The 144,179-nt window shown below is 32.1% G+C and overlaps 1 protein-coding gene across 1 annotated transcript; it reads left to right on the top strand.

Annotated features, from left to right (window-relative positions):
• The first annotated feature begins 39,043 nt into the window (after positions 1-39,043).
• On the top strand, positions 39,044-116,178 carry LOC140437067 (sodium-coupled monocarboxylate transporter 1-like). Its single transcript, XM_072526318.1, has 10 exons — positions 39,044-39,178; positions 56,393-56,658; positions 61,063-61,340; positions 77,273-77,495; positions 90,502-90,642; positions 91,052-91,273; positions 99,718-99,985; positions 101,086-101,264; positions 108,886-109,061; positions 115,875-116,178. The coding sequence occupies exons 2-10, from the start codon at positions 56,393-56,395 to the stop codon at positions 116,030-116,032; spliced, it is 1,911 nt and encodes a 636-aa protein (XP_072382419.1). The 5' UTR covers positions 39,044-39,178; the 3' UTR covers positions 116,033-116,178.
• Positions 116,179-144,179: the final 28,001 nt, after the last annotated feature.

Genomic DNA, 144,179 nt, shown 5'->3' with positions numbered 1-144,179 from the left:
AGAGTCTTCTAAACAGTCAGATCAGTATATTTTAGGTCGTCAATGCTTATTTTCCTTATTGCTGATTTGCTTCGAGATAAAATGTGTATTGTAGTATATTTTTCTTTTTGTAATTGAGTGTAAACCAGACCTATTTTTTACTGACTTCTAATGTTTTCACTTGTATCTTTGTCATATATCACTTATATTTCTCTTTATTCATCTTTTCATTTCTCTAGGCTCCGTAAGGCAGCATTTGACTTACGGACACCTAGTTTTTTCCGCACACCTTTCTCTATTTGCTTTAATAAATATGCACCAGCTTTAGCGAGGCATAATTAACTCTTTGGCTACTGCGTGTACCATTTCTGGTACACAGTTAATGTTTACCAGAAACTGCGTGTACCAGATTTGGTAACACCAAGTGGTACTGTTTCAAGCTGTGTGTACTATTGGTAAACACAGTTCTGATGCTTTTATATGCGTATCTAGGCTCCTACAGTTTACGGCTAAATTCTGGCGAAGCAGTTTGAAACTTATTCAATCCATCATCCAGCCTCAAGAGTCCACTGCTGAACATAGGCCTCTTCCTCATGTTTCCAACCCCGTCTATCTTGCGCCGCTCTCATCCAATTTTTATTGAGTCTTCTTAAATCGTCAGTCCATCTTGTAGGTGGTCGACCGACGCTTCTCTTGTCTTCCCTTGGCCTCCATTCCAATAACCTCTTTGTCCATCGCCCATCTGTCATTCTGGCTATGTGCCCATCTCCATTTTATTCTTATTCAATAGATGGCCGTATTATGACCGATTTTTTAAAATTCTGGCGGTGTAGTTTGAGGCTCCTTCAGCAGATGGCATATTACTGACTTGCAGACGTGATTCACTATATTAATTTCTACATTATTCTTGTGAGCTTACGTTTCTAAAATTAGTAAAACGACAAAAAAAAATTAAGTGATGCTGAACTACTTGAAATAGCGGAGAATTTGAGTGAAATGGAGTATGACTTTATTAGTGGAGATGATGATGATTCGATAGATGATCCAAATTATCAAGATTCGTGTTCTTCTTCCTCTAATTTAGAAATTAACAGTGAAGGGCAAGAGTTAGAATTCAAATCTGATCTAGAATCTCTCAACAATGATTCTGAACCTGATAATTTTTTTGAATAATACTAATAATAATTCTAATGTCATTTGGAATAATTGTGCAGATAATATATAAATTAGTATTCAGTATATTTATTATAGTTCGGGTTTTGTTTACAATTTTGTAGGTTATTTGAACACATTCACTTTCACGGAAAATTTAGGATTCTCCCAAAATTTTTTTGCACAGAGATAACGATCATCCGATTCATTTTTATAAATTAAGCATTTATTGACAACGAGGTCTTATCATGTATGAAACCAACAGATATGCTGAACAGAAAATAATATTAGGAATTACAAATGAAACATTAACAAAAACAACATTATTGGGACAATGGAGAAACACAAATTAATCCGAAATTTTTGTTTTCTTAGGTCTTCTAATTTGAATGGGGTTGAATCGTAAACCCGCTTTGAAAGATTGTTTTAGCACCAATATTCTGTATAAAAATAAAATTAAAAAATTTGTTTATATGTCCAGGATAAGGTTTGAGATCATTTTGTGCAATTTACACTTCTCAAACAACGAAATTGCCCCAGATGATAGGCTCAAAAAATTCCTTTCCTTGCAAAATTTGCTAATCAAGAAGTTCCAATCAGCATATGTTCCTGACAAGAATGTGTGTATAGATGAGACGATGATTCCTTTTCGAGGACGACTGAGCTTTTGTCAATATATACCGGAAAAGCGCCACAAATACGGTGTAAAATTATTTAAGTTGTGTGGAGTAAAAGGTTCTTCTTCTTCTTGATGTGCCTATCCGTTACGAATGTTGGCGATCATCATGGCAATCTTTATCTTATCTGCAGCAGCGCGGAGAAGCTGCACAGATGTTGTATTGAACCAGATTCTGAGCTTCTTTAACCAAGATGTTCTTCTTCTTCTTGGACCTCTTTTTCCAAATATTTTTCCTTGCAGGATGGCTTAAAGAAGAGCATGTCTGGATTCATTTCGCATAATATGTCCGAAGAACTGTAAATTTCAAGATTTGATGGTGGTCAGTACCTCTCGGTTCTTATTCATTCTTCTGAGGACCTCCTTATTTGTGACTCGGTCAGTCCACGGGGTCTTAAGCATTCTACGATATAGCCACATCTCAAATGCTTCCAATTTTCTGCACATATCTTCGTTCAAGGTCCACGATTCAACACCATAAAAAAGGACAGAGAAGACGTAGCATCGCAGCATTCTTACTTTTGTATCAAGAGAGAGGTTGTGACTCTTGAAGAAGGTGGATCTAGCTTTTCCGATGCGTGCTCTAATCTCCTGGTTGTTGGTCCATTCTTCATTTATTATGGTGCCGAGATAGTTGTAGTGCGTCACTCTTTCTACAGGGAATTGGTTGACGTAGAGTTAACCTTCTGTTATTCTTTTCTTGCTAATTATCATAAGCTTTGTCTTCTTAACGTTTATATTGAGTCCATATTGTTGACTGTAATATGTGATTTTGTTCTAAGAACTTGTAGGTCTTCTAAGTTGTCCGGAAATACTATGGTGTCATCTGCATATCTGATGTTGTTTAACCGGTAACCATTTAGTAGAATACCTTTTTCAGTTTCGTGCAAAGCTTCGATAAACAGATTGAAGATTAGAGGAGACAAAATACAGCCTTGCCTCACTCCACGCGTTATTTTCACATAGTCAGTGTGTTCACCTTTAACTCTGAGATTTGCTGTCTGATTCCAGTAGAGACTTCTAATTATTTTCAGATCTTGGTTGTTAATTCCTGTTTCTTTTAGTATTTGCATCATCTTGGCGTGCTGTACTCGATCAAACGCTTTCTCGTAATCAACCAGACATGCGTATACGTCGCAGTTGACGTCTCTGCATCTCTGGAATAAGACTTGTACTGAGAACAAAGCCTCTCTATAGTGGGAATTCAATAGGATAGTCAGGTTATCGCTTAGAAATGATAGACCCTCGAGGGGTCTCGAATCAAAAACACAAATATAATACCTGGGAATTTACAATTAAATATTACAGATATACAGCTTACAATTAAAATGGAAATAATAGAATTCCCAAAACAACCTTGTTTTTCCTTTTGAACTTTTATTTGCATTTAATTTCTACATGAGAGTTTTAAGTAAATGTGAATGAATTTGTAAATAGATATAGTTTCGAAATAACTTAGTCGCTTTGTTATCGACTTCTAGCAGGTAGAATGTACATTATTTTTTTTTAATAAAATGCATATTTAAATATAAATACCAACTGGTTTACAGAAAATGATAACCACCTTTTTTTATTTTGTTTATTAACAGATGTACTGCACTTTGGTTTTGATGTCATGATGTTACCCGACGGTACGCTCATGAAATACTACCAGGCACCTGATTTTAATGGTTATTTGTGGGTGAGTTTTCACAATGTTGCTGTATTACATTAAGAATATTACTTTCGAAAAGAAATAACGGTGTCCGCCTGTCTCTCTATTGGCACTCAGGTTATACCTCAATGGCACGGATAAGCTGCAAGCGGTATTAAATAATAAATTTCGCAACAAGGCGAGTGTACCTTCTCTAGTTCGGACTTCCAACAGATGTAACCGGCAAAAATAATAATTGAAAAGTGGATTTGTGTGCTAATAAAGAAATAAATATATAGTCCGAGCTATAAAGCCGATATATAGTTATAAGACCGAGTGTTAACGAACTACAAAATGTCTGCTCTGACAATCCTATTGAATTCAGGATATAGTACCAACAGCATTTGTGAACCAGAACTGGTTGGGGGAAATTTGACTTGATTCAAATTTCTTCTCTTATGATAATTCATAAGAGAATCTACAAGCTGTGTGAATTTTCACACAGCTTGTAGATTGTCTTATGAATTATCATTAGGAACAATTTTGGGAGATGACTTATGAGGCTTATAGTATGATAATTTTCGCATTTTTTTGGCTCCTGTTTTTTTTTGAGGTGCAATAAACTCAGATTTTAGCCATTCTGTTGATATTTCTCCAGCGTTGTATATGTTGTTGAATATCCTTGCGATTATTGCTATTGATTCGTTGTCGATTAGTTTGAGTAGTTCTGCTTGTATATTATCAGGGCCTGCCGCTTTGCCATCCTTTAACTGTGTTATTGCGATATAAACTTCCTGCTGTTTAGGTTACACATACAAGAGCAAATACCTAATAAAAAGATAATTGGTACAAAAGTCGTGCTACAGCTTATGGAACCACTTTTACATTCAGGTCGCGTTCTGTATACAGATAATTTTTACACTAGCGTTAATTTAGCACGATAGCACACAACAAAGATACACGTTTAATAGGCACACTGAGAAAAATAGGAAGCATAATCTGAAAGTAGTAAGTGAGGCTAAATTAACAAGGGGTGAATCAGTTCAGAGACAGAGCAAGAGTAAAGTCATAATTGGAAAATGGAAAGACAAAAGAGATGTCATTTTTCTCACTACGGAGTCTGTGCCTGAAATAGTGGATGTCCAACAAAAAGGGGTGTGGTGAGAAAGCATTTCACAATCGTGCAGTATAATAATGTGAAATCATTTATAGACGTCTCTAATCAAAAAGCATAATATTCATCAGCAGTGCGTAGGGGTATTAAATAGTATAGGAAAGTCTCAATGGAACTTCTGGTTAATACATCTATTATCAATGCACATACTGCATAAGAGGCTATAACAAACACAAAATAAGTGTCGCCAAATTTAGAAAAGAAATCGCCTCAGAAATTTTTTGGAGTCAAAATCTTCACATTGAAAATTTGGATGAACGTCGTGTTAACTAAGAATAAATCACAGACTTTTCAAAGTGGAACAGAGAGGTCGGTGTACAAGATGTTATAAAATTAATAGTAAAAGAAATGGACGTAACTTTGCTATAAAAGAAACAAAACGTGTTAAAACATCTTATCTAGCATGGTGTGAGAAGTTCTTGTGTACCAACTGCTTTTTTGACACTCATTACTGTCAAGCAAAAAAATGTTACACACAGTTTTTAAGAAGATAATAACGCGTTTATTTCTGACAAAAAATTTCAAATTTATAACCACTAGCCAAAGTGTTAACTCAAAAGAAGAGAACGAGAAATAATAATTCTTTTTGTTCTTTTCTTCTTATCACAGGATCAGTTTTGAATTTATGACAATGTTTTATTGTTCAAGTTTGTGTTATAATTCAGCTTTCAAATATGCGTTTTTGTCTGAATTATGGTAATCTTATATTAGAGGCAAGGACAAGAACCAAGGTGTCTGACGTCACCGAAAGGATCATCATCATCAACCTGTATGTGTCCACTGCTGGACATACGTCTCCCTCAGCTCTTTTCATCTGTCTCTATCTTGTGCGGCATGCATCCAGTTATTGCTAATACGCTTTAGGTCGGCAGTCCATCTAGTTGGTGGGAGGCCTCTGCTCCGTATTACTTCTTGCCTTGGTCTTCACCCTAAAATATGTTTTGTCCATCGGTTGTCTAATATTTTGGCGACGTGTCCTGCCCAATTTCATTTTAACGACGATTTTTTCGATAGCGTCTGCTGTTTCTGTTCTGCGACATATTTCTTCATTTGGGATTCGGTCTCACAGAGAGACACCCAACATCTAGCGCTCCATAGCCATCTGAGTACAGGTTACACACATTGGTCAAAGATTTTCCTTTTAAGGCAAAGGGACCGAAAGGATACCCTGACTTAAATGGAGATGAGCAAAAGCTGTATGGGAGTGGCTCAACATAGATGGTGTTGGAAACACGAGGAAGAGGCCTATGTTCAGCTGTGGACTTTTGAGGCTGGATAGTGATGATGAATATTGTATCAAAAATAAAAAAAAATTGATAGATCTCAAATACGCAAACACGCTTGGGAAAATGAGCATAGGTTCAGTGAAACAATTCAAGTATAGTCCTAAAAAACAGATGGTGAAAAGAGAAAAATAAAAGAAGCGGCCCTAATTACGATAAATGATATCAATTACGTCGCAAATTCCTCGACAGAATGCAGTAGGACCTGGTTACCCATACTAAAGGAGGAAATCAATAAAAAGAAAATACTACTATTAGTAAGTCAACAACATATCAAGGATACATCATTTATGTTTTTAAATAACATATAAAACCAGAGTTTGATGTTTATTGGGAGTAAACTAAATGTTAGACCAAATACTTACCAAGTCCGGATAGTATTATAAGGTTTTTTCTTGCTTTTTCCCTCATGATTTATGGAGCCACTAACAGAAACCACAAAAGTAGATGCATTCCGAAATTATAGCATTAATAAAAGAGTTGTTGAAGAAAAGCCAAAGTGAGAAATGAGCCAAAATATTAAGAACTACAAAGTAGAATTACAGTAGGGATTAAAAAAGTCAAGGAAAAGTGGTGAACAGATCAATGCATAGAAAAAGAAGAATATGACAGAAAATATGCCAGCTTTAATATGCATAAAAAAATAAAAGAAATAACAAATACCAAAACGCGAGCACACTATGGGATACGCAAAGATGATAATGGTAAACTCATTGCATACATCAAAGATAAACTAAGATTCTGTCAGGAATACATAAAGAATCTATTCGACGATGATAGAATGATACAAGAAGAACCACAGGAAAAAACAGGACCGAAAATAATAATGTGCGAATTAGAACAGGCAATTAGAAATGCAAAGACCGCAAAATCAGTATGCTCAGATCAGATACCCACTGAGCTAATTAAATGCATTGAAGAAGAAACACTGCATATAGTTTTAGACCTGTTCAACAAAGTATATACAACAGGAGTTATACCCGAAGATTGGTTGCTGTCCACGTTTGTAACACTACCAATGTCAGTACATGGAACAGAATGCTCCCAGTACAAAACAATTTCCTTAATAAGCCACACACTTAGGATATTTCTCAAAATAACCTGGGAACCTGGGTAAATGAAAACAATGACCAAGGTCGAGAAATAAGGACACGCATTGAAATTGCAAGACAAGTATTTATAAAAATGAAAACAATGTTTGTTAATCGAGACCTTCCTCTGAAGCTGAGGATAAGAGCCTTAAGATGCTACGTGTTCTCGACTTTGTTGTATGGAATGGGAAGCTGGACACTAAACGTGGATAATATTAAGAAGTTGGAATCATTTGAGATGTGGTGCTATAGAAGGATTTTGAAAATACCATTGAACCAACGAGTTACAAATGCAGAAGTATTAAGATGGCTACAAAAGGATTGCGAGGTCATAAAGCACATCAAAATAAGAAAGCTAGAATATTTAGGCCATATTACCAGAGGTGCTAAATATGAGATATTAAGGCTCATAAGCAAGGTAAAATCAAGAGTAAAAGATCCATAGGAAGACGAAGAATTTCTTGGCTACGAAACCTAAGATTTTTAAGTATTTGCAGTTGCAGAGAGTTGCAGCTCAGTAGATCTTTTCAGAACAGCCGCCAACGAGGTGCGGATAGTTGTGATGATAGCCAACCTCTGATAGGAGAAGGAACTACAAGAAGAAGAACTAACAGGAAAATTTCACTGTCATCATTGCATGTGGTTGTCTTTTTAAAGAAAAATCAAATGCTATGATTTTTATAATGGGTATTTTCAATTAAAGTTGATTTCATGTAATCGAATAAACTATATTACAATAAAGTCGTCCCAGGAACGTAACAGTAATGACAATATCATTTTAAAGTCGTCTACTTTAAAATGTACAATATACAGGGTGGTCCTTAAGTAATTGTACAAAAAAAAACAGTACACTTAAAAATATTACGATTTAAGCCAAATTGCTTTAATAAAATGTTGATATTAAGAAAGATACAGGGTGTTGAAGTGCAAATTTAAGATTTTATTTTTCGCTAAACTTTCATGTTTGTAAACATTGATGTATAAAAATTTACAACTGGGTACTTTTAAATATGAGAAATTATAATTTGATGCACACTTTGATGTAGCTGATAGAGGGCGCCACATATGCCACATATGTGGCATAAATTTGCACTTAATTTTTTTGCTCGTTAAGTTGCCTGTATTTGATAAAAACTATTAAAGATACATTATTTTAACAAATAAAGGTATACCTGTTAGTAATTTCAAAACTTAACAGTTTTCGAGATAATTGCATTTTACAAATCAGCTGCATAATTCTAATTTAAGGCAATTACTTCAGGCAACGAAGGAAAAATAGACAAAAACATTAATACTTCTGTATTTTAGTATAAAACACCTTTAACTAAAGTTAATAGTTAACGAAATATTAAATAAAATAAATATGTTAGCAGGATAATTAATAATAGGATTTGACAAAATAGCAGAATAATGGGATTTTATATAAACATTTTACGTTTCATGTTAAATTAAAGCCATAATCAAAACATTTTGATTACAAACCAAATTAAGAAATGGGTAAACTAAATAACATAACTTTTTGTCAAAGTAAGTGTTCGGTATGTCCATCATTTTCTTTAATTCATTTGTCAATATATTCCAAAAAAGATCGTCTCATATTAAATAGCATCATTGGTTCTAAAGAAACTGCTGCAGTATTTATTTCTTCTCATAGTTGGCTACGAATGTTTATGGGATTCTTATAGGGACGTTGTTTTAATGCGCTTCATACACCAAAATCAAGCAGATTAAATTCTGGGCTACGTGGTGGCTATAATGTATATTGGATGAATATATTCTTTTGGCTACATATCCAAATCTTATGGTATATTGTGGAACTACACCTTATTTGTCGCAGAGGTTAAATATTGTATTAAACTGTATTGATTCTCGTTCACTGGTTACTTATATACACACGGAATAATTTATTGATGACATTACTTATTTATATGATTACGTTATAGCTCACAAGTAACTATAATTACATCTCGAACAAATGGACTATTATGATTTACTAAAGAACTAATATCATGCTGAACTAAATTGCCTGTGTGTTTACTATATTTATAACAATATCGGTTATTAGGCCAACGATAATGTTTTTGTAAAAATGCTAAGTCTTTAAGGTTAAATTTGTAGCAAAAGTATTATGAAACAAGACACATATGTGTTATTTGATATCTGTGCTCTAGTTTCTTATTGTCCTAATAAAAATGGATAAACAATTTACGTAATAAATAATAAGTATTCCTTTGAAATTTTTTATGAATTAAATAATTATATTAATATCTCACCACATTGCCAGGGAATATGACCACGACATATGTTCTCACGGACTTCTCTCTAGAATGTGGTGGCATACCATCTTGCATAAAGCACATATTTTGGGTTTCCAGCATTTTACAATAGAGAAAAAGTAATGCAACGCAAGTATCGAATCTTAAGTAGCGATAGAGAAGGGAAATTGTAAATATATTGACGGCCAACGTTTGAATACGGACACGGCACGTAAAGAAGAAGATGAAGAATCTTTTCTCCAATAAGACATTTAGCAGCCATAACAAAGCATTTTGTGATGTTACATTATCATCTTTGAGTTGTTTTAATAAGAATAAATTATTAATTATGCTTATCTACAGATATTCACAGTATCACAAATAAGAATTATTATGCAACTAACTTATAAAATGCGATTATCTCGAAAACTGTTAAATTTTGTGATTACTAACAAGTATACCTTTTCTTTGTAAAAAATATTGTATCTTTAATATTTTTTAACACAAATAGAGCTAACTTAAAGAGCAAAAAATTTAACCCAAATTTATGCCATGTGTCATTTATGTTATGTGGCATATGTGGCGCCCTATATCGGTTACATTAAAGTATGTATAAAACTATAATTTGTCCTACTCAAAAGCATTTAATTGTAAATTTTTGTTTAAACATTTTTATAAACGTAAAAGTTATAGCGAAAAATAAAATTTTAAATTTACACTTTAACACCTTGTATCTTTCTTAATATTACCATTTTATTAAAGCACGGTTTCTGTTTGTACAATTACTTAAGGACCACCCTGTATATCTGAATTGCCACTATGAATAAGTCAGATAAAATTAAATTAGAAGAATTTTTTATCAAGTAACAAAAAAAGAAAATTTGTTTAATTTATTAATATTTTGTATTTTAATAACGATTTCCGAAGTGGAAACCGAAACATCAAAAATAAACTTAATTTAAACTTATATTGTGGGTCGTTCCCAATAAAAATAGTATTGTTAAAAAGCTATTTTCCTGTGGCATCTTAAAGTAATTACTATTTTTATGTAATTGCTACTTTAATGGGAATAATAATAATAAGTGGAAATTGAAACGTCAATAAACTTATTTCATTGTGGCTTATTCTGATTACAATAGTAATTACATAAAAGTAATTTTGCATTAAGTTTCCACAAGAAAATGACATATCAAAACAATATTAAGAAATTGATAAATTCAGGTTTTTAACTATGTTTTAATTAATTTTTCTTCAAATTATCTAAATCCCGTTTTTAAGATCCTCCCTTTTCTATCCTTGTTTCTTCGTTTGTTATTGTTAAGTGGAGAAGAAATGAACAAATTTAGTTTTTTGGTTATTTTTTATTAATCTTCCTTCAAATCATCTACATTTTGTTTTTTATTACCCCCGCTTTCCTCTCCTTGTCTCTCCTTTTGGATCATTTGACCTAACTATTACATAATTTTAGAAATACTATGAAATAATTAAGTTAATTTAATTTGTGATTTCATTTAAGTTATTATAACAAATTGAGATTGAGAAGTGAGGAGATTTAAGATATAATACTTAAATCCTTTTATAAATAATCAAATATCTAACGCAAACATTGATATTTAGAAATGACTTTAGAATTTTTAATTTAAGATTTATTAAATATGAAGTACCTACGTAATGGAAATTTTTCAATGTATAAACTGGTTCATCAAGAATAGAGATAAATGCAATATATTATTTTTGCTTTAAGTTGACAAATTAACATTGATGTTTCTTTAATAGTATCCGATCAGATTCTGCTATGATGGAGGACATGACAATCCTTCTAACTTTCAAACTTTAATATTCTGATCCTGCTTGCTAAGCTTTGATAACATTTTTCAAAACTGAATCAAACCTTCCACGAAAGTCAGAGATGTAAAAAAGTTACTAGATTTTTTGTTTCTATACTATGGAAACAGGTAAAATATAGAGAATGCGATTAGGAGTATTGACTGATTAAGCTAATTTACTTTATCGTGTCCGGACGGACGTGTCATTCATATAATTTGGGCCCAGAATAGGGTTACGTCGGTTCCAACTTTGTTGGCGAGCCACACATCTTTGAGGGTACACCGATGAGAACAGTTTCTGCATGTAAGAAGATGTTCCATATCTTGTATATTTCCACAGTCACAGACACATGTTTTCCCCCATATTGCCATGTTTGATTTTACCGGAGCGACCCCCGTTCTTATTGTATTCATAGTTTTCCACGTTGTAAAGTCTAGAGATTGGCCAGTTCATTGAATCTAAGGAAGAGGAAAATACTCGAACGGTTCATCCTGCAATGTTCCAAGTAAGCTTTTTTTGGATTTAAGTCGCTTTCCTGCGGTTCGTGCTTCGAGGTGCTTCGTATAGGGCATGTAGCTCATCCGCGATTTGTTTAATTTTTTCTATTTACTCGGCTAAATTTCTGTGTATTGAGGGATCTGCAAATCCTTCTGCTTTGTATATATTTGAGGGTGGCGTCGGTTACTATACTGCATGTCTTATTTAGCGCAGTATCCACTTATTTGGTGTTAGCAAATCTGTTCCACACGGATCACGCATATTCAGCAGTTGAATTGTAAACACAGTGCCTGCGCCGTTGTTCTTAAGATGCCAGAACATGCACCCCATTTACTTTTCGTTAGCTTCCTGAGTATACTGTTCCTAGTTGTTACATTCCCTCTCATTTTTATGCAGCGGTGGCTGTAGGTGAGGGACCAGTCTAGAGTCCAATATATTAAGGTTTTTCTGTGTATTCTAATGGATTATTATTCCACGCAATTTGGAGTTTTCGTTTAGCTTCTTTTGCGTATGCATGTATGAATGTAAAAGGTAGAAATATGGGTTTTAGAAGGATTGGAATCATGGATTCCTTATGAAATCCTGCAGGTAGTATGCAGTCATTGTTTTTAAGATAGTTTCGAGTTTTTCTTTTACTTCTTCCAAACTTTTTGCTTGAGCAAGTATTACGTGATCGTCAGCATAGAGGAAGTGCTTGGTTTCATTCCACATGGGTTGGTCGTTTGTATACATATTGAAAAGCCCTCTTCGATGATTTCTTGTTAGTGTAAGCACTTAACCAGTGCAAGATTTGCCAGATCTAATTCCCCGTGTTGTGAGATGAGGTGTTTGTCGGCACTTATTTCTATTCTGACCCGGATGACTCTCTCGTACAGTTTGAAAAAGTAACAGAACAGGGAAAAAGGTGTGTAGCTACTGGAATTTTCTGGTTTTAACAAAGCGATTACTTTAGATTTTCTTTATTTTCTTCATTATTTTGTAATTTCGCAGGCTTTACAGCACGTGTTATAGAGTTGCAAGATCCATTTTTTTGCTCCTTGGCCTTGCTGCTTTATTTGTTTACTGCATTTATTATCCACACCTGTAGCTTTTCTGTTTTTTAACCGTTTTATACTATCATGAGTTAATTCAGTATAAATTAAGGTTCTAATTGGTTTGTCTCCTTATAGTCTTCTTCTAGTGTTTGGGTCTTTATATCGTGTCTTAGTTCTTCCATTTACAAGAAATTGAGTAGCAACTCTGTTTGCTGCAACTTTGCAAGATAATTTCTATTCCTTATGATCACCGCTAAGTTTTTTACCAAGGTTGCATTTTTTACAGGGTTCCGATCCACTTTTCCTTTCTGGCTTGAATCAGCTGTCTGAGTTAACCATTTCTTGGCTAAAAAGATCACCTGCATAGAGGGTTTCATATGTTTTCATTAGTTCTTTGGACTCGCTGGACATCTAGGGAATATACTGTTGTCTATATCCCCAGAGGTCAGCTCAAATTTTTCGTAGTTTTTTAATTTTGGTAAAAAACCTAGCAACTAAAAATCTAGCATATCTGTATACCTTTTCTTATTTACCTGTTTGAAGTTTAATCTTTTTCTGAACGGTATAGCTTGTGGTCTGACAATTGGAAAGATGTTTATTGCTTATATGCTGAGTTTTATATATAGCCATGCCATTGGGTTTGATAGATCGATCTTCGAGGTAAGTACTAGAAGGCTGTAGGTTGCTCTAGAAGGATGGTAAAAGTTTAGGATTATGGATTAATGTGAAACCACTTGTTTCAGCCCATACTTCTACTGTTGTCTTCATTTAGTCTGAATCGGCGTAGCCCCAAAATTCCGGTTTAACTTATTAACACTTTTGTTTATTACTTGTACAACTAAATAATTTTCTATATAATTCAATAGGGCAGTCCTCTAATATATTTAGGATCCCACGTATCACCAGTGTTCGAAGTCATATAATTTTCATTGAAATTGCCAGTCATTCATATGGCCAGTTGTATAAACACAACTGGCATCTGAAAAATATTCATTTATCGTACGTTTGATTTAGAATTAGCTTAAAGCTGTTTTTATAAATATGATAAATTTTCAAGATCATTGAATTATTAATTGTTTTTCAGAACGTTCAGTGACCTAAATAGTATTTGTAAATTTGTAAAGACTAATTGTAAATAAATCATTAAAACTTATTAATACTAAATAATTAATTATTTTCGCTTAAACAAAAACACACAATTTAAAAAATAAATATAATATATGGGAGGAAAGACAGTTAAGATTTGATTTCACGTATAGCGCCTTTGTATATTCGCTTATATGTATTTAATTCTAAAATGAATCTTCGGAGCGACTATTTACAGATACTCTGAACGTGAAGACAATGTTTCCTGTCGTAATAGAAGCAACGCTAAAATGGCTTCAGTATGGACGCAATAGCGACATCCGATAATAAATCACGAAACTCTAAATCTGAAGATTTTTAATTATCGAAACCAAATTTAGATTTTTGCTTTAATCTGTGCCTTCTAAGAATTGCAAGGCAAAACAGACGTTGATAATAATGTAATTAGAGAAATGGGGAATCTAAAATTGCATTCCATAAAGATATCTCCTCAACTAAGCAAAAATCCTTGGCGAATTGGTTTCTAGTACTCATAAAGAGTATGTCGAAATAAAATATGGGATAATAAATAATAGATGGATTCGACCGTTACTTGATGGAAATTCATTTTATGTAACAATAAAACACTGAAAACTTTGTTTTCAAAACTTCCACACAATTCATTATAAAATCTTATCACTACAGCTGTTTCGGCAGAGTGCCTTTGTCAAGTGATCTATTTTTGGCATGGTTTACACTTAGTAGTCGTTAATGAAATAGGTTGAGGAGGGGAGAACTGTTTGTCTCAAGTTGGTCATTCAGAATTATATCTGTGTTAAAGTGTAAACGCATTGCAAAAATAGATTACTTGAGAAAGGCACTCTGCCGAAACAGCTGTAGTGATAAGATTTTATAATAAATTTTGTGGAAGTTTTGAAAACAAAGTTTTCAGTGTTTTATTGTTACATAATAAATAATATATGGGATTTGGTTGTGCGTCAAAATTATTATATATTTTTTTCATAAATTGTTGAAATAATAATTTCACTTTATGAAATTTTTATGACATACATAGTAAATAAAAAAATGATACAAATTAAGTCCTTCTTACAACTAACACTAATTTTTACTCTTTCACATATTTCTAATAATCTTCGCAACAATCACTGGTTGGATTTCTTAATGTAATTTTCTATCACTTACTTTCTCCCATTTGTGTAGTTTTGAAATATTGTAATTTTTTTTACAAAAGTATTAAGGTTTTACTCCATTTACGTGACGTTGTACATGGGTACTAAGATATTGTTTTTGCTTTTACGTGCCATAATTTCATTAAACAACTTGTCTTGTTATCAAACCTACTACAGATTCTCCTAACGCTGCGCACATTCTACCAGAAATTTCATCTGGTTCAACTGCAATAACTTTATATATTTTTTTATATTCGTGGGTAACTTTATTCCAGATTTCTGGAACCCTTTACCAGCTTGTGGAGGTCTAATGGTTTGTGCTGGGTCTCAGTGCTGTTAAAAGTTGCAAATGTTCTTATCACAATAAAACGCTGGGAAAAACGCACAGCGCAGGAAAATCCACCGTTACAGACAATATGAATATCTAACTATTTAAATTAATTGCAGACGATGAGGGTAAAAGCCTAGACTTGATAACAGCACTATTAAATAAGATATACGACCCAGGTAAAATACCATCAGATTGGCTAAAATCACCATTCGTAACATAACCAAAAAAGCCCAATTCCTCACAGTGCGATGAATACCAAATATTAAGCTTGACATCTCATATTCTTAAAGCTTTTTTCAGAATCATTCATACACAAATTTACAAAAAGTTTAAGGTTCAGATGAGTGACACTTAATTCGGATTTCGAACAGAAGTGGGAAAATGAGAGGCTATTTTTACCCTCAATGTGTTAACACAACGATGTAGAGACATAAATGTGGATTTATACGCATGTTTCATAGATTATCTAAAGCATTTGAGTGCGTTAATCATTAAAATATGATCCATATTCTGATAACAACTGGAATTGACGAACAGCACTTGCGAATTATCTCAGAACTATATTGGCACCAAAGAGTAACAGTAGAAATAGAGCACAAAACATCCGAAAATATAACATAGCATAAACAATATCAGATATGCTGATAATACCGTCCTTATAGCAAACAACACGTAAGAACTGCAAAATATAATAAATTCTGTAGTTAGACAAAATATCAACAGCCAATGTAAACCAAAACAAAAATCTACCAAAAATCAAACAAGCGAGGAAAACACTCATGAACATGAAAACATTTTTTATAAGATCAAACGTCAGTCTGGAGCTCAAAACCGAAATGATCAGATGTTACATTTTCACTATTTTGCTCTATGACTGACTAGAAGGAAGACTAGAAGTTCAAGGTCAAAGATCAGTAGAAATACGCTAGAACTCATAGCTACACGACCTAAGGAGATAGTTTAACCACTCATTCACAGAAATCTTTCATGTAGCAGTTTCCAAAGCTACAATTGATTCACCAACCTTCCAAAGGAGATGATACGATAAGAAGCATACCAGCTTGTATCGGCCTAGTTTCGTCAGCTAATATACCTCGTTTCGGCAGTTTCACACTGGCCCATCGCATCACTTATAATTAGCTGGGTGATTTTCTACATATAAACCACATGTGGGTGGTGTGTTCTTGCTATTTTTACAGCTTTCTGTACTGTGATGCACTCCATATTTCACGTATACATATGGTCTATTGCAATATGTTTTTGAATGGCCCTATAATTGACATTTCATACATTGGATGATATTTTTGTTTTTTATGGGTGGTTCAATTTGTATATTGCAGTGTTGTAATTTCTGAATTCTATAAATATCTTGGTTATCGCCTGATGGTACAAGGTCAACAAAGCACATATTACCTGTTTTGTAACCCTATGTTAAGCATTAATGATGTTTATTACCTTGCTATGAAGTTTTGTCAATTCTTCTTTGATATCTTCTGTTGCACATGCATGGTGAAGATACCTAATTCCTAAGATTCGGTAGGCTCTTTCTTCCTTTGGTTGATATGTGTGATGAATAATGTTGTTCTCTCCCATATACCTTGATAATTTTCTGTATATTTCTGGGTCGCTACAATTTATTTTGACTGTATTATTTGCCATGGTCCTTGTTTGAATTGTTCAGCTTCAGCTATTTCTGTAATTTTTTTTTCTCATTTGTGGGAAGTCGCTTACACCGCAACAAATATTGGTGATAGTTTAGGTTTTCTTGACGCTCTTTTATTTTGATTAGTTTTAATTTCTTGGATATTCGTTAGGATATTATATTCGTTCAATAATGTAGTGGTATGATAATCTTTGTCTGTTTCCTGTGAAAGATGTGGGTTGGTTTATTTGCATATTGTACATATATCTGGTGTTTGTGAAGAGGTTTGTGGATAACTCTTGTATATTTTAACTCTTATTTAGTTTGGTGGATACTGAATTGACATTGGCTAGCTGTTTACATTTTGCATTTGTTGGCTAACTATATAGTTGTCAAATCCTGTCCCGTTTCCAGTTGGTAACATTATAAATAACTTGGTGAATTGATTTTAAATTTACAAAAATTGAGTGAGTTTATTGTTTTCAAGTCTATTATAAATTGATTGCTTTTCAATCACTTTACATTAACATGTATCTGTTCAATTCGAAAAACCGATCGCATGGTCATAAGGAAAGATTTTAATCATGCGCTCGGTTTGCTAATAGCTAGATAGATCTAGTCATTTATGCATTTTTGTTTTATTTGCCTAGTTTGTAAAATTAAATACCCATATCTGCTGACGTTTTTATTGTTTGATCGTTAATAGAGATTTTATTTGCTTCTTCACTAATTTTTTTTTGTGTTTATGCAGTTTATTATTGTAACTCTATACTTACAACCCTTAGATTTAAGGGTCTTGATACACGAACCCTAATATTGTCGCGTCAGCAGCGCCGCTTGTTAGCGTCGGCCCAACCGGACAATGGCACTACCATTGAGTAAATTATACAAACGACATTGCCGTCACCGAGTCGGCGTTATACCGACGGCAAGTGTTGCTAGCGCGACACCAAGTTATATGTAGCACAGAAAACGCGGACAAAGCGACGCAACTACAATCACGTATAACTTGGAAATTATGCGACCTGTTTTACACGTCATCAACGCGACGGTGTTACCGCTCGTACAACAGCTCCCTTACTGCTCACGAATTTAATCTGATGTATTAGTATCACTGGATAATAAAATAATAACGTAAGCGAATCTGAGATGGTTTAAGTCAAAGCCATGAATTATAAATCCTGTATCATCTCATTTCAGCTGTTTAAAGACGTCTTATGAGACTCAAGTCAACAGTTTTGGAGATATATTATCACCTAGTAGAACTACCAATCGACTAACCACTCATCAAATATATCAGTATATTTGTATTTAATTTGTTTATTTTTTTATTAATCGGGTGAATATGTACATGTTCTGAGTAAATTCCCGCTCTCAAGTCCAGATGAAAAAGAAGGAAAGTGAAAGATTAGTGAATTAATCTCGGTAACAGTATCTATTCCAAATGGCTACTGTTACCAAGATTAATTTGGTTAAATAATGATGCGCACCGTCGTATTTACTATATGATGATAATTCTGTGACAAAGGTCAAGATCTTTTCCACATCCCCTGTAAGTCCGGATTGTTCAGATTGTTGGCTTGTAAATTTGTGTTCTGTATACTGTATATTTTTTCCTCGTGAAATGTAGTATTTGGTTCTTTTAATATTATCAAATATATTTAAAATATATGTTTATTATTACAAAGACAAATATTTGTCTTGTACTTAAAGATTTAACTGTTCATTTTTAATTTTTCCGTTGCATTGTCTCCGGTAAAGTTTTTTGACTTTGTTTGGTTTGTTTAAGCTTTTTTCTTAATTTTGATAGGCACATGTGATGCGATTTTATCTATACTATTTCATAATCTTTGCAGCATATAACAAAACTTTTTTACTTAAGAGTAAGTTAGAAAAAATAATGTTTTCTTTATCAGAGTTGTAAGAAATTATTTTCAATTGTAATATTTTAATTTTTATTAACTTTACTACATAATATAATACAGACATGAATATGTAAATTATGTTTACATATTATACTTTTATATCTTTACCGTCCATATCTATATACACATATGTCCAAAATCTTTTTATTAATTTTTATATATAAAATCTTCTGAATAGTTAAACATCATTTTGTTTCAATTCTCAACAATACTAAACAAATCTCAAAACCAGATAAACGATATGCGAAAAAAATATTTATTTTCTTAGAGTGAAAAACTTACAATGTACAACTTACATTTAAAAATAAATTAGTATAGAAAAAAATAATTTTTAATAAAACTAATAATAAGTATTTCCTCCATTGGTCTGTATGCAAGCCTGTAGGCGGTTTGGCATGCTGCCGATTAACTGGTCGAGCTGGGCTTGCGGAATTCTCTCCCATTCTTCACGAGCAGCATCTTTAAGTTCTCAAAGTGTAATAGGGGGATTGGTTCGCTTCTTGATGCGTGTTTTGAGAATGTCCCAAGCATGTTAAATAATGTTCATGTCGGGGGAATTCAAGGGCCACTGTAATGTAGATATTCCTTCTTCTTTAAGAAAATTTTGTACTGCTGATGTTCGATGAGAAGGTGCGTTGTCATGCATAAACACAAATTCATCACCTACTGCCCCTCGGAATAGACGTACAACAGGATTTAAAACTTCCTTGATGTACACAGCACCAGTGACTCTTCTCACCAGAACCAGCAGTGACGTCCGTGTACCACTTATAATACCACCCCAAACCATAATACTACCACCTTCAAATAGGACACGCGGTTTAGCTGTTTCTAGTGGGGCTTGTCGTCCTGGGGCCCTCCAAATCAGTGTTCTTCGCGAATCAGATACCAAGTCAATTTCTGGAATCACGTTATTCCAGTTAGGACCATGATGCACCATTTCTCTAGTCGATTGCAACCTTACTATTTTGTGTTGGTAGGTTAGTTTAGGAACACATAGTGGTCTTCTACGATACAAATTTACCGCATTTAGTCTGCGTATTATTGTTTGCCGTGAAATATTTAGTCCTTGAAGCCGAGAAATTTCTCTGGATATACCACTTTTAGATTCCAGACGATTTCTACGAGCTATAAATGTTATTTGCAGGTCTTGTGCTGCTGTTGTACATCGATTTCTACCACTTCTGGGACGATCCTTGACGTTATTTGTATCTTGGATTTTGGAGTAACATCAGCAATATTCGCGATATAACTTTGACTAAAGTCCTGTTGTAACAAAGCAATTACTCTGGATCTGTCAAAATGAGATCACGTTTTTAGGCATTTTTAAACGGCTCAATTCAAATTTAAACAAAGACTGAAATAATGTGTAAATACGCTAATCAGTTGAATGTGACCAAAATCATACAAAAACGATTCAAATTTTTTATAATTTTCATTTAAAAACCCTCGAGAATGAATATCAACAACAGTTTTAAAACCACCATAGGCGTATATATATATTATTTGTACGTATTCCAAACTTTTGGACATGTATAAATGTATATATATATATATATATATATATATATATATATATATATATATATATATATATAAATTGTTATGATGTATTTTTTGTTTGAATGATGAGCAATGAGTATTTTTAATAATATAGGGTTTTTATCGCGGTTCTCAAAGAATTAGCTTGTAAGTACTTTTTTAAATTATCTTTATTATAAATATTATGAAACACACATATATATCTAACCTAGTCAATGTAAATTTAAAATAAACTATCTTTAAACTGATATTCTTATAAAACTAATTAAATTCTATAGACAATCTAAAATTTAAACAAACTATCTTCAAAATTGAAATTGTTATGACACTAACTAAATTATATTAACAAAATTTTGTACCTTTCTTTCACTGAATGCCTAAATGAACTGTTTTCCACTAAGTATATAGATTCTAATCACCACTGAATGTCTTCGTACTTCAGTTATCCTTGTTTTTTTGTGAAATTACTTTTTCCAATTATCAGCTTCTACCAATTTAAGATATAGTTTTCTTCACCAGCATTTATACACCACCAACCAAACCAGCAAACAGCATTTATATTTATTCTTCTTTTCAATATACCAATATCCAATTATTATAAGTTGATTTATACTAATCTCCAACCACAATATAATTTAATTTCTTCCAATATACTTTTATAATCTTCAATAATTATTTGTGTATAATTATAAATGTGCATTAATTATATGCATAATTTTTAATCTTCATTTAACTCACTATATTTAACAATTTGACTATTTGTACCTGATTCTCTGACTCCAAATAATCTTTCATATTTCTTACTAAACTTTTCTGACTGACTTCTTGAAAATTCTGAACAATTTACTTCACTAAATGTGTCTAATAATAAACTGGCCTGACTTCTGACTAAAAACTTCCAAAAAACTCTTAAAACTCTTCTGACTGCACTATCTAAAACTTTTCTGACTAAAAACTTTCAAAAACTCTTAAAACTCTTCTGACTGCACTATCTAAAACTTTTCTGACTAAAAACTTTCAAAAACTCTTAAAACTCTTCTGACTGCACTATCTAAAACTTTTCTGACTAAAAACTTTCAAAAACTGCCATCTTGAATCCAAATCACGGGTATTTATATGTTTTTGGATTTCTAGAACCATCTCGTAAGATATCATGTTCTAATTTGTTCTATCAAATACTTGTCTGAATTTTCTGGAACAAACCATTTCGCAAACATGGCCATCTCCGGAGATCCAGAGAATTCCATTCTTTTCTATTAATAATTTTGTTTACATTTAGGCTTTTCAGATCAGAATATATAATTAAATTAGTAACTAACACTCTAATTTAATAAAATACACATTTCAAACAATATATTATATAACCCCACTTTATATTCCCTTATGATTAATTTCTATCTGTCAAATTACTCCGAGAGTATTTTTGGTTGCCTATGCACATGGCTCACTTATATATATTTACAATATTAAAATACAACTTTTTACAATTATTATATGCTAATTTATTAAAAATGCCCTCACATAAATATATTTTTATAAAATTCTCTAGTATATAACTTATTTAAAATAATCAAATACTTTTTAATATCTAATATTATGTAGTATATAACTTATAAATTATTTTCTATAAACCCCAATCGTCACAATACCCCAAAAATAATATTTAAAATAAATAATTTACTTATTATTTTTTTAAATATTAATTTTCTCATACCTTATTAAATTTAATAAATTAATAATTCAATTTTTTTTATTATTTAAAATGTGTTAAATACATCCCTGTTCGCTGTCTACGTCAAAACAGAGAACAACGGAGCACAGTTCGGCTATTCTATGGTCAAACTGTCATGTCAAATGGAGCAATGGATGCGATATCAGAGAATAAAATATAACCTTAATTAAAAATATAATCTATATGGTGTTCTGTTTATTTATAGACAAAATCCAGGAATTATTTCCATTCAAAATAACTTTCATCGATATAAATTGGTAAGTTTTTTCACTTTATTATATTAGAAAGACATTTTTATAGCAATTATAGTATCAATTTTGTGTCTAACCCCAAATTATGATTTTTAGGGTACAAATTAATTTCCATATATACAAAATTCAACAAGTATGATGTCAAATTGATTCAAAATAATGAAATCTACCATCTACCTATGAAATGGATCTATCAGTAAGTTATTAGTGTTATTATATTTGTGTTAAAGGTATAGAAAATATTATTCAATCTCTTCATGATATTGAAAAATGTCGTTGATATGAAATATGCCTCTTAGTCTGTTCTCTGCATCTATTAACACATAACTATTTAGTCCATTCTGATTTTCAATTGTATATGGACCTTCAAACATTGGTTGTAATTTCTTACAACGGTTTTCTTTAACATTACTTTTTCTAAGTGAACGAATTAACACTAGGTCTCCTTTTTGAAATGTGATTGGTTTTTTTATATTTTGATTTTGTCTTCTGATATATTTTTCAGCTTTCCTCCTAATTCGGTTATTCACTTTCTGCATTACTTGTTCTAACATATCCTGATTATATTCACTAATCCACTTTCTGTTTCCTATATGGCCAAACATTAAATATTCTGGTATTTCCTCTGTATTCAAATTATGTGTATTATTTAAAAAATATTCTACTTGTGGTATATGTTGCTGCCAAGTTTCGTGTTGATTTTGACACAGTATCCTTAAATATTTTATAACTTCTTTAATATATCTTTCTGCAGGATTTGCCTGAGGATGTCTGATACTTGTAAAATGAATGTTAATTCCCTTTTTCTCACAAAATGTCCGAAATTTTTGGTTGTTAAAATATGTAGCATTATCTATTATGCAATTTCTAAATGGTCCTATTTCTTCGAAAAATTGATTAATATATAATTTTAATGTTTTAACATTTGTTCTAGAGCAGGGATATAGTTTAATAAATTTTGTATATAAATCAACTATCACTAGTATATGCTTTTTTCCAGTTGGACTGAGAACTAAATTTGAAATAAAATCCATGGAAACTGTATTTAGTTTTTCATATACAACATTAGATTTATATGTGTTCTGGTTTTTGAAATTCTTTTCTTTGTTTAGTTGACATATTGGGCATTGGGTAGTAATTTCTTTTGCTATACTTATGTCATTCTTTGCAAAATAATTGTCCCTAAATAGCATCCATAGCTTTCTTGAACCAATATGCATATAATTGTTATGTAAATTTTTCAATATTTTCTTTGCTAAAGTTCTAGTTATTACATATACTTCTATGCCATTTATTATTTTATAATATACCCCATCTTTCCTAAGGACTTTTTGTTTTTCACTCAAATTGATCTGATCTCTTATAATTTCTTCTTTAGAATATAATCCTGTACTTTCTACTAATTGATTTAATCCAATTTTTATTGTGCGCTGCCCTTTTTGTGGTGTATTTTCTAACCTTGATAAAGCATCTGCCACTATATTGGATTTTCCAGAAATGTATTAGACTCCACCGATGTATTCTACTGTTTCCATATTTGTTATTTAATATAGACGTTAAAGCTTGGTGATCTGTTTCTATTGTAAATTCATTACCCAACAAATAAAATCTTAATTTTGTGACACAGTGTATTATACTTGCTAGTTCTAATTCTGAAACTGAGTAACCCTTTTCATGTGGCTTTGTGATTCTTGAAATGAATTGTATTGGGTATTCGACCCCATCATGTATTTGTAATAATACCCCTGATAATCTCTCTATTGATGCATCTGTTCTTAATATGAATGGCTGTGTGTAGTCAGGATAGTATATTTTCAAATTTGACAGAAAAATGTTTTTAATTTCTTGGAATGCTAGTTCTCTTCTCTGATCCCATCTCCATTTTACACCTTTTCTTAGTAGTTCAAGTAATGGAATTTCTTTTATACTTAGATCTGGTATCATCCTTTTATAATAATTAATTATTCCAATAAATGCTCTTAAAGTTCTTAAATTGTGTGGTGTTTTATATTCCTGAATGACTTGTGTCCGTTCTGGATCCATTTCGATTCCCTTAGTGTTAAGTTTATAACCTAGATATATGACTTCTTTTTGAAAAAATGTACATTTTTCTTGATTTATTTTTAGTCCCACTTTGTCTAATCTATTTATTATAATTTTTAGGTGTTTCTCATGATCTTCAGCCGTTTTAGAAAAAATTAAGATATCATCAATGTAGTGAATTACAAAATGTTCATATTGATCCAAAATATCATGAAGACATCTACATAGAGCACTGCAAGATGATTGAAGTCCAAATGGTACTACTTTGAATTGATATACTACTCCATCTATCTGAAATCCTGTATACTGTCTACTTTTTCTTTCTAGAGGTATTAACCAGAAACTATGCTGTAAATCGATTTTAGTGAAAAATGACATTCCTGTAATTCTTCCTAATATTCCATCTATACTCATTGGTGCTTCAAATTGCTTTTCAGTAATCTTGTTAATATTCCTTGCATCCAAACATAACCTGATTTCACCTGATCTTTTTCGTACTACTACTATGGGGTTAATAAAACGTGTGTCTGCCTTCTCAATGATCCCATCTTCTAACATATTATTAATTGTTTTGTTTACTTCTTCTCTGTATTTATATGGTATTGGGTATGATTTTGTTTTAAAATCTTTTTCTTCTTTAACTTTTATACTATGGACATAATTTTGTGCAATTCTATTTTCTTTATTGACAAGTCCCCTGTGTTGCTGCAATATGGAAATGACTATTGATTTATATTCTTCAGGGCAATTTAAAACTTTCATTATATCTTCTTCTTTACAAACAAAATTATTCTTCATTATGTACTCATTATTCCTTGCTTCCAATTTTACGCACTCCGCCTCGTAGGCATCCATCTGCTTAAAATTTCCATTCCTTAAATATTCACTACAATAATTATTCTTTACATTCTTCTGGGACATTTCCCTATCATCAAAATACATTTCTTCTTCATAAACATCATTATTTTCTTTTAATAATATCCTATCAACTCTTATTCCTTCTTCTACCTCATCTTTCTGCATAAATTTAATTATTTGCCCTTCCAAAGTTACCATTTTTTTTTCAAAATCTATCTTTACTTTCTTCTTTTCCAATTCATCATTTCCCATTAATATATCAACACATAAATCCTTGACAATAAATCCTTGCATATTAATTTCTTTATTAAGAATATTAATTTTAAAATTGGCTAGTTTATCAATTTCACCCAACTTCTTATTATTTGCACCAACAATTTTAATTTTTGGAATCTTTATTATATCTGATAATTTTAATGTATTAAAAATAAAATTCTCCGAGACTAATGTACTTTCTGAACCAGTATCTATCATAATCTTAATCATTTTATTTTTTGGCCAAAGCATTTATATAAATTAAATTAATAGATTCAATAATTTTCTCTTCATCTAAAGAAATAAATTCAGAAGGTTTTTCATAATAGCAATGGCCTAACTTGTAATTCAGAAAGTTTACTGCACAAAATTTTGATTATTAGAATTGTCAGATTGTATCTGACCACTTGGATCTGATGTCCTATGTCTTTCCCTACTATGACTTCTACTCACATTTTCCTGCCTTGTAGTACTTCGTTCCCTGTCTTCGCAGCTTCTATTCCTTCGAACACAATTTACCTGTCTGTTATAGTTAGGTCGCTCTGTATTTCTTCTATTATTAAAATCTTGTCTATTATTATTAGTACTGTTATTAAAATGTTGTCTATTATAATTAGTATTATTATTAAAATTTTGTCTATTATAACTAGTATTATTATTAAAGTTCTGTCTATTTGGATTACTGTTATTATTATTAAAATTTTGTAAATTATCACCATACCTATAATTATTATTTTTATTATATTGAAAGTTATTATTGTTTTTTCTGTTGTTATTATTACTTGTCATATTGCCTCTTTGTATTCTTTGAATAAAATTAATAAAACTATCTATTGTTTGAATATTTTGTACAGTTACGGTTTGCACAACATCAGCATCAAAATGTCTAGATACATTTAAGACTGTTTCATCCTCTCTAAGTGGTGGTTCTAAATATTTTGCAACTGTTATCAATTTCAATGCATAATCTACCATATTTGATTTTAAATTTTGATTATACTTTCCAAAATATAGAATTTCTCTAAACTTTGCTTGCTCTAATTCACCCCAATAATAATTTAAAAATTTATTTTCAAATGTTTGAAAGTTATCTAAATCATTTTCAATACTAGCAAACCAAGTTGCTGCATTGTCATTTAATGTCATTCTAATATAATCTTTAATATCATTAATATTATTCACAAATCTTAATTTATGTTTTAAACTATTTATGTATACTCTAGGATGCAAATTTTTTATATTACCAGAGAATTTAATCCCAGTCTCATTTGTTAAATTTAAGTAAGGTCTCCCTATGTCTCTCATTTGTGAAATATCATCTATTCTCTGTTCCACATTTCTTATTTGATTACAATTTATTTGGATATTTTGTTGTATATCATCTAATTTTTCTTCTGTGTTTCTCCTGTCTTCATTAATTTTTATTTCTAAGTTACATTTCTCCAACTCTATTTTCTGTTCTATATCTATTTTATTATCTTGAATAATCCTCTTTACTTCTGTCCTCTCATTTTCTATCCTTTTCTTGTAGTCATTCCGTATACTTTTTATTTCATTTGCTACTTTTTTCTCTGCAGTTTGAAGTTTTTTATCCATTTGTTTTTCTATTTGCTTTACAATTTTATTATTATTATCTTCTATTTTCTTTTCTAATTTTCTATAATTCTCTTCCAATTTCTGTTCCATTTTTTTTATGTCTTCTTTGACTTCTTTTGAATTCTCTTCCATTTTTTTCGTATTCTCTTCCATTGTCTTGTTCATCTGCATCATTAATGACATCAAAGCTGCCATATTGACATTTTTCTCTCTTTCTGGATTCATTTCTGCAGTATCTTGTGGAACTTGAACTGAACTCTCCTCTTGTATAGGTTGTGTTTCTACTTCCACATCTTCTTCATTCTTTTTGCTTCTTGTACCTTTCTTTCCTTGAGACATTTTGAGACTTTACTTGTTCAAATATAATTAAAATAAAATCTATAATTTTTTTTTTTACTGATAATTAATTTAATTATATGAGAGCACTTATCTTCCCAAACTAATTCTTTTAAATAGAGAGCCACCGCGTTGGGTGCCAAAATTGTTATGATGTATTTTTTGTTTGAATGATGAGCAATGAGTATTTTTAATAATATAGGGTTTTTATCGCGGTTCTCAAAGAATTAGCTTGTAAGTACTTTTTTAAATTATCTTTATTATAACTATTATGAAACACACATATATATCTAACCTAGTCAATGTAAATTTAAAATAAACTATCTTTAAACTGATATTCTTATAAAACTAATTAAATTCTATAGACAATCTAAAATTTAAACAAACTATCTTCAAAATTGAAATTGTTATGACACTAACTAAATTATATTAACAAAATTTTGTACCTTTCTTTCACTGAATGCCTAAATGAACTGTTTTCCACTAAGTATATAGATTCTAATCACCACTGAATGTCTTCGTACTTCAGTTATCCTTGTTTTTTTGTGAAATTACTTTTTCCAATTATCAGCTTCTACCAATTTAAGATATAGTTTTCTTCACCAGCATTTATACACCACCAACCAAACCAGCAAACAGCATTTATATTTATTCTTCTTTTCAATATACCAATATCCAATTATTATAAGTTGATTTATACTAATCTCCAACCACAATATAATTTAATTTCTTCCAATATACTTTTATAATCTTCAATAATTATTTGTGTATAATTATAAATGTGCATTAATTATATGCATAATTTTTAATCTTCATTTAACTCACTATATTTAACAATTTGACTATTTGTACCTGATTCTCTGACTCCAAATAATCTTTCATATTTCTTACTAAACTTTTCTGACTGACTTCTTGAAAATTCTGAACAATTTACTTCACTAAATGTGTCTAATAATAAACTGGCCTGACTTCTGACTAAAAACTTCCAAAAAACTCTTAAAACTCTTCTGACTGCACTATCTAAAACTTTTCTGACTAAAAACTTTCAAAAACTCTTAAAACTCTTCTGACTGCACTATCTAAAACTTTTCTGACTAAAAACTTTCAAAAACTCTTAAAACTCTTCTGACTGCACTATCTAAAACTTTTCTGACTAAAAACTTTCAAAAACTGCCATCTTGAATCCAAATCACGGGTATTTATATGTTTTTGGATTTCTAGAACCATCTCGTAAGATATCATGTTCTAATTTGTTCTATCAAATACTTGTCTGAATTTTCTGGAACAAACCATTTCGCAAACATGGCCATCTCCGGAGATCCAGAGAATTCCATTCTTTTCTATTAATAATTTTGTTTACATTTAGGCTTTTCAGATCAGAATATATAATTAAATTAGTAACTAACACTCTAATTTAATAAAATACACATTTCAAACAATATATTATATAACCCCACTTTATATTCCCTTATGATTAATTTCTATCTGTCAAATTACTCCGAGAGTATTTTTGGTTGCCTATGCACATGGCTCACTTATATATATTTACAATATTAAAATACAACTTTTTACAATTATTATATGCTAATTTATTAAAAATGCCCTCACATAAATATATTTTTATAAAATTCTCTAGTATATAACTTATTTAAAATAATCAAAAACTTTTTAATATCTAATATTATGTAGTATATAACTTATAAATTATTTTCTATAAACCCCAATCGTCACAATATATATATATATATATATATATATATATATATATATATATATATATATATATATATATATATATATATATATATATATATATATTTCAAATTATTTTTTCGACCGTACTGTTTTAAATATTGATTTATAGTATCAGCAATCGGTCAGGAAATAAAACTCTATTTGTTCAGTCTCAATATTTCGTCACGATTTTGTGACTTCTTCAGGAGAAAACTATAAATTTATTAGAATAATTAATGATTATATGTAAACAAAATGAATATTTTAATACTTACAACTATAAGAATGAAAATTTAAATTTTTTTGGCATATCTACATAAATGACATATTTGTTTGATTTTATTTAGGAGTTATGGTAACCGCAATATTTTATAGAGTGAATTCCCGTTGTACAATTTTTAACCTACTCGCTGAAACTATGACTGTGACTATGTAAACTGTCACCACTTTTTGAAGAGGACCATATCGGATGCATAATGAAAATGGAATCAAAAGTTATGTTTTAGGACAGTTTTAGAGACTGAAAACAGCTTGGGAATATTTAATATAAATTATATATAAGTATCATAAATAAATCAAACCTACATTCGTTTTTTGCTTAAATGCTTAAAAGCATTAACACGAACATTTTTAAATTAAGGGAAAATGAATAAAATGTGCATTAGTGTGGAGAATGGAAACTACTGAAGGAATCTGGTTTTGATTTTTTTTTTAATTTTTTCTTGTTTCTAGATAAGAATAAAAATTTTGTAAATGAAAATCAATGGCGGGAATGTTGTTATGATCCGAAAATGTAGAAAAATCAAAAAGACACAGAGAAAAGAAACAATAATCAAAAATTTACAAAGATTTGTTATTCCTTTATGTCCTTTAGTTATTCTATGGCTAAAATATAAAAGTAAGAATAAGAGTAGATTTAAGGTATGTATAATATCATGGTAAAAACCGTTTACCTGTTTCTCAATGGTTTTGATAAACAAAATATAAACCACCGTTGACCAATCAACGGTCTCTATTCTCTCGTGCCAGTTATGAAACTCTGGGAAATTTTGTAGATAGTTAATTATGAAGGTCCATTGTCAAATTTGTTTCTTCTTCTTCTTCAGTGCCTTATCCGGTCCGGATGTTGGAGATCATCAAGGCTATCATGGTTTTGTTGACTGCTCTGCGAAACAGCTCCGCTGAGGTCATCCCAAACCATTGTCGGAGATTTTTTAACCACGAGATACGACGGCGTCCCGGTTCTCTTCTGCCAAATACTTTACCCTACCCCAAATTTGTTTACCGAAAAGAAAAAGGGGAAATTTGAAATTCATTCCTTAAAACTATGCATTTTTGGTGATTTTGCATTACTACAAGATGATCGGTTGAAGAAAAGACTAGTGGAAGGAGAATTTTAATTTTATTGAGATTTAAAAACAGAGAAGGGGGGAAGAATCTGTCTGTTGCTGACAGATAACCCCCTTCTCGGTATTAGTTTTGGACTACGAATACTGTTTGGGAGAAGTTTGCAGTATTTGAGTTTTGCAGTATGTGTAAGTACATCTAAGTTTATTATTCATCGAGAGAACCATAGCCAAGGACATTTTGGTAGCGAAAAAAAATAAAAAGGATTGTTAGGACATTTTACCCAGATGCCGTGTAAGCAACACAAAGGAAGAAGTTTTAGCTAAAGAGTGGTGATAAAAATTTTTTTCTAAAATTTGAATATAAAGAAAACAGGAATATTTTAGAGTTGAAATAATGTAGTTTTATGGTTTTGAAAACCTGACAAGTGTTATATCTACAAATATTATTATTTCTTTATAAAAAAACTGTCAATATCAAACTGACAAATTTTGTCATAATACTTTCAAGGAGATCTTAAGTGACTATTCAGATTATATTTCAATCTATACAAATATGTCAAAATAATAAACATGTACAACCAATGCTTACTTTGTATTGTACCAAAAATGAATATTAAAAAAGCATTTACTCTAAATAATCAATCCAGCATCTTTTCCGCTGAAGCAGGTGCTATAAATATAAAGCCCTTGAATGGTGTTGTGAAAACCAGTGGAACAAAATTGTCATTTGCACTGATTCATTATCAGTATTAAATGCATTATAAAACTTTATAGTCACAATTAACCGCAATATATTAATATAAAAAAATTTTCCAACGGTTACTAAATTTATCAATTTTATCAGCTGATGTTAAATTTGTATGGGTTACGAAACATTTGGACATATTGGGTATCCAATATACACTAAAGCATCCACATTTATTCAATGAAGAATTTAACACGTGTGATCCAAATTTAAATGGGATAGACGTTGGATTCAGTTCGGTGAAATTACAGGCACTAATTTATTTAGATTACAACCAACAGTGGCTACGAACCAATTTTACAAAGTTGTTGCACTAAGTAGGTAGAAATACAGTGTTGGTCATCCTAAGATTAAAAGTAGATCGTTAATGTTTTCCAAAGCATCTACATACAATTGCAGTTCTCCCAACAGACAGATGTGAGTGTGGAACTAGCAAAGCTGATCTAAATTATATATTCTTTAACTGTCTCTTACATCTACAGGTATGTAGATGCTTCAAGAATTGCTAATAGCAAGTTTAAAATGCCATTAGACTTGAATGTACTATTAAGTAAAGATAATATAAAAGTTTTTAAACTAATTAATGTCTCAAAAATACTTCACACTTTTAGTGAAAACGATTTAGTAAAATCGTGTTCTCTTCCTCCGTGCTATCGAAATGTGCAGGAGATTGGAACTTTCAGCAAAAGCTTGTTACTGATCTTCTAGAATAAAAGTCAAACATTAAAGCCAATGTTAGAGCACAAATTAGTTGGAAAGCGAACCACTGAAAGTGGAAAGTACTTTGGAGATATTGGTTGAACATTTTGGTTTGAATCTGAATTAGCTCGAGTGACTGAAGAGGTAGAGATACCGAAATAACAATTATATCGTTCTATTGATTTAGATTCAGATGTAAAAAGATTGACTAAGTTGTAGTTCAACGCTATAATATTTTGCTTTTATTTTATCAGAGTAGTAGCAAGGAATTATCTCGAGCGACTGATGAGGTAAAGATACCGAAATAACGGTTATATCGTTCTATAGAATCTGATTCAGACGTAAAAAGATTGACTAATTTGTACTCCAATGCCATAATATTTTGCTTTTATTTCATTAGAGCAGTAGCAAGCTTTTGCACATTCCCTAGCTCAGAGAAACGGAAAACGATTTAATAAAATCATTTTCGTACCTCACCGTCAAAGCAGACGGCACGAACTGTGCGCGAGCCTTTGAAAGTGGAAAGTATTTTGAAGACATTAGTTGGACTTTTTTTTTAATATTTAACAACTAGAGATACCGAAATAACAGCTAGACTAATTTGTGCTTTAACGCCATAATATTTGGCATTTATTTCATCAGAGTAGTAGAAAGCTTTTACTCAGAAATTCCAATCGTTATTAGATGTAAAACTGTAGCATGGCGCTTACATTGTTTCTAACTAAGTAGAAACACTGTAAACGCCAACTCGAAAACTTTTCACCAGAGTAGAAAACGTGATAGACTCAACTTTTCAAATTTCTATTTTGTTTGAAATAAAAGTGAACACATTAATATAGCATAAAATACTCTTTTTTAGTAAATATTTTTATGTCTGTATTTTATTTCCTGACTACGTTTTGAACACATACAGTGTTTTTATTTGGGAAACCTAAAAATATAAAATAAAATATCCCAATTTGTAAAGACATTAAGTAATACCAATTATACTTTATTCCCGTTAATTTAACAAATACAGTAGTCTCTGTCTATAACGATTCCCTATATAACGATAATTCCTCTATAACGATGAAAATAGTAAACGTTGGTTGGTTCGTCATAAGAACAATGTATTAATTCTTTCTCTATACCGATATCGTTCTCTCTTTATAGCGATAACTTTTTAGCGTTCAATAGTTGATGACAAATGTGTTATTGTGTTTAAAGTTCAAAATAAAGTAAAGTCACGAGTGGCAAGGTCATTGTTCAGCGGTTGTTTTGTTTTGCGCTTTGAGGGCGGTAGCAGGAAGAAGTTGCGGAAACCTCAGCACGAAGATTAAATCGCGGTATGCTTCAGTGAACCATATTCCACTTTCTGAGCCTGTGGTCAGGACAAAAGCTGAGTTTTTTTGCAACTGAACTTGGAATTGAGAATTTTAAGGCATCTGAGGGTTGTCTGAGCAAGTGGAAGCTGCGGCACAAAATCAACTACGGGCAAATCAGCGGAGAGGCTCGCGATGTTAACAAAAACGTAACGGATGATTGGCTAGAAAATGTGTGGCCTGGACTGAAGGCACGATATGACTGAAGATACGATGAGACTGGATTGTTTTTTAAAATAACACCAAACAGAACTTTAAAATTTAAATTGGAAAAGAGCGTTGGTGGAAAGCTCTCTAAGATACGCATTACAGTTTTAGTGGCCGCTAACATGACAGGTTCGGTGAAGCGAAAATTGTTAGTGATAGGGAAGTCGACAAACCCGCGTTGCTTTTAAAACATAAAAAATCTGCCGGTGACCTATAAAGCAAACAAGAGTGCGTGGATGACCTCCGAAATTTTTGAAGAAGCGATAAGAAAGTGGGATATCAAGTTTAAAGGGAAAAAAATTCTTTTGCTTGTAGACAATTGTCCTGCTCATCCTGTATTGCGCGACCTTCAAAACATTGAACTCTCTTTTCTGCCAGCAAACACAACAAGTGTCCTTCAGCCCATGGAAAAAAGCCATTACAGGAGAAGACTTTTGATGGAAATGGTTGAGAATAATGGCGATCTTAAACTAAACATTCTTTACGCCATCCTAATGATTAGTAAATCCTGGGACGAGGTGACGAGCAATACAATAAAACATTTCTTCAAACACTCAGGATGGCTGGAAGATCAAGGATTGACTGATGATGAAGATGACTATCACTATCACCTACGGACCGGAAGAGCTAACAGATTTTGAAGAAGGTGATGAAAATGTAGCTACAACATCTGGACTTTCTGACGAGGACATCCTGCAAGCAGTTCATGTAGAAGAAGAAAACAGTGACTCGGAAGTGGAAGCAGAGCCAGAACCAGCTCCGACCCCTCAGCAGGCATTGGATGCAGCAAAAGTACTGCATCGATTCTTCATCCACCAGGAAGACGATATGAGTGCTGTGGAAGATTCGATGCATCTTCAGGACATGGTCAGGTCAGTTCTGTGGAAAGGGAAAAGAAGACAGACCAAGGTGACAGATTTTTTTGGTAATGTAGGCTAAATATATTTTACAGTAGCACATTATTTTTTTATTGTACAGTACACATGTTCTAATTGTACAGTCATTTTTTATACTGTATTGCTTATATTATTCGTTAATAAATCTATGTGGAATACAATGTTAATTCATTTATATTCGTTTTGATAATTTTTTTAAATTAAAATAGGTTATTTAGTACAGTATTATTAATATATATTACAGTACCGAATTTTGTCTCTCTCTGTATAACAATCTCTCCTTATAACGATGAAAATTCCCGGTCCCTTGCATATCGTTATAGAGAGAGAGGACTGTATATAAAAAAAAATTGTATAAATATAAATTTTAATGGCCATTGTCCTGTAATTGCTGATTGCTGTAATCCACGGTTATAGAGGAGATCGTCCACTACTGTCTCGGAGACCGACAAATTAAGCCAAAATGATCTTCTGTTCTTAAACATCAAAGGAATAAGTTTATGTATTATTTCATCTTTTTTGCTCTTATGTATACCTCGTACATTGGTATTCTGCGGAAAATTTGACACAACGAATCTTACTTGCAGGAATTCAAGCTCCTGATAGTTTTATCTTTGAAGTTGGTTTTGAATTTAAGGGAGCTAGAGCCTCGTGAAAAGTTAGCTTCAACTATGGGATTTATTGAAAATGTTTTCAAAGGATCATTTTCATCTCCATTTCGAGGTTGCCGTTTCTTGTTTGACCATTCGAATGAAGTTTGTACCTGAAGTACATTTAAATTTTTTCGTGATTGTCTTATAACAGACAATAAATCTTGAAAGTCTCGTGCTTTTTTAATTTGTTGTACAAAACAAATACCAGTTTTTATTTTGGGCATTGCAATTATCTGCCCATAGGGTATACCATAGGGACTTACGAATAATAACAAACCTTTAGTGGAATCAAAGAGCACAAATCGTAATAGATAACGAACCCAGTCCAGAAATTGAAATCAGAAGAGGAGTTAGACAGGGATGTATTATGTCCCATTACTATTTAATGTATATAGTGAAGCCATTTTTAAAGAAGCATTACTATCTCAAAGTGAAGGAATAATAATTGGCGGAAGATCTATTAACAACATAAGATATGCAGATGACACCGTGATTAAGGCAAGCTCTGCTGAACAACTCCAATTACTGCTAAACAAAACAAATAGTTTCTGTGAAAAATATGGACTAAAAATGGATATAAAAAAGACCAAATACATGATAATAACAAAGAAAACAAATATACCAACAAACATACATTTGGGAAATGTACCGATAGAAAGGGTTGATAAATACAAATACCTAGGAAGCTGGATTTCAGACAATAATGATCAAACAACCGAAATAAGAGCCAGGATAGAAATACGTTAGTAAAAATGAAAACAATTCCCTGCAACAAAGACCTTAGATTAGAACTGAGAGTAATAGCACTGAGATACTACGTGTTTTCGATACTGCAATATGGACTTGAAAGCTGGACATTAAAGCAAGAACACATAAATAAGTTACAGTCCTTTGAAATGTGGTGTTACAGGAGGATGCTTAGAATAGCATGGACACAGAAGAAAACTAACACGGAAGTATTGCCAGTAGTGGGCAAAGAATGCTAAATATTAAACACAATAAAAATAAGAAAGTTACAATATCTGAGACACGTAATGAGGGGACAGCGATATGAACTGCTAAGTCTAATAATACAGGGAAAGATAAGAGGAGGTAGGAGTATAGGAAGAAGAAGAGTGTCATGGTTGAAGAATTTAAGGGACTGGTTTAAATGCAGTTCTATAGAACTCTTCAGAGCAGCAGTAGATAGAGTAAAGATAGTGATGATTATATCCAACCTCCGATCGGGAGACGGCACTTAAAGAAGAAGAAGAAGAAGAAGAAATTATCTGCCCAAAAAACAAAATTGTTCGTATCACGCTCTTTTTTAATTGAAGCATAATATATTGCATCGATGGTATTTAGAAGCATCACGACCGCCAAATGCTTCATGCCAAACCACTGAATAGTTGGAACTTCATTTCCAACTTCTTTCTTTTCAAAGAAGCGAAGACTTCATTAAAAACAACTAAACGACTTGTAAAAAAGACATCTTTGTTTCCTGGCATAATTGGTAACAATAATACTTTTTGCAAGTCAAAAGAAAAATACTTTGTTTTATTAGTTTCTGGTAATACTGCATCAATTTTGTAATATCTATTAGCATTATCGGTTTTTTTTTGTGTGCATCCCATTAGGCTTTTTTGGTAGAAGATACAACCGAATTATCCATGCAGGTGCTGCTTGCTTCTACAAAGTTTTTGCATTCTAAACAGTTAGAGCATGAATCCATTTGAGGCATGTGCAAAGATATTTTCATTTAAAACTAATCAGTATAATATGCAGAAATTTAAAAGTCTATTTTAATATAATTTATACAGACAAATTTGTACTTCCACAGTTCTAGTACACAAACTAACAAACCACTAAAAATTTTTTTGATGATTTCAACTGCAACGGTCTTGGCGAATGTAAAAAACATAAATATATTTTGATGATATCAACAGTCTTGAGTTTTAGCGAATGTAAACCCTATATATATATATATATATATATATATATATATATATTATATATATGATAAAAACACTGTATATCCAGTATATACACTGTTTATACTTAAGAATATGGATGTAATGTAATTGGTAAAGTGAAAATTGAATGTGATATACAGTGTTTCATAGCATCCATAAACTGTGGTTCTACTCATTTTTATTTTTTTTTTGTTCCTTCGTAAATGGTAGGTAACAACTTATATCCAAAAATGCGATAAAAGTGATTTTGAAAAAAAATGGATATACAGTGTTTCGACTTGGGGCAGATATATATATATATATATATATATATATATATATATATATATATATATATATATATATATATTTATGTGCCCAGTGTGAACATTTAAAGTTTACGGTTGAGAGAGAAGCTGATAATATGATTCCGTTTTTAGACATGCTTATACATCGTGGCAGTGATGGCATGCTAAGGACGGAGTGGTATCGTAAACCTTATTTTAGTAACCGTTTCATAAACTTTTATTCTCAACATCCATCTAAGATGAAAACAAATTTGGTTTTGGCCCTTAAAACTAGGGTTATCAACTTATCACACATCGAGTTCAGGGACAAGGGACTAAAAAAGTTGAGATCTATACTACAAGAGAACTCCTATCTTACAGGAATTTAGAATAAACTCATTTTTGGTTCTCCTTTTCCTTTGCAATTTTCTGACAACCAAAATTTTCATAATAATGAGGTGAATGAGGTCTGACAACTGACACAGACATTGACACAGAACACATCAGAGCTACCACAATCTAAAATAACGTATGGTTGCCTACCCTATATTCCAGTTCTCACACCTAAGCTATTGAACATTTTCAAAAATGTTAGTGGCTTAAAAATTGCAACTAATAATGTGAAAACGGTATCGAAGTTGTACACAAAGACAAAGGATCCTTTCACAATACAGGAGTCATCGAATGTTGTTGATTCTATACCGTGTGCCAACTTTAAAAACGTGTATATTGGAGAATCAGCTCGTAATTTTCACAATAGAGTAATATCACATCGCAGAGACGTAAAAACCAAAAAGATAAACGCATGTGCGCTCACAGAACATGCATTAACTTTAAAACATGAATTAAATTTCGAGGATTCCTGTATTCTGGCTAAGGAAAAAAACCATTCAAAACGTGTTTTCTTGGAAATGTGTTTCATAAAATCTAATACGTCTTGTATAAATAAAAAGTCAGACATAGATAAATTGAGCAACATTTATTGTTACTTACTGACAAAACATCAAAAATAAAATAAAGATTTACTTTTACATATACACATTGTACTACACCTGCATACAAAACATGTTGCATACTATCAAAACAGGTTTAAGATACTACTTTCATTAATATAATAGCAAGAACTCCTAATTACTTTTTAATCAAACTATATTTGTGTTTTTTTTTCTGTTCTCTATGGCTCAGTCAAAACACACCATGAAAAGATGTCACTAACAAAATTTTAACTTTCCAACTAAATTTTAAAATGTATATTGTCCATTATTTTAAATGTATTTTATATGTGTTTTTAATGTTGAGTGTCGTAGCTTTAGAAAAATAATCTCAACGACTAGTAAGTTGTAATGACAATTTGAGATATGTTGTAAATATTTACATTTTCCTTTAATTACAGTGTCTTGAAGAAGGAATAAAAGAATTCCGAAAGCTCGACCAAAAGTCAAAAGAGTGTTTCTATAACATCCCGGCCAAACCTACTGACTGCAGCCCTAATAAACTGTGTTGTTTGTTTATATCGACAGTCAATAATATCCAGTATTTCTTATATATATATATATATATATATATATATATATATATATATATATATATACCTAGTAATTCAAAAATCTAGGTCTGTTGCATTCTTGGTATCTACCTTTTCGCTACTTTAGCAATTTATTCATTAGCGAGTTCAACCCTGGCAAAAACATATATTTAAGCCTTATGTCTAAGAAAACTGTACAAACATGTCGTCATCATGAAATAATTGAAACAATGGTATTCTCTCTAATCCATCACCTTTATTGACTTTAAATGTGAGCAAAATAATAAAATAAAAATCATTCATTATACTGCGACAGTATACCAATGTAGACGAGTTTGTATTGTTATTTTTCTATATTTGAGTCTGTACATATGTGTATAGGGAGTATTTTCGAACAACAAGTTTATTTACATAACTAATTAGGTATGTATTTAGGATATCTTAAGATGTAAAAATTTGAGTAACTTTGAGTAACTAGTATTTTAATACTACAAATATGATTAGTTTGTTGCTATTCTTTATTTAGTCGTTTTAAAATAGTTGAGTTGCAAACATCGGTAAAAGTTGAATATTTGCTGATGGTATATTACTAAACGAGATCCTTGTTTTCTGCTATTCTGCTAATTTCTCATTTGTTTTACAGTGACGATATATTCTAAATATAGGTAAAACAAAATAAAAGATAACACACATCTCTGCCTCTTCCCTTTCTACATTAGCATACTTTGCATTTTCTGACTCAGTATGAACACATCCTCTATAATTCTAGTATGTGGTTCCAATATTAATCATAGTCTGTTTATCTAGTCCTACTTTAATAAATATGTTAAGTAGTTTATCGTACTGTGTACACATGCTTTCCGGGACTCTATAAAACATACCTACAAATCGCCTTGAACCTCCAAATATCTTCCTGCTCTTAATGTGTCCTTTAATTTTTTAGTATAGCTATTATTTTTGAGGTATAAGCCAATCTTCTGCTTATTTATATTTACTTGCCCCGTAGATATTTTAATTATCAAAATGTGTCATCTTACATTATAACGTTTCATTGTGATTAGATTGTTTTGTGAGATTCATTTTTAGACCGTACATATGCTTTGACAGGTATCTTTTAATTTTCGAATAAACGTTTAATATAAAATTGTTTGGAAACTGATCCGAACTGCAGGCTTTGCCTTCTTCTTCTTAAAGTTCCATCTCCTATCGGAGGTTGGATATCATAACGGCTATGGTCACTTTGTTGGCTGCTGCTCTGAAAAATTGTAGTGAACTACAGTTAAACCATTCTCTAAGGTTCTTCAGCCAGGAGATGCGTCTTCTTCCTATGCTTCTTCTTCCTTGGATCCTTCCTTGTATAATAATTCTTAGCAGCTCATATTTTTCTCCTCTGGTTATGTGACCCAAATATTCTAGTTTTCTTCTTTTTATGCTGTTCATAATTTCTAACTCCCTATTTAGACGTCGTAGTACCTCAGCATTGGTAATCCTTTGAACCCACTGAATTTTTAATATTCTTCTGTAACACCACATTTCGAACGCTTCTATTTTCCTTATGTGTTGTTTCTTCAATGTCCAAGCTTCCATTCCGTATAGTAAGATAGAAAATATGTAACATCTTAGAGCCCTCAATCTGAGATGCAACTGAAGGTCTCTGTTGGTAAGCATTGTCTTCATTTTCACAAATGCTTGCCTTGAGTTTCAATTCGGACTTTGATTTCTCTGCTTTGGTCATTTTTGTCATCAACCCAGGTTCCCAGATATTTATATGTCTCTACTTTTTCTATTTGGGTTTGCTCTATCATTAATCTTTCATTTCCATGTTGCGTTTTTGAGACAATCATGAATTTAGTTTTTCTCTTATTTATTTTTAGTCCGTATCTAATGCAATTATCGTTAATTCTATTTACCAATTCTTGTAGCGATTCCAGGGTGTCTGCCATTATAACGGTGTCATCAGCGAATCTTATGTTATTTACTATTCTTCCGTTTACAGAGATTCCATCACCCAGATCCGCTATCGCTTCCTGGAATATGGCTTCACTGTACACGTTAAACAGTAATGGTGACAGAACACAGCCCTGTCTTACTCCTCTCTTTATATCTATATTTTCGGACTTTTGTTCTTCTATCTTTATATTGGCCTTTTGATTCCAATACAGATTGATAATGATTCGTAAGTCTCGTCTGTCTATATCTTTGTTTCTCAGTATTTCTATTAGTTTTTCATGTCGGACCCTGTCAAATGCCTTCTCGAAGTCGATGAAACAGGAATAAATATCTAGGTTAGGCTTTGCCTACTTTTAGTTTAATTTATTGCTTGTAGAACTTTTCATACGGTATGTTATGTTATGGCAGATCGAGGCAGGACCCATTTGTGAGCCCTTCAGATACTTAGACCTCGTACTTCTCATACACTAGGTAGATCTGTTTCTTCGGTACAAATTAAAATATTTTTGGTCGATTATCATGGTATATTTATATTCAGCTTTTGATATTTACTAAATTTTGTTTATTTTGTCATCCATCTTTTTATTACGTATATGTTTGCCTTGTGTAATCAGAACAGATATATATCGTTTCGCGCAGATTTTACACATGTTGCTAACAGGGTATAGATACCTTGCGCATAGTCTTGGAATTTGTTCCGTAATAATAGCAAACTCAATTGCGCAGAAAGTCTCCACCGGAAGGGATCAACTACAAGTTCAATAATAAATGCAAAAATAAAATTAAAATGTATTTACAAAATAATATACAAGTCAGGACAGAAATACTTTAACTAATACAAGAATAATAATAGGGCGCTAACTTAACAAATAGGAATTCGTTCAATGAGACCTTATTTTTATTAAACCTATAGATAACCTATAACTATTATATAACTATATATATATATATATATATATATATATATATATATATATATATATATAATATATATATATATATATATATATATATATATATATATATAATATATATATATATTATATTATTGGTTTAGATGCAGGTGAATAGAACTCGTTAGAGTAGCGATGATATGCCGATGATACAGTACTGATTGCTGGCAGTGAAGAAGAACTACAAATTCTGTTAACCAAAGTAGTGCAAGAAGGAGAACTATGCGGCCTTAAGGTGAATGTAAAAAAAACCAAAACAATGGTAATTTCAAAAAAACACACCAGTTATAAACATACTAGTCAACAACAATCTAGTTGAACAAGTGAAAAAGTTTAAGTATCTAGGCTGTTGGATACATGAAACCTTAGACCAAGAACAAGAGGTTAAATGTAGAATAGAACAGGCAAGAAACACCTTTTTAGAGGTGCGACAGTTACTCACTACCCGTAATCTTGATTTGTCCCTACGATACCGCATGATAAAGTGTTATGTATATAGTATACTATTACACAGCTCGTTACGACGTTTTGAGAGCTTTAAGATGTGGATATTTCGTCACATGCTGAAAATTCCATGGACCGACCGCGTTAGAAATGAAGAAGTTTTAAGGCGTATGAGTAGAGAACGTGAACTCACAGAAATTGTCAAGAAGCGAATTATGAATGTTCTTGGGAAAAATACTTTTTTAAAAACTGAACTTCACAATTAAAACTTTTATTTCGACTTACAAAGATTTTAGTAACAACAATAATAATTTAAATCAGACTGAGAAATATTGATTTTAACATGGTGTTTTATAATTTATTAATTGCTGATCTTGCTGTTCAATACGTCGCAATTTAGTCCAGAATGTTCAAGCGGTAGCCCCGTGTTGGAATCCACGTGGTGGAACTTACTGGATGGTAGCGGTCATTGTACTGTAACTACTCCATCCCCTGAAGAAGTTTTGTGAGGGACGAACAGAACTGTTGAGTTGGCTTCTTCTGGAGTTTCGTCGCTAGAGTTGGGTTTTTTTGTTATTTGTTTTATACCTGTAACATATATAGAGGCAGATTATTGTAATAAAGATATATAAAGGAGTCATCCAAAAACGGTTATGGCTATGGTTCCATAATTTCGGATTAATTGTCTCTAGATGTTCATCTTCCTTAGAGGATTGATGATTCAAATCCTTAATGATTTGAATCTAATCGCTGTTTGAATATCTATGGTCCTTATTTTGGGAAGCATTAGCGGTTGCTCTGGGATGGTTGTCCTTGAATTTATGTAACTCTGAATTGGGGTTTTGAATTTGTATCTGGGCGGAAGATTGATGAGATAAGTTTGGACGGATAAGTTAAGATTAATAAGATAGGACAAGAAAATGAAGGATAAATTTTCATTTTCAATCAATTTACACGAAAAAGGTAATGGCTAAGTCCATTTTGAACTGCTGTGGTCTTTGCGTCGTACTGGTTTCAATTCTGTCAAATTCTTCTTTTATTGGTAGTAGTTTGAAAAAGTATATGAAATCGTGTGTACTAGTATGAATCTTTGCTTGTCCCAGGTTGAGGGGAATTAATCCTGGGTTGTCTTTCAGGTCCTTGATCTTCTCTTCTTCTCTCATCGTCAGGGTGATCCTGTGCGGACGGTTTAGAATTAGTTTTTGATTTAGGTTGATGTTTTATGTTTTTCTTGTGAACTGTAGTTTTTGATGTTTTTACAGTCACTTCGTTATTTCTTTTTATATGTTTTGCGGAATATCGCGGAAGTAATTTATTTCTGGTAACTGTTTTTCGTGTATAGATTTTTGTGCTTGGTTTATACGTAATAGGGTCTTGTCTCGATTTATTTCTATTTTCAATGACTTTATTTTTATTCTCTTGTATTTGCTGGTTTACTTCCTTGTATAATTCCGTTGTTATCTCTCTATGATTTTGGATATAATTGTTCAGTATTACTTTCTGTATGTCAACGTCAAAGGGATCTTTTGCGTCGATATGTCCGTTTAATATGTCGATGGGTCTTAACTTCGTTGCTGAATGTATGGAATTATTGTACCCAATTATAGCGTATAGCATTTGTTCTTTAATCGAGAGCTTTGCTTTGGTGTTCCTTAGGATTCGAAGATGTTCGATTAACGTAGAATGAAATCTCTCAATCATCCCGTTGGATTGCGGATTATCTGGTGTTGTATAGTGGATTGAGATTTTATGAGAGTCTACAAATTCTTGTATTACTCCATTTTTAAATTCCGTACCATTATCGGCTACTATCATTGTTGGGAGTCCATGATGTGTTATAAAAATCAATAGGGCGTTGAGTACATTGATTGCATTTCCTCCATTTATTGGGTAGGCTTGCCCATACTTCGAAAATGCGTCTATTATGGTTAGAAACTTCTGTCCATCAGCCTGGAATAAATCAATGTGAACTATTTCCAGTGGTTTAGTGGGAGTTGGTGTAACCATAAATTTTGGTTTGGGAGGAAGTCTGTCGTATTTATTTTCTTGACATATATCGCAAAAGTTTATGATATCTTCTATGTCCTTCTTCATATTAGGCCAGTAATATCGTTTCCTTATTTGACTTTCTGTTTCAGCTATTCCTCTATGGTTCGTTTTTCCTTCATGATAGTTTTTTATAATCTCTTTTTGTTGTTCTTCTAGGTTAACATCTTCTAATAAAATATTGCACTTTACTAAGTCATATGCGTTGTTTTTAAAAGTTTTCCTGATAATTTCGCAAATTTCTGCAAAAATTTCTTCTTCTGCTTCAAATAAAATTGCATATTTCTTTTTCGGGTTGAGGTGTTCCTTAAAAATTTTTATGGTATCAGCTTTTAACTGATCTTTCGACAGCTGGATATGATAACGTCTTTTATTCGGAAAGGTTTGTATAATTGCTGGAGGTCGTGGATTGTAGTTGACGATTTTGACTATAATTTGGTTATTGTAGAAGTTAAGTGGTTTTTCCGAAATAGGTATACCAAGAATTGGGTTTTCTACTGCTGTATGTATGGTTTCATTTCCGTCTTCGTCTATGTTTTGATCTTCGTTTTCGACAGTGCCTTCTGGGATGTTTTGATCTTCGTTTTCAACAGTATCTTCTGGGATGTTTTCTGGAATTAATTCTGTTGCTTTTTCTTCTACAATCTCGTCGATTATTCGATCTGCATCTGGATTATTAGTCGTTGACCATCCATCGTCTTCCATGTCTACTAAATCATCAAAGACTTCCTTAATTTGTGAATCGATGTCCTTAGTTTCCTTTGTGTGTATTTCGATTCGAGACAGTGCGTCCGCATTTGTATTAGCTTTGCCTTTTTTGTAAATTACTTCGTAGTCAAATTCTTCTAATTTTAATCTCCAACGTACTAGTTTGGAGTTGGGTTCCTTTAGGGAGAATAGATATTGCAAAGGACGGTGGTCTGAAAGTATTTTAAATTTTCTTCCAAATAGGTAAGGTCGAAAATACTTAGTTGCCCACACCATTGCTAACATTTCCTTTTCTATTGTAGAGTACTTGGTTTCGGTTTCATTTAGTGTCCTGGAAGCAAAGGCAATTGGTTTATCACTGCCAACTGGTCCTTGGGAAAGTACTGCACCGATAGCGAAGTTACTGGCATCTGTTGTGAGGTTAAACGGTTTGGAAAAATCTGGATATTGCAATAATGGCTCATTCATTAATAATTTCCTGCAATTTTCAAAGCATTCTACGAATTCGGGTGTATGTTCGATCTTTGCATCTTTTTTCAAGCATCTTGTTAGTGGTTTTGTGATTTTTGCGAAGTCTCGAATAAACTTCCTGTAATATCCCAGTAGTCCAAGAAATGCTCTTATTTCTTTCGCTGTTTTCGGTATTGGATATTTTTCTATTGCTTCAATTTTCGCTGGATTCGGTTTTATGCCTTCTTGTGTGACTACGTGTCCTAAAAAATTAACTTGCTTCTTTAAAAATTCGCATTTGTCAACTTGGATTTTTAGTCGGGCTTCTCTTAATCGTTGAAATACTTTTGTGAGATTTACTATGTGTTCCTGTAGTGATGTTGAATATACTATTACGTCGTCCATATAGACGAGGCATATTTCTCCTTGAAGTCCCTTCAATACGTTGTCCATCATACGTTGGAACGTGGACGGAGCGTTCTTAAGTCCAAAAGGCATTCTTAAATATTCATAGTGTCCATTTTCCACATTAAATGCTGTTTTGGGAATGTCTTCTTCAGCCATCTCGATTTGGTGAAATCCGCTTGCTAAGTCGAGGGTCGTAAAATATTGACATCTTCCCAATTTGTCCAAAATATCGCTAATGTGAGGAATTCTGTATCGGTCGTCAATTGTTTTCTCGTTGACCTTTCTATAATCTACCACTATTCTCCACTTTATTTTACCGGATGAATCTGGTTTCTTGGCCACGACCCAAATAGGCGAGGACCATGGCGATTGACTTGGTCGAATGATCCTTTGCTCTAACATTGAAGAGATTTGTTTCTTTACTTCTTCCTTGTGCACATACGGATACCGGTATGATTTCGTATATACAGGCTCTTCATCCTTGGTTCTGATGTGGTGTTTAACTTCGTTAGTAAAGCTGAGAGGAGTGTCTGGTTGGTGAAATATATCGGAGAATTTTCGGCATAGGTGGCGAACTTGTTCCTCTTCTTCTTCGTTAAGATGTTCGGTTTTAATTAAGTCGTCGATATCTTGTCTGTAGTCTGGTCCGGAGGTTGTTTCCATGGAATATATATGGAAATCTTGAATGTCTATTTTATTGCTTTCGAGTGGTTCCATAAGAGAAAGATAAATGGGGTCTGACGTGAAGTTGGCAATTTCGGTCCAGGCAAGGTGGTTCTCGGCGTTAGTAAGGGCTTCTCGTATTACAACGCCTTGTACTTTTTGGGTAGGAATAATGATGGTTCCTTTTTCTTCTTTGACAGGAATTTTCACTTGGCTAATAGAATTTGCTTCCAAATGAATGGAATAAAATTGTGTTTTATTTGTTTCGTAATATTTAATGGGGATTGTAGAATCTTTTGTAACTAGAAGCGATTTAGGGAAGTTTAATTGGGCTTCGAAGAGTTTTAAAATGTCAAGGCCAATAAGACCATCGAAAGTTTTGTGAAACTTAAAGAGGTAAAATTTCATTTTGCTGTCAGAATTAAATTCTGAAAATGATGGAATTTCGGCACAATATTTTTGGGAATAGTTTTGAAAAATTGATGTGACGACAAAGGGTTCATGTTTTATGTAACTTGGAAAATATGAAGAAGCTATTTCTGGGTTAAGAAATGACTTTGTGGATCCTGTATCGATTAAAAGTCGTAAAGAAGGCTTAGAGATTTCGATGTAGGGTAGCTCCTTCTTGTCGGGAAATGAATGAAGTTCAATTACGTTCCGATTGCTTCTGGTGGGTCCTCTCGAAAATTTACGTTTTCTTCGTATTCGGTTGGTTGATTTTCGTATGTATCTTGTAGAAAATTGTCGTATTCGGGTTCATAGTAATCATTGTAGTTGGCATTCTCTTCTTGCTCATCTCCGTGGCATTGTATATTGTAAAGTTCTTCTACGGTGAATTTTGGCTGTGCTTGGTAATTTGGTGTAAAATTTGGACGGCCTCTGGTTGTGGTTTCTGATATTCCACTCATAGGTGTTGGTTTAGACTGTTTTGACTGTCCAGGTTTGGGTGCCCATACATTTGACTGGTTCTGGGTCCTGAATGCTGGAGGGTTTGAATTTTGTCTAAATTGATCGAAGTTTTGTTGCCGATGTGGTTGCTGAAACTGATTCTGCGGATAGAATTGTCTCGTTGGTTGCTGCCATCGTGGAGGTGCAAAATTTGTCTGTTGGTACAATGGTTTTTGGATCTGTGCAGGCATCTGCTGTCTCTGAGGTCGGCGTTCTTGATAATTTTCGCTTCTTCCTGATGTTGAAGGTTGACTTATTTGATTTTTTTGAAGATATCGAACATTATTTTCTTCCTGTACGTACTGTATTGCCGTGGCTAAACTTCCTGGTCTCATTGCTCTGATAACAGAGCCCATTGGTTCTCGTAGGCCTGCTAAGAATGTTGTAAGAGCTTGTTGACGGAAAAATTCTTGTTTGCTCCTTTTAATATCGGCATTTATCGTATGTAATTCTAGGTAATTATTAATACAGCTTAAAAGTCCCATGATTTTTTCGTAAAAATGCATAATAGATTCTGTTGAGCCTTGTCTTAAATTTACTAGATCCCTTGTAAGCGAATTTTCGTCTCTCTGGTCTCCAAAATTTTGAATTAATGCGTTTTTTATTTCGTCCCAACTTTCGCATCCATATACAGATATAACTTCCTTGGCTCTACCTGTTAATTTACTGATAATACCATGAAGCAAAAATTTGTTTTGTATATTAGCTGCATTAAGTCTGTCATAATAATGGTTTAAAAGTATTGTAGAAACTTTAATAAATTCATGTAATTCATTTGGATTTCCGTCAAAATTTGGAAGAATGCATAAATTTTTAACGTCAAATTGTGGAACTGCCATATTTCAAAAATTTTCAATATAATATATAGTCAATGGTCAAATAGGTATAGTAATTTTCAATAATCAATATATAAATATATCAATCTTAATCTACTTATTTTCTATCTATTAATCTCTATGTTTATTAATATATAGTATTTATTAAGCTATTCAATTTGTCTAAATCTGACTCTAAAGTCAATCTAAGGACTTAGAGGAGATATTTTTAAATTACTTTAATCTTTGTGTTAATCTATTCAAATCTTTGTTTTATTTATCTTCTAATTTAGCTCTGATTCAATCTAAGGACTCAGAGGAGTCTGATTTATTAAAAATTCTTTCAAAATTTAATCTTCTTAATTCTAAGTAATAATAAAATCGCTTACAGGATAAAGACGATGCCGATGTGCATTCCTTTGCTCCTGGAGGCTTCTTCTAAATTCTAATTCTCTAATTCCCTCGGGTGAACTCTGCAGACGGTTTCCCTGGGGCTGGTTCTTGGAACAGTGGACAAACACTTAAAAGTGACGAGGATCTATAAAGACTCTTCCACTTCCGTACTGACTCTGCGCCAATTATGAATGTTCTTGGGAAAAATACTTTTTTAAAAACTGAACTTCACAATTAAAACTTTTATTTCGACTTACAAAGATTTTAGTAACAACAATAATAATTTAAATCAGACTGAGAAATATTGATTTTAACATGGTGTTTTATAATTTATTAATTGCTGATCTTGCTGTTCAATACGTCGCAATTTAGTCCAGAATGTTCAAGCGGTAGCCCCGTGTTGGAATCCACGTGGTGGAACTTACTGGATGGTAGCGGTCATTGTACTGTAACTAGCGTAAAGCGTCTTATCTTGGACACGTATTTAGACACGACAGGTACAACTTCCTTCAACTTATTATAGAAGGGAAAATAGAAGGCAGACGCGGCCCGGGTAGACGACAAATCACCTGGCTGCGCAACATTAAAGATTGGACAGGATTAGACTTTCAAAGTTTAATAAGGAAAGCCCAAAATAGGGAAGACTTTGCAGAGGTCATCACCAACCTTCGCTTAGAAGACGGCACCTAAAGAATAGGAAGAGTAGCGGTAGATAGAGTAAAAATAGTGATGATGATATCCAATCTCCGATTGGAAGACGGCACATAAGAAGAATAAGGATAAGGATGCAAATAACTTTTATTGAAATCCGAATGGTATGATTCCCAACAATTTGTCGTTCGTCTACTGGTGGCCTCGGTAGAAGTCCATATCTTTGGGGGAAATTTAGAAAGATTATTGAAATCAAACACAAACTACTCTTCCATTATATGTAGCTCTAAAAATGTTAGGCCTAATGGCGATCTTAATACAAGACTAATATCTGAATAAATAGTTTTATAATTAGTCCTTAAACCTGAGTTTTGAATTTTTCTTATTCAGTCCTAGATACAGATAAAGCCTATATCCTATATTATTAGCTGTAGGTCACAATACACGTACTGCTAAGTGAACCAACTCCTCGAAATTACAGGTTACGTTTTCTGGTTGGCATGAAAGTTCTAATTTTTCCATAGTAAACATAAAGCAAACGGCATTCCTAACGCCATGAATGCAAAACATTTTCAGAAAAATTTTTACCCATATTCAAAAATTCCATCTACATATTTTATCATATATACATATATTACCAGGAAGTTAAGATTGGTGACATAACTAAATTGCACAATATTAGACTCACTATTGTTAGCACCAGTAACTTGATGTTTTTGACTTACAGTCTCAATAACTATTTTCTTGAAGTCCTAATATTAACGTTCACATGTGCAGATAATCAGTTAACTCTACCTATTTTGAAAAAATGTGTTAATAATTGCCATATCTAATGCTATTAGTATATATATTTTCAAAACACCTTATACCACATAGTGGTGTAGGGCGACAATACAAATATAATTCAATATTAATATCAAGCTTAATCTTATTTGTAAACTTAACTAACTTCATATTTACTTTATGTAAGCGTCTTTATTTCTGGCCAGCGTCCTTGCTTCTGTCCCTGCTGTTCAACTTTTTTCGATAATGTTTCTGACTGTTTGTCGTGGTCAACTTTTGTTCTTTTTTCTTTGGGTTTTTGCCTGCCAAATTTCTTTCACCTGTTTTGTATTTTCCAATCTCTGAAGATGATCCAACTCAGTTGCCTTCTTTCTATATATTCTAATTTTGACTCTATTTGCAAATCTTCTCTTATTTGAGTGTTCCGTTATCTCTTTTGATATTGTCTGGAACTCGTCTCAGATATTTCATTTATACTGCCTGTATTTTACTCTTTTGTCATTCGTTTAGTACCCACGACACACAAAAAAAGGTTAAAACATGCCTATATATTGACTTGAACACATTAACTTTGATTTTCTTGTAATTTCTGTCTTATTTATGAATTTATTGTTCATTGCATAGTATACATTTATCGTTTTTTGAATTCTATTATTAATATCTCTTTCCTGTCTTCCATTGTCTTCTAATTCTACTCCTAAGTATTGAAAGGTTCGTGCTTGTTCTATATTGACTTTGTCTATTTTTATAATTATCTTTTCTTCTTCTTATGCCAATATGATGAAATTTCATTCACTCCTTCTGAAATGTCTACTCTTATTAAATTTCTATAACCCACATACATTTTTGTTCACTTTTACGTGATATTCCTTAATTATCTCATCCATTTATATTATAAATAGCGTTTGACTTAATCTAATCTAAGACTCTCGTTTGCAGTAAATGATTTTGATGTTCTGTTTTGACAGATGACATAGTTGATATTGCTGTTGTAAATGTTTTTAATTACCTTATCATTTTGTTACTTATACCTCTCTTTTGTAATATTACCCACATTTTTTGCCTTGGTACGGTGTCAAAACTTTTTCCTGTTGTTGATATTTTTCTATTATTTTTTTGGTAAATATATGATCATATGTGCTTCTGCCTTTTCTAAATTCGCTTTGTGATTCCGCAAGTGTGCTGTCAGTTTTTGCGTTTATTCTTTTGTTGGATATTTTTTCCTATATTTTCATGGCAGTATTTTCATCTGAGCCTTCTGCTAGTCAATTGGTATCTGCTTTTTTCTCCATGTGGCATTAAATATCGTTAGTATATTATAACTCTTTTGTATTTTGTCCCTTTTTTCCACTATTTCATTTGTTATTTTGTCATACTCTGGTGCCTTACCGTTTTTCATTTCTGCAATAGCTTCTTGAAGCACATTTATGTTAATTGGATCTACATTATCGTCTTCTATATTTGGCTTCAGCAGGTTGTTTTCTTCTTGATAGTAGTGTGTTTGTAGCATTTCTTGGAAATGTTTTCTTCATCGGTTTATTATTTCATTTTCTTCTGTGAGTAGTTCGCCAGTTTTATTCTTTATGTTTTTTATATCTTGCATTTTTTCTTTTCTCGTTTATTTTAAAACTACATAGAACAGTTTCTAATTCTCTTTACTGTTTGTTTCCATCTTTTCTCGAAATCCTGTACATTTATCCTTTTTTGCTTTTGTAACAAATTCTTTTACTAGTCCTTATTTTTTTATATTCTTCATAATAGCTCTCTGGTGTTTTATTTTGTAATTATATTTTTCAAGCAATTTTCTTTCTTTTAATTTGTTCTTCTTTTATATGTTTTATTTCTTTATTCATCAATGCAGTTTGCTTTCTTTTATTGCTCTTCTTACTAGTTTTACAGACTTCTGTCGCTATATTTAGTATAACTCTTTTGAAATAATTCCATAGTTGTTCTACGTTTCGACCCTTTATCTATTCTTTAGTATTTCTTAGTTTTTTATCTTTATTATCTGGTACTTCTCAGTAATTTCTTTATTTCTTAATTTATGTGACCTAATATTTTCATATTCTTGTTTTTTTCTTGCAGTTTGTTAATGTTATTTTAATCTGTCTTATTTTGTTTTATTTTCATTAGGTACTACTAAATAGTGGTCACTTCCTATTTCTGGACCTCTTCTAACTTTTGTGTCTACTACGTTTCTTCTTTTTTTCTCTATGTACTAACATGTAATCAATTATCGATTTCTTCTTTCTGCTTTTAACTTCTCTTGTGTACTTGTGGATATTTTATGTTCAAAAAATGTATTAGTTATTACTAAATTTTGCATTATATGGTAGTCTAGCAATATAATGCCATTATTTTTTTGTGCTGCTTCTTCATACTTTCCTAATGCTTCTTTATATTCCTGGTTATTTAAGATTATTCTGCTATTGTAGTCATCTACTAAATATATATTTCCTTTTGCTTGTTTTGTGACCAGAGCTAATTTTTCCCAAAATTTAACCTTATTATAAGCAGAATCGTCGTCGTTTGGGCCATATACACATATTATTGTTTTTAAATTATTGCTTTTCTTTAATTCCAACTAATAGTATTTTCTGAGATGAGGCTTTCCAATTAGTTATTTGTTACATATGCAATATATATAAATACATAATCATTGTCTGTTTTTACCATCTCTTGTCCTTTTCTCTTACTTGTTGTAAGATCCTTTCCTGTCCATTATTATTTATTTTTTTTTTCTTATTTATTGCCGTGTTTGTTACCTTATATTCCAATCTATCATTTACTCTTAGTTTTTTGTTATTTCTAGTTTCCTTTTCTTTTGTTTCTAGTTTTTGTTTGTTCCTGTTCCATTTATATTCTATCTTTTCTATAGGTAGTTTGTTGAATTTAATTTTCACGAAATTCCCTTTCATTCTTTCTTTATTTGCATTCTCTTATTTCTTTTTCTGATGCTTTTAGGTCGTGATTAATATATACGCGTTGGTTTCTAATTTCTCCAGTTTGAATTTATTTTTCTTGATTTTTTCTTTGCCTCAGATTTATTAAACTCCAGCTTACATACCTTTTCTCCTATCTTTTCCGCTGCTCTTATCTGAACTTGTACTTCCAATTTTTCTCCAAGAAAATTGGTCACAGAACTTTTCAATATTTTTGGATCTTCTCTCTGCGTTTAAAGGCCAGTTACTACCATATTGTTTTCTTTCTTTTGTTTTTCTATTCTTTCCACGTTCTGCTTTAAACTGGTTACTTCTTATTTCATCTGTATTTTTTGATCTGCTTTCTTCGCATTTCTTTTATATCACTCCTCGTCTCTTGCATTTCATTTCTCATTTCATTAACACCAATAGTTCCTCGATCTTTTCATCTTTGTTCTGTTTTACTGGTGTTCTAGTTCGAAATACTCTCTTTCTTTTGAATCCTCATTTCTCCTCCTTTAATTTAAACCTGCATCTGTTGATCACTATCCATGTCAAATTTATTTTAATAATTTAAATTTAACAAATTAATGTATTTATTTCTATGAATTTTACAATGCCTAAGTGCAGCTCTGTTCACTCTTACTTTCTATCAATAAAACCCGCTTAGACAAAAAGAAGTCAGATAAACTCCTCAAGCCTGTTTTATCTATCAGAATTTAAATATATTGCACTTTTTTTGTTAAACACAAATTTATTGCAATACTGCAATTTATTAAACACTTACCTCATTATATTATATGTTTAACTATTTACAGCAAAATCACTTTACACTAAAACTTTTGTAATAAAGTCACTTGAAACCACCCAAAATTGAGTTTAATTTCGCAGCTAACTATTACATGTGTATTGTTGATGAAACTAGTCTGACAACCTACTTACGACGTAATTACTAATGCTACGAGTAATTTTAACATAATATTATCTCCAGCATCATTTTTAATTCCAAAGTCTATTCCTCCCTTTATGTATAGCTTCATATTCTATATAGCCCAGAAAAAGGTAGAACTATTTTTCACAGATATTTGAAGCTTTTAAGACATAGGTGGGGGTTACTAGATGACGAATAGATGCAAAAGTACTCGCATTTTTACCTTGCGTTTTTTTTTAACAATAAATTATGGTCACGATTTGATTTTTTGTCTATAAGTTTTTTTGCTTATATTTTACATAAAAAATATTGATATTATTTTTTTATATCAAGAATATCTTTATTTTCCCGTTTTTTAAATTAAAATTGATAAATAATTTACGAAGATATTTGCAAAAAAGCAGTTTTTTTGCACTAATTTTTAAATTTTATTAATTTTTTTATTAACAAAATAAAATGTTATTAATACATTTGAACATCGAGGAATTACCGCCTTTTAAATTTGTGCGAAATTTTCCCCCGATGGGTCAAATAGTTTAACAGTTATTTAATTTATTTATCCCGTTTGGGATAAATACATATTTAGACTATTGAACTTGCTCTATTAATGATGCTAGACACATTTAGCAAAGTTCATAGGATTCTTTAAGACTAAAACTATCTCAGAAGTTAGAGGTATATTGCTTTTTCATCGAAATTATTTACAAAATAAACGTTTGAAAAAGGGGTATGTTTTTTACTTATATATAAACAATTGTAATAACTTTTATATTTTTCAAGCAACAGACTTGTATGTACAACCATTGGATAGCTGGTAAAAAAACTCACATTAAAAAAAACCTTCTGTGACCAATAGAAACGAAGTAAGAGACGGAAGATCTAAACTTTATATTGAAACTTATAGCTATAAAATTCATCAAATTTTTCAAAACTTATAGCCATTCGAAACGAAGGTACTTTCGAAAGATCGACATAGGAAAGTGGAGGGGATAACTGTTTCAGCTCCATTTTTTTTTTTTTTTCGAGAAAAAAAAGTAAGTTTTTACGGTGAATTTCACATGGACTCAATTTTTTCGAGGTTTCCCATATTTCACGGTCAGTGAAAACTATGTATTTATTAATAATTCGACGAGCTACCCCAAATTAAAAAAAAAAAAACTTCTAGCTGCAATGGAAGCCGAGAAAATGTAAATTTTTCCTACGTGTTTCAATTTGAAGTTCCGATCTCGAAAAAAAAACGGAGCTGAAACAGTTATCCCCTCCACTTCCCTATGTCGATCTTTTGAAAGTACCTTCATTTCGAATGGCTATAAGTTTTGAAAAATTTGATGAATTTTATAGCTATAAGTTTCAATATAAAGTTTGGATCTTCCGTCTCTTACTTCGTTTCTATTGGTCGAAAATTGGTAATTTATAAATTAGTGCAAAAAAACTGCTTTTTTGCAAATATCTCTGTAAATTATTTAGCAATTTTAATTTGAAAAACTTGAAAATAAAGATATTCTTGATATAAAAAAATGATATAAGTATTGTTTATGTAAAATATAAAGGAAAAAACTTATAGACAAAAAATCAAATTGTGACCATAAATTATTGTTAAAAATAACACAAGGTAAAAATACGAGTACTTTTTCATCTATTCGCTATCTAGTAACCCCCACCTATGTCTTAAAAGCTTCAGATATCTGCGAAAAATTTTGCCGTGAAATTGATGATTTTTGCATAACCAGACTGGGCTAATATTGGATTGACTAATATGTTTAATAAAATAACCTTCTATTACGACTATCTCTAATAATAGAATATCTCCAAGTAGATCTCTTAATTAATCATAGGTTTTCATTATACTATCATAAAGTCTTCTTTACATTATATTATCTCGCGTTCTTACTAATTCTACCGAGTTTCTTTCATTTCCTTTTTTGCAATTATATCAACTCCACTTCTAGTGCGATTTTTCTGTAGGCATACATTTATCCTTAACTTAGTTCTTTCACGGTTTATCGTTTGCACTTCTTCTTTTGAATGTAAGAAATTTGTACTTTCCTTTTTTGCGCATATGCCAACTGCATACTGCTACCTGTAGGACTTCTGTCCTCATCTGAAAATTCGCACCAAAATTCAATTTTGCTCATCGAAATTCCGTCGTTCCGGATAAATTGTTTTTGTTAGCGAAGGTCTTTTCATTATTTTGGTCTAAAAATATTTTGGACATTTGACGCCTAAATGTCTTTTTTATCAGCAATATATCCAACATGATTTGTCAATACACTACCAATGCAAGTATAGTGCGGTATTATACCACATCTGTTTACATTTTGAGATCCACTTCCTATAATAGTGGGTGAATCTGATTTTGACATTGTTCGAAGTGTAGATTAGTTTTAAAAACCAAAATATTATTTTGTATATTTTCTGCTTATCTTCAGTTGTCGTGTTTTTATATTGTTAGACCATATAATCTGTAAATCAGTTGATTATCTAATTAGATCTGTTACATTTTTTACATTATTTATTTTAGAATTAAAGTTTTAATTTATTATTACTTTCGTTAAATACTTTCGTTGTTTCAGATGGAACTGTCAACTACTCCAACTTTTCTTGATAACGTGGCGACTGGCCTCTCAACTTCAACAGCCTCCTATACTTCTTTCATACATAAATCAGCAGGCATAAGATTTTCATGGTATGACTATTTAATTTTTTGTTTTTTGATATTGATTAGTTTGGGAATAGGAATTTATTTTGGATGTTTTGGAAAGAAGCAAAATGTGAAAGATTATTTGCTAGCAGGAGGAAACATGAAAATTTTTCCTGTGGTTGTATCATTAGTTGCAAAGTAAGTTATTTTTTATAAATATTTAACATTTGGCATTAATAAATTTGTTAATTTTACAAAATACTAAAGGTTAGTACATTAGGACACTTTTATGATTCTATTGTTGCATGCTTTTATTTTGCATTATTGTTTGTTTGGCATTTGTCAGAATTACTTACAATGACAAAATGTTACCCACAAACAAAAAACAATGCATATTAATTTATATAGATAACATCTTCAATAAATTAGAATACTCCATTGTACCATTTATATTGTTACTAGAAAGAATTATCTTCCTATAGGTAATGCATTTTTAATGTCTTACAGACTGGTTGTAGTATGTCAAGTAAACACTAAAATTCAAATTCCAAAGCAGATGATTGTTTATATTTTCCAACATTTCTTCCCATAGCTTGCTGTGAGGGGTACAAATAAATAGAATGATAATGTGTATACACAATCTAAAATGAATACTAAATGATAAACATTTTGGTGCTTAGTTTTAATTTGTCATCTAACGATTCTTCAATTATTGCAACGATAGGAACATCTGTAATATACAAGAAACGCACATCCAGACTACACAATGCTAAAACAAATTGGGGCACTTATCGTATCATGACAGTATAGACCTATACATATGACTAAAAAGGAAGAAGAAATAGAAACAATAACAGAGTTTTTCATAAATAAACTACAACAACCTGCCAAACAATCTACACCGATCCCTTCTCCAAAAACAGTAGACCAAAATGTTCCCATGGAAATAGAAGAAATAGAAACAATAACAGAGTTTGTCATAAATAAACTACAATAACCTGCCAAACAATCTACACCGATCACTTCTCCAAAAAGAGTAGACCAAAATGTTCCCATAAAAATTAACAAACTAATAGCAGAAAAGAGATGTGCCAAAGCAAAATGGCAACGTACCCATACACAAATTGACAAACAGATATGTAGTCAGTTAAATCGGAAGCTACATGAAAAACTAATAGAAGGAAAAAATAAAGAATTTAAACACTACTTATCAAAATCAAGTTAAACTGATCAATACATCTGTAAAAAAATTAGAATACCTAACCATACTGCACTACCGATAAGAAAAAACTGCAATAAACCATGAGCAAATAATGGTTTAGTGAAAGCTAACCTGTTTGCGAAACAAACTGTATAAGTATTTTAATCTTTAGACAAAAAAAGAGTCGTCCGAATAGATCACAGTATAAATCCACCACCTATAGTAGGTATTCCTATTAAATCGCCAATTATTTGTACTCAAAAAAGCGCCTGGAGCTGGAACACCAAAAATGATAAAGAAACCGCTAAGAAAAGACATAATCCTTACATCTTTAACACCATTCTGTGCCTTGGCTATTGGCTAAAAAGTCTTAAAAGTGCCCAAATAATACTAATTGGCCTGCCAGGAAAAGAACCTAATGTCAATATAAGCTTGCTGTCAGTAATTTCTTAGTTGCTTATTTTTCAATTTCTGCGCACTTCGGAAATGCACAAAATTCTTATGCACAAAATGCAATTTACATTCTACTACCATGAATTTTGTTTACAAAATTTCCTGATACTTTCCCGAATCGAATGCAAAAAGTTCCCTATCGATTCATGTTGTTGCGGAACTGCGTTTCGTGGTCACTTTGCGGTACAGACTCTTATGAAGAACAGTGTTGCAAGACATATATCTTCAGCAATTGATATTTTTCTTTTCCAAGAAGTAAACATTAGTGTTCGTTAGCGTAATACCTTTTGTTTATCGTTTGACTTATCAGCAGTACTCAAACATTTTAAACACATGTTTAATTTAAGTTTAAAATAGATTCAATAGTAAATTAATAGAATGTAAAATTAGCTTAATTGATACCGGTACAAACGAAAAATAATGCATTGTGGACCTAATTACAAATAAGGTAGAATTGTAAATCTACATGTATGTATGTAATTACGTATACATCTTAAGAATAACGTTAATTCGCCAAAACCAAATTATAGTATATGAAATATAATTTAAATTACTTACATATGCTGCAGTCAATTAAAATGATTTTTTACAGTTCAATTTCACCGTCGTCACACCACTGTTAACACTATCGTCACTGTCACCACTGTTAATGTAAATTACAACTGGTTCTATTTCTTTCATTAAATTATAAATTTCCCATATACTTTGTTCCACTTTAATCACGTAATTCACTTAGTTGCTCCACTTTTGTGTTCTGGAGTAACTTCATTATAACCTCCACGGATTACGTTACTTACTTCAGCCTCTTTAAATTTGGGTTTTTTGCCTTCTACATATCTTTTTACTTTACTCCATACCAATTTAAATGGATTTAATTCGCAGTGATATGGAGCTAATCGTAACAATTTAACATTGTTGGTAGAAGTTGTGTCTTAAAGCAATTTTCAAAAACAGGGCCATTCGTTTCATTGTGATAATATGTGGTGTTCTTTTTTGTCCAAAAAGTGCTTCCTGCTTGCACTAATTCAAATCGTAGACCACGAGCAGTAAGAGCTTTTAATTCTGTAGTCAAACCACGAATAAATGCGTCCTGGGTGATTTTACAGTACTGTCCACCCACCCACTACTGACGCTCCGTCCGATATTTAACCACGAATGGTCAATATAAACTATGTTGTAATTTTCTTCGCGACACCTGCAAATTTGACGAAGATATTGATAACGCCAGGATATATTCTCAGATTTTTCTATTAAGATTGACTTGATACCTCTTCTTGCAATCACAAATCCCATATCCGTCATTATTCTATACAGCGTTGTTCTTCAACAATGGGGTAAATCCTCATCCTTATTTACTGTAGCGACAACAGTAGATATAGTAGGAGGTAGGTATGTGTTTCAAGATACTAATATATGAAACTCTTATTAAAATTGTCCTGACACACGCGTCAGAGACATGGACTATGGTAAACAGCGACGAAGAACTGTTAGACCGCTTTGAAAGAAGAATACTTAGGCACATATACGGAGGAGTACAAGAAAGCGGGATATGGCGCAGACGCTACAATTTTGAGTTGTATCAATGCTATGAAAAATGCAACATCGCCCGGTCTATTAAAATTAATAGACTAAGGTGGCTAGGACACGTTAAAATAATGGACACTGGAGATCCCCAAAGACAGATATTATATGAAGAGCCAGTAGGAACCAGGAAGGGAGGCAGGCCAAGATCTAGGTTTAAAACTCAAGTCGAAGATGACTTGAGGATTCTAGGGGTCAGAAATTGGAAAGCCAGGGCGAAAGATAGGGGGGAATGGAAACTAATTGTCGAACAGGCCACGACCCACACAGGATTGTAGAGCCAAAGATGATGATGTGTTTCAAGAATAATCAATCGATTTTTCTACGGATGGCGTTTTTGATTCCTTCTGAAAAACCTTCCTTTGGGAAAAACATCTGTTTTTCCCAAACGTGTAATGCCTTTCCCTGCGAATGTTTCACAATATTCTCCACGGCAAAATAACAAAAATAATACAATGACAATTGTTAAATAACAATTTAAAAGGATTACTAAATACGGACTAACAATTTTCTAAACACGATTTTTTTTAAATTTAATTTTTTTTTGTCTCCACTAACTAATATTCTCTTCGATAAACATTAGGCTATATAAAGGTAGTTACACTAATATTCGTGTAATAATTAAACAACAATTTATTTGAAAACAAAGCATGCACTTAAATCGTACCAATTATCAGAGTAACTTACAAGAATAAGCAAAGATAATTAGAAAATAGATATTTAGTTTAGTTTTAGTAGATTAGTTAAATATTAATCACAGGCTAATTATAATACTCAAATGCTTTATCGTTATTATCGTATAAATACTTTACATAGTATCTATAAATTAGTTAAAAAGAATAAGACCCAAACACAGATTTTCAAATCAAAATGTTTGGAATTTCTGGAATATTCTATTTAGTCGGATGTCAAGTGTACACATAAATCTGTAACACTGAGCTTCAAGGTTCCATAAGATTTACATAGCCCTATGCTGCTCCTACTGCAAAGTGACTGTGAAATGCGCTTTAGTAGATAAACATTAACGCAATGGAGTATATTCGAGATTAGCCAGGCTTTTGACAAGGCCTGTCATCCTGCGTTACTGAAAATATACTGTATGTATTATATACCTCAAATATACTTTAACATAAAATATGGCAACGGAAACATTAGCTGACGATACAGCCATTATTTTATGTCACAAAACCCACAAACAGCTGCAGAATTCAATAAACCGTAGACAACCTTTAGAGGTGGTTAAAGAAATAAACTAATTTATTGCTCAACTTTTGCCTGCCATATGTGCAGTTATGATATTTATTTTTAAGTAAACATTTTCAGAGATAAGTCTGTGCAATGTATATATCAATTATTTTATTTTTTAGTCATACTTCAGGAATAACGTTACTGGCTCTTCCAGCAGAAGTCTACAGCTTTGGAGCAAATTATTGGCTTTGTGCCATATGTCTTTATATAGTACCTGTAGTAACTGTGTACGTTTTCCTTCCAATTTTTTATAAACTACAACTAACAAGTACATACGAATATTTGAGTATAAGATTCGATAAGAAAACAAGAAAGCTGGCATCAGTATTATTCACCATTTCTGTTTTCTGCTTAATACCCATTGCCACATATATTCCAGCAATGGCGTTTTCATCTGGTAAGTACTTAACTAGAATTTCTGGAACAATATTTATATACTTAGAGAATTCATTAATACTGCCTTCTGACTGAGGCTAAAAAATGTGAAAAATTTTTAATGGCAAATAAATATACCTATACACGGAATTCAAAGTTTAAAACTTAAATTAAAAATTTACTTCTATATGTGCCTTGTCCGGTCTCCCTAAAGTTGGCAATCATTCTGCAGTATTTTTTTTGAACCTGTGCAAATTTAATGAGTTGGGTGGAGCCTTGTTGGAACCGTTTGAACCAAGCCCGCTACTAAGTACAAGTTCCATGGGAAAACGGTCCTTTTCAGATTGTTGGCCTTTTGTTTGTTTGGGTAAAACGCGTGGAGGATAGCTGTGGCTATGTCCTCACCTAGGATCAGGTATCGTTGTGCAATAAAGTTGATAAACCACAGAAAACCAATCTCCCCTGTCCTTGTGATTTGAATTCGACTCTTAAGGAGTGTGTGTGTGGTGCTCACTGTGTGTTATTTTGGTGTTGTGATTAGGTGTTTATGAATGTGGTATGTTAGTATATTAATTGGTTGTGTGTTGTTGGCTTTTTCTATATGTTTATGAATGTAAGCTAGGTGGAGGTAAAGTGTATATGTGGGTAAATGGTAAGTGTGTGTTTTTGAGTGATGTGTTTGGGTTATTGGTATGTGTATATCGGTATGCATGTAGGTGTAGTGTTGTGTATATATGTACGGAGTTGGGTAAAGGTTTGGTTTATTAGGTTATTAAAACAGGAGGTGGTTATGGCGTATCCATATAAAGTGTTGGACATTTGGTTGAGATAGCGGATAATTTGGTTCCTCTTTTCAGAGAAGACATTAAAGACATGGAATGTAAAAAGGATGCAAAAGGATCATGGAAGTGAAATGGATTAAGGATTTTATATCTGAGGAAAGGTTATATGAGGGGATTTGTTTAGGAGTGTATACGGGTTGGGTTTGTTTATAGTTTTTTGGTTGGGTATTGTGTGGGCATCTAGGTGAGAAGGAGGGATGAGGTCCATTACAGTTCGGACATTTAGGGACAAATATTGTGGGGCATGCAGTAGACCTGTGCTCTAGTCCACAAAATGGACAAGTGAATGATTTTTCTGAGCATTCCTTGCTGAGATGTCCGCTTTAGTAACATTTCGAACAGTATTTTAGTCAAACCGGAACGGAATTGTTAGATCTTGGAATCTCGCAATTTAGCCGTTCTTCCTCGATCTTCATCATCATTTTGGCTTTACAACCCTGTGTGGGTCCTAGCCTCCCCAAGAATTTTTTTCCAGTCGTCCCTATCCATCGCCTTCCTCCGCCAAGCACGTATTTCCATATTTCTCATGTCTTCATCGATGTTATCTAGGAATCTTGTTCTGGGCCTTCCTCTTCTTCTTTGACCAATAGGTCTATCAAGGAGCGTTTTTCTAGCTGGGTCGGTTTGCTCCATCCGCATTACATGGCCTACCCACCTCTGACGTCCTATCTTTATGTGTTTTACGATATCTGGTTTCTAGTATATCCTATAGAGTTCGAAGTTGTATCGTCTTCTCCAGACACCCTTTTCATTTACCGCTCCATAGATGCGCCTTAGTATTTTTCTTTCGAAACATCCTAACATGTTTTCATTGCTTTTTGTTAAAGTCCAGGTTTCTGAACCATATGTTAGGACTGGGCGTATTATTGTTTTGTAGAGTTTTACTTTTGTATTTCTTGATATAACTGTAGATTTAAAAAGGAGATTAAGCCCAAAATAGCCTCTATTAGCCGTGCAAATTCTGCGGTTTATCTCTGCGGTAGTGTCATTTTAAGAATTGACGAGCGTTCCCAGGTATACAAATTCATTAACTGCTTCCTCGATCTTAATACCGTTCAAAAGTGCATCGGCGAATTTAGATTCAGAGTTCGTGAAAACTCTGATATATGAAGTGAGTTGGTTTGTGGAGCCGGCAATTATGCGTACTATTTTGGTAAAAGGAAATCTATTTTCGGATAGGTTATCCTCGATGGTTTTCTGGGAAAGGTTTTTTCCGACTCCGGCTATAACTAAGTGGAAAGTTTGTGGATCATTTGGAGGAGCGGGTTGCGGATTATGGGGTTTGCTAGATGTGTGTGCTGATATTAAGATGGTGTCATCTCGAGTGATTTTTCGAAGTTTTGCCGTGATGTCGTGGATGTCTAGGAGTAAAGTAGTGCGCACGGAGGCTGCCTTTTGGGATGGGAGGACTTTGATTGAGTCCAATTGTTGGATGAAGTTGTGGTCTTTGATGAGTCGGTAGAAGAGTCTCTGCTGACAGATATCTGTGGGGATATGCTCGATTACATTATTTTTGATGTAAGGTTGTTGTGTGTTCTGTGTGTTTGCTGTTTGAGGTTGGGAGAGTGTTCTTTGTTGAGGTGAGGTGGGTGTATGTGTCGTGGTGGGTATGGGTAATGGTGTTGATTGCCTGTGTGCTGGTGAGAGTGTGTCTTGTATTTGTGAGGGGGTGTGATTGCAGGAATTAGGGAATGGAGGGTCGTAGTAGAGTGTGTCTGCTTTGAATGTAGACGGAGCAGGGTTGTGTTGCTCTGTGTCTGTGTTTGTTTGTGTGTTTTTTTGGTGTGGTGAGTTTTCTTGGTGTTGTATTGTTTATGTATTCTGTGGGTTTTAGCTTGGATATGGATGTGCGGCGGTGGTCTGTGATGGCTTGCAGATCCTCTTTCTGCTCTTTTATGTTGGGAATGGGACCCGTCGTGTAAAGGATGGCCTGGTTTTCGGATTATTCCTATTCCAGGTCGAAAGGGATATCTCCGAGGAGATTGTGGTTTTTAAGGTTTTTGAGCAATTTTCTATGGCTATAGAACTAGTGTGATGTAGTATTTGTGTGTGTTGTGTCTGTTTAGGGGTGGAGTGTATTGGTGTAGGTGGGGCTTTGGGTGCGGGTGGTAGTGAGGGTGATGGTGAGGATATGGGTGGGATTCTGGGTGTAGTGGAATTAAAGGCATCGTATATGACTTTTTTAATGAGTTCTGGTATGAGTGTTTTCGGTTTTTGGTGTACGTTGTAGAATATTGGTGTGAGGTGTTCGCTGGCCGCCTCAGGATTTTGGTGGTAGATCTCTCCCAGAGCCCGCTGCCATTCCTGCGGCAACCTTGGTTTGTGCCCATCTATAGTGATAGATACTTGTGATGTATGTGATGATATGGAATGTGTATCTGATTCAGTGTCCCATTCTGTGTCTGGTGATTTTGGTGGATCTTTCTGTTTTCGTGAGTTTGATCGTGTTCGTGGTATGTTGCTGTAGTGTGTGAGCGGGTGTATTTATATGTGTATGAATTGTGTAATTTAAAGTCTGTGTATGTGTGTAATTTGTAAGTATATGAATTGATCTAAATTGTATGTGTGTGGATTGTGTTGGTGTGGTGAATAGTAAGTGTATGAATTTGTGTCGATGTGTGTAAATTGTAAGTGTATGATTGAGGGTTTGAGTGTGTGTGTATGAGTTTGTGTGTGTGTGTGCGTGTTGACTTTACTTGGGTAGAGTGTGTACTTGCGCAAGTCGATAGGGCTCTACGTCGAGGAGCTTCAGTACAGCACCAATTGTCGATACTCCCTTATATTTTTTAATAACCGGTTCTAGGAATTATCGACCGGCTGGCGCCACGCCCGTTCGATTTTGATGCTAGATTGCCAGTTTTGGTACCTTACATGCACTATTGTTATACCTCCACGTGGCAATTTCACATCTAAAGTTTGTTTCTGGTGATCCACGTGTCCAGATTCGCTACCCATTTATACCGTGATTCCGTTCGCGAATTTCGCGCACATTGATACACGTGTATACTGTTTCGCGACCCGTTTCGCGGGTTTCCCGGCTTGGACCGTTGCTGGAATAGACTCTGTAGCAGTGCGGTTTCCTGGTCTGGAACTTCACCGGTGTGTACGTTCACGTTGCGAGTTTTTGCCGGACTATATGATGCCTGTATTTCACCAACTCATTCTTTTATAATATTTTGACAAAAAAAATTCATCATTTAAATTCTTATGTTTTCTGTCTTATTAAACAAATTGGGTCAACTTTTTATTTTTTAGGAGAGAATCCGGTCTGGTATTTTTCAATTATGCCCACTCTATAAACTAAATATTTTGTAGACCTTATTAGCATGGTTATATCTCTGCAGTTGTCACACTAGAGTCTGTTGCTCTTTTTATTTAACAGGCTTATCACGCCTTATGATAATTCACAGGGCATTGTCTCATTTTGCCAGACAAGAAATAAAATGTTATGCAGTGTCTTTGGCAGGACGCCACCATCATTCTTGTATATCTCTCTGGACAAGCCATTAAAAACTATTTAATTAAAGGAGAATGGATTCCAATCATTTCCGTTCAAGAATGAAACTGCATAATTTAGGATATTTCTGTTTTCATCCTTAAACTCCATTTTTGACCCAATTTCTTTTCTTATTTTCTTCAGATTTCTGTATAACTTCTTCTAAAATTGCCTCTTTTTCATCTATAATTCTTTTTTCTTCTCTGGTTTAGTCCATTATTTCTTCTATGCTCTTCTTATTGATCCTGCTTGATTTGTCTTTAGGTATGCTCCATTTTTAATATCTGTTGTTTTTTCGTACTCCTTGATAAACTATTCATTTTTTTAACTAGTTTGGTTTTCCCCAATATTTCCGTTGCTTTCTCAGTTATTATTTTTCTACATTTTGTCCACAATTCTTTTGATTGATATTCTTTCTCTGATTTTTTTCATTACAATTACCTGGTCATTATGGATGTTTGGACCTCGGTAGCTTCTGTCGTCCATGAGATCGAAAGAATGCTTTGCATCTATCAGGATGTGATCTATCTAGTAAACGGTTTTATTATCAGGGGATTTTCATGTTCCTTTGTGTATCATTTATTGGGTAAATCTTGTTCCTCCGACTATCATACTTTTGGTGCTTTCAAAGTTTATTATTCTTAATACGTTATCGTTTTACACTTCATGTAAGCTCTTTTTACCGCACCCTAAAAAGTATGCGATTTATTGAAATATTTAAATAAATTACATAAGAGGCGAAATGAAAAAGAAAATGAGTGAAAATGTTTCGATATAATTTATATCGAAAAAAATCATTATAAAAAAATATGCGTGTGTGTAATGCTGTCAATACCCCCAACAGTACGCCAATAGTTGAACTTAAAGTTAAAGAAGTTAAAAGTTAAGAACTTATGTACATTTAGTGTTAAGAATAAGAGTAGAATAATTGTTATAATTGTTATAATAATTAATTATTAAATGAACTTTTTAATAACTAAATCGAGATATTTCAGTCACTAAACAAATAACAAAAAAATAATGATTACTTATGGATGTATTATAATGGTAAAAATACAATTTGAGTGAATTAATTAAGCTATTGTCTTATTACACGAAAACAACCTTGAATACCACTTTACAATTACATATCCTACCTAAGGTAAATAAAAAATATGTACATTATTATATAAGTTAGGTTTTAAGCATAATTCTATACCGTTTTTTCTATTTTGTTTCTTCTTAGCGGTTGTTGTAACTGTTTGTAGTTTTAATAGATCTCTATTTTACATCAATAATTACATTTCTTAAGATAATTCTATCTCGATCAGTGACCACTTTTTTTACTCAGGTTCCCTTTAAAGGTTTTTTTATGTTTTTTCCGCAATCGGTTTGAAATTTTTTAAAACTTACTTAGTTGGGACATCATTATTTTCAATGTCTACAGTTATTCTTTATCTTTTAAGTACCTTAATCAGTCTCACGAATGTTGGCGATCTGATTCCAAGCAAGACTGGTTTTATTTTATACCATATGGAAAAGCTATTAATCACTTCTTATGCCTGTCCATTCTCAAATGTTTCGGAGCCATAATTGTTGTTTTCTTTCAATTCCTCGTTGGCCTTCGATTTTACCCATAAGTATTAGTAAGTGGTATTTTTCTCTATATCCAAATTTAATGTGAAAAACCTAACCGCCAGGCAACTTTGGTTATAATAACAACTTTCTAATTTAAAATAATTCAAAACGAGTCAAACTTTAGTCCGTTATAAATGTAAGTTTAATTACAATCAATTTTGGCTTAATTCAATATAAACGTGATATTTAACTAAGACATGCCATAAGAAAACATTTTCAGAACCTTTTTAAAATGTGAAGTATAGCTCGACAACTTCTTGACACTATAGCCCAGTCTGGTTAAAAAAAAAGGTGGAAAAATGTTTCGCAGATATCTGAAGCTTTTAAGACATAGGTGGGGGATACTAGATGATGAATAGATGAAAAGATACATACTCCTAGTTTTACCTTGCGTTTTTTTAAGCAATAATTTATGGTCACAATTTGATTTTTTGCCTATAAATTTTTTTCCTTATATTTTAAATAAACAATATTTATGTCATTTTTTTATGTTAAGAATATCTTTATTTTCCCGTTTTTTTAATTAAAATTGATAAATAATTTACAGAGATATTTGCAAAAAAGCAGTTCTTTGCACTAATTTATAAATTTTATTAATTTTTTTATTAACAAAATAAAATGGTATTAATACATTTGTGCTTTTAAATTTGTGCGAAATTTCCCCTCGATCGGTCAAATAGTTTGAAAGTTATTTAATTTATTTATCCCTGAGGCTAATTATTTAAACTATTGAGCTTGCCGTATGCATGATGCTAGACACATTCAGCAAATTTCATAGGATTCTTTAAGACTTAGACTATCTCAGAAGTTAAATGCATATTGAGTTTTCATCGAAATTATTTACAAAATAAACGTTTGAAAAAGGGGTATGTTTTTTACTTATAAACAATTGTAATAATTTCTATATTTTTCAAGCTACAGACTTCTACGTACAACCATTGGATAGCTGGTAAAAAAGCTCACATTAAAACAAAAAAAATTCTATGACCAATAGGAACGAAGTTAGTGACTATTTTTTAAAAAATCATATCTCCATTGTTTATAAACATTAAGAAGTAAAATTTGCACAAATTTTGAATGAAAATTATTAATAAAATTTATCTAATTTTTCGAAACGACGGTACTTTCGAAAGATCGACATAGGAAAGTGGAGAGGATATCTGTTTCAGCTCCGTTTTTTTTTTCGGCATCGGAACTTCAAATTGCAACACGTTGAAAAAATTTACATTATCTCGGCTTCCTTTGCAGCTGCAAGCCTCTTTTTTTTATTCTGGGGTAGCTCGTCGAAATATGAATAACTACATAGTTTTCACTGGCCGGAAAATATGGGAAAAATTGAGTCCATTTGAAATTCACCCTAAATACTTACTTTTTTTTAATTTGTTCAAATAGTCTGTCGCAGTATTAATAATGATGATATAATTTTCACCCCCCATAAATTTCGGAAAATCCCGGAAAATCAACATATGTTTTTTCATTTTATATCAATGATGTAATAATACTTATATATTTTATAAATTAAATTTCAGGTAATGTTTTACACATTATATTACTATATTCCTTATATTAATTATAATTGTTTGTATTTTTATAATTAACGGTATTGATTTTTATTCTATTTTTCTTACAAATATGATATACAATATTAATCTAATCTGCCTTACTGCTTTGATAAAATAAGTCGATTTTTTCATCAATTGCCTTATTAAATTTTGCAATGTTTATTGAACTTTACTTTTTTTATTTTCTTTACATACATTGGTTTAAAAGTTAAAATTTGGTTCATTTATTCGACTTCACTGTCAGGTCTGAACCTTTTTGTTGCAGGTTGCTTGTCTTCACTTATTAGTCAGTCTTTCCATACATTAACATATTAATGGGCGATCTTAATGCCAAGGTGGGTCAAGGTAAGGTAGGAGAACAAGTAGGAAAATATGGGCTTGGAAACAGAAATAACAGAGGAGATCGTTTGATTCAATTTTGCCAAAGTGAAGACTTCGTAATAACAAATACCTTTTTCAAATTACCCCCTCGACGGTTATATACATGGACATCTCCACAACATACCAAAGAAAAAATAGTGAGAAATCAAATAGACTACATTATAGCAAGGAGGTATCATAATGATGCTGTTAAATGTACTAAGACGTACCCAGGAGCTGATATAGGCTCAGATCATAACCCTGTAGTTACTGTGATTAAGGCGAGACCAAAAAAGATTAGAAGACCACACAGAAAGGCACTAGATTTAAATAAACTTAGAAACCAAAATATACGACAAGAAACAGGAGAAGAAATAAATGAAAACCTCAGTTCAGTACAGCAACAAATTAACGATACAAACAACGTTAACCAAAAATTTAAGTACATAAATACAGCTATACAAACAGCAGGAAAGAAACATCTTACAAAAACAACAACAAAGAATAAGGGGTGGATGACACAAGATATACTAGACTTGATGGAACAAAGAAGAAAGATGAAGAATTACCCAGAAAAATACAAAGAAATAAATAAACACATAAAAAAGAGAATAAAAGAAGCCAAAGAGGAGTGGATTAAAAAACAATGTGAAGAAATGGAAACCTATAATTAACCAAAAAATTGTTGCTAACTTTGTTCCTATTGTTCATAGAAGGTGTATTTTTTTTGTTGAATGTGAGTTTTTTTACCAGCTATCTAATGTTTGTACGTACAAGTCTGTAGCCTGAAAAATATAGAAGTTATTACAATTGTTTATAAGTAAAAAACATACCCTTTTTTCAAAACGTTTATTTTGTAAATAATTTCGATGAAAACTCAATATTCATTTAACTTCTGAGATAGTATAAGTCTTAAAGAATCCTATGAAATTTGTTAAATGTGTCTAGCATCATTTATAGGGCAAGTTCAATGGTTTAAATAATTAGTCCCAGGGATAAACAAATTGAATAACTTTTAAACTATTTGACCGATCAGGGGGAAATTTCGCACAAATTTAAAGGACAGTAATTCCTCAATGTTGAAATGTATTAATAACATTTTATTTTGTTAATAAAAAAATTAATTAAATTTATAAATTAGTGCAAAAAACTGCTTTTTTTGCAAATATCTCCGTAAATTATTTATCAATTTTAATTGAAAAAACGGGAAAATAAAGATATTCTTGATATAAAAAACGGTATAAATATTGTTTATTTAAATTATAAGGGAAAAAACTTATAGATAAAAAATCAAATTCTGACCATAAATTATTGTTTAAAAAAAACGCAAGGTAAAAATAGAAGTGTCTTTTTATCTATTTATCATCTAGTAACCACCACCTATGTCTTAATAGCTTCAGATATCTGCGAAACATTTTGCCGTGAAATCGATGATTTTTGTATAACCAGACTGGGCTACTATGTATTTAACCTCCGGTAGCTGGACAAAAAGTTTACAAATAAAATATATTTTTTTTTAATATTAAAACATGTCCTATATCGCTGAATAGAAAATTAAAAACCTTTAAACAAGGGTTTAACACTACCATTTTAATTAAAATAATAAAGAGGAATTGTTACTGCAAAGGAGTTGATAATGCGAGTAGTAGTCCAATGAAAAGTTGCATTGAGATTATATTTTTGAGAGGACGCAATTTTATTTTGTTATGTTTGTAGATGGTTAGAATAAGCTTAAGTTCAAGTTCTTGGGGTCGCCAAACTTGTCCCCGCCATCTTGGAAAAAAGAAAAAAGAGGGTGCAAAGGGTTTTCGCGCTGTGTCTCGTAAATTAGCTACCTTATTTAATCAGAAATTATCTGTAGCAAATTAAATTGTTCACAACTTTATTCTTATTACTTTTTATTGTAAAATGGAAAACAAAAAAGGTATTAACAAAAATAACTAATACTTTTTGAACAAATTTTCTTTTGGGACCTATAACTTTTTTCTGGTCATTTTAAAATAAAAAGACGTCTGAGCAATGTTATAGAGGGTTTTCAACGAATAATTTTCACTACAAATACTTATATGTTTAATTTTATTAAACTTTCTGGGTTTTACAGTACTCCGAAGTTGACAGAGTTCTTGAATACTCTTAAGAATACCATAAAACGAACCATTAGGCTTAGATTTTTATTACATATATTTTTATTCATATAATTTATTATTTTGTCAACATTTTTATAGTATTACTAGCGGACCAACTCGACATCGAGTTTTTTAAATGAAATTTTTATTTTGCGAGAAAAATATACAATATATACAATGACCGGAAGTAAAAATATTTTTATCAATAACTCAAAAACTATAAATGATAATTTCGTGAACTTACATTTTTGAACTCTACGTTGAATTCTCTATTGATTTGACTAATAAAAACAAAACCGGAAGTCGTCCTCAAAACCGGGATGCAATTTTTAGTTCATCAAATGTCGACATGGATATCATTTAGCACTTAATTTTGCATGCTGATCGCGAATCCGGTGTCAGATTTGCTCTATCTTGACGTTTTATGCGCGTTTCGGGTCACTTCCGGTGTCGGATCGCAACCGGAAGTACATATTTAGATTCGTCTCGACGAGACCTTTCGATCCATGTATACATTGTGGGGTCTAAAACTTAAAGTAAATTTTAACTTCCGGTCATCTCAAAACCGGAAGTGAATTTTTGTACCAAAAGTATATCTTGACAATCTCATACCTAATACTAATAATATTCCGAAAAAATATTTTAATTATCTAATATGGTTTTTGAGTAAAGTGGTGGACAAGAAAAGGGCTTAGCGTTTTAGTATATAAGATTAGTTTATTATCGATCTTTTTCCCAACCACCTATGAGGTAGAGTCTAGAAGCTCGTTATTTTTAAATGGTATCCCCATTAGGCCCAGATCAGTGACAATTTCCAGGCGAGATAATATTGAGCATAATTATATATTTAAAAAGTGTTTTCCAGCTATTGTTTTTTCATTTTCTTTAATGGTCCAGGCTGCGGTTCAGGATCTAATTCAGTATCGTAGGTGAATGTTTGCGAAAGAACTGAAGTTAGAATTGGCATCATTGTGGGTAAGTTATCTTCCAATTTTTCGATTAATTTTAATATTTCCATGATATTACTGGCGGTCTCACCAGAACAATTAAGGCGCACTGCAGAGCATTTAAGGCCTACTTGTCGGCAACTATACACACTTTCACAAGTTCCCTTGCATCTGCAGAAAATTAATTTCAGAAGTTCGATGGTGCTCTAGTTTTGAAAGTTTTGATTGGTATCCAAATTTTTTCATACTTTTTCTAGCCCCAAATTTCTATATCGCAGTGTTTCCTGGTGATAAACTCTAACACTGTGCAAACGAGCTGCATCTTGTGTTGGCGGAAGCGATGATAAGTTCAATATAATTTTGGTCACTGCCCTAGCAAATCGTTTGTATCTCATATTGTTAGAGAATCTTTTTTATTTTCACCATATAAGAAACGAAAAAAGTTCATCAACGATAGTGGGTAAAGATGGCTCGGCTTTCTCACTGAGAAATATTGCTGTTCCGCTGGGTAACCAAGGATATTTCTTGTAAGCTACTAATGTATCGCATCCCGAAAAAACATAAAGAAACATGAAATTCTCCGCAGTGACGTCACCATTATATAAAACTTGAAATACAGTATAATTATTTAAAAAATTGGACACTTTAAAGACACAACATTGGACTGCTCCCTTCCTAATGCCTTGCTAGAATGCATTCAGTTTTGAGTAAGTCTATTAAGTTTGTTTTGTTCTTTTATTGCCAAAAAATTTATCTTGGAATATTGTTGCTACGGTGTTCCAATTAAACTTTCTCTCTGTCCATTGGTGCTTTTTCGTGCGACGCAAGCGCACGGGGTGAGGAAAGTTTTGTGGTGGCAGAATGGGCCGGGAATGTTAAGAAAATAATAAATTAATTTAAAATAATATCAACAAAAGAAATAAGAGAAAACTAAGACTAATAGTTCGTTTTTATCGTATTCTTACGAGCAATCAAGAACCCGGTCATCTTCGGAGCGCTATAAAACCCAGAAAAATTAATGAAATTCTACAATTTGCAGTGAAAATGATTCGCTGCAAAACTTAATTTTATAAACTTAATTTGCTTATAATATTGCTTTGACATTATTTTATTGCAAGATGAGTAGAAAAAAGGCCGAAAATTAAATTTGTTCAAAAATTTTTAGTTATTTTTGTGAATAACTTTTTTATTTACCATTTTACCATAAAAAGTAATAGAAAGAAACCTGTAGACAATTTAATTTACACAAATATTGTTCAATACAATTTTCTATAGGATTGCTAGTTTATGAGATACAGCGCAAAACCCCTTTGCACCCCTTATTCCAAGATGGCGAGTATTCAAGAACCCTACCAACTTCGGAGCGCAGTAAAATTCATAGAAGTTAATGATATTAAACGTTGTAGTACATTTTATGAAAAACCTTCTATGATGTTGCTCTGATGTCATTTTATTGTAACATTACCAGAAAAATTTAAAGGGTCTGAAAGAAAATTTGTTCCAAAATTTTTAGTTATTATTGTTTATAAAGTTGTTATTTTACGATTAAAAGTAATAAAAATAAAGTTGAAAACAATTTAATTTGTTACAAATAATACCTTATAAATGTTTTTGTAGGGTTGCTAATTTACGAGAAAAAGAACGAAATCCCTTTCCCCCTTTTTCCCAGATGGCGGAAGGGGGACAAGGGTGGCAACCCCATAAAACTTGAACTTAAGCTTATGCTCACCCTCCACACATCAAGAAATAAAATTGCGGGTTCTAAGAAATAAAAGTTCTAAGGCATAAAAAATGTAACATTTTTTTGCTGATATTAATTATATATTTAGGATAGAAACTCTTCTAAATTTAAATAAAAAAGAACAGATAAATCATTATAAATTAACGATAGATTTTAAAACGGAGGTCTATGTTTAATGTTTATAGTTACTTAGTAGATATATAAAGAATGGTTAAAGACTTTCTGATAACTTAATCCACTTTAACAATATAAGTCCCCATTGTTCCAAAACTAACACAGTGAATTGTCAATATTTGACCTGATCTTGATATAATTTCCTATTTTTCCTGGATTTAAAAACACAAAAAAAAGTTTAAAATATGTTTATATTGAGGTTTCGATTTCTACTTCGGAAATCGTTGTTAACTCTACGTTCGTAGCATATAGTGTAGGTATTTACGTCGTTGTTTGCGTGGACCACAATCGTAATCCATTTTGTTTCAAACGTAAGATGTCTATTTCTTGAAGTAAAAAGTTTATCTTCGTTAATAAGAATTTATTTACAAAAGCTTTGCAAAACTATATTTACCGTATGTATATTATACATTGTAATTCACGGTGACAACAAAACAAAATCTTTTTGTATTTTTACACCTTTATTTACACTTTGTTAACAAATAGTTGAAAAATCAAACGCAATTTAAAAAACTAAACAACTTTTGCTTTTTTTTTTAAACTACAAGCATATACAAATGAAAACATAAACTCGTTTTACAAATATATACATATACATAAAAAACTATAAACGGTAAATATATCAAATAGTTTACTCTGACAAACATCTTGTACAGACATTTCGCACATGTTCTTTGCAAGCATGCTTGCCAGTTTGATGGCAAATTTAAATTTTTACTATCACTCTATTACGACTTCTTGGGCAAATGTAGGTATAATTGAAAACCAATTATCTTCTGTTATGTTTCGGCTTGTTCCTTCTACAGGGTGTACTAATTTGAGAACAACATCGTATGGAGAGTTACTTACCTTGTAAGGCCCGTCAGGTTGAGTACCCACGTAAGGTTCGAAATTAAATGTATAAGCTGTTTTTACATCTACCAATGCAAACATCTTCACTCCATACTTCGCTGGTTTATTAGAAATGTACTGTCTGATGGAACAGCGACCCCTAAAAGCCAATAATTACTCATCTATAGTTAAGATTTCACTGGCAATAAAATTAGTTTAAAATATATGAAGAAACATTTCAAAAACCTCTCTTATCGGTGCAAACTTATAAATTTATTGTCTGTCGTTCCTTGTTCGGATATTATCAAACCTTATACACCTTTTTAGAAATTTAAATCATATTTAATTTTGTGAATATGTTTTCTGGAACTTCTCAATACCCCGATAAGAAACAGAATTCATATAAATTCTCTAACTTAAGTTTCATTTGTTAGTCTTACATCCCTCTCCCTCCAAAACTTGTCCTTGATCTTTTTGATGTATATGTTCGTTGAATTTGTTATTATTTTAACAATAGTATCAGTTAGCTATGGTTTTATAAAGTCAATCTCCGACACTGCGTTTCGGGCATTGCATTTTGGCCCAGGAAGTAATTTTATGATATTGTGTGAACGAATACGAATATTTAGATTGTTTCTGCTTTTTTTTCTTCTTTTGATTTAATAGCAACACTAGCCTACTTTTCATTGTTAAAGTTTTCAAAATCAATTAACTCAAGATAATCATCTTCACTTGGAAGATTGTAAAATATATTTGAATTAGTTTTTAAGGTACGTACCTCCATTTTCCCTGGTTAAATCCTCTTTAACTGCTTAGCTCTTATTTGCCACTTTTTCTCACTATAATCGTTTATTTGCACCATATTTTCACTTTTATTTATTTTCCACTTATCACAATTTATTTTATTCTTATCACAAGTATACTTGTTTTTATTGTTAATTATCCCACTACAGTTTGTTTTTTCGCTATTTACATGTAAATATTCGTTCATATCCTAGTATTGGCGCCAAAGCCACACCTGATCGCCAATTTAATGTTTATCGACAAAGACGCTACCTGCTGTGGGTTAAGTACGAACGCCCTTAGTTTTTACACAAGTGTTCGTCTCGAGCTCTATGCTAAGACTCATTGGCTTATATCGTTCAGTATGGAAATCATTTCCTTCAAAAATGAAAAATTACAGATAATTTTAGATATACATCTCGAAGTCAGAGCATCTGGTACCAAATGTTGGTTTTTTGTATCCGGAGATAAGTTAGCTCTTAGTACTTACGTATGTATGCAGTGCCATGTGTCAACATCCGAAGAAAATAGGTGATATAAGAAAATTATTATTATTAAACAAGTAATAGAATATCTTGTTGAATTACACTGTCCAGCTATGGAGACCTGGACTAAATAGTTAAAGATCAAGTAGAAAAAGCAAATAAACTGGCAGGATGTCAAGAATTTATAACGCTAGTGTAAGTCCAATAATGATACATGCATCAGAAATAAGACCCGATACAGCCACAACACAAAGGTTACTGGAAACAGCAGAGAAGCACGCGTGGTTAAAATAGCTAGATATAAATCACTAATCGGTAAAAGTATCGGACGACCACGATGGAGTAACAATCTTCCATAGAGGTATTAATCCGCCAATGAATAAGCAGAATTCCTTGTAAACAGGATGAAGAACATGACAATTATTAGTTTACAACTATTAGTATTAGACGCTTCGTTGGACGTCTTGATTGTATTTTGTATTAAAAAGCATTTACAATAAAAGCATTTTCATAAATCTACGTATTTTATTATACCGAGTGCACCAAAAGAAAGGGGACGATCGAATATTTCGTGAAATATACATCGGATCGAAAAACATAGAAAAACGTGTTTAATATGTTTCAAAAATCTATCGACTGACATCATTCTTCAACAAATTTTAAAAAAAATTACATGCTTTTTAGCCAGATATGCCATCCCACTTCTTTTGATACACATAATATGTGCTCCAGCCTAGTAGTAGTCGGTAGTTAGCTGGTCTTCTAAATACTATGTGGGTGATCGCAGAGACTACACGTCTAAGTGCAGTGACTTAATTTATCGCATTATTTGCAATTCTAGATGTCCATTTTAATGTTGTCTTGCTCGACCCGCTATGTATTAAACCAATGAGACTTAATTTCTTTCACTCAATACGGATTTTTGTTACTTTTTTTTATTAGAGTAGGTTTAAATAAATAATGCCTTTCTATTTATAAACATTTTTTAAGCGACTGGATTGGATTTGCATAAAATAATCCCAGTTATTTGCGGCATTTGCATTTTCTACACTGCAATCGGAGGACTTAAGGCTTTGGTATGGTCCGACACTCTACAGTTTTCAGCAACTCTTGGAGCACTGTTGACAATATTGGGTCTTGGTTTGTATAAAGTAGGAGGTATAGCAAAAGTAATGAAGCTAGCATATTCAACTAACAGGTTGGACCTTTTTGAGTAAGTACCGATTTAAAAAAAATTTTAATAAATAATAATATCAATTATTATTCGTCTAATAGGTAACTATACAAAATAATTAGCTATTCTTTTTTTATTTTGATTTAATGAATCTACACCTTATTAAGAAAATATTTACTTACGGTGTCTTATTCTTCGAAAATGCATACACAATAAAACAATAAAATAATTAAAATAGCACGACAAATTCAACATGATTATAAAAAAAGAGAGAAATTATAACAATAAACAATAAAATGATCAGATTAATTTCCTTTTTTTCTTCTTTCGTTTCTATTATAGGCGAAGCGGTTATTTAAACTTCATCCACCTGCGTTTAGATTGTCGCTCCATTTTTTTCAAGGTTGGCCTATATTTTTCCTAAAAATAAAACAATGAAAACTTCTGTTTTCAGTACTCCCACAAAATTTATTTTGAATGATTATCACTACAGCTGATATATAGTTAGATTATATCGATATCTAGTTAAAGACTATAGTCTTTAACTGAATAAGTTGAGGAGGAAAGAACTCTTTGTCTCAAATTGGTCATTCAGAATTTTCTGTATTTTTTAATTTGTTGATTTCCATAGATTCTAATAAAGATAGCTTAAGGCCTTTATTTTGAATGTGAAGAATTTGAAATTCATCATTAAAAGAATGATTATGGTATAGAAGGTGAAGTGCGTATGTTTTTCTATTTTTGAAAGCCCTTTTATGTTCTGTTATACGTTTGCTAAAAGTTTTACCAGTTTGACCGATGTAAGTTTTTGATGTGACAGTCGTCACATTTACACACTCGCACTTCATCGTCTAGACCATAATCATTCTTTTAAAGACGAATTTCAAATTCTTCACATTCAAAATAAAGGCCTTAAGTTAAAGGACATAAGTCTGGATGACCAACTTAAGACAAATAGTTCTTCCCTCTTCAACTTATTCGGATAAAGACTATATAGTGTAAACACATACCAAAAATAGATCACTCGAGAAAAGCACTCTGGCCGAAACAGCTGTAGTGATAATAATTTAAAATAAATTTTGTGAAAGTGTTGAAAATAAAAGTTTTAATTGTTTTATTGTTAGATAAAATAAATTTCCAACAAATATTGGTCGAATCCATCACCTATACTTTTCCGTCTCGTTGGCGATTTACCAGTTTTTTCGATTCTGCGAATACATTCATTCTACTATTTTTACCTATGTAGAACCCAACCATTTATATTGTCCACCTCACATCTATTTGTTATATTGTCACTTGTTCTCTATCTAGAAGACCTTTTCAGCTATGGCACGAAGTAACTTCATTTCTGTTGTTTTAAACAATCTTATGGTTTTTGTTGTTTCTGGTTTAGATTCTCCGGTGACTGTCTCCGGTCTTATAGCAGCTTTGTATATTCTAAATTTAGCCTTAATGCTAATATTTTTATTATACCATATTGTATTGTTTTGACAGCCAGCTATTTTTGTTACTCTTGTTGTTTGTTCTCTTTATCGTAAATTTTAATGTCATGCCAGTTTATTGCTCTATAATTCGAGAAAAGCTGTTTATCTCCCTTTTAAACATAATTATGTTGGTGCTAGTTAATTTATTTGGGATTTTATGTTGGTATAGGATTTTCTAAATTAATTGTGTCAGTTGTTATTTCATATTCTGTCCTCTATATTTTATCATTTGGGGTTCCGACTTCTCTGGGCTTTTTTTATACTTTAATTTCTGGAGAGCTTATTGTGTATCATGCAGTTTAATTTCAATGTTTTCATTTATTATTACGTCTAGCATGGTCAACAATTCCTCCGTTACTTCTATCTTTTACAGTTCAGTAAGATAGTCGATCAATTCTTCCTTGGGTAGATTTGACAATTTGATTTATATCAAGTAGTTCATTAATTTCTTTTCTTTGTGATCTGATCCACCTCCAAATCTGTTTCTATAGACCATAAAAGTCGTCTTTTATCCATTTGAAAAAGGTTTCCTAGTATTGATGTTTTTTTAACATATCAAAAAAGAAAACATTATAATTTAGAGAAGATGTGAAGACAAAATGTGAAGAAAAGAAGACAGCTTTTTTAAAGTACAGAACACAACAAACACGACAAGCGTAACTACTATAAACGAATCAGAAATGAAACGAGCACTTTGGTTAGATAAATAAAATAACACAGGTAGAGCATCTCAAAACAGATAAAACACGACTTCTACTGAACACAAAAAGAAATATGCAGAATGATCAGAGGAAAAAGAAAAGAGATGAACGAACTAATAAAAACAAAACAGATTCAGAACGAAACATGGGTAGACTACTTTCGATCCCTATTTGCTAAAGATGACGATAATGAACCATTACCACCAGAGGTAACGACAAACGAACAAATAAATATTGAGGAGGAAGAGGTTAAGGAAGCATTAAGGAAATTAAAAAATAGAAAATTACCAGGAGAGAACAGAATATTGAACGAACTCCTAAAGAACGAAGGAGCAGATCTGACCAAAGAACTATTAAAGCTGATCCAGAAAATAATAGAAAAAAAAAACAGAATTCTGCAAGAATGGAGATCAAGCATCCTAATACCTCGCTTCAATAAGAAAGACAAATCGGATCCGGAAAATTACAAAACTAAAATTAACAACCAAAGTGATAACAAATAAACTTAATATAATTATAACACTAACTGAATAACAACAAGGTCGGTAAGGTCATGCACTGACGCTATATTGATAATGACGCAAGTTCAGGAGAAATCATTATAATACATACAACAAATTTGACTGAGTTAAATTCTAGTGCCGTCTCCACTAATTATTGTTTTTCAGTCTGGATATTTGTCGTCTACCAGGACCCCTCTTTCCTTCGATTTTACCCTTCATAATCAGCTGCAACAACTCGTACTTATTATTTTTAAGTATGTGCCCCAAATATGCTGTCTTTCGCCTTTTAATGGTGGTCAAAAGTTCTCTGTCTCTTCCTATTCTGTGCAACACCATTTCGTTCATAATATGATCGGTCCATGGTATCTTCAAAATTCTATTAAGAAGCTACATCTCAAAAGCTTCCAGTTTTCTCATTAAGTCAACATTAACAGTCCAGGCTTCGACACCATAAAGAAAAATAGAATGGATATAACAGTTTACCATCTGATATCGGATTTGCAGATTGAGTCTGTGGTTATTCAGAAATTTCCTCGTCTGCAAAAAGGCTGCTCTTAATTGCACTATTCTTGAGCGAATTTCTGATTTCGGATTTAGATCTTACGTAACCCAGACTTCTAATTATTTCATTTTATCCACTGTTCAATATCTTCATTTTTTATCTGAACCCTTGTAATGACTTTGCCCCCCTTACTGATAACCATGCTTTTTGTTTTCTTTATGTTTATTGTTAAACCAAACTGTTCCCCAGTATCACAAATTGGGTTTAGTAACGTCTGCAGGTCTGTCTCACTTTCAGTGATAATGACTGTATCGTCTGCATATCAGATGTTATTTATATTTTCACCATTTAACTTGATCCCTTCTGTACAGTTTTCAAGTGCTTGCGTAAATAACTATTCGGAATATATATTAAATAGTAATGGTAAAAGTACACAATCCTGTCTCACTCCTCTACTTATCTGTTGCGCATCGGTGCTATTTCCGTCTAATGTTACCACAGCCTGTTGGTTCCAATAGAGATTTCTCACTATGTTAATCTCATTTTTGTTGAGTCCTTTTCTCTTTAGACATTCCATGAGAATGTTATGTTTAACTTTGTCGAAAGCTTTCTCATAGTCTATAAACGCAACGAAAAGATCTTTTTGTTGGTCTTGACATTTTTGGGCAAGAGTTGTGAAACTATACAGAGCTTCCACTGTTCCGAAGCCGTTACGAAAGCCAAACTGTCTATTACTCATACCCGCTTCTCACTTTCTGAATATTTTTGCATGTATAATCTTTAAAAATGTTTTTAATAAGTGTGACATTAAGTTGATTAATCTATAGTCATGACAGTGTTTGGGGTTCTTGGTTTTTGGTAGCGGAACAAAGGTCGATATTTATTTAAACGAATGGGTTAAATTAAAGGACGTTATCCACTTATTGTACGCAAGAGAGATACCTCTTAGATTAATCAAAACGATCGAAAATATCTGCGAAAACAACACAATAAAAGTAAAAGTAGAAGAAGAACTAACCGACCCTATTAAAGCTGGCAATTGGATAAGACAGGGAGATTCCCTGGGTCCTATATTCTTCACCTGATTATGGATAAAATAATAAAAAAATAAGAGCTAAAAAAGAATAACAACAGGGAAAAAACAAATTAAAATAACCTGCTTTGCAGACGACGCAATACTACTATCTCAAAGTAAAGATGATTTACAACGCGTACTGCACTAATTTAGTATAACCGCCAGAAAATTGAAACTGCTAATTTCCCCAAAAAATATAAAATACATGGTTATAACAGCAAATTTACTAAAATGTAAATTGGAGCTGGAAGATCAGGTAATAGAACAAGTCATGGAGTTTAAATATCTAGACATCACATTATCTAGCTAGGGAAAGCTCGAAACTGAAGTGGAAAATCAAGTGAATAGGGCAAACAGAGCTGCAGATTGCCTGAATGAAACAATATGGGGCAATAAAAATATCGGGACGACCTGACACAGAAAGGACAAAAAGGATGTTAGAAACAGCAGAGATGAAAATTTATGGCAAGATACTATGGGACAGAGCTAGAAGTACAGATATACTACGTAGATGCAAGCTGAAGAACATCAAGAACTAGGTAAGAAATAGAAAAGTAGAGTGAAACGATCATATAAGCCAAATGACAACAAATAGAGTAGTAAAGGCGGCAAGAGACGGTTCCCCAATAAGACGACGATCAGTAGGAAGACCACGAAAATGATGTAACGACAACTTACTGGAGGCACATTGAAAAAGAGACAGAGTCATGTCTACATAAAAAGAAAAATGAGAAGAAGTATTGGTTTTCGCTTATCTCACCAAAGTCAACGAATCGTTTCCCGTTTTTCAGTAGTCAGCGTATTTTTTGGAGTTGTCTGTGCTCGCTTCTTAAGGTAAGCCTGTTTTTTTTTCTTTAAATTTTTGTCTAACTTCGCAACAAAACCATAGGATTTTCTTTATTATTCTATTCCTCTTGGTATGAAATGTTCTCGTAGCACCGTCACATGGCGCATTCTTAATGTTTCTCTTGAGTTTTCCCAACCAAGATCAATTTATTCTGTCTTTCTCCGTTATTGGCATTGCTTTAATTTTTTCTTTCAATCTCTTCTCAGCAACTTCTTTTATTGTGGTACATAGTTTTTTAACTTTATTTTTTCTGCTTTAGCCGTTGGTTTTAAATTTTTTTGTGATATGAATTTTATTTTACTTTTTCCTAACAGCAGGGAATAGTCAGTACGGACATCAGCTGAGTTTCGTGTACTGACATTCAGAACTTGTTGTGAATGAGACGAACGTCCTCAACATGTCTAATTTCATTGGTAATTATTCCAAGGAGCTTTTAAAACAAAATCATAATATTTAACAGCTGAATAAAAGCAGCAGCAAAACTAAACTTTAATAATTTAAAAGTAAAACATCTCATCATTATAATACAATATATATACGATAAGCAAATGCGTAACGAACAGACTAAAGTATGAACACAAGCGCTTGTACAAGCAAAAACTCAAGCACAAGCACAACAACAAGCACAAACACAAGCAAAATTACAAGAATAAGCATAAGCATAAACATAAATTCATAAAATGACTATCAATAAATATGCTGCCCCGACTCCGGCTCGTCGCGACGCGAGGTACACATTGTCATATAGGCAAGTCGCAAGTAAAGGCTGGATAAACGATGCACCTTAAAAAAGGACTCGCACTGAATCTACAATCTACTAGACACGACCGTGATGATGGTATTGCCACAGTATATTGCTTAAAAAGAATTCTTTTTAAGCAATATACTGTGGTATTGCTCTACAAGCATTTAAATAAGCATCCGCGCACTGCTTCGTTTTAGCTAAGATATGATCGATTGGCTTAGGCCGGCAACGGCACGTCTGAATTATGTTTAATGAATTTTTAATTGAAACGGTACTTTAATCTGAAAACAAATGGTAACATTTTCTGTATGTTTACCTTTATAGATTTATTACCGACACGCTTGTCGGTCGAAAGGACCGAGCCGTAATAAATTTTAAACTGACGCTGCTTGTATAGTGGTGGTGGTACTGACCTTCGTGGAATGCTCCAAGCGGTTTCCCCCTTACACTGGCTCTGGCATTATATTATTTCAGTTTTTATTTGACCTTTAAGAGATACTGTTTAATATTTTTGTAGTCGGTACTTTTGACCTTGCGTGTGTACAAAATATCAAAGATATTTGTGTTGAAGTTTCACAGTTTCAGATATGGATGTGCTTTCTACAGTTAATAATAGGGTAAGTGAACCCTATGTGTGGTGTTTTATATTTCTTAAGTCTAGTATTTTAGTGGAAAATATAGTCACCATGTATGGTGATTTATAATAGTATTTTATTATTTGTCTATTATGTGTTCTTACGAGAAAGGAATAAAGAGTATTTTAGCCATGTGGGCTGAAATTGACACCGAGGATGAGATAGGTGGACCTCCTGAAGACGATTCTAATTCAAAGCAATTAAAAGGAGAAGAGCTACCAGATTTTAATGAAACTCGTCCAGATTTAAATACTCGTCTGTGTTTTCTGGGAAGGGGCAAAAAACATTGAGGAATAAATTTCCCGTTGCTGTTTAAAAAAAAGACCCGAAGCAGATACATAGTGACTTAATCTTCTAGAGTATTTGGAAAAGCCAGAGCAGCAAAAACTTGGCAATTGTTTTTTCCAGACTCCGTCATCAGCGAAATGAACACACGAACAAATATATTCTAAAGCTTCGTACAAATTACAGTAGAGAAAGAAATGCCACCAGTGCAAATATGGAAGAAATTAAAGTACTTATTGATCTTCTATATTTTTCTGGAGTCTTGCGGTCATTACACCTACATTTGAGAGATCTGTGGGCACAGGACATAACCGGTGTAGAGATTTTTCATCTTACAATGGGAATTAATTGATTTCAATATACAAAACAGTACTATATGCTATCTCCTATAAAAGAATTGTTTGATGGATTTGTTGAGCGATGCAAAGTAAATTATGCTTAAATGAATTTGTGACAATTGATGAAATGCATTTTTAGTCATTTCGCGGCAAATGTGGATTTCGGCAATAATTACCGAATAAACCTGTATATGATTTTGATTCCAAAGTATGGAATCAAAATAATAGCGCTTGTTGATTCCACGTCATATTACACCTATAATAACGTTGGGTAATGATATAATGTTTATTAGATTGCTTCCATCAAGAGTTCCATATAGTGGAACTCTAGAGGTAGTGTACCCCCTGCATGGGTTTGATTAATTCGAACTCAATGGATACTCAATAATTACTTTATTGGTTCTCTAAATACAATAAGAGAGAGAGTACCCAATTGACGGATGACAACACTAGCTTCGACTGTTAACTCTTAATTCTTAATTATCTACTCCCATTATTTTCCGGGTATTTAACTCACATGCGTTGTTTTATGCATTTATGTTTTTTTTTTTAATATAATTTGTACACAATATTAAATAAGCTTTTGATTACATTGCAAATTTCACTATGTCAGTGCGTATTCTAGTTACACCGATATTTTCAATGTCATAAACAAACAATCGCATTGAGCAATACGCAATGAATAATATTATTAAAAGGATTTAAATTTTTAAACTGAATTGGGTTACTTAAATCTGATTTCTGAATGCTTAATTAAATCCCGTTACATACCTATGGCAACCGGCAAGTAATGGACAAAAGAAGATCATACAAAAACAAAAATGTAAACGAATACAAAGCCACACACACAAGGAGATCAGGATAAAAATACGGGCAGCTAAAGAGAACTGGTACAACGACAAATGTTTAGAGATAGAAGAACTCCAGAGAAATCATGACAGTTTTGAATTGCACAAAAAAATTAAAGAATTAGCAGGTATAAGACGGTCCACCTATAGTAACACCCTGGTTGATACAAATGGTAAAATAATATCTGATATCAAAGATAAACTAAACAGATGGAGAGAATACGTCCAAGAATTGTTTGAGGACGAAAGGACACAACAAGATAGCATGAACGATTGCGAGAAACATAACATATTAGGTCCAAATATAACTAAGGATGAAATAATACATGCAATAAATCTGGCAAAATATAATAAAACTGCGGGGCCTGACACAATTCCAACTGAAATAATTAAATTAATATCAGAAGATCAGATCAATGTATTAGTAGACTTATATATTACTATATATAATACGGGTATTATTCCGAGATATTGGCTCAAATCAACATTTATTACATTACTAAAAAAACCTAATGCAAAGGAATGTAATGACCACCGTATAATTAGTCTAATGAGTCACACACTAAAAATATTCTTAAAAATTATACATTTAAGAATTTTCAGAAAAGTGGAAGAAGACATCACTGAAACCCAATATTTGGATTTAGGAATGCCATGGGTACACGAGAGGCATTCTTTGGATTTAACGGCCTCATGCAAAGATGTATGGATGTAAACCAACCCCTCTATGTTTGTTTTATTGATTACAATAAGGCGTTCGATAAGGTCCGACACAACCGTCTTATACAGTTACTTAAAGATAAACACATCGACAAAAAAGACTTAAGAATAATAACTCATCTCTACTTTAACCAAACAGCAAAAGTCAGAGAAGGCAATGAACTTTCGGAGGAAGTAGAGATAAAAAGAGGCATAAGGCAAGGTTGCATACTCTCCCCCCTATTGTTCATATTGTTAATCACTAGAAAATGTAACAATTGGAATAAAAGTCAACGGCAGACCCATAAAAAATATCAGATATGCCGATGATACTATACTAATTTCAGAGAATATACAAGATCTACAGACACTTTTAGATAATGTAGTAAATGCTAGTGGGGAAAGCGGACTAACGCTTAATGCTAATAAAACAAAATTTATGACAATTTCCAAAACACAACAAGACATTTTAAACATAAGAGGGGTTCCAATAGAAAAAGTAAAAAAAAAGATATCTTGGTACAATTATTAATGAAAATAACGAGTATACAGAAAAAAAACAGAATGGGACAAGCTAGAGCAACATTTAATAAGATGAGAAAAGTATTATGCAGTAGAGACCTTAGTTTGCAACTCAAAATAAGAATATTACGTTCATATGTGTTTTCGGTGCTGCTGTATGGGATGGAGGCCTGGACCTTAAAGAAATAGGCGAGCGATCGACTTGAAGCATTCGAGATGTGGACCTACCTAAGACTATTAAAAATAAGTTGGGTAGACCGAATATCAAATGTTGAGGTCCTCAGAAAGATGAAAAAGGAAATGGAAATCATGAATACGATTAAGATAAGAAAGTTACAGTATCTTGGCCACGTTATGAGAGGGGATAAATATGTGTTGCTGCAAACCATAATGCAGGGAAAGATACAGGGAAAACGAAGTATTGGAACAAGACGCATCTCCTGGCTCAACAATCTGAAAAAGTGGTATAATTGCAGTTCCGTCGACTTGTTCAGAGCTGCAATCTCAAAAGTGAAAATAGCTGTGATGATTAGCAACCTCCTTAGAGGAGACGGTACCTAAAGAAGAAGACACACCTATAATCTAGAGGTGTATATTGGGACTCAACCAGATGGGCCCTATAAAGTTGACAATAGCGTCTCTTAAGTCGTACAAGGATTAATTAAACCAATTTCTTGAACTGGAAGAAATTTAACTTTCGATAATTGGTTTACGTCGATACCTTCAACCTTAGATTTGCTAAAAAAACACAAACTAACTGTTACGGGCACAATTCGTAAAAATAAAAAAGAAATTCCTGAGATTTTCACGGCAAAGTTAAAGTAGCGCAAAGTTACTTCGAGCATTTTTGGTTTCACTGAAGACATGACTTTGGTATCCTACGAGCCCAAGCAAAACAAAATAATTATATTATTGTCAACAATGCATTAAAAAGACGAGATTGATCTGGAAAGTGGCGATGCACACAAGCCAACAATGACTACATTTTCCAATGCAACAAAGGGAGGTGTTGATGCCGTTGATGAGCTAAAAGGAACTTACTCTGTGTAACGAAAAAGTTACCGATGGCCTCTAACATTATTTTTCACTTCTTTGAATATATCTGGAATAAATAGTCATATCGTTGCTGACAAAAATAACAATACTCATAGTACCCGCTGAAACATTTTGGAATGGTTATTATTTTTCGAATGGTTATGTTTCCAGTAGATATGAGAAGTCGTATAAAAGAAATATTGGACAACCCGGAGGTATTTACGTAACATAGCCAGTATGATGTTCCAGGCAGATGTCATTTTTGCTCGTTGAAAAAGAACAGAAAAACGAAGACCCTATGCGTACAGTGTCAAAATTATAAATGCCGAGAACATACTTCCCAGCTTTGTATTAAATGCTATAAAAGCCAACAATAAATGAAAAATTTTAACATAAGTTATAAATAAATGATTTTTAGTTTATATTTAAGTTCTACTTGTTTTTTTTTATTAATTAAAAACAAAACTATGTATACGGTCGATTTGACCGTGCGCGTAAGTTTTTTGGCGCGTGTAATGCCGGATTAAGGACGTCACCGATTCCGCAGTAGTACACTGCCGTAAACGCAAATTGTGTTTTAAAAGTTGCCAGATTTTGAACCGAATTCCACAGATTTATATATTTTAGTTTTTAACAAATCTTCTCCTACATGTATGCAACGCGTGTTGCTGTGTATTGCCAGCCATGTAGGTTACCGATATTATATCCAGCCATAGGAGTTTTCAACGATCTTGTTTGTTTCGAGCTTCTGTCATATGGCGTATATTAATAATACACAAATTATGACATATGACAGAAGCTCGAAACAAATTGAGAAGCGTTGTAAAGTCCTATTGGTGACACTGACAGGCATAGTAATTGTTTTTGACATTATTGACAGTATAACAGGTATTATATAGAATTACAGGAAATGCCAAATGACAATGCCTCATGACTCCTAAGAAGTCTTGATAATTTTATTTGTTTCTTGTAAGTCGGGGAACCCCGGACCTACAGAGATGGTTCATGATAGATGACAGTGTCATTGAAAAAATTCGTGTTCCCTCCAATGAAAACATTGGCAGGACCCTGGTTTTCCTGGCCTTTGTTCTCTCCAAACTAGACTCCGACACAAGAGGGATACAATGGACGTTAACCACACGCCTAAGCGATCTAGAATACGCGGACGATATCTGCCTATTAGGTCAAAGGTTCCAAGATCTGGCTTACCAATTGGAAACACTTTCCACTGAAGCCAATAAAATAGGTTTGAAAATCACTATTAGTAAAACCAAGTCCATGAGAATAAATGCAAGGAACAACACGCTATTTACTATCGACAATATGCAGATTGAAAATGTGGAAAACGTTACGTATTTTGGAAGTGTCATAACAGAAAACGAAGGTACAGCAGACGATATTCGTATGAGGATACGAAAAGCCCAACAAGCTTTCAGCACGCTCAACCCTGTTTGGAGATCTGGCGAGTATACTACAAGGACAAAGATCCGAATATTCCGATCAAATGTCATGTCTGTTCTACTCTACGGATGTGAAACCTGGAAAGTGACAAACACCCTCACAGACAAACTGCAGGTATTTCTTAACAAATGTCTACGAAGAAAGGTTCGTATATTCTGGCCTAACACCATCAGAAACGAAGATCTGCTACACCAGACCGAACAAAAGAGGGATGGTTCATAATAGATGACAGAGTCATTGAAAAAAATCATGTTCCCTCCAATGAAAACATTGACAGGACCCTGGTCTTCCTGGCCTTTCGGCATACGACCGTAAGCGGAACCACCGTTCCGCAGTAGTAACTGTGTTGCGGTTACGAACACCCGTCCTTTAACGACCCTCCCCCTCCCCCCGGGGCGGAAAGGTGAACGCAGGTAGAGGAATTCCACCTCGCACGTAGACAGGTCGCCGTCGAGGATCTCTCCCCTACGACTTTTGTATCTCAAAAGGTGGGTACGTGTCGGACTCAGCACCCCTGACGGACTCAGCACTCCTGGTGGGGAAGAAGTGCTTTAGAGTCGCAGCTCGTTCAACCTCACCTGGTTCTTGTGGAAATGAGAGTAGAGTGGTCCCACAAGAGTTTCGTCTCAGATACTAGGAGTGTAGACCGGTGGCCGTAACGCCGAAGCGCCCTGTGTGCGTTTCTACAAATCCGACACCTCAAGCGACGGCTCTCCACCTCTCATTTCCTTCCCATTAGTCGCCTCTTACGACAGGCAGGGTAAATTGCCTCGGCCGTATTCTTATCTCCGCGAGCCGAACGGAGAGATGGCAGTGTCAGGAAATACCAGGCAATATCATTGTTCCCGATAGCGCCAATTCACCAAACTATATTGAGTGTTGCCTATATGTGGAGTCAGTGACCGCGATCTTATCTTGTTGTTGTAGTACATTTAATATTCATATAATTACTGGACTAAATTTAATTTTATACTAAACATATTTTAGCCAGTTTGATTTCCCCAGATATTAGTCATTTTAAAAAAGTTTTTCCCAGTCTCCAAAGATTCTCAATTTTCCTCTGAGGAAAAATCGCCAGTCCTGGCATCCCTGATACTGACATATGCAGTAATACTCAATGAAATTTGCCGAACCAGGAAGAACGGTGTCGAGGTAAGCCTTGTCGATTCAGTGCGAATCCTGCTTAAAAGTATGAACAGGAATACGAACGGTAAAGCAAATACGAACACGAAAACACGAAGACTCTTTATTTTAGAAAAATTACATGTTCGACATTTAGATTACTTTTAGTTAAAAAAGATTATATTTATTTAATACGTTAAGTACATTACTTGTACAATGTTGCCTTAATTATATCGTTTGCAGTTTTGCTTTAGACTTTACAAAAAGAGATTCCTTCTGGACTATAGTAATTGGCTACTCGTTTCATTGGATAGCAGTAATGTCCATCAACCAGGGATGTATGCAGAAGTTCTTGGCAGTTGGAACTTTCAGAGAATCTAAATGGTAAGTTTTGCTATGGTAGGTAACCGAATTTAAAAGTTTTTCCGTTTTTATTTTGCTTGTTTTTTGACCTTCTGCTACATTTATTTGCATTTTTTTATTATCGTATATGCCATAATTCTGGAATTGGTGTAATAAATAAATGGAAGATGTACAATAAGCCAATTTTATAGTAGATGGCTTTTAGGGAAAAAAGGCTTTTAATTTTCTACAATAGCGGGCTTTATTGAGAAAATATCTGTTGATCGCCTAATATTATCGATATCTGTATAATTGTGTACAATATTGGGAAGTACATGCATTGAAGATGCGTAATACACAGGGAGTAAATTTGAGTTGTATATTAAGTATTAGTATTTTTTAAATTGGCACCTGTGTAATTTTAAAATAAACGAATATTTGTTATTTTTAGGGTTGTATTTTTATATTGCTCCGTTGGAATGATTGCAGTAAAAACTATCAGCATTCTAAGTGGATTAACCATGTATACCCACTATGCAGATTGTGATCCTTTAAAGTCTAATAAAATACGACATAACAACGAGATCTTTCCTTACTTTGTTCTGGATGTGGCTGGTAAAATTCCTGGATTATCTGGATTATTTATTGCTGGAGTCTTTTGTGCATCTTTAAGGTAGTTATACATTAAGTAGTAAAAAATATAATTTAAACGTAAGTTTAAAAGCTTAATAATAAAACATGATAGAGGTAAGGGACTATTTAAACGGATATGAGTCATGCATGTGTAAAGTACAAATTTTCGTTTCAACCGTAGGCGAGAGTGGGCTACGTTGAGACATTTTTCATGTTTTTAATGATATATGTTGTTAATAACCGATTTTTTTTAGTTAAAATTCAAAACGCAATTAGTAAATCTCTTTATAATAAACAGTAAAAGCCATTATCAATAAAACTTTTTACTGTTTATATAAAACAATCTCTAGTTCCTCGTGTAAAGTCTTCCCGAACATCTTGAATATATGGCCTACCCTCAATTCACTAACACGATATTCCTCTAGGTCAGTGCATACAAATGCCCTTCTCAACCATTGGCAAAGTACTTGGCCAAAACTCTACAACCTCTCGCCGAAAATGCATGATCCTTCGTTAAAAGTGTTTTTCATTCCATCGAACTTCTTAAACAATATTCTATTTCACCGTCACACATTGTAGTAAATTTCGATATCGTTTTACCCTTTACAAACATTTATATAGAAAAAACTATTAAACACTCTGAAAACTAAATACAGTGTCCAGCAAGACTACTTATCTCTCATTATACATTGTTTGTCCAAGACTTATTTCATCTTTCAAAAGCAGTTCTACAGACAAATAAATGGTGTTCCAATGAACTCACCACTATCTCCACTAATTGCCAATATCTTTATGAAAGACTTCGAGTCTTCACTTCGAGACTTTACTATCCACATTAATGCTCAAACCCCCATGTTGGCTACGATATGTTGACGATACATTCGTTATTTGGTCCCATGGCAGGAATACTTTGGTCTCTTTTCAAACCCATAATAATGGTATACATTCTAGTATCTAGTTCACGATGGAGATGGAAACTGATTCATCCCTACCGTTTCTCGACGTTATCATAAAGAAAAACCAATCCCAAGGTTTTTATCACTCTGTTTATCGAAAACTTACCCCTACCAATCGTTACTTGCATGCCAACTTTCATCATCAACCTTCAGAAATTAATTCAGTCATTTATACTCTTGTCACGAGATTAATACGCCTTTGCGATGATGTAACATCTGTCAAATAAACGTCAAAGTGTAAATACGAACTTAAAAGTTCTCTGCATTTTAAAGTTTAATTTGATAGTTTTACGTATAAACTCAAGTTAAATTACACATTTTAAAGTTCTCTGCGAAATTTTATGATTTAGAAAGTGCTAAACACAGTTACATTCTATTACTATAGTTTAGTACATATACATTAGTACTAGTTTGGTCGTCGAAGCGATCGCCGAAGGCTCCATTTATGGAGTCTTCTAACGGGGGCGAGCCCCCCGATAAAATGCCAAGGGATCAGGATGCGATGGATGATTGCAGTTATGGTTCCCATGGATTTTCATCCCATCAGCTAGAAAACTCGATAAGTAGTCTTAATAATATTAATCATTTAAAAACCGATAAACAAATTAACTCATTAACTTCTAATGAGCCAGAAAAAAGCAGACCTGTATATTTATATGATAAAACTGATTTAGGGCCATTTCACATTTTTATTGAAAACAATGATAAAAATTTTACAGGCAAATTAAATGCAGTTAAGATAGGTGAAATATTATTTACCGTACACCCAGAAATTGATAATTATATTAAAAAAATTGATTCAATTGGACGCAATCGGATTAGGATAACATTTAAAAACTATGCTAGTGCAAATACCTTAATTACTTCTAAATTGCTTATTCAAAAAAATCTAATTGCATATATTCCGAAATTTCAATTATTTAAATTAGGTGTAGTTAGGGATATAGAATCAGATATATCAGAAGAATATCTCAAAGATAAAATAAAAGAATTTTGAATAAAAGAAATCTTAATGGACTGTATAGATGATAATAATTTGATATACAAAAATGATGGCTCTCCTACTTTCTTTAGGAACTTTTTGAAATCGGCAATAGATCTGACCATTTGTACTCCTGACTTAAGTCATCTGATCACTTGGAAAACACTTCAAGACCTATTCGGTTCAGACCATGCCCCTATAAGGGTCGAATTAGAGGATCAACCAACTCACATATATAACCCGTATTCACAAAAGTGGAATTTAAAGAAAGCCGACTGGAAATTATATGAACAATTTTCGGAAGATATCTTCTCTCAATCTGAAGATACAAATTCATATGAAAAATTTTTGCACACTATAAATACAACTGCATCCTACTGCATCCCCAAATTTAAAATAAAAAAACCAACTTCCAGAGCAAAATACTGGTGGGATTTAGAATGTGAGGAAGCAGTCAGAAGAAGACGGGAAAGTTTTTGTATATTCAAAGATCATCCAAACCAAGAAAACCTACTTAAGTATTAAAAAGATGATGCTCACGTGAAGAAGATTACTAAACAAGCTAAAAGAAATAGCTGGAGAGATTATGTCAGGTCCTTAAATAGGTCGGTCCCTATTAAAGATGTATGGTCAAAAGTTAATAGACTAAAAAATAGAAAAACTAAGAACAAAGTTCCTATAACACTATCGGAAGCTTCATGGATAGAAGATTTCCACCAAAATATCACTCCACTGTCTGCAGAATTAGTAATTCCTGACCTACAAGTGAATGCGCAATACGACTATCCAGAACAAATCCGCTTCTTAATCAAACCATTTTCTGGCACTGAACTTTACTTTTCGTTAAAGAAAAATTCAAATTCAGCACCAGGTGCTGATGAAATCCATAACTCGATGCTATCAAATCTTTCAAAAATTGGTAAGACTGTGCTTCTGAATATATACAATGAAATTTGGTCACGCCGCATAAAGATTCCTGACGATTGGCACGTTTATACTATTCTCCCGATCTTAAAACCCGGAAAATCGTTAAATACTTGTGATTCTTACCGTCCAATAGGACTGGCTTCATGTATACTTAAAACATATGAGAGATTAATTAAAAACCGTTTGGAATTTTGGTTAGAAAAGAACGACCTATTACCAAAAACTCAGTTTGGTTTTAGAAAAGGTAAATCCACACAAGAAAGCCTGAGTCACTTATTGATAGACATTTATGGTGCTTTTACTTATAAGAAAGCAGTTAGTGCTTTGTTTTTAGATATAAAAGGGGCTTATGACAATGTTAATCTCCACATTCTATATGCGAAAATGTTGGAAATAGGAATACCTGAAACTGTAACATGGAATATCATTAATTTGTATGTTAATCGATCAGTACACGTTAGATTAAATGGAGATAAGTCTAACACACGGTACACATCTTTGGGACTACCACAAGGTAGCATATTGAGTCCTCTATTATATATTCTGTATACTGCTGATTTAGAAAATAAACTTCCTCAACATATAAAAATCTTACAGTATGCTGATGATGTTGCAATCTATGTAGAAAATAAGTCAATAGATAAATGTAATGAGCACCTTAAATCAGGATTGAATATTATAGAAAAATGGGCGACGGATAAGAATTTAACAATCTCGGAGTGTAAATCAACCATTGTTACTTTTACCAGAAAACGATATTCTCCTCCAAACCACCTACAATTTGATAATTATAAAATTCATTATAAAACTTCAATAAAATTTCTTGGCGTATTCTTAGACTCAAAATTAAATTGGAAAGAACACACAAATTATATATTGCGAAGAACGGAAAACGCAATGAATATCATCAAGACTGTAAGTGTCAGTAATTGGGGAGCTGACCCAAACATCTCAATATTACTGTACAGAAATTTAATGAGATCGATCCTAGATTACGGATCTATATTTTATGGCTCAGCATCAAACGCTGTACTCCAAAAAATCGAAAGTATAAAAAATAAAGCACTTAGGTTAAGCACTGGTTATCTTCGTAGTACTCCCATATTAGTCATGGAATGTGAGCTTAATGAACCTCCACTTTCATTACGCAGAGAATTCTTAGGTGAGAAATTTATAGTCAAAGTGGCAGTTAACAATAAACTATTGTTGAGTAAAATTGTACAACTAACCACTACATACCTAACTCATCATTACTGGGAAAAAAAGAAGCAGCTTTTAGTTGTGGAAAGTTTTCTCAACGTTTCTAGTTTCATTGACGACATACACCAAATGGAACAAACCCCATCTCGAAAATTAAACTATGAAGATTATTTATCTCCATTTAACTGCCATTTAAGTAATATTCTTGCCACAGATTTTCTTACTAAAATAGATCACCTTCAGTATGTACAACATCATTGGGGACGTTATCAAAAATTATATACAGATGGTTCAAAAATGGACGGCAAAGTTGGATATGCTATATTCTACCCCCAAAAAAGTATAAAGATAAACAACAGATTACCTGACAAAATGACAACTTTTACAGCTGAACTCGTAGCAGTCAAAGAAGCCTTCCAAATATGTATGAATGAAAAAGAACTAAACTATGTTATATTTACAGACTGCCAAAGCATTGTACATAAACTGAAATATAATTTACATAATTTTGAAGAAAATTATATCATCAGTGACATCATAGCTCTGAATAGTGAAGCTTTTAAATCGGGCAAAAATATCATATTGTGCTGGATAAAAGCACACGTTGGTATAAAAAACAACGAAATAGTAGATGATCTGGCTAAAAAAGCAACAATGAAAGAATCCACTCTGCAAACCTATCAACTTCCTATGGGTGATTTAATATCTGTAATCAGATCTCTTAAACGCACAAAATGGCAGGGACACTACAACAATTCAGACAAAGGCAAATTTTATAAAAGAATCCAACCCACAATTTCCGTCAAGACATGGTTTAAACAAGTTTCCAACAGAGGCTTCATCAAAACTATTTGTAGAATAAGAAGCAATCACTGTATGACTCCAGTATACAAAAGCAAAATAGGACTGACAAATAATAATGAATGTATATGTGGGGAGCTAGCTGATCTACAACATATGCTGTTAGAATGTCCTTTACATTTTATTGAAATATCAAATTTTTTTACCAAGCTAGTTCAACTTAATGTTCAATTACCTTCTAATCTAACACTAAGAAGATCTAAACCTCCGAGGTGTCGAATCGGGTATATGTCTTAGCGTAGTAATAAAAAAAAAAATAAAACAAAATAAAAAAAAAATAAAAAAAAAAGTAAAAAAAAAAATAAAGAAAAATAAAAAAAAAGATACAAAAAATAAAACAGCAAAAACAGAGTAAACTAGTAAGTAAGTTTCTAACATTACATGTCTTAACTCTCAATACAATAGTTTTAAATTTAAATACTAACAATATCTTGTGTAAAGAGAGAACTCAAAACAAATTGACTGGCCAGTTGGTTATCAAAACCAGTGCCAATAAAACACACACACACACACACACACGCGATGATGTAATTAGACCCGCTAAGCTCTCTAGTTTGAAACCAGCCCTCATCCAAAATAGTTACCGCGAAAATCACATCAATAAGAGCAACCACAGACATTAATCTCTCACTTCATCTCGGCCCAAAGACTCAGACCCTTATCATATGAAAGCTTTTCTTCCTAACATCAAAGGTGTCACTGACAAAATCGATAAAATTCTTAAATCAAGAGGAATAAAGACAATATTTATCCCCCAACAAAAACTTTCATTTCTTGTCCGATCAATTAAAGTCAACATTCCAAATGAACAATATGAACTTTCAAATCTTGAATGTTTGTGTTTGCTGCTTTAAATCCTAAAAACTGGTTAATACTCCATAATAATACTGCTTTTTTAATCGTTTGATTCAGCATACTCGATGTTAGTTTTCTATCTCTCTCTTCTGCGAAACTTTTCTAGGTGGTAATGTCTCATTTTCAACAATTTGTTTTCTGTTTTCGCTTTTTTTGGTTGAATTACTTTTGTCAACTTTAGTTCTTTGTAATCTGGAGTTAATGTCAGTATCATAGTTTTCCCTGTTTTCTTCACCGCTCTTTTCCTTTGACGTCCAGCCTTTGGAAGAGAAAGAATATCTATGGGAGGAAAATATAATTTGTTCGCATCTTGTCTGTCCGCGGTATGTTTTTTACTGGCTCAGCTGGGGTTGAAGGTGGGGATACTTTACTACTTGAACCGGGTTAAGGTAAAACAGTCCTATCAAATGAAGTTTCGGCTTGAACACTCTCGACTTGACTTTGCACCTCTTGGAAATGATAATTAACTTCTGTATTCTGTGGTTTGGTTGCTTTGTCAGGTAGTTTTATATTTGACACTTGCGTGACTTAAGTATCAGAGTAATCAGTCTGAGGCGCATGTTGATCTGTAGTGTCTAAAGGTTTAAATAAATATTCCTGTTGATCTAAAGCCATTTTTGGCCGTTTCTGTAGTTGCTGCTCTCTGAAACGCCTTGCCAAAAAGTTCTCCTACTTCGCAAATAGTTACAAGTTTTCCTGGTTTATGTACCAGTCACTTTTTTATCTCCTGTTCATAATAAGTCATGAGGGGGCGCATAACGGCTACATCACGGGGCTGCAAACATATCTGTGTGTAGGTAAAACTGGAGTATCCATATTGTTAGCTCTCGCTCTCGCCATTGTCACAAATTCCATATTTTTGGTATGTGTCGCATGACAATCCAAAATAATAGGACTCTGTCTTCGTTGGTAGGTTTCATAAATTTGAAAAAATGTTTAAACCATATATCCGAAAATATTTCTGATTTCATCCATCCTGACTGATGGTAAGCAGCTATGGATCCTGGAGATAACCACTTTTCAAGAAGTGGAGATTTGCACACTCTTGGAAAAATTACTAGAAGATGCACATAAAAACTGCAGCATTGAAACAAACCTCAATTGTGGAAAGTGTGCCTCGTTCACCCGACTTTTGATGGTTTATTTGGTACTGCCAACAGTCCTGCTTTATCACAATTAAATATGCGGCTTGGTGAGAACTTACATCTCTCCAACGTTTGTTGCAGAAGTGTAAAAAACTTTGCAATGTTCTCCTTGTTAAAAGCTGTCGCTCTTGACTGCGAAATAGGTTCGGAAAATCTTAAAAAAATATTTTATTTTTCGTTTTAAAAATTCATATACCCAATAGCGTCCAGCTAAGCCTTTTTCATGGTAAAACGAATGGGAAATATTGTTTCTTTCCGCAAACTGGAATGCCAGCCAGCTTAAATGGGTGGTCCCAAGAAAAAAAGACGGCTCCCCATTTCTAAGATATGATCTGTTAATTCCGTTTTTTGTTCTGACGTAAAAGCTGCGGTAAGTCGTCCTAACTTTTTTTCGCTCCATTCTTGGAATCCACGTCCGTATCGGCGCTTCAAAGTTGTTCCGGGCACCTGGCAGGTTAGAGCTGCTCTTTTGATAGACATTAAGTTGTTTCCCACAGACCTATAGCTCTTGTCATAGCATCTTCGCTCCATGATTATTGATTTGTTTTTCGCTTATGGTTCAGTACCATTAATATAAAATAACAAAATATATAAACATATTTTACATCATAGTTATCAATATAAAACTGTCTAGATCCTAATTTGTAACATTGAAACACGAGAACTTTTTGTAAAAATTTTAAAATATCCAAAGGGCCACTTCCCCGAATGGTCATTTTATAAATAAACATAAAACTAGAAAAAAGAAGTATTAAACTGGTACCGATTAATTTAAAAAAAATTCAAGTATTAGAAAACTATTAGAGAACTCAATGAAATTCCAAAACTTACGCTTGTACTGGTTATTCCGTTTCTTGTAAATATTACATCACAGTGGGTATACAACTTTGGCTTTCTAGGACGCACAGGGTTTTGGCACGACGGCTATCGACAACACACTTACAATCAAGTTTTAGCAAATGCTTCAACGCGTGGTCGCTTTGATTCGTGCAGCATTTCCGTTTTAGGCATGGTGGGAGAAATCCGCTTTGCCTCGAGTATCCGTTTTGCCCACATTCCCCTGTATATAAAAATTAACACAGGATTCAAATAAAGAACCGGTGTAAGATAAATTGAAAAATAAAAAACTTTTGAGTTGGGTAAAGAAACAATTTATTTTAAATATTTATATTAGCATCGTTTATATACACTACAAATTGCTGTCAAAACAAAACTTATAATCACCAGTAGGTGAATCTATCACCAACCATCCTCATATGGTTGTCTTTGTTCGATGTATGCTGTTTTGTATGGAGAGGCGGCTTAAGTTCATCGTTCTTGTTTCTGCGAGTAGAAAAGAGATGTAATATAAAAATAATTCGTGAATAATGTCATACTTGTGAAAAGTTTCAGCCGATATATTCTATATATATATATATATATATATATATATATATATATATATATATATATATATATATATATATATATAAGCGATCTTGTAAATTTTAATCTGGGGTGTTTTTTACGCTACTGTATGTTATTCATTAATATTATTCCCTTTTTCTTTTGTTTCTAGTGCCCTGTCATGTAATTTAAACAGTTTAGCTGGAACCATATATGAAGATTTTATCAAACCAAAACTTAGTTCCAAAAATCAAGAAAATGCTGGATATTTTCTAAAAGGTTTAGTTGTTATAATTGGTATCATCGGGACTGCACTTGTTTACATCGTTGAACACTTAGGAGGTCTTCTATCGCTATCCGTTGGCCTGGGAGGTATTGCCCAAGGACCATTGCTAGGGCTTTTTACATTAGGAGTACTGTTTCCAAGAGCAAATGCAAAAGTAAGTTTTTTCGATCTAGTTTATATTTAATTTACACTTAGGTATAATAGCCATATGAAATCTCCAAAATCAAATATAAAATTGACCAGAAACAACTTGTAGCCAGTGATAATACGTGGGTAAGAACTAATCATAGACCAAATAATGACTCACATATCTATGAACTACGAGATTTATATAGAAATAATCATACGATCAAACTTTTCTGTAGTAAATATAAGACTGATTTAGGTAGCATTGAGTAAGTGGAGCTTTGTTTTTAAATCTGTTTTCCCAATCTACATTAAAAGAAATATGTTTTAATCGGTGTGTATCGCCAGTATTGGTATATGGAGTAAAATCCTTGAGTATGCCACGATGAACGGTGCAGATTAGAGTGGCTCAAAGAGTGATGACTCATTCGATGTACAGATAATATCATTAGTAGCTGATGCTATAGAGAAAAATTTTATTATCCTTTATATTCTTGTACAAGTTTTCGTGTCATATACTCTAGATCATTACATTATTGTGCTAACACTACCTGATCATCTGAATAACATAGAGTATAAAGTTCGGTGCTATCCAAAATAATTCTCATCCATGGAATTTCCACCTCAATTATCTCAATATTTCTATTGTTTCTATTAAATAAACGCTGTCTTCTTCTCAATCACTTGGGTTATACAGAAAAGGACTGTCTAGGACTATCTAGGACCTTCCTGTTTTTAAGCTTGCCTGTTATTTTGCTTCCATACCCAAATCTTTATTATACTAATTTAATTTAACACTAAACAGGGGCGGATATACGGGGAGGAAAAATCCCCCTCAAAAAAGGTCCAAAATTAAAGAAAACCCATTATTTTATGCCTTTTATTCGTTTGGGTTTACCTTTTTTATGTATTTTGGTTGTCCCCCCACACTTCCAAGGCAAATGTTTAGATCTACCACTGATACTAAAAGTATGTTGGTTTGGTCTCTGATTGGCCCCAAAAACCATTTGGGATCCTGGTTACAAAAACTTTAATTAACATTTTCATCTTAGTTTTTCAATGTTGTTTAAAACGATATACGATTCAAAAGTGTACAAAAAGGAAATCATTTAAAATATTTATTTTTAGGGTGCTTTCTGTGGAGCATTAACCAGTGTAGTAACAGTAACGGGTTTAGTTTTTGGTGCTTATTATCTAAAATCACAACATATTATTGTTCCGGAATACAAAACAACATCCATTGCCGGTTGTTCAAATGGAACAGATTCAATTTTAGATCATTTTGTGGAGTACAACAGTACAACAATGTGAGTATTTTTATTTAGTTCAATATTTTATTTATTTATTTTATTTATTTTATTTATTTTATTTATTTTATTTATTTTATTTATTTTATTTATTTTATTTATTTTATTTATTTTATTTATTTTATTTATTTTATTTATTTTATTTATTTTATTTATTTTATTTATTTTATTTATTTTATTTATTTTATTTATTTTATTTATTTTATTTATTTTATTTATTTTATTTATTTTATTTATTTTATTTATTTTAATTATTTTATTTATTTTATTTATATTATTTATTTTATTTATTTTATTTATTTCATTTATTTTATTTATTTTATTTATTTTATTTATTTTATTTATTTTATTTATTTTATTTATTTTATTTATTTTATTTATTTTATTTATTTTATTTATTTTATTTATTTTATTTATTTTAATTATTTTATCTATTTTATTTATTTTATTTATTTTATTTATTTTATTTATTTTATTTATTTTATTTTTTTATTTTTATTTATTTTATTTATTTTATTTATTTTATTTATTTTATTTATTTTATTTATTTTATTTATTTTATTTATTTTATTTATTTTATTTATTTTATTTATTTTATTTATTTTATTTATTTTATTTATTTTATTTATTTTATTTATTTTATTTAATTTATTTATTTTATTTATTTTATTTATTTTATTTATTTATTTTATTTATTTTATTTATTTTATTTATTTTATTTATTTTATTTATTTTATTTATTTTATTTATTTTATTTATTTTATTTATTTTATTTATTTTGTTTATTTTATTTATTTTATTTATTTTATTTATTTTATTTATTATATTTATTTTATTTATTTTATTTTATTTATTTTATTTATTTTATTTATTTTATTTATTTTTTTTATTTTATTTTTTTTTTTTATTTTTATTTTATTATTATTTATATATTTAAATATATAATAAATGTACAAAATACCGCTATAAAAGTTTTTGAAGAAAAAATGTATGATATTTCTTTTTCTTAACAATGATTATTGAAACAAAATATTAAATGAGATTAAACTTTCTGTCTTGTTCATAATGTAAAATAAAAATATTCAAAAAATATTATTTTATTTATTTTATTTATTTTATTTATTTTATTTATTTTATTTATTTTATTTATTTTATTTATTTTATTTATTTTATTTATTTTATTAATTTAATTTATTTTATTCATTTTATTTTATTTATTTTGTTTATTTTATTTATTATTTTATTTATTTTATTTATTTTATTTATTTTATTTATTTTATTTATTTTATTTATTTTATTTATTTTATTTATTTTATTTATTTTATTTATTTTATTTATTTTATTTATTTTATTTATTTTATTTATTTTATTTATTTTATTTATTTTATTTATTTTAATTATTTTATCTATTTTATTTATTTTATTTATTTTATTTATTTTATTTATTTTATTTATTTTATTTATTTTATTTATTTTATTTATTTTATTTATTTTATTTATTTTATTTATTTTATTTATTTTATTTATTTTATTTATTTTATTTATTTTATTTATTTTATTTATTTTATTTATTTTATTTATTTTATTTATTTTATTTATTTTATTTATTTTATTTATTTTATTTAATTTATTTATTTTATTTATTTTATTTATTTTATTTATTTATTTTATTTATTTTATTTATTTTATTTATTTTATTTATTTTATTTATTTTATTTATTTTATTTATTTTATTTATTTTATTTATTTTATTTATTTTGTTTATTTTATTTATTTTATTTATTTTATTTATTATATTTATTTTATTTATTTTATTTTATTTATTTTATTTATTTTATTTATTTTTTTTATTTTATTATTTTATTTATTTTATTTATTTTATTTATTTTATTTATTTTATTTATTTAATTTATTTTATTATTTTATTTATTTTATTTATTTTATTTATTTTATTTATTTTATTTATTTTATTTATTTTATTTATTTTATTTATTTTATTTATTTTATTAATTTAATTTATTTTATTCATTTTATTTTATTTATTTTGTTTATTTTATTTATTATTTTATTTATTTTATTTATTTTATTTATTTTATTTATTTTATTTATTTTATTTATTTTATTTATTTTATTTATTTTATTTATTTTATTTATTTTATTTATTTTATTTATTTTATTTATTTTATTTATTTTATTATTTTATTTATTTTATTTATTTTGTTTATTTTATTTATTTTATTTATTTTATTTATTTTATTTATTTTATTTATTTTATTCATTTTATTTATTTTATTTATTTTATTTATTTTATTTATTTTATTTATATATTTAAATATATAATAAATGTACAAAATACCGCTATAAAAGTTTTTGAAGAAAAAATGTATGATATTTCTTTTTCTTAACAATGATTATTGAAACAAAATATTAAATGAGATTAAACTTTCTGTCTTGTTCATAATGTAAAATAAAAATATTCAAAAAACGATAATTAATATTTTACAGTCGGTTTAGATAAGGCCTTACCCAGCGGGGTAGCTTGTTTTCTTATGGGTCAGTGTTTAACAATACGACGGCCTTAATAACTGGAGGTGCTCATCAGTACCTTAACATCTAATAGATCAATGACACGCTGCAGCTTTGTATAAAACTTGCCTTTTTCATAATAAAGCTAAAGGAATCATGCAACTCTTATTGTAGGTGGCAACTTGCTATAGTAAAATTCCACTACTTGGAAGAGTGATTTCTTCGTTTAAACGCTGAATATACTTAAATTCAAATGTACTCAGCGGCCCCTGAAAACTACCCATTTAATTTGCGTTTTCCCATCAGAAATCATACAATGTATAATTAGTACATTTATTTGTTGCTATACTATCTATAGCAGACTAAACACAAGATGCCGTACAGTGTAGCCGATTCTTGTTCACAAGTAGCAGTTATAGTCATACAAACCTGAACTCTTCGACGTAACGATTATTACCGATATAAAAATTCCAAAAAAATGAGTTTTTTCAATCGTAAAAATTGAGCACAAAATTGTATTGAAATAAATTTTATTTACACGTTCAGTTTTGTTACATATTTAAGTTTATAAAATAAAAATTGATATTTTACATTTCATTCCCATTCCGTTTCAAAAACTTGGCAACTTGGGAATTTGTGAAGCATCGTAGCCGTAATACCACCGCACCTGCCGAAGCAAGAAACGTTCATTTACATAGGCGGAAGTGCTTCTGTTGCCTTTTGTGATTATATTTTTTGCGGTTGAAGTTTGTGGTGATAATGCTAGTGTTATTGGAGTTTATAGTTTTATAGTAAATTTTTAATTATATTCTGTGACTATTAAAATATAATGGACGAACAATCGAGTTGTTCCAAGAGAAGACAGCAAAATGTTAGCGTCAGAAGAGAAGGTAGTGATACGATATGAAGGAATTGAATTACATGATGCAGAAAAATGGCATCAAATATTAGCCAAGCGGTCGATATTTGTAGCAGTTTAACAAAAGTATCCATTAGCTGTATTTATCATGTGCCTAAAAATACATCGAAAAATAAAAAGCAAGTAAAACGTAAAACTAGAGGTAGAAAAAACATTGTTTTGGAGGACGAGACAAGACATTTTATTTTCGGAGTAAAATTCCAACACTGAAAAAATTTCTCAAGGGCTCGAAAACAATTACTTTTTACCCAAGATATCTCGTAGAGTATTAATCAGAACTATGTGCGCAATAAACTTTCGATATATAAAAACAGAAAAGTGTGTTAGAAAAAAACAAGCAATTATTTTGTGGAGAAGAAAATATTTTATAGAAATACGCACACTTCAGAGCATTGAACGGCAAACATATTATTTGGATGAAACCTGGATTAACGAAGGTCATATAGTTGGAAAAGATTGGCAAGATTTAAATGTCAAAGGTAAACGCGAAGCATTTATAGAAAGCTGCTTTGCAGGATTAAAGGCTCCATTAGGAAAGGGACGACGTTTAATCATTATCCATATAGGAAATGATACAGGGTTCCTTGATGATGGTTTGCTTCAATATGAGTCAAGAAAAATAGAAATTATCATGAAAGAATGACGTCCGAAGATTTGAGCGCTGGTTAAGAGAATTTTAACAAAATTAGAACCTCGTTAGGTCACGTCAATAGACGTTTTAGCGTTACTTCCGCGACAGCTGGGTAGCATCAATAAGCTTTCTCCAAATGTATTTGTTTTTTTATAGGTTTTTGTAACAATAAAACACTGAAAACTTTATTTTTGAAACTTCCACAAAATTTATTATAAAATCCTTTTAGGAAAAACAGCTGTTTCGGCAGAGTACCTTTCTCAAGTGATCTATTTTTTGTATGCATTTACACATTATAGTCTTTAACCAAATAGGTTGGAGGAGGGGAGAACTGTTTGTCTCAAGTTGGTTAAAGACTATAAAGTGGTTTCGTTAAAGACTACAAAGTGTAAATGCATACCAAAAATAGATCACTTGAGAAAGCCACTCTGCCGAAACAGCTGTAGTGATAAGATTTTATAATAAATTTTGTGGAAGTTTTTAGTGTTTTATTGTTACATAAAATGAAATTTCATCAAGTAACGGTCGAATCCGTCAATTATAGCTTTTTGCTTATGGCATTCTGTATTTTTAGGGGAATGTAGGGAATAATCCACAAAATATATTCAAATGTTTACTTTACTGACGTTTCGATCTCTATAAAGAGACCGTTTTCAAATATATAAATGGTAGATATATTTATTTTTTATTCCTTTTTGCTTGTGGAATTCTGTATTTTTAGGGAATTTTCAAAATAAGCCACAATATATCTATTTACATGGTTAGTTTACTGACGTTTTGATCCCTATTCCAGAGACCGTTTTTAAAGTTAGAAGAAAAAAGAAAATAAATAATCTAAGATTATATAAATAATATTATATAAATACATAATAATAATAAATAAATGAAATAAATGTAACTATCGTGTATATCTATTAATAAAGTCTTTGGATATAGAGATCGAAACGTCAGTAAAAACCTCTTAATAAATTTATATTGTGGCCTATTTCGAACAAATAATATTTAAAAAATATAATACAATTAACGTTGAAATAATAGTGAGTGTATGCCACTAGATTTTCATACGTCTTTCCCCACTTCTCTGTCTTCAAAACGAGACGAAATCACTCTTCCAAATAGTGCAATTATAGTATAACTACAGAAAGTTTTTACCTACAGGGTCTTACAGAGGCTACGTCTCAGCGCCATCAACCCCAGTTTAAGAGTCTTAAGGTACGATTCCGATAACAACTGCAGACGACAGATAGCAACTGCAGATGATAGTTGCTGTGGTCGCCACGGCAGACGTCATTACTTTGCAGTATTAATTCGTATTAGACTGATTCTGACATCTGACTGCAACTGCTGCCCGGCAGAACGTCAGTTGCTGTTCCGCCTGACGGTAGATACACACACATACACTTGAACAAACACAGTACTGCCGTTAGTGTCGTCGTGAAGTTGGACATGTAAATATTGACAAACAAAGAAAGAAATTATTTTATCGATCTAGTGTCAAAATATCTATGTTTATTTGACTACAAAAATAAAATGATAAAAATTTACATCTCAAAGAAAATGCTTGCAAGGAGATCGCCCAAAAAATGAATAAAATCTTTTGATCATGTTCCAGTCTAGTTAAGTACAATTTACAAGTATTTTTCATAATTGGTATTTTTTATTTAATACCCAACCTCAACTGTTTTACGCCGCCGTCGACAGTTGCTGTCTGCCATCTGTCGTTGTCATAATCGTACCTTTACGTTGCTATGAAGTAAATTCCATTTAAAACTTATCGTATAATAATATCGTATGATATTATGAGCAACAATGTAACTTAAAACTAATTTAACAACATTTAAAGGGTTGTTACCCGTACTCGTATATTTAGTGGGTTAATGCATGTATGCCTACTAAAAGCACTGATGATGGAATGCTGACTCCAAAAACGTTCTGTAATGTAGCCCGAAGGGGTCTTCTATGAAGAATGGGAGAAAAGTTATGAACCACTATGGCGGGGTTCAAAGATGTGGTGTGTATGATTTTTGAAGTTTCTTCGATAATTAAATGTGCTAACTTACGTTTTTTGTTTTGCTTTTAGATTCGTAAATGATTAAGGCTGTTTTTTTAAGGCGTGTGTTTACATGGTCGAAACTGTCCCATAATATATGATGTACATTGAAAAAGTAAATAGAGGGCCAAGTATAAAAAATATTCGTGTTTGTGAAATCTAGTTTTCATCTAGCAAAATTAATAGCTTCACAGAGAAGAACAAAACTATAATATAAAATTATTTCTTCTTAAAACAAATTACAATAAATATAATAAATGACAGCTAAGAATCAATACAGCATAATATTGTAATAGCAGATTTTGTAAATTTTGTTAAATATATTTTGTATATTTTGTCACAGATTCACGTCTTGTAAAAAATTTACAAGATTTTAGAATTCGTCTTGTTGGAAGATGTTTTTAGTTACTCATAAAGACCATAGTTTGATCGTTATTATTATTTTAATGGAGGGAGTATGTGAAAATATGTGTATGTGTATATATATATGTGTGTGTGTGTGTGTGTGTGTGTGTGTGTGTGTGTGTGTGTGTGTGTGTGTGTGTGTGTGTGTGTGTGTGAGTGTGTGTGCGTGTGTGTGGGTGTGTGTGTGTGTATGTGTATGTGTATGTGTATGTGTATGTGTATGTGTATGTGTATGTGTATGTGTATGTGTATGTGTATGTGTATGTGTGTGTGTATGTGTATGTGTGTGTGTATGTGCGGGTGTGTGCGTGTTTGTGTGCGTGTGTGTGTGCGTGTGTGCGTGTGTGCGTTTGCGTGTGTGTGTGTGTGTGTTATTGACTATTGACACTGGTTTTAATAACCAACTAGCCAGTAATATGTGAAAATATGCGTTACAGTTAGCGATAAATTGCAGTTTGAACATAGATATGGGTCTTCTAAAGCCATTAAGTATATAATATGACTTAATCTAGTACGGTTGATTCTGACTCTATAGATAACTATTTTTCCTCTGCTCTACATGTTAGGTAGTTGAAACTATCTCAATGGTAGAATGAATTTAGTGGAGTTTCTATTTCATTGATTTTGCCAGAATATTTTAACTTTAACCTGTAAATTGTACGATTTTGTAGTTTAATCTGGTGGTAATTGCTTTCTTCGCGGCTGCAATCTCACTAGAATACCTAAAATCCTCACATTTTTTTACATCATGAATAGTGTGCGCACTAAGGGGTGCTCAAAGTATACATTTTAGATAGACTGGATGGAGGGTATGGAATCCGTACAAATTGCGGAATATGTAGCTTTATTATAATAATATTAATTAATATATCAATATTAAATATAATTATAAATAAAGTTCGTCCGCTTCACAGTATAGACTTCTGATGTGGCAGGATCTAAAAGCTACAAGGCAAATTCGTAGTGCTGTATTTTAAATAGTCTAATTTAGATTTTAATGCTGTGATCTGTATAACATGAGTAAAATATCTTCATCAACAGAAAATAAATTTAAATCAAATAATACTATTTATTTTATTTTTTATTTTAGAGAACATATAGAGACACCGGCTGCTCTTGCAATTTTTAAGATCTCATTTTATTGGTATGCCTTTATTGGAACTATGATATGTATTGTCCTAGGACTAATCATAAGCTACCTTTCAGAAGAGCAAAATCCTCCTATTGCTCGTGAACTTCTAAGTCCTCTCATATATGATATAATAGGTAAGCAAGGGAACCTCTTCAATAAAAAAACTAATAATTTTATCTATCTATATAAAAGCAAACAGGATTGAGTATTAAATAGATGAGGTATGTATTAAACTCATATCCTAGCATGAAACGAAAATTTGTGAGAATTAAATTTAAAAAATCTACATTTTTAGAATATTCAGATCTATAATGTGATTACGTTTATCACAAATAAAATGGCAAATAGCAAAATAAATCACAAAAGTAATGACAGGCTGCAAACATTATCAAAGCCGCTGCGACAACTACCAAACGTTAGATTTAATTCTGCATTTCTAACAGAGCTTGGATGTAGTACTTCTGTTTATGTGACAATATATCTCGTAACTCGACAGTCGTTACCCCATGAATAAAATAATTCGTCTTCTTCATCTTCTGCCTCTTTGTAAGCAATTCTGCTTGTTCATTGGCGGATTAATACCACTATGGAAGATTGTCGCTTCATCTTTTGCGCGGTCGTCCGATACTTCTTCTGCCGATTGGTGACTTATATCTTGCCATTTGGACGACACGGGTCCCCTCCATTCTGCTTATGTGGTTTTTCCATTCTTTTTTCAATTTTGTCTCCATTCATTTATACACTGTACGATAAATTTTTTTTCAAATGTCTTCACTTCTCTCTAGATATCTCAGTGTATTTTCTGTAATTCTTCTCAGTACTCTCATCTCTGCCTTTTACCTTTGCGTTGTGGCTGTCTTGAGTCTTGATTCTGAGGTATATGTCATTATTGGTTTTACACTGACTTAATAAATTCTGACTTTATCTCATTGTTAATGTGTATGTTTCGCCATACAGTGTTATTAAGGCATCCTGCCAGTCTATTTGCTGTTTGTACTTGATTCTCTCACTTCTTTGTCCAGGTCTCCATAGTTGGACAGTGTACTTTCCAGGTATTTTATTTTCATCACTTGTTCAATACTGATGCCATCAATTTCTATTTTACATCTGGTTGGTTTTTTGCTGACTACTATTGTTTAAGTTTTCTGAGATGAGATTGTTATATTAAAACAATTCGTTATGCCGTCAATTCATAACGGCGACTCCTTATAACATCGACAGTTCGTAATGATGAAAATTGGTATCGTTATTATCCGTAATGTCAAAATTTAATTATTCTGTTTATTTTTGTTGACGTGTGAATCAACTTTTATTACAGTTGCAATTAAAATTACGTTTATCAATTTACCGAACCAGTATCAGTATAAACATTTTTAAAACATGTAATATTTCGTGGAGAAATATGTTTTGAAAATTCTGTTTTAAAATAAATATAATCTAGGTACCTGTAACACTACCTGTAACAGGAAATACAATTTTAGTTCGTCGCTTTTAATGTTCCTTAAATTTACATAAAAATGGTATAAGCCGATAACCATATTTAAAAATTCCCAACTTTTTAAGTAAACATTTTGTAAAGGAAAGTGTGTACTTTCTGACCAATCTCACTTTGTATTTGAGATGCGCACAAAAAGCACGGAGACTGTGGAACTCGTAAGCGAGACAGGGAACGAATATACACTACATATTTTACTTAGCGAGACGTTATCAAAATAAAATTCAAAAAACTCTGTTGAAAATATGTTTGTCTAAATAATACATAATTGTAACATTAACATAAAAAAGTTTTTACTTATATAATAACAATTAAAAATTCAATCTTTTTACGATTGGATTACAATGATAGTTAATATTTTATTACATAGAATGTTTGAAAAAATTATAATTAGTGCCATGATAAATTAAATTTTGACGCATGCAACGTGACAGTAAAAACCGTAAAAAAAAAATTCAACTTCACAACAAACAATCTATGTTTGTTCATTGCAATAAATAATAATTCGTATTCAATCTGTTTCAATTGATAAACTTATTGCGACAAAAGTGTGTCGTATGAAGTATTGTATACTGTTATTTCTTAGAATAATGTAAAGTAATTAAGATTAAGAAATCCTTTTAAGGTGGTATTATCCAAGCAAGGGTGATTTTAGCCGCCCTGGATTTTCAGGTGATTTTTAGATGCATGAATTGTATACTCAATCCATATCATTATCGCTATCACTATCCTAGGATTCACTGTAACTCTTAAGATCATCGTCGGATTCGTTTTCTTGAAGGTTAATAATTATTTGATCAATTGCTGCATCTATGACTGGTTCAAGTCACAAAACTATTTTTTACATTTAAAATTATGTTTGCAGCGATTGTACCAATTATGTGAGAAAAAATTGCTGAAAAATTCATTACACAACCTTTCAACGTCTGAGAATAAAAATGTGATGTTTTTACTTGCAGCATATTGTTTCATAAGAGACTCTCAAACAAGTTCAATCGGATTAAGAGTCGGATAATAATGTGGCAATAAACATGATAACATAAATCATTCTTCGAACATAAATTGAGAAACAGTAGTGATATTCTGACTAGTGCCTAGAGTTTTATGAATAATAATTGTAAAAAATTTATTTTGGTAAATGAACTTACGTACGGTCTTAATTCGCGTGGAAAACGGACTCTTCCGCATGTACCAAAAATTTTGAGTTTGTTCATTATCGGGTAACCGAATCTGGAATTGTGCATTGAAAGAGTCGAAACAGTCATAATTACAAGTGCAAAGCAATTGTACATGCAAAAGGTGACGGTATAATCAAATGCAACAAAGGACATATTGTACATATTGTAAAAACTTTGGCAACAGATGCAAAGAAGATGGTAGATAAAATTAAAACAATTATGAAAAATCCCGAAGCAACATCTAAAACTGTCTATAGTACAAATAAAACTTCTTCAAGCAAATGAAAGCGTTCAGTAGGGATGTTCACTAATTTTTAAATATAGTTAAATTCATTTAAATTCAATAGATTATGAAATATATAAAAATATAGTAAACATGAAATTGTTTAAAAATATATATATTTTTAAGATACATCAATTCTTAATTTTAATTTTGATGGAGGCTAGAAAAACGGCTCCTCGCAGCGAGGCTACGGTGTGTGACGTCAGCAGTCGTATCGACAACTTGTTGTGTATACGTATTTACGAAGTGTAACCAGTTCTTTAAGTATTTATACAGTGATAATGAAGCCAAATACGTGGTGTTTGCTACAAAGAGAGGGAAAAACTAGAAAAGGCAGTTATTATGCAAGTTAGAAAAAAAAATAAATGCAAATATCTGTATCTCGGAAGAAATCAACACTATGTTCATTTTTAAAACTTTACAGGAGAGTAGTTTTAAACTTTTTTTCACCAAAAAGTAATATTGCTGCAGCTATTTATTGAGATATCGAAACAATATTTTAATAGAACATTCTGTTTATTGTTATTTACATAATACATTTGTTATAATTAAAAACAAATTTGTTCCTGTGTTTTTTAACCCTTTTAACGGACATGGTGTTGTATCCATCTAATAAAGTTATTGTACTGTAAGAATTAGTATGGGGTATTTAATAAAAACTACAATCCTATTTGACTTTTACTGATAAAATTTATTTAACCATACAATGTACCTTTACAAATACAAATAATACATCTATGTATATAACCAAAATGGCATTTTAGGTACAAACCACTCAGTCATCCTCAAGTAAGTCTCCTTCTGGATAGTCACTATTAGTATTACTAGTAGGTATGCTTTAAGTTTTGATACAAATCATGGCAAAATGTAGGAACATAATATGACAGTAATGCCAATAGATCGTTATACTTTTGTTGTGATATAAGTATTGGAATTTGTGATACCAGTTGCAAATCTTTTGGCAATGTAAGGTGTCGCCTTCGAAACCTAACAAGGTCAATCTCCTGGTTTTCGTCATGAAAATTACTTTTTAAAAACAGAGTTCCAATGCTGTTTTATTTAACTTGCAGTTAAACACAGTTTGACAGAAGAACTTGTTGTTTTTTAATGTCTCTTTTCTATTAATCAAAGGCGGATTTTAAGATGTTTTGACATCATACAAAGACCTTAAATTTTTAAAATCTTCTAGTTCCATATTATGTACTGTATATTTCATTGAGGTTTGTCTGACTAACTGCTGCCAGTCCCAGGGCTTGTAAATAGAAATGTTAAGTTTTTTCTCTTTCTTACTTTTTAAACAAATATTAATGCTAACATTTTTATTCTGACCGTAACATTTGTAAGACCATAGTATGATTTTTTCTATGTTACTGTCAGGAATGACGGTATCTGCCCATTTTAGTAATGCAGATTTTATTTCATTTCCACTACGAATAGTTTATCAGAACTTTTGTCTATATCAGACTGATCTTCGTTATCAAAACTCAAGGCATCTTTAATAATATGCTCTTCATTTAAAACATCATTGCTTGGTGTATTATTTGATTCTGAAATTAAACAAGGCGTATAATATTGGTTGTAAAAGATTTAATAATATTGCTAGTCTAAGGTTGGTATCAAATCACTACATTACCCTTTTGAGGTTATGCTTTTTAATAATTTAAAAATAATGACCAAAAAGGTAGCTTACCTGTAAATGCAGTAGAAGAATTCGCAGAACTTTTTAGTAGGTACTTCAAAAATCTTTCTCCTACGAGAATTATGGTTCATTGTTCTTATTATTAGTAACAAACCACTGTAAACACACCATAAATGGCAAAAGTATTATTAGATCACTAACAGTCTACCTCTCATCATAGAGATATGCGAGGCATTCGAGGATATTCACATGCTTAGAGGGACAAAACATTAAGTCCATATGGTGTTTTATCCCTCTAAGTAAAAATGGCCTTGGTGTTCTTTTAAAGGTCACTTTCTTTATCAGCAAATGGTTTAGGACCTAGTGCTCTATTCCTTTAAATAAAGTTATAAAAGTTAATTATTAGTCTTTAAAAGTGTCAAAATTGAAAAAATGGACATAGTGTTGTATCCCTCCGAGGTACAGATATAAAAATCTGTGGTTTGACAATTTTAAGTGAATATGGTGTTAAATTGTTTGGAACTGTAATAAAAATCTTCTCAGAATTGTTTTTAGATGTATTTAGACACCCAGGAACAAAACACCACTTATTTGGCTTCATTATCGGTGATTAAAAACTTAAAGAACAGGTCACACTTCGTAAATACGTATACAAAACAAGTTGTCGATACGACTGCTGTCGTCACACACCGTAGCCTCGCTGCGAGGAGGCGTTTTTCTAGCCTCCATCAGAATTGAAATTAAGAATTGATTTATCTTAAGAAATATATATTTTTAAACAATTTTATGTTTGCTATGTTTTTATATATGTTATAGCCTATTGAATTTAACAATATTTAAAAATTAGTGAACATCCCTATTACTACTGTCAGAAAGAATTAAAATTCGAGAACACATCAGCGTGCCAAACAACGAGAAACATGCTACTCCCAATAACATGAATTTTCTACTTCTGAAAAATACAACAACTTGCTATTACATGACAGTAAATTTTGTGAGCTTAATAGAATATTAATATTTGGACATGAACAGTTGTTATACTTATTACTGACGCATAAAAATTGGTTAGCCGATTTAGTTTTCCCCAAGAAAACTATCCAAGTGCAATGCAAGATTCTTTTGAAAGTGAGACGTACGAATTATATTTTTGGTTTTTGCATAGATTAAATTAGAATTAAATAATTTCAATAAGACTGTGCTACTCAAGGAAAATATTGACACAAGTGCAACTGATATTATTTTGAAGATTGATATGCAATCTTCAGGAACGTATGGATAGCAATTTTGAACCACAAGAAGCAAAACAGTTATTATTGAGGAAACTAGTAGCCAAGATACTAATAAATTTGTAACAGAAGTAACTGATTTTTACCGAGGATTCATTTCGTACGTTAAATTGTGAGAAGATAGTTTCGGAGGAGCCAAAGTTATGGAATGAATTAGGTTGAATCATGTAAATGGGACGAGATCAAACGATCAGCTAAAACTATGTATATAATACATGGTTCGGGCGATCGAAAAAAAATATTACTGGTAACGTTTTTGAGGAGTTGTCATTTGCTAAAGCTTTTATAGCATCAAAGAACGAAGAACGGAATTCAAAGACAATTCAAATTGGGTATTTTGATAAATGAGTTCAATTATTTAAAAATTTTCGCGAAAAATGGTGCAATATATTTTGTGCACGTTCACTTCCTTAGAGCGTATCTTCTCGATTACGAGCATTACTGTTCTGTAAATTAAATTTTAATGAGATATGCAACAATTTTTATGAAAAAATAAAAAAATATATCAATTTATTAAAAAAAGTACATACAAGTGAAATATACCAGTGGCACAAAAATAGATGTTTAATTAATAAAAACTTGGGCAGCAGCTTAATCATTTGTTTTTTATTTCACCCTATCCACCATTTACTGTCTGGGTTAAGAGTTTTATATTTATGGTAAGTCTACCAATAGTTATAGTTACGAACTGTCGATGTTATGAAGTGTCGCCGTTACAATTTAACGGCTTCATGAATTTTCCGTTTCTATTTATTTAGTTACGAACTGTCTTCTATCAGAAGAATTAGAACTTAATTTCCACCATATACTGCATAAAATCTGGATTTTATTGATTTTTGCCTTCCAAGTAATTCTTCTGAGGATAACTGATAAATCTTAGTAAGCCAAAAACAGGAAAGGCAGATAATAATACCAGAGGTGGTAAAATGCAGAAATAAAGCATAAATACGGAGAAATACATTTTTTCGTACTTTACTAGTACAGTTATTTAAGAACTTATTTATTTATTTAAGAAACTTACATTTTTGTTTTAGCATTTTATAAAAATAAAAATTAATTTTTTTAGATGAAAAATACATAGACAAAATGATTTTGGACTATGAACAGGTGAGCATGGATTTGGAAGGAAAACATTCAGGAGGAAGAAGAATGTCCAGATGGGAAGAAAATAGGCAAGAAAGACTGAGAAAAGCATCTTATGTTTCAGGACAATTTGAATGTTGATGCAACAGGACGCTTTTATTATCATTTCTGTTTCAAGATTGTGATACACTAGTCAAGTTAGTTAGAATGTTGATATAGATATATTTTTGTCGATAAAAGTAATATTTTGTAAATACTCGTAAAAATTAAATTATTTTTTATATCAACATCTACCTCTTTTATTTATTAAAGATATGTCAAAATATGTCGTATACAAAATATTCTTGATTGAAATGGAATAAATGACTTTCTAACAAAAACATTGTTTCCCTGAAATACTGATTTTAATTTTAATTTAAGTTTAACTAAAAGCACCTAAAGGAATTTGTAGATGATGAAATATAACTAAATCTATAAACTAAACTAAACTAAAGAAAATTCTTATTATTAGAGATATTACATTGAACTTTAAAATTAGATTAATATGGTAAATACTTTCCACATTGCTGTATGGCATGGAGAGCTGGATTCTTACAGGAACACTAATGAAAAAATTGGATGACTTTGAGATGTGGATTTACCGACAAATATTGCGAATTGTTGGGTTACTTCAATAAGAAATGAAACACTTTTACACCGAACGAAAAAGAGCACAGATATAACAAAAACAATAAAAATTCGAAATTTACAATATTTTCGCTCATGTAATGGAACATCCAGAGAGGTATAACCTTCTACACCTCATAATCGCAAGGGCAAGATCGCAAAAAAAGAGGCCCAAGAACATTCTGGATCCAACAATTTCCGAGAATAATATCAGGAAACATCCGCTAATCTGTTTCGAGTTGCCGTAAACAAAGTTATTATTGCCAATATGATCGCCAAAGTTCGATAATAAAACAGAGTACTGAAAGAAGAAGAAGATGTAATTGGTACAATAAATAATTGGTAGTCCAAATATAAAAATTAATAAGATCCACAATTATTAAACACAAAATAATTCATACCTAACTATTCATAACTAAAATTTATTCATATTTTTTTTACTGAGACCGTTGAATACAATTTTCTTGAAAAATATGTATTTAAAAAATTGTATTAAATATATATATATATATATATATATATATATATATATATATATATATATATATATCTATTTGTATATATATATATATGTATGTATATATATATCTATATATATATATATATATATATATATATATATATATATATATATATATATATATATATATATATATATATATATATAAGTAGGTAAACGTTAAATATTGGGTTTGCAGCAATAAAAAATGAAATGTGTACTCTTGTAAATTTTTAATCTAAGCTTTCGGACATTGGTTATATCCTTCATCAGGGAGCTACAAATGTGATGAATAGTTTGTTAACGTTGGTATAATTAAATAAAAAATTCACTACTTACAAACTTAATGAGGTTTTATCAATGATGATATATAATGTTGATAAAATTTATCACAGTCTGTCATCTTTGTTCAATATAAAACCTATTTCTATATTTAAAATTAAAAAATTACTTTACATTCTCAACACTTAATTATTATAAACACATTCATGACATTGTTATTCTTAATTTTATTCTATCGCCATTAATTTTTATCAATACAATCCAGTGGTTTTTATTATTGGTTTTTCAAAACTCTTCGTGTGTAAATTTAAAAATATTCGTATTGACAAGTGAAAATCTCACACCCCTAATATCAAGCAACTGGCTGTACAGCAAATTATAGGGCTATCATTAGGTGTATCTTGGCAATATAAATTATTTTATATTTATTAATATATTATTATATATATTATAAACGTATTCGAAAATTTTGCAAAAATTAATACATTTTTCAGGCCACCCCTTAAATTCAGGCCACACGCTGTGCAAGAATGTGTATGACATATTGCGTTTGGTCATATTGATGTTTCTGATATTTGACAATATTTGAATTGCCAAAGTTTTTATTTTGTGAGTTATTGTTTAAAAAACAATAAAGTTGATTAAAACTGTATTCAGTTGAGGAGAAAGTAGCAATAATAAAAATGTTTTATTCAGGCAATAGTCCGCAAATTGCAATAAACCAATTCCAAGTCATTCAATAATTTAAAGGATTATACAAAATTTTGAAAATACTGGGACCGTGATTCCTTATTGTACTTGTACAAACAATATTGCTGAGGTACCAAGAAATTTAGAAAATCAAAATAAATGTATCATAAATAAACGTATTAACAGCAGTTGTAGAAAATCCTAAAATAAGTTCTCGGACCATTGCAGATCAGTTTAATATTCATAATTCCACGGTCTTAAAAATATTGAAAATAAATAATTTCTGTTCATATAAATTTCAATGTCTTCAAGAACTAAGAGAAGGAAGTATTGAGTAACGAGCGGAATTTTTGTTATAAAATTTTAGAGAGGGCTAATGCAGACAGACAATTAAAAAAAAACATTTTGTTTAGTGATGAATGTACACTTATATTCAATAATAAACCAAATGTTTAAAATTATAGGATTTTTTCGACAGGAAAGCATGAGGATATTATTGAAAGCCATACCCATATCGTTCGAAAAATAAATGTCTGGTTAGGAATATTTAAACACAATATTATTGGACCATTTTTCTACGAGGAAAATTAAAATTCAAAAATGTTTTTAGACTTGCTACAAGAAGAGATTTTACCCAGACTTGCAGAAATAGCTCCAAATGAAGAAGAAATTTGGTTTCAAATAGTTAATTAAAAATGTGATTTTTATCACAATCACAACCAATAATTGTGGTTTATTTCCATAAAAACTTAATATTTAGCTTAACCATGCTACATGAAGGTACACTGAAAGACAAAAAAGTTAACCAACCTATAAATTGCCAAAAATAAAAATTCGAGCAGTACACGCAGTAGTTCCATTTGGTTCATTTATTGAAACAATTTTGACTTTATGCATGATAATACCAAATATCAATTAAATGAATATGAATTAAAAATCGTAACAACTTACTTAAGGAATTAATACTCTAGAATGGCCAACCTGGAGCCTTATCTGAATATCACCGAACATCTTTGGGATAAACTTCATCGTAGGGTTAGAAGTCAAACAAGCCAGCTAGAAAGAAGAAGAAGCTTCGTGAAAAAGCATGTTTTTATTTAAAATTTGTTCCCTTTTCTCCTAAATCGTATGCAAACAGTTATTGATGTTTTAGGGCATAATATCCGATATAAGACAATATTGTTCAAGTTCACCCTTAATTTTTGTTGTTTGTAATTCGTTTCGATATTACACTATTTTCTTTTGTAGCCTTCTAATTAAATAAATTATGCTAAAGAATCAAGCAGTAATGACCATTTTTGACGTGACAACGTCTTAAATTAGGTTGTGGCTCGGAGTCATTTAAGAAAAAGTGTAACGCCCGCTTACGTCTGTTACAGTGAGTCGCCGAACGAGAGAGAGGCCCGCCGGACCGGCGAATGCCTTGCGTCTCTCTCCCACTCAAACATGATCGGTCCGCTGCGCGCGGCACTAGAGAATTAGGCGCGTTGAATCGCTAAAGTTGAAAATCGTTGAAAGTATCGTCAGCTGTGTCTGTAGTGAAAATGTGGAGTGCTTAGATTCGTCATTTACAACAACTACAACAATAAAGGTAAATAATTGTACACTAATATTTCATTATCGTAAACTATGATTGATTGATTAATTGTTAGATTGACACAAAAGTTGAGAAACTGAGTTTATAGGTTATGTCATACTATTGATAAATGTTGATAGTGTTAAGTAAATTATTAGTTTAAATCACTCTGCAATCAATCGTAATTCAGTCGATTGAGAAGAAACAGCGCGTATTGCTAGTCAAACATTTAAAATAACAAATTATAACTTCTAACCTGTCAAAACAGGGCGACCAAACAAACGAACTAAACCGGCCAATCACCACGCGCGGAGTTAGAATTTAACTGTGTTTAGCAAGAATTTTAAATTCCAATTTTAGTAAATGTTTTAATTTTCAACTTTACCATTTACATTTACAAATTTTAATTAATTTCAAATTTATTTAGCAAAAATTTGAACCTTCGATCTGAATAAGTGTTTTGATTTTCAAATTGATTCTTAAAAATTAAAAATATTAAAATATATATAATCAGAAGTGAACGTCACATAACATTATCTGTACTTATTATTATTTAATATGTAGGCAAATACATGTGACCATACTTGGTAGACACAATTGGAAATTATAATTCTTTATAACTGAAAAAAATAAATATATAAAATACTGGTAGCAAACAATAACTTCAATGATCGATATCTCCGCAACTAATTGATATATCGAAAAAAATTTCAAATAAATTTTGTAGAAAATAATAAGATCAATAATATAATATAAAATAAATAATTTATAAAATAATATATAAAAATATAATATATAAAATATAAATAATATATAAAATAATAATATAATAATATATAATATATAAAATAATATATAAAAAAGACGTTGTCACGTAAAATCTTCGCCCGTAAAACCGACTTTACAGGCAACCGATTTTTTTTGTATTAAAAAAAAAAGATTTTGAGTGTACAATATAAAACAATGCATAAAACTTCTAATAAATTTTTGTTTTTGGAAATTTATAGGGTGGCCACTTTTTTGCCGGTCAGTGTAGTTTCAGAACCTTGATTTACATTTATATAAGTTATACAGTAGTATACAGTATTTACAGAAAATACGCAACTTAATGTCTTAATGTTATTGCAGTCTCGCAGCTCCTTCTACAGAAGCTTAATGAACTAAAACTCTATCAAGATACTATAAGAGCAGGTAATTTCAAAAATATAGTGGATTTGCAAAAAATGCCAACTTACGCCAAAAATCAATTGCCGACTATATTTTCAAAATACAAAAATCAAAACTGATGGTTTCAAATCACCGCACAGCTGTATACTAAATCGTGGTACTAATTGTGGATTTTATCACAACTTAGGCTATGGCTCCACGAGCGACAGACTGTCGCTAGCAGTAGCAGTAAAATGTAGCTTGATAAATGAAAACAACAGCAGTGATACTTCGTGCCTCCACGCGCTGTAGATTGTCGCCTCGTTTCGAGACCGAGACCGTCGTCAAGGTCATGTCGCGTTCGAATAGGTCCGGACCCATTTTTTAGCAGTAATTTGCAGCGCGTTTGTGGCTTCACTAGCAGTAATTTGTCGCTTGTAGCGGTAATTGCCATTTAATCGGATATTTTTGGTATTGTTTGTTTTATTTCTCTGTGTTTGTTAAGTTGTTTCTTTGTTTTTATAAATTACTTTAAAGTTTTTTCATACAATTTTGTGTCTTAAATCATAACAAAAAATTATAAGTTCTAAGAAAGAAATAAATCCAATAATTCTTTATCGATATTCTAGATAACAAAAATCAATGGATGGTTTTTTTTCAATCCCAATTAACCGTATCAAACTGTACTTTATAATAGATGCCATTATTAAACAAGAAAAAGTTGAATAGAGAGAATAAACAGTTTTTATTGATTTCCCGAAAATCTATTTTTTGGATTTTCCTCTTCGAACTGGTAATTCATTTCTATATAAGTGGTTGTCTAATCATATCATATAAATAAAATTTTAATAATTATTGTTTATAGTAAAATTTTATTATCCTTCAGTACTAATGTTTAGTTTTCGATAGCTTGGCGTGATTCATAAATAAAAGAATGCAACAAAGCAGATTTTATGTCGCATCAGAATTTTTTTAATTATTGTAACATAAAAAGCAAGTTAGATATTGGAAAAGGAAGATTCATTACATCAACCCAATATGATAAATGAATATAATCCACATATGGTAGCCGTCGATCTACTTGATAATTCAGTAGCGAATTACAGAATACGCAGAGGTAAGAAGTGGTGGCGGCCCCTTTTTATTCTAATGAAAGTTAAATAGTTAAATATTTTGTTTTTTTTATTTTTAGGTAGATACATGTATAGGATTATACAATATATAATTTAAAATCTTACTTTAAGGTAATTGCTAATTTTTCTTCTGGGCTTAGGCTATCACGCATTGATGTATCCTGGTTTCGTATGATATCTTCTATTTCAGAAGACACTGCCATCCTGTAATATTCAAAAAACTTGTCAGGATATTCTTTTAATTTGTTGTGTAAAAGAAAAAATTTTCCCTCTGCCTGTCTAGGCACTAGAACAGGGCGAATCCTCCATTTACGTTGTTTTTTTAACCCTACGTCTACGGCGCAATGCCAATATTAAAGCAACTTTTTGTTGAAATGATAGATTATCCATAATATATTATTGTATTATCGGTCTGAATTTATTTTTGTTTATTTATTTATTTCATCTATTATATACACGGACACTATATAAACGGACAAAATACCACTGATTATAGCTGCGTCATATTAACACTCATGGAGCCACTACAAGACCAAAACGCGGCGATATGCGCGCTATAAACTGTCGCTCGTGGAGCCATGATTTTACTGCTTTACTGCCACCGTAATTTTACTGCTACTGCTAGCGACAATCTGTCGCTCGTGGAGCCATATCCTTAATTGAATTAAAAGTATGAATACTGCTTATATAAATACTATAGAAGAATCTGTAATTGTTTTGGTTTGGCATTATTATATGAAACAACCACAATTGATTGTAATGAGAAATAAATTTTACATATTTATGTTTTGATCTTACGATTTTGATCCAGAAGACGTTTTTACTTTTTTTATTCATTCCTCGACTTTACTGTAAACATTTTTGAATTTCTAATTACAATTTATAGAAATTTCTAATTTTTCATTGGTTTGACTAGAATTTTTATCAATTTTACGAAACATTTCCCTAAGTATTAGTACTTATCTGTTGACTGGAATTTGACTGTCGTTATGTTGTCTCTATTCTCGATTAGATCGTTCTTGATCTTTTTAAAACTACTAGAACCTTCCGCTAGTCACGCAACTTCTTCACTATAACATGCTTTAGCAACATCGTTGATCTGAGAGTCGCAAATTTTTAAAATAAGTCATAAATAGTCTGTACCGAAAACCAAAATAAAATATTTTTTCCAAAAAGACAAGGTTTTTTTTAACTTGGCTAAGGTGCTAATCTGGCCCAAGAACCTTTCTCCTTTTTCCGGGCTTAGGACCGGCAACAAGATCATTGAGATAGTATGTCAATGATTTTGTAGGCGGAGTTAAAAAACTGGACTTACCGACAAAACTACTTCACTAAAATTAAAATTTTCAACAAAAAATAAAATATTGCCTTTAAAAAATTAACTGGAAAATTAACAGTTTTATAAACCTGTCTATATGTTTAATTTATTTAATAGAACTATTTAATCGGTATCACTTGAAAGATATCGTTCATATACTAAAACAGACAAATTCCGCAGTACTTCCTCAACACGCCAACGTAATAACATTATAAAGACTGACCTTCGATATAAAAGATCTAAGTGAAATTAAATGTCCCTATACAAAAAAAAGAAAAAAAGTGTTGAAATTGATAACTTGCTGCTCAATTAACTTCCAATATATTATATTAAAAGTAAAAACATGACTAAAACACAACGAACGACGACAGCACAAAAGACATATCAAATATATAAGGTAAAAGTAGAACTGACAATTAAACAAGAAAAGACATTTACATATTTAGAAGACTTAGAATAAATTAGTAAAAATTCGAGAAAACTTTATTTTTTTCGGAAATGGAAGACACTACACAAAGAGCCGAGATAAGTGATATTCCAAAAGAAAGATTCAATGTTTTCACCAGTCTTAGGTTTGTACTGAAACGTTTAGGTGTCGAATGTCGCTGTGGACCGAGCGCCGGCGACTGGCTTACCACTGAAGGTTTTTTCTAGAATACCATTTACCAGCTGTCTGTGAGCATCTATAGGGTAAGATTTTTAATCTAGGTAGAAGGATAAATTCAAGCTTGTTTTATTTAAAATTATTAATGACGAAATAATAAAAAAATGGCTTAAATAAGGTTATACAAAATCAGAGAAGTATGTTTTAGAAACAAACATATTTTTATGCACTTGTTCTAACACCACTTAAATTAAACCACAAAATACTTCATCATAATAATTTCTAATATTCAAACATAACAAAACACAAAAATAGAAAATCATCAGGAGAAGACAAAATACCGAATGAACTCCTAAAGTACGGATGACCAGATCTGACCAAACAACTATTAAAACTAACCCAAACAATAATACAAAAAAACAGAATTCCTCAAGAATGAAGATCAAACATCCTAATACCTCTCTTCAAACAGGGGGAAAAACCGGATCCGGAATATTACAGAAAAATTAATTTATTAAACACAACACTAAAATTAACAACCAAAGTGATAACAAATAAATTGAATGAAATTATAACACTAGCAGAAGAACAACTAGGTTTTAGGTCGGGAAGATCATGCAACGACGCTATATTTATAATGAAACAAGTGCAAGAGAAATCACTAGAATACAACAAACCGACATATCTATGTTTCGTTACAAAGGCATTTGACCAGGTCAAAGTAAAAGACATTATCCACTTACTGTATGCAAGAGATATACCTCTAGGAATGGGAATAATCAAAACGATCGAAAATATCTACCAAAACAACACAATAAAAGTAAAAGTAGAACAAGAACTAACCGACCGTATTAAAGATGGCAATGGGGTAAGACAGGGAGATTCCCTGAGTCCTCTATTGTTTAACCTGATTATGGATGAAATAATAAAAAAACTATAAACTAAAAATGATAACAAATGGGAGAAAAACAACTTAAAATAATCTGCTATGTAGACGACGCAATACTACTTTCTCAAAATGAAGGTGATTTACAACGTATGCTGCACAAATTTATTATAACTGCCAGAAAATTTAACATGTTAATTTCCCCAAAAAAGACAAGATGCATGGTTACAACAACAAACTTACTAAGATGTAAATTGGAGCGGAAAGGTCAAATAATAGAACAAGTAATGGAGTTTAAATATCTAGGCACCACATTATGTAGCTACCGAAAGCTCGAAACCAAAGTGGAAGATCAAGTGAATAGAGCAAACAGAGCAGCAGGCTGCCTAAATGAAACAATATGGAGAAATAAAAATATCGGGATAAAAACGAAAGGCAGAATTTACAAAACAGTCATTAGACCAATAATGACCTACGCGGCAAAAACAAGACCTGACACAAAGAGGACAAAAAGGATGTTAGAAACAGAAGAGATAAAAACACTTCGAAAAATTGATGGTAAAACATTATGGGACAGAGCTATAAGTACAGACATACGACGTAGAAGCAAGGTGGAGAACATCACAAACTGGGTAAGAAATAGAAGAGTAGAATGAAACGATCATATACAAATAGAATAAACAACGACAACAAATAGAGTAGTAAAGACAGCAAGAGACGGTTCCCCAATAGGAAGACGATAATCAGGAAGACCACGAAAACGATGGAATGATATATTATTACTGTAGGCACATTAAAAAACAGACAGAGTCAGGTCTATATAAAAAGAAGAAGGAGAAAAGAAGAAGAATAAAACATAAAACCTTTTAATTTCCATTTATTATTTTCAAATGTATCTCGAGATAGAAGATTTTATTTTTCTCAAAAATGAAAAAGACACTACACAAGAGCCGAGATAACTGATATTTCAAAAGAAAGATTCGTGTTTTCACCAGTCTTAGGTTTCTACTGAAACATTTAGGCGTCGAATGTCGCTGTGGACCGAGCGCCGGCGACTGGATTATCACTAAAGGTTTTTTCTAGAATACCATTTACCAGATGTCTGTGAGCATCTATAGGGTCAGACTTTTTATCTAGGAAGAAGTACAAATGGAAACTTGTTTTATCTAATATTATTAATGACGAAATAATAAGAAAGTGCCTAAAATAAGGTTTTACAAACTCAGAAAAGTATGTCTTAGAAACAAGCAACAATATTGTTATGCACTAGTTCTAACACCACTTTAATTAAATTACAAAATACTTCATCATAATAATTTCTAATATTCAAACATAACAAAACATAAAAATAGAAAATCATCAGAAGAGGACAGAATACCGAACGAACTCCTAAAGTACGGAGGACCACACCTGACAAAACAACTATTAAAACTAATCCAAAAAATAATAGACCAAAACAGAATTCCTCAAGAATGAAAATCAAGCATCCCAATACCTCTTTTTAAAAAGGGAGAAAAATCGGACCCGGAAAATTACAGAGGAATTAATTTATTAAACACAACACTAAAACTAACAGCCAAAGTGATAACAAATAAATTGAATGAAATTATAACAGTAGCATAAGAACAACAAGGTTTACGGTCGGGAAGATCATGCAACGACGCTATATTTATAATGAGGCAAGTACAAGAGAAATCACTGGAATACAACAAACAATCATATCAATGTTTCGTTACAAAGGCATTTGACCAGGTCAAATTAAAAGACGTTATCCACTTACTCTATGCAACAAATATACCTCTATGAGTAATCAAAAGGATCAAATATATCTAGCAAAACAACACAATAAAGCTAAAAGTAGAAGAAGAACTAACCGACCGTATTTAAGCTGGCAATGGCGTAAGACAGAGAGATGTCTCCCTGAGTCCTTTATTGTTCAACCTGATTATGGATAAAATAATAAAAAAAGTAAGAACTAAAAAAGGATAACAAATGGGAGAAAGTCAACTTAAAATAAACTGCCAAGCAGATGACGCAATACTACTCTCTCAAAGTCAAGTTGATTTACAAGGTATGCTGCACCAATTTAATATATCCACCAGAAAATTTAACATGTTAGTTTCACAAAAAAAAAACAAAATGCATGGTTACAACAGCAAATTTACTAAGATGTAAATTTTAGCATGGAGGTCAAATAATAGAACAAGTGATGGAGTTTAGATATCTAGGCAACGCATTATCTAGCTACGGAAAGCTTGAAACCAAAGTGGAAGATCAAGTGAATAGAGCAAACAAAGCCCCAGGCTGCCTAAATAAAACAATATGTAGAAATTAAAATATCGGGAAAGAAACGAAAGGCAGGATTTATAAAAGAGTCATCAGACCAATAATGACATACGCGGCAGAAACGACCTGACACAAAGAGGACAAAAATGATGTTAGAAACAGCAGAGATAAAAAAAACTTGGAAAAATTGACACAATTCACAAACTGGGTAAGAAATAAATAGAAGTGTAGAATGAAACGATCATTTAAGCCGAATGACAACAAACAGAGTAGTAAACACGGCAAGAGACGGTTCCTGAATAGGAAGACGATCAGTAGGAAGACCACGAAAACGATGGAATGTAAACTTACTGGAGGCACATTGGAAAACAGACAGAGTCGTGTATATATAAAAAGAAGAAGAGGGAAGAGAACAAGAACAAAACACAAAACCTTTTAATGTCCATGTATTATTTGTAACTTTATCTTGAGACAAAATATTTTATTTTTCTCGATAATGAAAAAGACACTACACAAAGAGCCGAGATAAGTAATATCCCAAAAAAAAGATTCAGTGTTTTCAGCAGTCTTAGGTTTCTACTGAAACATTTAGGCGTTGAATGTCGTTGTGGACCGAGCGCCGGCGACTGGCTAAAAACTGAAGGTTTTTTCTAGAATACCATTTACCAGCTGTCTGTGAGCATCTATAGGGTCAGATTTTTAATCCAGGAAAAAGGAAAAATTGAAACTTGATGTATTTAATATTATTAATGACGAAATATTAAAAAAATGCCTAAAATAAGGTTATACAAAATAAGAGAAGTATGTTTTAGAAACAAGCAACAATATTGTTATGAACTAGTTCTAACACCACTTCAATTAAACCACCAAATACTTCATCATAATAATTTTTAATATTTCAAACATAACAAAACACAAAAATAGAAAATCACCAGGAGAGGACAGAATACCGAACGAACTCCTAAAGTACGGAGGACCAGATCTGACCAAACAACTATTAAAACTAATCCATAAAATAATAGAACAAAACAGAATTCCTCAAGAATGGAGATCAAGCATCCTAATATCTCTCTTTAAAAATGAAGACAAATCGAACCCCGAAAATTACAGAGGAATTAATTTAATTAACACAACACCAAAAATTAACAACCAAAGTGATAACAAATAAATTGAATGAAATTATTACACTAGAAGAAAAACAACAAGGTTTTAGGTCGGGAAGATCGTGCACCGACGCTATATTTATAATGAGGCAAGTTCAAGAGAAATCATTAGAATATAACAAACCGCCATATTTATGTTTCGTGTACATTGCAAAGGCATTTGACCAGGTCAAATTAAAAGACGTAAGCACTTAAGTTATGCAAGAGATATACCTCTAGAAATAATCAAAATGATCGAAAATATCTACCAAAACAACACAATAAAAGTAAAAGTAGTAGAAGAACTAACTGACCCTAGTGAAGCTGTCAATGGGTGTAATACAGGGGTATTCCCTGAGTCCTCTATTGTTCAACCTGATTTATCGATGAAATAATGAACAAAGTAAGAACTAAAAAAGGATGGGAACAAATGGGAGAAAAACAACTTTAAATAATCTGCTATGCAGATGTCGCAATAGTACTCTCTCAAAGTTAAGTTGATTTACAACGTATGATGCACCAATTTAATATATCCGCCAGAAAATTTAACATGTTAATTTCCCCAAAAAGACAAAATGCATGGTTACAATAGCAAATTGACTAAGATGTAAATTGGAGCGATGACGTCAAATAATAGAACAAGTGTTGGAGAATAAATATCTAGGCACCACATTATCTAGATACGGAAAGCTCGAAACCGAAATGGAAGATCAAGTGAATAGAGTAGACAGAGCCGCAGGCTGCCTAAATGAAACAATATGAAGAATTAAACATATCGGGAAAGAAACGAAAGGCAGAATTTACAAAACAGTCATCAGACCAATAATGGCATACGCGGCAGAAACAACACCTGACACAAAAAGGACAAAAATGATGAAACAGCAGAGCTGAAAACACTTAGAAAAATTGATGGTAAGACACTATGGGACAGAGTTAGATGTACAGATATATGACGTAGAAGCAAGGTGGAGAACATCACAAACTGGGTAAGAAATAAAAGAGTAGAATGAAACGATCATTTACGCCAAATGACAACAAACACTGTAGTAAAGACGGCAAGACACGGTTTCCCAATACGAAGACGATCAGTATCAAGATCACAAAAACGATGGAATGACAACTTACTGGAGGCATATTGAAAAACAGACAGAGTCATGTCTATATAAAAAGAAGAAAGAAAAGAGAAGAAGAACAAAACACAAAACCTTTTAATTTCCATGTACTATTTTCAACTTTATCTTGAGACAGAAGATTTTATTTTTCTCGATAATGAAAAAGACCCTACACAAAGAGCCGAGATAACTGATATTCCAAAAAAAAAAAAGATTCAGTGTTTTCAGCAGTCTTAGGTTTCTAGCGAAACATTTAGGCGTCGAATGTCGCTGTGGACCGAGCGCCGGCGACTGGCTTACCACTGAAGGTTTTTTCTAGAATACCATTTACCAGCTGTCTGTGAACATCTATAGGGTCAGATTTTTAATCTGACAGGAAGAAGAACAAACTGAAACTTATTTTATTTAATTTTACGAATTTTGACAAAATAAAAAGAAAGTGCCTTAAATAAGGTATAAATTTCCAATTATCAAACATAATAAATCACAAAACTTTTCCATGTATTATGTCCAACGTAAGAACGTGATGACGCAACAAATAAAAGCAAATATATACATCAAAGATTTAAGGTAAAAGTAGAGTTGCAAAATTAACAAACAAAAAAAAGAAATTCAGTTATATAGAAGACTTAGTTATATAGAGGAAATAGTTTAGTCAAAATTTCTTGATTTCTTGAAACTTTTTGCTAGAATACCATTTACCAGCTATCTGTGAGTATATATAGGGGCAGAGTTTTAATCTAGGATGAAAGACAAATTAAAACTTGTTTTGTAATGCCTAAAATAAGGTAATACAAAATCAGAGAAGTAAGTAATAAGCAACGAAAACGATATGCAATAACTCTTAAATCACTTCATCAAAATTAACAAGTACTTTAAAATAATAATTTCTAATAATCATAATGGAATACAAAACCTTTTAATTTCTCTATATTATTGTATTCAATGTGACAACGTAATTAAAACACAACGAATGACACTAGAAAATATATATCAAAAATATAAGGTAAAAGTAGATCTAACAAGGAAAGACATTCTAATATTACAAGCATTACATTCGATATATTTAAAATGACTTCTTTATCGTTTTTGTTATGTGTTGAATGTTGCTATGTACCGATCACTGCTGCTGATTCCAGAATAAGTACTATTTATCAAAGCCGTACGCGAAAATGTATTTAGGTAGACTTTGGCAAAGGAAGAAAAGTTAAACCTTATTATAGGGAATATATTAACAGTAAATAATCCGTAAAAAGAAGGATATGCAATAGAAAGATGGACAATAATAAAAATCTTTTGTAAATACGTATTTCCGACTCATTGGTCGTCATCGATACGGTGTAGCCAACTTATAATAACTGAGACAAGTTAATAAAAAGGGTGAATGATTAAGTATAGATTTTTAAAGAATAAAAAAGGCTTATAATGCCAAAACTTATTCAAAAAGGATTTATAAAATTTATTAAAAAAATGCTAGGCAACCGCAAATACGTATTTACTAATATTATGCAGATTTTTTGGAGTTGCTTTTCGGCTAGGTCTTCATTATTTATGTTCATTGGTCCTTTTTAACTAAACTGTGAAATAATTTTTTCCGTTGCTGTACAAGTTTTGCAAGTGCTGTACAAGTGTTAACTCCACAATGAATAAGGACCCTTATCCTACAATAAATGGAACCTATCTATAAAGTTTTAAGATTAGAGGATATTGTTTGAAAAAAAAAAAAATGTGTAAAAATACGAGTGAGAACGAAGAAGAAGAAGACATGACGATACCAAAATTAATAGGGTTCTTTCATACACCAAATATTCGAACCTATATGATAAGTTTAAAGAAAGATTTAAAAATACGTGAGAAGATGAAGGAAAAGAAGTCAAGTCGATCCCCAAATCAAAAGATCATTCTTACACCTTGGAAAACTTATGTGCCAGGTTTTAGAACTCCAGAAGTTTGCTTTTCACAAAATTAATAGGCCTTAGAAAATTAAGAAGAAAAAAAACCATGTTAAACCAAAATTAACAAAAAGACAAAAAGAGAGAAGAAATTGAAGCCAAATTTGCTAGGGGAGTATTCATTTGACTCTCGACCTGTAAACATCGATACGAATTAGGCGAAAGTTTATAGTGGTAATTAAAAACGGGATCCGGCCGGGTTTTTACCGGCATTATCGTGTATCAAGTGGATACTATTTATAAACTATTTAAAAATTAAAATATACAATTTTAACAATTAAAATGAGTGCTCCACCAGATTTATCGGTGAGTGTTCCTTTTTATACTGCTACTGTTAATGGTCAAATAATAAATACTTAATATCAGCAACAGCAAATTCAACCAGAAAGCCCAAATGTCCTTTTTCCACAAAATTTACAAAGAAATTCAGCACAAATTTTAAACAACCCACCAACAACAATATATTATGTTACTAACCAAATACTATCACAATCTTCCTTAAACTGTCAATACAATCCTAAAATAAATCCCACATTATCTACACCTCAAAATAAAGCTTATGATTCGATTGAGATGACACGTACATTACAAAGTAAAGAATCTTTAGGGAAAATCAACGATATTGAGTCATCAGACATCCACGAATGGCAAACTATACAACATAGTAACAAAAAACGCAAAATTAATCCTCCGACACCAACAGAAAACGAAGACACGGTAGTAACCAGCAATAAATTTCAGATTCTACAAAATGAAAATAAAAACAACAACACTAACAGTACAGAAAATATCAACGAAACTCCAGCAACCTCTAAACCCCCACCAATTTTTATATATGGTATTACTGAATACAATAAAATAGAGACATTCTATTGTACAGCATTAAAAAACAACACAATAAAAATAAATTCCCGGGACTCAGAAACATACCGAAAACTGGTAAGACATTTAAACAGCAAAAAAATTGTGCATCATACGTACCAAGTGAAAGAGGATAGAGCATACAGGGTTGTAATTCGTAATCTACATCATACAGTGCCCCTTAATATAATAAAAAGTAAAATAGAAAAACATGGGCATTTAGTACGCAATATTGTAAATATAAAAGTCAGGAGTAAGTAAGGACCCTCTAATGATGTTCTACGTCGATATAGAACCTAATCGAAATAATAAAAATATATATGAAATTCAATTTATAACCAACGCGAAAATAGTTATTGAGCCACCGTATAAAAAGAATAATATTATCCAGTGTACCAAATGCCAATTGTTTGGACACTCTAAGACATACTGTAATAGACCTTATCACTGTGTCAAATGTGGAGGCAACCATATGTCAGCCGATTGTAAAAAACCTAGGGACACACCTGCCATATGTGCTCTCTGCAATGGAGTGCACACCGCAAATTACAAAGGATGCATGGTATATAAAGAGTTAATTAGCAGTAGAAACAGAGCAAGAGGAGTACCATCGCACACTCCAGCGAACAATCAACTGCAATATAACAGAAATACAGTACAGAATAATCCGAACTCAATCAAAATCAGGCGACTTACACACAAGCAACGGGTGGAACAAATGTAAATAATGTCCATAAAAATACGAACTCATACAACCAAAATCATGCAACTTACGCTTAAATAACAAGTGAAACACATGTAAGTAATATAAACAGTGACATTGGAGAGATGATGAAGAGTTTCCTTAACGAATTCAAAGCTATGTTTTCACAACTAATAAATCAAAATAGCGTGATCTTAAACATGCTTTCCACAGTAATAAATAAATTCAGTAATGAAACTTAAGTCACTACGAATTGCACAATGGAATGCCAATGGCCTAGGCAACTATAACACAGAAGTTACTAACTTTCTTAAACATAACAAAATTGATGTTCTACTCATATCGGAACCCCATTTCACTGACAGAACGATGTTCAAGATCCCTTATTATTCTATTTACAACACCATCATCCTGATGGAACAGCACACGGTGGCGCTACTATGAAAAAATACAAGCTGCAGTAATCTGTATCAGTTCTCAACCATGGTCTTTTGATATTGCGGTAATGTACAGCCCTCCAAGGCATAATATCACCACAGCAGAATATGAAGACTTCTTCAAACATCTATCAAACAAATTCGTAATTGGAGGTGACTGGAATGCCAAGCATACAGACTGGAGGTCGAGACTATGTACGACAAAGGGAAAAAATCTCCAACAAGCCATAGCTAACACAAACAGCTCTTACTTATCTACAGGGCAACCCACCTACTGGCCATCAGATCCAAACAAAATCCCAGATCTACTCGACTTCTTTATCCTCCATAGCATGGCCTTAAATTATTTTGAAATACAAGCATCCTGTTATCTGTCCACCGACCATACTTCCATAATTCTCACACTATCTACGCAAATTATAAAACGTCCGAATATCCCTAAGTTGACAACATCAAAGACCAACTGGAATGTATTCAAGTCTTATATAAATGAAAATTTAAATTTAAATATAAGATTAAAGCAACCAGACTATATCGATAATGCTGTGCTTCTTCTCACCCAAACTATACATGCAGCCGCTGAAATAGCTACACCCCCTCAGAATGACAAAGAACCAAGTGACACCAACATACCCGTATATATAAAACGTCTTGTTGCACAAAAAACAAGAGCCAGGCGCATATGGCAAAGAAGTCGCAATCCTATAGATCAAAATGAATACAATAGATTAACACGGCAACTTAAAACTGCTCTACAAGACGCGAGGAATGATACATTTGAACTATTCATTAACAGCCTGTCAAAAGAAGACCACAGCATCTGGAAAGCAACGAAATCATTCAAGAGACCTATACAGCACATACCCCCTATAAAGATAGCCGGTGGAAGCTGGGGAAAAACTGAACAAGAATAGGCATCAATCTTTGCTGAACATCTCTCACACGTTTTTGGTGCACCTGAACTTAATAACAATAATAACGAAGAACAAGTTAAAAACTTCTTAGACACTCCATGCCCAATGATGCTACCAATCAAATGCTTTACTCCTAATAATGTGAAAGAACAAATTTCTAGATGCAATAACTACAAAGCACCAGGCTTCGACATGATCACTGGGCTAATATTAAAAAAATTACCGAGAAAAGCAATTGTCCTACTAACAATGATATATAATAGTATCATAAGATTAGCCTACTACCCGATTAATTGGAAGTTCGCACAAATAATTATGATTAATAAACCAAATAAACCACCAAATATTACTACTTCATATAGACCAATCAGCTTACTTCCAATAATGTCAAAAATCTTAGAAAGACTTCTGCTCCAAAAATTCTCAGAAGACATCGAAATTAATTCAGTGATCCCAACACACCAGTTTGGTTTCCGCGAAGCCCATTCAACTCTACAACAGTGTCATAGGATTGTTAAAAACATTAATATATGCCTCGAAGAGAAAAAAATTTGCACTGCTGCCTTCCTGGATATAGAACAAGCCTTCGACCGTGTTTGGCATGACGGTCTCCTGTATAAACTTAAGTCATCCTTTCCCACTCCTTACTATCTACTCTTAAAATCATACCTCACAGAACGTCACTTTCAAGTCAGATTCCTTACAGAAACCTCTTATTACTATCCCATAAAATCCGCTGTCCCTCAAGGAAGTGTCCTGGGTACCCTCCTGTACCTCATATACACTGCTGATATCCCAACAACAAATACGACCACAGTAGTCATGTTCGCAGATGACACCGCCATAATATCCATCGATGATGACCCCCAAGTAGCATCAGGAAACCTTCAAATACACACGAACCTACTACAAGACTGGATGAATAGATGAAAAATCAAAGTTAACCATACTAAGTCTAATCAAATTACATTCACCAACAGGAACATCATATATCCGAGAATCAGACTGAACAACATATTACTACCAGTAAAAACTGAAGGGAATGGGAACCTGGGAATGACACTTGATCAAAAGCTCACTTGAAAAGCACACATCTTGGCAAAACAAAAATTCAAATCAACATGAAAATACGTCAAATGAATTGGCTAATAGACCGAAAATCACAGTTATCTACAGATAATAAACTTCTCTTGTATAAGTGCATAATAAAGCCTATAGGGACATATGGAGTGCAACTATGGGGCTGTGCAAAGCCTTCTAATACCAAAATCATTCAGAGGATCCAATCCAAAATACTCAGAATGATTTTCAACGCGCCGTGGTACGTTAGTAATAAAACACTGCATGATGACTCTGGTATACCGTTCGTTGAAGACGAAATCAGCAGACTAACAAGAAATTATTTAGAACATCTGCCAGCCCACCCCAACGAGGAAGCAAGACAACTACACCTACAACCAGAAGTCAGACGAAGATTGAAGAGACAGTGGCCAACAGACTTTATTCACTAATTTTGATTTTAATTTTAATTTTCATTTCAATTTTAATTTCAAATTATAATCCTACATTGATTTTATTTGTTAGTGTTAGTATTGGGAGTGTTATCAGTGGATAATTTCTCCTCTCATGTATTTGCAATACTCACATTTACTAATAGCTTGTAATAGCAGATTTTAAATTTGCAAATTTAATAAAAAAAATGCTTACACCAATAGAAACGCACGTACTAAGTTTTAAGTAACTAGGATTTTCGTACAAAACATCAAAACAATCTGAGAAGAAGAAGAAAATTAAACAGTTTATTTATAATACATTATTTATATTACACTACAATAATCTAACTAACTTTCTTTTCAATATTTAGTTTAATACACAAACTGACCTACAAACTATATAATATTAAAAGTTTTTAAAATCTCACCTGAAAATAAAATTCTGAAAAAATCTCCACTGGAATTCCTTACCTGCCAGCGAACGACCACTAACTGAGGGGCTCCTGGAAGGTGCGCTGTTATATTCCTTATTTACATGCTTGATTTTTACCGCTTGGTTCTGGTTCGGTATTGGATTTTTCTGTGAAAGGATATGGGTAATGGAGGTGATTAGAATGGACATATAGGCAGAGAAGAAGCGGGAATAGAAATGGTTCATGAAGGTTTGGGGATGGGAATAAGAAATGATAAACGAAATAGTGTGATTGACTTATTGGCATGGAATTTGGCTGTCATTAACGTTCTTTATCACGTTCTTTATGAAGACTGAAGACCAATATGTTACCTATAGTGGCGGAGGAGGGAAAGTGAGATAGATTTTGTGCTGTGTAGAGGAAGTCAGATAAAAGACGTTACCAACTGTAAAGACATAAGGGTGAGTGTGTAGCTAGTCAACATCGAGTGTTGATAGTGAATGCGGAGATAAAGGTAAGGCGGACAGGAAAGGAAGTAGGATACCAGAAAGTAAAGTGGTGGAAGTTAAAAGATAAGAATTGAAACTATAAGAGTGGAGTGCTGGAAGAGTTTGACGAAAATAGTAAATGACTGATAAGAAGCCAACGGTAAAGTTGTGGTGCGAGAGGAAGAGAAAGTACTAGATTAAATATCTGGTAAAGGGCCTCCTAAAGACAAATAAACATGGTGGTGAATAGTGCAACAGAAGGTTAGAGAGAAGAAAGAAGCTAGAAAGAGGTATCACAGATCTAAAAGAAAGAAAGATAAGGATATATACAGGTAGCAAAGCTCGCTATAGCTACTACTAAGGAAAGATAGTCTGCACAGCTGTATGAAGAGTTTGAGACACCCGAGGGAATTGCTAAAACAAGGGATGAAGTTATCAAAGGACTTTACCCTCGTGAGGCAGATTAGGAGTATCGATGGAAGAGTGTTAAGAACCGTTGTTGAAATAAAGCAAATCCGGTATGAGTACTTTAAAAAGTTGGTAAATGAAGAACACTAGAGAAGAGACGGAGGATGCGGGTTCCCAAATGTGAATATAATACCACGGATAGCAAGACATGAAGTTGTTGAGGGGTTAAATAGGATGAAAAATGGTAAGGCAGTACGACCTGATGAAATACTTGTGGAGGTTTGAAAGGCTCTTGGAGAGGAAGGGGTTGATATGTTGTAGCAAATGATGAGTAGGATATAGAAAGAAAAAAGAATGCCCAATGCATAGTGAGAGGGTGTGATGTTATCACTGTATAAAGATAAAGGAAACATTTAGGACTGTAAGAACTATAGAGGGATAAAGTTAATGTCGCATACAATGAAAATCTGGAAGAACACTGTAAAGTTAAGGTTAAGGAGAGAGAGATCAATAGGAGAAGAACAGTTTGGGTTTGTTCCAGGAAGGAGGACAACGGATGCCTTGTTTGCTTTGAGACAGTTCATAGAGAAATACGGCGAGAAGAAAAAAGAGCTATATTTGGTATTTATAGATCTTGGAAAGGCGTACCATTCAGTTCTTAGACAAGAACTATGGAGATGTATGGGAGGCGACGGTTGACCATTTTTTCTAACAGTTTGCATGCAGTACATGTTAAAGCAATTGGCCTATAAGACTCAGGATCTGTTTTGGGACATTTTGGTTTTAATATTGTTATTATAATAGAATCTCTCCACGCTGTTGGAAATTTCTGTTCTATCCAAATAATATTAAATATGTTAAGGAGATGATTGTGTACATTCTCAGATAAATGCTTAAGAAAAACCATTGGGATATTATCTGGACCCTCACTAGTCTCTTTAAATGAGTTTAATGCATTTTTGTATTCATTTATATTAAATTTGGAGTTCAATCTATGCCATCTACAAACGGTGTAATTACGTTGCATTATTCATTCTGTTTAAAGTTGATAAAATTATTATTATAATTGCTTGTATTAGATCTATGATTATTCTATTATCTTTCTTTAGTTGAGTGATTTTGTTATAAGCCGGTATTCCTGATATTTTTTTCGCGTTCTTTCACATTTCAGACATAGAGGTCCTACTGTTTATACTGGACACAAATTGAGCAAACGAATTTCTTTTTGAAGTTTTTATTGTTAACTGAACTTTAGCTTTAAATTTTTGAAATTATATTTCATTGTTTTATGTCTTTTGTATTTGTTAAAGGCTTTTTTGGAAGCTTCGATTGATGTCTTACATTGTTCATTGCACCAAGGAACTAGTTTATGTTTTGTAACAAGTGCAGTTTTTTAATGGTTACCTCGACTGCATCTAAGATGATGATGAAGAAGGTTTCAATGTCTGTGTCAATATTGTTAAATATTTTACAGTTTGTGACATGTTTTTCTATGATATCTTCAATGTGTAGTCTTATTTGTCCTATGTCATTAATGCAGAGAAGTTATTATCCGCTATCGTTAAGTTCAAGGGCGTTGATTCGCCTCTTTGTATATTGAATCTTGTAGGGCGTCCATTAAGTCCTCTTTTGTCATCATATGTAGAACCCCAACTACTGTTGTAAGCATTAAAATCACCTGTTAAAATACGCGGAGAAGGTATTTGTCTCACGAAGGTAAAAAGCTCCTGTTTATTAATTAATTGTCCTCTGGCTAAGTAAATCGTGCAAATATTTATTTTTGTGGTCCCTTCTAAAGAGATAGCTACAGCTTCTAAATGTGTTTGTAGGGGTAACCTACTTGCGGTTAATTTGTTATTTTCAAGAATTGTCACTCCACCGCTTGCTATTCTTTGGATTACGCTATTTATTGAAAAACTTTGATAATTATGTAAACACGATTCTTGGTTGCTCTTAAGATTCATTTCTTGAAGACAAATAATATCTGATAGATACTCTGATTGTAGAATTTTTAACATCGGTAAGTTATTATAGTATCGGTTTGTATTCCACTGAATAATTGAAATAAACGATGCTATTTTTACTTTTTAGTTGTAAAAAAGTTTTAATTTTATTAAGACTCTGGGTCTGTGTCAAGTAAAAGGTCATTTTCGTTGTCGGTAGAACAGAGTTCGTCATTTAGGTGTTTTGTGATTTTTTTCTAAGCTTGATACAATTGATTTTAAGAGATCTATCTGTTATGTGAGCACATAAGTTACTATTCATTGCTAGTAATCCAGTAAAATCATGTGTATAATTACTAATAGTGGTAATAATATTTGGAGAACCTGGTGCGTTTTCTAACAGATCTATAAATTGGTCGTGATTAAGAATATATGGCGGTAAATGTTCATTTATTATTATCTATTATTGCACATTATCTATTGTTGCATTATCTATTGTTGCACAATCAAAAACTTTTGTTGCCGAAATGGAGAAAAATCTTAAGTGTATAAAAATACACCACGAATCATTTTAAGCCAGACTTCGGAAAAACTCAGGTGTGCTTTTTAAATTTTCGTAACAGAGACGCTTTCACAAAACTTAAAATTCGATAGTGGAACTTTGGAATTTTTATTAATACCTTGGAGATAGTTTATATCGCACGCTGTCATTTACAGAATATTGTTAAAAACTAAAAGGCAAACTTAGGACCAGAAATAATATTTTCCGCAAGCTGCTCAGCAAAAAATGGAGCGCACATCCTTCCACCCTTAAAACGTAGACGCTTGCACTCTTTGTTTTTGCTGCCGAGTGTACCTCGCCAGTATGGGTGATACCAACACACACTTGACACATAGATATAGTTATACACAAATGAGACCAGAACATAACTAATAAAAAAGCTATATACAAAATCTCATAGAACAATAAATAAAAGCAGTTGTTATTAATCGGATTCTCACATTAAACGTATAAAGCCATACTCATGTTTATAAAATACATTACGAAATATCCGAAAACAAAAAACATTTAATTCGGCAATAAAATAAAAAAATTATGATAAAAAATTAAATTTTTAAAAACACAGAAAATTTTCAATGCAAGTGAAAATTCCATTAAATAATAAGCCCAAGTGCTTTTGTATCTATATACCTTTTTATAAAGAAGTACATGTCTACCAACAGCAGGTGTAGTTAGTAGGATACAATATCTGTTACACACTGTAATGCGTATCAATGACAACAAAAAGAAGGAGTCCAAATAAAACGCTTAAACTATGTGTTGAAATGTAGGTATCGGAGGTATTGTTTTTTTTGGTGGTAAGACAAACCAATAAAATCGTGACGAATAGGCCACAGCTGATCTAAAAAGCCAGCCAGCTCTGCCAATAAATCCTACCTCATAAGTGCTACGAAGAGTTAAGTCGCGTAATCCCCGGCAATAAATAATTAATAAAATTATAAAGTATCGGAATAATGGAAGACAAGCGAACTAATTCTACTATTCAAAAAAGGAGATAAAAGACAGCCAGAAAACTGCAGAGGTATAAACTTATTAAATACTACCCTAAAACTGACGATTAAAATTTTACAATAACTAATGAATCATAGGATAAGTTTAGCAGATAATCAACAGAGTTTTCGTAGTGAAAGATAGTTCCTCTAAATATTATAAAAATTATCGAAAACAGCTACCAAAACAAAAAAAGGAAAGTCAGAAGAAGAGGGACAACTTACAGAGGCTCTAGAAATAGGCAGCGGAATAAGACAGGTGGAGTCATTGAGGTCTATGCTCTTTAATTTAATCATGGATGAAATCAACAAAAGCGTTAATAAAGGAAGGGGAAACAGAATGGGAAACAAAAAATAAAAATATTCTGTTACGAGGCGACCCAATATTGTTAGCTCAAGATGAAATTATTCTGCAAAGACTGGTTCACAGATTTAACATAAGAGTAAAAGAATTTAATATGACAATCTCATCTCAGAAACTTAAGCAATAGTAATCAGCAAAGAACCAACCAGATGTAAAATGTAAATTGATGGCATCAGTATTAAACAAATAATAGAAATAAAATACCTTGGAATTACACTGTCCAGCTATGGAGACCTAGACAGAAGTGAAATATCAAGTACAAAAAGCAAACAGACTGGCAGGATGCCTTAATACCAGCGAAATAGACACATTAACACTGAGATGAAGTCAAGAATTTATAAAGCCAGTGTAGGACCAATAATCACATATGCCTCAGAGACAAGACCCGACAAAGCCAAAACACAAAGGATACTGGAAACGGTCGAGATGAGAGTACTCAGAAAAATAACAGGAAATACGCTGAGAGACCGAAAGACAAGTGAAGACATTAAAAGAAAATGTAACATACAGTGTTTAAATGAATGGACACAAAATAGAAAAAAGAATGGAACAATCAAATAAGCAGAACGGATGTCGTCAAAATACCAAGTCACCAATCGGCAGAAGAAGTATCGGACGACCGCGCAAAAGATGGAGTGACAACCTTCCTTAGAGGTATTAAGACGCCAGTAAACAAACAGAAAAGGAAGAAGATCTTACTCTTTAAGATCTAAATACATAAAAATGTATCTAGATTTTCTACACTATGTAAGTGTACTCTTTCAATATGTTCGATTTTCACAAACAGGTCGATGTTTTGAATGTTCCTTTCACTAATAACTATAAATTTAGTTTTCTTGCTGTGGATCTTTAGTTTAAATTGGTTGCCTGTATTATTTACTATATTCAGTATCATCTGTAAATCTTTTATGCATCGGCCAGTAGTATCATTTGCATTTCGAAAAATTACTTATTGATGCGCCATTAATCTGGATGCCTCTGGCACAAATTTATTGTGTTTTTCTAGTGCCTATAGTAATATTTGCCTCATGTAAAGGTTGAAAACAGCCATCTTCTGATATAAACCATGTCTATTACGTCATAAAACAAACATAGATGTGGAGGTTTGTCTTAATGGGCAGGCCAAGTGAAAGAAAACCGCAATAAAAATCCCCGAATTTCAAATGTCTGAACAGCATAAGCCGAAGAATGAAGCGTTCGAGAATACGAGAAGGGTTCCGTAACTAGGTCGTTAGGGGGATTATCCTAGACAATATTCTAGGGTACCAAAAAGAAAAAAGTGAAAATTTCAACTTTTTGAGTGCTAAAAATAGACATGGCTAACTACCATTGATGTGCGCCGATTAAGCCACCTTATAGTTACTAAAATACACATATAAATATACATGGAAGGTGCCACAATAAAACTTGTAGAGCGAGCATAAATTCCTCATACTGATGACTTTACGGCGTACCTTTCCGGAAGTCAGGATTACTATACGGAAAAAATTGTAGACCTAATAGAGGCTCAAAACTCTAGCCTCCATGCCTTCGCGTGGAGAATACTGAATAAGTCTACGAGTGAAGCTGTGGAAATTCTAACCCTTTCGGTGGACAAACAATCCACCGAAAGGCTAAAATCAACAATAGTGACAGAAAACAGGCCACAACAAGCGGGTCTCAAAAACCCGCTACAATGTTTAAGGAACCGTGGCTTATTGCTACGACGGCATGGGCAAAAAGTGCTTTAGATGAATCCAGGAGATCAGATAAGGAAAGGTTAAAAATTCCCAAATCAACATACAAAAATAATCCAAAGGCTGAAGTGTCTGCAGATAAACCTTGAACATTTAAAAGAAGCTACCAGTGTATTTAGAAAAAGGTTTACTGAAGACAATCTAGCCGTAGGTCTTCTACATAAGCCTTGGATTAATGGAGTAATAATACAAGGACTCAACATATAATCAGGTAGGTTACGCTATAGTACCAATACTGAAGATCCAAGAGCAGCGTTACTGTTCTCACATAATATTAAATTTATTTTTATTCCAGAATTCACCACAACACATTTGGTAACCGCAATAGTAGAAATTCCAAGAGGAGTAGGCAAAAAGCAAATTGATAGTGCCTCAGCCTTAAGAGGTGACTCTTAAGACCATCCACCTCCAGAGAAAGTACAAAGACTCATGGGATCATGTAAGAGAAGGAACAGACAATAAATTCTTAGCTACGTTGCAAATTAACACCACACAGTATAATGTAGCACAGGAATCAATAGCATAGATGAGTACCTCCTAGACTATATATCTGCCAACAATTTGTATATCGCAAACAGGGGTAGCAAACTCACTTTTATAAACGCAATTAGGAAAGAGGTTCTTGATATAACCCACTAGTTCGATTATAGCCAATAAAATATACAATTGGTATGTCTTAAATGAAGCCTCAATGTCGGATCATCCACACATAAGGTTCGACTTAGGTGCATCTGAGGAGGGGCTTGAGGAAACTTGAGTCCCAAAAATAGACCAATTGGAACACTTATCGAAAGCTAGATAGAGCCTCACAGCAACTTCAAAATGCCATAATAAAGGCATGGAATCAAGTTGTCTATTTAAATATAAAACAACTACTAGTGATATTTCCTTGTGTAACAAAAAGTTAACTAAACTTAGGATAAAGGTCAGACAACTCTTCAATAGAGTAAAACGTACAGGTAGCTAGGACTCCTATAGAAGTTCGCTTACTGAATACAACAAAGAACTCAGAAAATCAAACAAGAACTCTTAACGGAAACTGTGCGAAGGGATAACAGAATTAGCCCCTGCACAACGACTCCAAAAGATTCTTCCAGATCACACAAATAAAATCGGACTAATCTAGAAGTCGAATGGTGACTACACTGATACCATAACGAAAACTATTCACTCATTTTTCCGGCTCTTAAAAAATACTAGAAGATGAACCGCAAGATATTCAGATGGCAGAGGCTCCAAGGGGCCTCAACAGATCCAGCAGGCAACTAACGAAAAAAATCTTAATAAAGAACAAAATCGAATGGGTCGTTAAAAGTTTCAAACCTTTTATATCCCTGAAATTACCTGCTTTACTTCAAAAAGGCTTCATGTAAATACAGTCGCAACTGCAGCGGCTTTGCATAGCAAGCCTTGTGTTAGGTTACGTGCCAAAAACTTAAAGGGGCGCAAAGGTGGTATTTATACCAAAGACGGGAAAATGTAATATGGACAAACTGAAATCTTTTTGCACCTTATGCCTCACCTGCTTTCTCCTAAAAAAAATAAAGAAACTAGTAGACTGCTACATATGAAGCAAAACTCTAACGAGACAATCGCTTTACAAATATCAATTTGCCTACCAGACAGGCAAATTCACTATAAATACTCTGAACTCTCTAGTCGGAAGTATTGAAAAGACGCATTCG

This window comes from Diabrotica undecimpunctata, chromosome 3 (genome assembly GCF_040954645.1).
Source record: "Diabrotica undecimpunctata isolate CICGRU chromosome 3, icDiaUnde3, whole genome shotgun sequence".
Taxonomy (NCBI): domain Eukaryota; kingdom Metazoa; phylum Arthropoda; class Insecta; order Coleoptera; family Chrysomelidae; genus Diabrotica; species Diabrotica undecimpunctata.
The sequence above is the reverse complement of the archived record's forward strand: the minus strand, read 5'-3'. Positions and strand labels throughout refer to the sequence as shown.

What these genes read in the sequence shown, in the direction of transcription:
- LOC140437067 (XM_072526318.1), top strand. Translation starts at nt 56,393, where the DNA reads ATGGAACTGTCAACTACTCCAACTTTTCTTGATAACGTGGCGACTGGC. An exon ending in TTCCAAGAGCAAATGCAAAA is followed by an intron (nt 99,986 to 101,085) that starts GTAAGTTTTTTC and finishes ATTTATTTTTAG; the next exon opens with GGTGCTTTCTGTGGAGCATT. An exon ending in GAGTACAACAGTACAACAAT is followed by an intron (nt 101,265 to 108,885) that starts GTGAGTATTTTT and finishes TTTTTATTTTAG; the next exon opens with AGAACATATAGAGACACCGG.